General features: G+C 38.9%; 6 protein-coding genes across 11 annotated transcripts; 4 read left to right on the top strand and 2 right to left on the bottom strand.

The window, feature by feature from the left end:
• The first annotated feature begins 42912 nt into the window (after positions 1-42912).
• On the top strand, positions 42913-63809 carry LOC101170613 (gamma-adducin). 3 transcript variants are annotated; one of them, XM_011484397.3, is made up of 15 exons: positions 42913-43357; positions 51269-51504; positions 52244-52388; positions 52981-53132; positions 53513-53593; positions 56031-56180; positions 56485-56628; positions 57642-57740; positions 58049-58222; positions 59626-59886; positions 59995-60111; positions 61396-61485; positions 62547-62670; positions 63227-63322; positions 63485-63809. In XM_011484397.3, the coding sequence occupies exons 2-15, from the start codon at positions 51313-51315 to the stop codon at positions 63733-63735; spliced, it is 2076 nt and encodes a 691-aa protein (XP_011482699.1). In that variant the 5' UTR covers positions 42913-43357; positions 51269-51312; the 3' UTR covers positions 63736-63809. The 3 variants fall into 3 exon arrangements, with proteins under 3 accessions (XP_011482699.1, XP_011482698.1, XP_020565165.1); XM_011484396.3 differs by lacking the exon at positions 42913-43357 and adding an exon at positions 50436-50665; XM_020709506.2 differs by lacking the exon at positions 42913-43357 and adding an exon at positions 50436-50666 and having other exon boundaries at positions 51278-51504.
• Positions 63810-67628: 3819 nt separating this feature from the next.
• On the top strand, positions 67629-72645 carry LOC101170365 (max-interacting protein 1). Of its 4 annotated transcripts, XM_011484395.3 has the most exons (7): positions 67630-68013; positions 68991-69093; positions 69184-69213; positions 69960-70061; positions 70261-70375; positions 71966-72137; positions 72217-72645. In XM_011484395.3, the coding sequence occupies exons 1-7, from the start codon at positions 67785-67787 to the stop codon at positions 72378-72380; spliced, it is 915 nt and encodes a 304-aa protein (XP_011482697.1). In that variant the 5' UTR covers positions 67630-67784; the 3' UTR covers positions 72381-72645. The 4 variants fall into 4 exon arrangements, 3 of the variants coding, with proteins under 3 accessions (XP_020565164.1, XP_011482697.1, XP_004077135.1); XM_020709505.2 differs by lacking the exon at positions 69960-70061 and having other exon boundaries at positions 67629-68013; positions 72220-72645; XM_004077087.4 differs by lacking the exon at positions 69960-70061 and having other exon boundaries at positions 67633-68013.
• A 1456-nt stretch (positions 72646-74101) lies between these two features.
• On the bottom strand, positions 74102-78505 carry smndc1 (survival motor neuron domain containing 1). The gene is made up of 6 exons (XM_004077086.4): positions 78349-78505; positions 77913-78039; positions 77331-77473; positions 76844-77005; positions 75535-75688; positions 74102-75442 (listed from the first exon to the last, which is right to left on the bottom strand). The coding sequence occupies exons 2-6, from the start codon at positions 78030-78032 to the stop codon at positions 75305-75307; spliced, it is 717 nt and encodes a 238-aa protein (XP_004077134.1). The 5' UTR covers positions 78033-78039; positions 78349-78505; the 3' UTR covers positions 74102-75304.
• A 904-nt stretch (positions 78506-79409) lies between these two features.
• LOC101170540 (alpha-2A adrenergic receptor-like) lies at positions 79410-81538 on the top strand. Its single transcript, XM_004077340.3, has one exon. The coding sequence runs from the start codon at positions 79568-79570 to the stop codon at positions 80741-80743; it is 1176 nt and encodes a 391-aa protein (XP_004077388.1). The 5' UTR covers positions 79410-79567; the 3' UTR covers positions 80744-81538.
• A 9387-nt stretch (positions 81539-90925) lies between these two features.
• Positions 90926-93801, top strand: bnip3 (BCL2 interacting protein 3). The gene is made up of 6 exons (XM_004077084.4): positions 90926-91099; positions 91358-91535; positions 91628-91688; positions 92565-92671; positions 92909-93058; positions 93344-93801. The coding sequence occupies exons 1-6, from the start codon at positions 91057-91059 to the stop codon at positions 93384-93386; spliced, it is 582 nt and encodes a 193-aa protein (XP_004077132.1). The 5' UTR covers positions 90926-91056; the 3' UTR covers positions 93387-93801.
• A 62-nt stretch (positions 93802-93863) lies between these two features.
• On the bottom strand, positions 93864-99971 carry ppp2r2d (protein phosphatase 2 regulatory subunit Bdelta). The gene is made up of 10 exons (XM_023962985.1): positions 99788-99971; positions 99526-99600; positions 98046-98143; positions 97786-97951; positions 97601-97713; positions 97343-97520; positions 97060-97224; positions 96787-96956; positions 95598-95689; positions 93864-95507 (listed from the first exon to the last, which is right to left on the bottom strand). Exons 1-10 carry the CDS (start codon positions 99792-99794, stop codon positions 95228-95230), a joined length of 1344 nt encoding a protein of 447 aa, XP_023818753.1. The 5' UTR covers positions 99795-99971; the 3' UTR covers positions 93864-95227.
• Positions 99972-108002: the final 8031 nt, after the last annotated feature.

The raw sequence follows: 108002 nt of genomic DNA, 5'->3' as shown, positions 1-108002 counted from the left end.
CTTCTGTTTTCTGGGGCCTTTAGGTTAATGGAGACTGCAATGACAGAAAATAATGAGGTTCATTCAAAGAAAGAGGTGAGCAAGTAATCATTTGAGCTGCAAACCTCTTCTGATCTCTGCAAGTATGCAAGCACTGTGGCAGTAATTGAGAGCTCATTATTGCCATGGAATGCAGATGGAATATATTGTTATATTTCCACACACTTTGGGTTTGTTCCAGTCAGTTAATGGTAAACCATTAAAAGAACTAAAGCCTGTCCTAACCCTTGTGATTAGATTCTATTTCTGGGCAACATTTAGTCAATAGGACGAGGAGCTGTTGACTAGTGACTGATGCCGGAGAGGCTCCCTGTATTGAGCTGTGTTCTCTTCATAGCTCTGAGCTGCGACGTGATCCCGTTCCACATACGGGTCAAGTGCACAGAGACGTCTTTCATTGCCAGCCATTAGTGATGCAGTGAGCAGGAGCTGTCTCAATCTGTTTCAGTTAGCCCCCATCAGACAAGGGAAAACCAGATTATAATGCAGATTGATGGCTTACTGAGAATTTCAATCATTGAGAACACTGACTAAAAAGCTTGAGTCTTCTCTGTAATGTATTTCTCAAATATATCATGACTACCGCAGTGCATGTCACCTCTGAAAGTACTGACAGTGGGAGGTTGAGGCCATACATGCTGAAAGTTTTTGGTTTAGCTTGTCGCTCATTGAATGCAGTTTGACCAAAATGGATTTAAAGCATTAACAAGTCCTTAAAACTCAATTAAATTTGATTTTTTTATATAGTCCAATATTACAGCAATACTCATCTAAATGGGCTTCTTACCGGTAATTGCATAGTAAACATGAAATCATAAAGAACATGTATTCATAGAACTCAATAGTTAATGACTAAACTAAACTGGGCATCCCTGTCCTTAAAACATCCTTGTGGTCAACGCCCAGCTGAGACCACATGTAGGAGGGATCCTTGCCAGGATTGACAGACAATGTACCAGAACTCTCAGAGAAGAATTAGCTTATCTAACCCTACAACTACATGTTTAAATGGTTAAAATTTTTGTCAGCAGTTGCTTTTAAGTCAGAATTCTAGATGATGATGCTTGGAGATTCTGCCTTATAAAATGTTGAGTAAACACTGTTCTTTGAAGAGGCTCCATCTTCCCATGAAATGATCAACTTGCATGCAATTTCATTAGCCATGGTTACATTTTGAAGAGTTAATGACTTTTAAATGTGACAATGTAGATGTTTCAAGCTGTTTTGGATGATCCATGGACTTGGAAACATATTGGAAAGGCATTAAACATTGTTCAATAAAATTTCAGGTGAAAACAAAACTAGTATCCCTTCGCCAGGAAGAAAAAAACTTTAGTATATTAATGGTCAAACAACTGCAAAACCTAAATGTCATGAAAAGAACAGCAATTGTTTTCTGGTAGTTTTTACGTGCATTTGTTTATTTATTTTATTATTATTTTTACAGTAGGCTAGTTTAGACAATCTTAATTAAGAAGCAGCTGTGGAGCAAATCTACGTTTTTTTTACACAAAGATGTTATTTGTGATGAAGGACAAACACACAAATCCTGCAACCGCAATAGTATGTAAGAAATGTAAACTGCATCCACTGTTTTCTGGTGTAATTTTATACAGAAAAAATGTTATTTATTATAAGACGCTAACAGTCATGTTACACAGGCAGTACGTACATTTTGAACATTTTATGAAGTTTCTGTCTGTCGTGATACATGCGTGATATACGTATTTTATAAGTGTTTCTAGCATTTGCCATTTGTCGATGTGCGCAGATGTCCGTCGAGGGTTCCGGCTGACGGGTCTTTATTTGAATTTGGTTTCGAGCTGTTCAAAATTTTTTATTGGTCAAGTATTATGCAGCTTACATATAATTCACTTAGTTTATACGCAATTATTACTTAAATCTTTTGCAATAGTGCATGATTTTTTTCAAGATGCATATGCAAATTTGTGGCTTTCCACGCCAGTTTTACGTGTGTCCATAATGGACTATTCATGCATGTACCACCAATGGATAACCTTTATATCGCATATATCACATTAAAATTACCTAATTGACACAATTGCATATGAACAGTGAAATAATCACAAACGGGTCAAGTTCTATGTTGATATGTGTCCTCTGCCTGGTTTATTTCTACTTCTTCCAAAGTTTATTTGCAATACATCTGTGAAAACTTTATGTGAAGACCACAACTTTTCTCACTTTGAAATAAACTGTGATTAAAAAAATTTTTTTTTTAGCTTAAGTCTCAGAACAAATTGCTCTTTTTTTTTTAATTGATTTAATATGAGTAATAACTGTTAGTTTTTTGTGATACAGCAAAAATCCTGTTACACAAAATTGAATTATTTGAACAGAAAAGTCTTTCCTTATACAACTTGTCAGTTACTTTATCTGTGTCATACTTTGTATAAAGGGTTTTATGTAGATTTTGACCTTTACGTAACACTTACTGTACATGTTAAAGATTGCAGCCAGATACTGAGCACAAAAACTTAAATATCAAACATAAAAATCACAATTGGTCTCTTATACATTTGCATTTTTCGCCCACTAAAGGGCACCGTGTCGTAACATGAGTCAAAGAATCTCAGTGGGTAAAGGGCAGCAGCGTTCAGATTACCAGTTTTTCTAAGGTTCCTCTACCAAAACGCATCAGTAATCAGTAGCTGACATCAGGAGCACGTTCACAGTTAGGCTATGGTGCTTCAACACTCACCCGTTTGCCCTCAGTGCCCTTTTTGGATTACATTTCATTTTACAAGTTTAGACTTTACTTTAGCTTTTATCAGTGAAAATCGGGTTACTGACAACTGTGAGTTCTAAAATTGTGACAATTCACAACTCCCCTAGTCTCTTTTCTGCTGACTGTCTTGCCACATTATCCAGACTCAAATCCAGTCCCCTGCAGATCAGCTCCTTTTCTTCCCCCGAAGGGCTGTATAATTTACAAAAGGAAATGGATTACTACTGAACCCTTAGAAAATTGTTCAACATATCGGTGATAAAGAGAGAGGATTAGTGTCAGAGGAACAGAAAAAGTCTAAAACACAAGAAATTAAGGAAAGGGTGACACTGATTTTTTGTTTTTACCCCTGAACACTATGGCATGGTCAAGACCCACTTGAGGTAAAACATTAAAAACCGTTTCAGAAATATGGTTTGTAATAACTTAAAAAAGCTTGTGCTTCCAATGACATTAAGCAGAGCGTAAAAAAAAAGATAAGTAACACTCAAATACTCCTTTCTCTAAACAATTTATCTTACAGGAAAGTCTTTTTAATTAGGTTATCCCTAAAGGGCTCTTTTTTTTTAAATACCAGATTAGAAACGAATATAATTGATCCCAAAAATAAGTGAATAGTATTAACTTTAAGTCTTAAAATAGGTTTAAATGAATTCCAGTCAACAAATTGGTTCAGTTGCTAAATGTTTCAAATTTGTTTGCATTTAAGTTTCAAAATAAGTCTTCATAAGTTTCCACAAAAATCTACGTCTATTTAGAGCTTATTAATATATTAGGCTTAAATTTGCTTAATTATTTTTTGATGACAAAATCTCCAATAAAAGTCTTTGGGGTCTTTCTAATGCAGTGAAAACTGTTACCCATACAGGCTAAACCCCTGTTTTAAAAACTAACACATGAGAGCCCCTCCCTTCCTGCGTGGCTTTTTAGGACCCACTCTGATCATCATTTGATCTTTTTTTAAAAGCATTCCCAATGGTCTTTCAGCTATGATTATGCTGTTTTAAGCCAAAATAATAATAAAAAAATAAAAAAGTTCATTAAGAATTCACCTCTGCTATGTGAGCGGGACTGTTGGTGCAGAGCAATCCCACCCCCTTTCCCGTCACCTATGACGGAGCTGTCTGTTCACATGCTCTCCCACTAGCTTACAGCGCCTCATTCCCCCAACCTAACATTAGCGGTGCGACAAAAATGCAGAGCAATTTCACAGCTATCCAGCCGTACGGTTTTGAGCCAGATGCCAGCTCAGATGAGGAAAATGAAGACGTGCATGGATCTGTTTGTCTGCAAGTGGATGCATTGGAATGGAGCAGAACAGGAAGCTTGTGGCCCTCCCAGCGTATTTTCTACATCACAAATAAACTCTTGTTCGAACAGCATTTTTGCATATGCTCCTGATTCACGGTGATTTGAATAAAGAAAACCCAGAAATGCCGTTTTGAGCCTAATTTTCTTTGTGTGTGTATATATGTATATATATAGATATAGTAAAATGCTACAAGAACATGTTAAAAACACCCAAAACAATTTTCATTGAAGTGGGTCTGAAATGTTGCTGAAGTCTCAGAGACAATCATCAAAGTCAGAGTGGTTTAAGTAGGGCAGGAGGGGTGTCCACGTGCTTTCTAGATATTTTTGACCTGCCCATCGCTGATGACCTGGACCAGGTGTGTCCAGCCAATGAGAAGATGCAGGGTTAAAATTAAAGACAAACAGGAATGCAGCCCTTAATTCTTGTCACTTGAGTAGGGAGACCCTTAAGACCTAAGTCTGGTAAGACAAAGCAAAAAAAAAAGTGTTGCTAAAAGAATATGCTTTCTAGAGACTAACTCTATTGTTATCAACTGCATCTTTTGTACAGTAATTCTATTTTAAGGCCGTTTCACACCTTGTTTACATTACACATTTATAAACATAAATAATTATTGTATTAGGTTTAGGGGCTGTCATCTGGACTTGGACTCCTCCCCCATGAGCACATATATACCAGCTCTTTTACCAGCTAATTCAGAATTGACAAAGCCTCTTGGATAAGAGGTGAAACGTCTTTTTACCATAAAAACTTACTTTACTATAAAGTCCAGATGACAGCCCACCTACTACTATGATGGAATCAACCTGGATGAATGACAGTCTTCATAGACGTACACATAAATAACTAAACATGTTTTACAAGGACAAAAAAATGTGAAAACATCAAATATAATGAAGCCGAAGGGAAAACAAAAAATCTGCTAAGACAAGGAAAAAAATGTTAAATCTACAAGAGGATACTTTCCTGCTGTAAAACATAAATGCTAAAAGTTTTTTTTTCTGCCTGCAGATGATATCTTTGTGCAAGATTTAAGAAGAGTCTGAGACAGCTGACAAAGTGAATATATCCAAGAACTGCAGATGCAAGACAAAATGCTTAAAGTTCCAAACCTCCCTAAGAAAACAGGGTTATAAAAAGTGAATCTAAAAACAGAAACAATGCTGAAAATGCTCATGTGTGATGCAGTGTGCTAAAATGTGCTGTAAACATTTATTGGATGCAGAAAAACAGGTAGAGAAGCCCTAACCTTATTAAATGCCAGAAAATGCTGTTTCCATCAAGTTTTGAAATTTACATCCTGGACTCTATTACAGTATGAAAAACAGTATGAAAAACCGCTCAATTAAAATGTAGGAAAGCTGTTTGCTTTGACTAGTTTTACACAATAAATTGAAGGGGTCTTTTTTAGCTATGTAAGTATTCATTTTGAATTTTTGAGTTTTATAAGATTAACTCCAAAACGAGCAATTCAAGTTTTTGTTTTTTAAAGAGCTTTTGACCAAATCAATACAGTTACAACAGAAGTATTATGTTAAAATGATCTCAGACATATTAAACTTAGTATTTGCCATAAAATACTAACACTACATTGAATCTTTTCCTTTCTTTCAAAGTAAATTGTATAATGATTATTTATGTTGTTGTTTTTTTGCACTGTTATGTATTGGAATATTTTCCTGTTTTGTGAAGCACTTTCAATTACTTTGTGTACAAATTGTGCTATACAAAAAAATCTTGCCTTGCTTTGCCATAAAAATGTTGGTTTTAAAAAAAGAACCTGAACTTGAAGTGAAATACCGTTAAAAATAGACAAGACCATATTTTCATGCTTAAAGTGGATCTAAGGTGATCTCATCCTTCAGTTTGAGTTACTTGCCGCCAGATAGAAGACAGAAGCTGCAAAGGATTTGATTAAACAAGTAGGAAAAATGACTAGATCTACTAGAGCCAGAGACAGCTGATCTTTAGAGACACCTGGATCAGATGAAGGTTTCCTACCAAGCATGAAACTGATGGTATGGCAGCCAGACAAGAGGCAGCAAGAGGCAGAGACTACAATGCCCTCACTACAACAAGCATCAGATAAAAAGATGCAGAGGCATGTTTGCAGCTTGGCCAGGATAAAAAAAAAAACAAAGGTTTTGATCATTGCCGTCTTTTGTTTTGATCATATCTGCTGGTAAAAGCAAAACTTCTCAATGAGGTCTCACTTTTCCCGTTTTACATTCATTTTGCTGCATGCTTTTTTCAAGCTATTTAGCTTTTTCTAAGTAAATAAAATGTTGGAGTAAGTTTTTTATTGTTATATTATTTGTGATCAAGAAATCCTTTGAATTTCTCTGTGTATTATTTTGTCTAATAAAAAAAATGCAGCTGTCAGTGGAGGTAAAAGCCTAGCTTCTGTAAACACTCAGCCTTTCTCGTTACTTAATAGCCATGAGATTTAAACAACATGCATGTTGCTTATTACATGTCAGCTCACAGACCTTTTCTGATGGGTTTGTAGCTCAGAGAAACACAGAAATAATTTTAATGGATTAGACTTATTTGCACTTTTTCTTGGTGCTCAAAGCGCTTACAATTTACCATTATTCATTCACTCCCCATTCATACTTGATGATGATAACTTCTAATGTAGCTAGAGCTGCCCTGGGGCAGACAGACAGAGAGAGGCGTGGCTTCCAGTTTGCGCCCATCACCAGGACATTCATACACATTCACACGCTGCGCCGGTGACAGGGAGGGTGAAGTGTCTTGCCCAAAAACACAACAACAGTTGGCTGGGGGAGCGGGGATCGAACCGCCAAACCTTCGGTCATTGGACGACCTGCTCGACCACCTGAGCCTCTGCTGCCCCATGAGCAATGTCAACATTATACTAGGAGATTTTCCTGAAAGAGTTGAAACTTTTGCTAAAGTATGACGGAGATAAGATGCACGGCAGAAAGGAACGCTCAGAAGATAATCCTAGAGAAAGTAGACAAAATAAAGTTATATCAAATTCATGAATATTAATAGAAATAGCAGGATTTGAATTCTTATAACAGCTAGAAATGAAAGGCTGAACGGCAGAATACAGAAATGTATCTGAACTAAACTGTTGCAGCTCTCTTGCGTCCTGATCAAGGCTTCTTGCTGAAATGAGGATGAAGAGGATGCATTATCTCCTCATACAGCCTCCATCAGAACTGATCAAGAAGAAAATCTGTCATTGTGAAGTCCCGAAAAATGCTGATTAGATCAAGAGAAGAGTGAGATGGAAGCAGGATGTCCTGGAAAAACGGGCAGCACGATCACCTTGTTCTTGGAAGAAAGGAGGCCACTGCTAACAGAGCCTTAGACAGATCCTGCTTATCTGTAAAGTTACATAAAAATAATAATAATAATAAAAGCTTCTGAGAGTTTTCCGCAGTCACCCAAATGCCTGCTCAGTCAGAGGTATTACATTCAGGTTTTTTTTGTTGCAGCAATCGTTTATTCACTTATGTAGCTGTTATTAAAATGCATTGTTGACAGTTTGGCTCCATTGAAACAATTTGGCTAGAACTGATTTATAACCGTCCTTAATGGTTTGAATTTTTGCGTAGCTTAGATATTTTTCATGCATTCTTTGTACAGCGGCTAAAGACGACCTTGGCACCGAGTAAAAGCTCTCAAAGCTGCATTGCTGCATTTGTAGCGTATAGTCATAAAACATGAGTTGCTGGTACTGTCTGTCTGAGCTTGCAGGCATTTGGTTGGGAAATTTCAGTGCCAGAGTTTGCATTGCCATTCAGAAACTTCAAAAAAAGTGAATTCTTTCAGTTTTTAAAAAATACCATGTTATTTGGACCACATACAAACATCCTATTGCTGTTAAAAAAACATTCACTCACACAAGTTTTGTGAGGGTCATCCTTTAACCTTATTCTTGATGTACTGGAGTCAAAACAAACCATGAATCTGACATTCTAACTGTGCAAAGGTCTTACACTTCCTCACCATTATTATTGGTTCGGCAATATGTGCTAACCTGAGTATTCACTCAACAATTGAGAAACATTCCAGACTCATTTGGAAGTTTAAAGACGTCCACAATAGCTTGTTAAAATTTAAGCAAAACAAGCTTTAAAAACCTTAAAGGCCCATTCTGATCATCTTTTGATCTATTGTGAAAGTGTTCCCGGTGGTCTTTAAACCCTGATCACGCAGTTTTTAGCCCAAATCAAAAGCTTGTGTCGTTCTTATAGTTTCTTCATAGTGTAGAAATTATAGGAACGACACAGGTAGACTGCAGAGTGAACCCGTAACATTTCCCGTCATCCATCTATCTGCACTCTCCCGCTAGCTTACAGCCCCTCACACCCTCTACCTAACATTAGCAATGCAACAAAAATGGCGATCAATATTGGAGCTATCCAGCCGCACAGCTTTGAGGCAGATGCCAGCTTAGATGAGTAAAACAAAGACGTTCATGGATCTATTTGTCTACAAGTGGATGAATCCGACTGGAGCAGAGCAGGGAGCTTGTGGCCCGCTGATTGTAGCTTCTACGTCACATCTACAAGCACTTTCAAAGAACATTTTTTTTCCATATTCAGCTGATTCACAACAACTTGAATAAAGAAATTAAATTCTAACCCTTGTGCTACCTTAGATGACCCCACCCTTACTTTGACGTGTTATTCCTACCATGACAAAGGTGGATGAAGGTGGAAAGATTTCATGTAATCCATGGACACCAGTGAGGTTCACAAATCATTGAAGAAAAAAGGTTCAGCGCACTGTCTAGTGGGTCTAGATGACCCAACTCCCAATGTTAAAGTGCCTAGGATAGCACAAGGGTTACACTCATGATGGCCTCCATCATGAGAAACATGCCACAAAATGACCTATAAGGATGCACTGTTTGAAGCTGAAAATTGGAATGCAATTCCAGAGGGTCCATTCCATACTACACAACACAGGAAACTCTGTAATGATGACACGTTTTCTTTTTTGCGCATAATCCATGCCGTACTGTCAAAAAACAAGGTATTTAGAGACAAAGTCTGTTGCAGCAAAGACCACCGCCGCAATTTTAATATCAATTACTCTTGTTGTGTCAAAACCGGACCTGACACTGAAACAGAAAACAGGGGAATGAAGACCATTAAAAGGTTTATAACAAAGATTGGATTCTGAACACTTGAATGGAATTTTAAACAGACTCATCAGAACTACTGTCACTGTGAGCTGCTGGCAGACAGAAACAGTTCTTGTCGGTGTGAGCGGGGCCAAGCTCTGGGGAAGAATGAGCTAAACAGTCCATGAGGTTCCATGAGATGATAGTTCACAAGTTTACATACAGGCCAAAGGCATGATCTGCACTTCCCGAGACTCCCATCAAAGAATAATCTGGTTTTGGCTGGCAGGAAGACTAAAGGTCAAGAGTTCCTTTCTTTGATTATAGAATCTTGGCACACTGAATTAAATTGAGAGAAGTTAGGATGTAAACATTTGCGCAGAGACACATATGTGAGTAGAAATGACAACGCATAGCACAACAGTCTCCATAATGACTAAATGTCCTAATTTTTGTAATATTGTAGCAATCTCATGTCTCATCAGTGAAGGTAAAATGAAGCAAGCTGTTGGACAATCAGATACAGTATAAGTCTGCAGTCACTTAAGGAAAAGTTTGAGACGCAAAACGTTGCAGCAACTATCTAATCTTTATTTTGACTCTGGAGTAGTTTTTTTGACAGAATATGACATGACACCTCAAAGGTACCACTGTTTGATGTCCTTAAACCCCAACATCAAACCATGCTCTGATCAGAAATTGAAAATGTTACCGTGTTTTCCGCACTGTCAGGCGCATTTAAAAGCTTTAATTTTTCAAAAAATGACAGTGTGCGATATAATCCAGAGCACCTTATATTTGGATGGATTCTGGTTGTGTTTATTGATGTTGAAGCAATTTTAGAGGTACACAGTGCTCTGTCAAAATGTTGGTTTTAATACAGGTGTCGGACTTACTTATTATTGTGAATATGCACACAAGCTTAACACTATTAACATGGCTAGAGTTACTGTAAATATAGTTAATAAAGTCTGACTGACTGACTTATTAATGCGCCTTATATATGACATTATTTCAAAAACAGACCTTTCTTTTGGCAATGCGCCTTATAATACTGTGCACACTATGCGTCAAATACTGTGATTTCTTTTTCACCAACTGCTTTTAAAAAAGTGTTGCAAGTTAGAAAAACAACAGAAAAGATTATTGTAGATAAAGCATAGAAACATAAACCCCTTTGCTTCTAATACAAAGCAAAGACTTGCAACAATCAAAGCTTTTTTTGTAAATTTGGACTGGGTTCACATCCAACATTCTGAGTATGTGATGCGTTTTTAACACCTTAACTGGCTTAAAAGTTTCCTGCGAAAGCTGACAGATTTGTGTACAGCACAGTTATGTGCACGACATGGAAGCTGAGTGGAGTCATTGTCTTTCGACAGACAAGACTGCTGCTTTGCTGCCTGTCACACTGACTGAATACAAACTGCGTTCCACTCCCTGAGCTGCTACTTCTATGATGAGAGCTTGTGAGCAGACAGTGTAAGGAGCATACAAAGGAACAAGGCGACAGCTATCTGTCTTGATAGATAGCGGTGCTTTTAATTAAGCGCAATTCAGCGAAAGAAGAAAAGAGAGCTACAAAGACCATCGACAAAATTAGTCGTATCCGCTCTGATGTCTGGTTCACGTTTTTAACAATCCAAGAGTCTTTCCCCTTTTGCACTAACTAAAACACTAACATCTGCCATCAAAGCTGTGCAACAATGAGCACTTGTTAATGAGCAGCTACAAAATAAAAAAAAGGATCTTCTTTTATATCTTTAGTAACTACACACTAGCTCACTTCAAATCAGACGAAAAGAAAAAAAACATATTATATCCTGGGGTTTTGAGGTAGCGCTTGCAATAAACTAAGGTTGATAAAACACACCCAAGACGCTCATTTCAACTGATCCTCAGGATACCTCTGGTGTACCAGGCAAGGAAATCCCCCCTTGAAATAATTATTCAAATTAAATTATAGAGATACAGTGAAATGCAACACAAGCAGCAGGCTAAGTGCTCCAACCGGGGAGCAAGTAATAAAAAAAAAAAGCCTTTCTGATGCTCTTACCACTATGCTGGATGATATATGGGTCATCAATTGAATTCAAATGGGGCTGCGCGCAGAGATATGTGATAAACACACATCCATGTAAATAGAAATAACACATCAGCAAAAACAGTCATAGCAGCTTTAGCCTGTTTGTTTGTAACTATTTCTACAGCTAAAGTGGTCATTTAGTCACATTTAGCTTGATTTTAAAACATTAATTCAGCACATAGATAAAAATTGAGTGATTTTCTCATAAAAAGCCTGCTTTGCATTTTTTTTTTTCCTTTTATTTGATTATAACTTTGGGAGTGAAAAATAGAAGATTTCTCCTTCAGGAGCTCTGGTTGTGGATTGACAAGCTAAAGTTGGCTAGATTAACCCGAACTTTTCCTCTGTTCTATTTATAACGATGATTTGAATTTATTTTGGTTGATGAGACCATCACGATGCAGTTTTAAGCTGCCCTCAGATCCAATCAGAAGAAAGCTGACCCATTACCAAATCCCTTCCAGAGCAGCTTCTGGATCTCAGGGAGTTCCTGTAAGGAAAGAAAAAGCAGCTTCATCACTGGGATGTGTGTAGATGAAGAAGAGGCTATGACCTGGTGTTCATCATCCATACACTCCTGAGGATTCTCCAGAGCGACATGGACCCTCGTATCCCAGTTTCTGTAGGCTGTGCAGAGATTAATATTTAAGCACATAAACAGGCAGAAAAGACAGGCAGTGAGATGGACAACCAAACAGATAAATACATATGGTTTGATAATTGAAATGCAAGATGTTCTGAATACATATAATTACTCAGTAGGAAAATGTTAACGTTTCATTCTTCGAAGTTTTCTGAATCGTATTATTTATAAATTGGATTTTTTCATAAGGTATATTTATATTACAAGTGTGTGAATAACAATTAAGTATATTTCACATAAGTTTGATGACATTGAGCTGTAATAAAAGGTTCAATTGCAAAAAATAGCTTTTTCCATTTATAATCTGTACATTTGATTTTCTTTTCAGTGACATAAGGCAAAGTTTGTTCAGATCATAAATGTACTTGAAGTAGCAAAAAATGACTCAAATAACTTAAATTGAGTAAAGTTCAATTGTGTTTTTATTCTTTGGCTGTCAACATAAAAAAGAGAAAAACAAAAGTATATAATATAAAAATACATATGATGTATTCAAACAATGCTTCAGCAAATTTGCAATGGGATTGGCTTTATATAAAGTTTCTTCATTGGTTGATGAAACCGATCTGGACTTATGAAATACAATTTTGATTTTCGAGAAGCGTATAAATCAATCTTCTTTTAAATGCATTCCCTGTTTTATTTTAAGATTTTTTTGGACCAGCTTTTTATTACATTTATCTTAAGAATTTGTTGTTTTAGTAATAAAAAATATACCTTTAACTTTGTTTAGAATATTTGCTACGTAAAAGCTCTTTTTCACAACCAAGCAAAACTGCTTGTAGAATGGAAATTTAACATAAATCAATAATTAAACTATTTGAAGTTGTAAATCCAAATCAGGTTGACAGTGAAACTCAGACCTAATGCGTCTCTTATTAGTGTGGTTCAATGTAACAGCCTTGCATTCAATAAATCATCTTCTGATGTATACATAAATGTATATATATTTTTCAAAATAAAAGGATCTGAAAGTTGTGTTTCATGGACCTGTGCAGTTTTTCAGACTAAGGAAATAAAGTTTTACCACCAATGGCTTTCTTTGCTTGAGTGCGCACCCTTCAACACGATGTAATTTTTATGCGGTGCCCCAGATAAAAGCCTAGAAGAAGTCATTTGAGAGGAGATGCTTCTAGACTTGAGGTAAAGTCATTTTAGGATACTGAATTTTGCACAAGTTTTAGACAATAGCCATGTTCCTGTTAAAAAAATAAAATTAAAAAAAGGATGTCTTGGAAAATTATAGCTGAGTGATTCCTCCTTCAATTGTTTAAACACAATTCATTCCAGAGGGATGACTGCAGGTGGAGGAAGCAGAAACAGCAGAAGAAGAGGAAATAAATGTGAACATGCAGTTGAGGATACACACTAAAGATCTAAGAGAAAAATTTAAATCTTGAGCCCAGCAGGTTAGAAGTTCTCCTGAAATTTCAAGTAATTAAATCTTCAATATTTCCCCCATGCCCACTTTCACTCAGTGTAGTCATGATGTAAATGTTGGTACCCTGCTGAGGATCCCCCCATGAACTGTTTTCCTGTTACCTTACTTCTTTTTTTGACCTGCTCACTCAAGAGATAATTAAGAGCAAACTCTTAAGTGCGTCCTCTGATACTCTATAAATATTAGGAATAAACTGGATAAACATTTACTGGGGTATATTTCAGAGATACGCAGGATAAAACCCATCCTCATTTCTCAACCACATAAATCAAACACTTCTCTTCACAGTGGGAGTTACAGCTCATATCAGCTCTTCATTAGCCTCCAGCTGTAGAATCACAGCTATGAGGTGCAGCCTTGTAATTATTAATTATAGATAGTAGCTATTCAGACTGCTTCCTTAATTTGCAGAAACACGAATGATAAAACCCACTACTCACGGGTATGACTGATTATTAATTACATTGCATTTGCATCGTGTCCAACTACGAAAGCACATTTTCTCGTTTTGTTTGGTTTTTTCCTATCTAGAGCTTATGGCATGTTGTCAAAGACCAAATTCATGTAAACAAATGCAAAAGGATAACCTAAGTAATTGCCATTCTTTAACAACTTATTTTTGATTTGGTGCACTTTTTCTTGGTGGACTTTTGGTTCCCGCTGACCTTTAAGGAACTTCTCCCGCAGTAGGACGGGGATGCCACTGGAGGCAGCACAGATGCTTGTCAGAGCATTTAACCCTTGAGCAGTGCACATATCGATGGTGACACATAAATACCAAACGCTCTTTGACTTACCGTAACTCTTCAACCGGATATGTGCATGAATCCGCACATTCTGACACACAGAAAAGCGGTTTTACATGTTGACTTTCCGCCGTAAAGCAAAACATTACCAGCGCAAAGTTTCAAAAATCAGCGCATGTCTGCTTTTCTGAGCTTCAGAATCGACAGGAATTACATTAATTGCATAAATGGTTGAGGAGTTGAAATTATGTCACCGTGAATGTGAAAGGGCTAACTCAGAAAATTGGTATCACCATGACACTCCACGTGTTATTGCTGAAAAATATAATTTTGCGTGACCAATCTGATTTTAAATAAGAGCTTCTGAACATGCTATAAGTAAACAAAATTCTGAACTAGATTTTTTAGTAGTGCTTCACACTACCATAATAAGTGTTGTTTCTAGAATTAGTTGTAATTAGCTTTTCCCAAGACTAATAAAAGATATTGTTTGTGTCAATGGTACTTTGACTTTAAAACATATTTTATATTACTTTATTCTAAGTAAAAGGCAAAAGCAAAATGTATCCTGGTAATGTGTGACGGCTCATTTTAAAATAACGGGGTTTTGATTTTGCACTCATTTTCCACATGAACATTTGATAATCCTCCTTCTACCACTATAAGCAAGGAAATAAAGCTTTGTGGAAAACTGTTGCATTTTTGTTACTTTTTTCTCTGTAAACTTCAGCTGCAGAGTTTACAAAGATGGAATAATTTCACCTAAAACAGCAAGGCCTTTTTTTGTACTTTTAAGAAAATTTGGTAAAAATATGGGAAATATGAGCAGATTTGTTGTTAACACAACTCTTGATTTATTAATGAGTGTATGCATATTTTATATGATGGGCTCAGCAGCCCTAAAATCTCAACTGTAGAATTAAAAGTGTTGGGGAGAGTTCAAATGAGAATTGCCAGTGGACTTGACTGATTGGGTGGGGTATGACAAAAAATGAATACATGAGCAAACAAAATGCCTGCAAGCTCACAAAGTCAAAAGTGCTGCTGAAGCACTGACTTGTCTGTGTGTTTTTAAATGTCACATAGGCAACCACCTGCAGCTCCTTAATACTTATACTTTAGGGTTTTTATTTCTAATTTAAAGTGCAAGAAACTTTGCATCTCTTTGGTTTTCTGGATAGTCTGTCTGTGTTCACATAGGTGAACCACTTCTGGGCCACTTAAAAAGGAACGAAGACCTTTGTTATTCAGGCCAAACAGAGTTTGCTTGTTGAATTGAATGAGGAGTTCAGATTATCCCACATACCTGCACAAACAGGAAGAATTATCCAAGGAAACACAATGAGTCCCTGCCCCAGGTGGAGGAGTTTAAATACCTAGGGGTCTTGTTCACGAGTGAGATTGACAGACTGGATCAGAGCGGCGTTATGCGGTCGCTGAATCTGTCCGTTGTGGTGAAGAGAGAGCTGAACTAAAAAGCAAAGGTCTCAATTTACCGGCCGATCTTCGTTCCAATACTCACCTATGGTCATGAGCTCTGGGTCATGACTGAAAGAACGAGGTCCCGAATACAAGCGGCTGAAATGAGCTTCCTCCGGAGGGTGGCTTGGCGCTCCCCTAGTATTAGGGTTAGAAGCTCGGTCACCCCCGGAGAGCTCGGAGTAGAACTGCTTCTCCTCCACATCGAAAGGAGCCAGTTGAGGCGGCTCGGGCATCTGGTCCGGATGCCTCCTGGACGCCTCCCTGGAGGGGTGTTCTGGGCATGTCCCACTGGCCGGAGACCCCGGGGAAGACCCAGGACACGCTGGAGAGACTACGTCTCCCGGCTGGCCTGGGAACGCCTCGGGGTCCCCCCAGAGGAGCTGGAGGAAGTGGCTGGGGCGAGGGAAGTCTGGGCATCTCTTCTTAGACTGCTGCCCCCGCGACCCGGTTCTGGATAAGCGGAGGAAGATGGATAGATGGACACAGTGAGTCATTACAAAGTACTGTTTTCCACTAGCATATTTGTTTTTTTAACTGATTATTGTATGGTATCACTTATTTTTTTGTGTCATGTTTCACCCATTACATGCCCAGTGACTTGTAATTTACAACACACTAACTGCCCAAAATGTAATTGTTCAAACAGGCAAAACCTTGAGGCCTTTGTGAATCAAAAAAAGCCACAAATCGTATTTTTTTCCCTCTTGTGATCACTCACTAACTTTTTTTTCACTTCATATAGACTTTATGAACAAAGTTTAATGTCCCGTTAGCCTTCATATACCATATATTTTTTGCTCCTCATGACGCGTTTTTAGTCCAGTGTTTCCAGAGAGGTCTGTCTTTTTTTGTACGTTTTTGTTGTCATTGCAAGCTGCTTTACGTAGGTTGAACTTTTCTGTTTGTTTTAGGTCTTCTGAGACACACAAGCCACAGTTTCTTTGTTTGTTCTGTTTTCTCTTTTGTTTAAAGCGGATAGCCTTTATTTGTATTTGTATTGACTAAACTGACTAATACTCAAAGTCGTCCACCTAAATGTGCTTTTCAGTGTTTTCATTTCACAAAAATTAAGTCACAAGCTCATTAGTACATCTCAACATAATTTAGACATACTTTTCAGTGCAGTTACTGCCTCTGAAGTTATGTTCTACTTCTATTTTTGATATAGTAATATTCTGAGGTAATGGACTACTTTTTCAAACAGCACTAACAAGTAATCTGTAATGTATTTCAGTTTGGATATAACTTGCAAATCACTGTAAGTGAATGCATCTAAAGCTTCTTCAATTAACAGGAAGTTGCTCTCAAATTCATCTATCACAAGTAAACCTGGACAAGTATTTTACTGTATGATGTCTCAATGTGTCCTTTGATAGACCAGCCTTCTGTTCAGGTTTTCCTTATCTTCTCCAGCTTATAGTGACAGCTGGGATAAACTCCAGCCCTCAGTTGACCCTGAGGATGAAGGAGGCGTAAAGAAGGCTGACCATATGTCAGTTAACAAGTCAACAGTTATTTGTTGTGTGGTAGAAACACTTATCTTCACCTGGTCCAGATTCTTTTTTTTCAACTTTTGAAAAGATTAATGACTTAGGATATAGGATTTTAATGAGTTGTTTTTCCTTTATGTTATGTTATTTGTTGTTATGTTATATGTTCCTTTATGTTATTCCTGTCTTTTTGGCTCGTGCACTAACACTAACATGCTGCTGAGTGTAGGATCAGGTTTAGCAGCTGGAAACAACAGTGGTAACAACCATCCAAATGGACTGCTTTCATGTGACATTTCTCTGGGTTTTGCTGAACACTCACAGCCTCACACTACAAGCCACATTCACACACACACACGTAATCCTTTACACACCAGTGAACACATCAGGGCAATGTGAGGCTCGGTGTCTTGCCCAAGGACACTTCTGCAGACATGTGAACCAAAAAAGGGAAGAAAACATCTCACTCTTTTCATGTTTATTTTTCTATTTATTAAAATCAGTATTTTCTTTACTGGTTAAACCATTCTTTTTTTATATTATTTTTTTTACATTTCACTTGTGTCATTTTATCACACTTTCCTCCAGTTAATGAGTCACAGGAAACACATATGTTTACTACATGGACGAAGCAAAGGATGCACATCACTGGTAACTGCTAATGAGGTCATCCCAGCCTTTTATTCCTGCTCTAAAGGCCACAAGCAACTTAACAACACTGAACTTTGCTCAGTAATAAGACAGCCAGCAGGGGTGGGAACACCCACACAGTGCATCAGCAATTCACAGTGAAATGTTTTACATTTTTGCAGAGGACCCCCTCTTATTTTCAACAGTGTCATTTTTGAGTCCTATGAAGTAGCTGGAAAGAGACGTCTTTCTAGACATCAATTATTAACCAAAGCTTCTATCCCAGTCTGCTAGATCAAAACAACATGCTTGTAAGATACTACAGGGCATCTCATATATTTAGTGCTGCCAGAGAAACAGAAACCTTGAGCAGAAAGGTTAGACGTCAAAATCTGACGAGAGATCACGAGTCTTTGTAATATCCCTGAGAGGTACACGATATGGCAGAGGAAGACTGTGGGATATGTAAGCCTGTCTTTGTACTTTCCCTTTCCACACAGAGGATTTTGCACCACCACAGAATAGGGTTCCTGTGAAAATGAATATTTTATGACGTTGCTATCAGGCTATGTCTTGTAACTTAAGAGTAGGTTTGCATTCTAAACTGGCCGTTGTGCAAAAAATAAAATAAAAGAAAAAAATAAGTCATCATAACCTACTGTAGATGTTTTAATGTACCCAATGCTAAAAAAAAAGTGTAGTGGAGTTTACTGTCATTTCCCCTGAGGTTTCACAGCACAAGGCAAATAGAAATGGTTTATCGTATATTAAAAACTCACTACTCCCTAAATGGTTAGTCCTATTTAGCATTAGAGGTGGCCATATTTTTTGCCTATGCCTTTCTTTCTCTTTTGTGCTGCTTCCTCTTTGTAGTTGCTTCCTTGAGACAAACTTAAACCTTAATGGATTTTTTCCAGCTGACAACCCAAATTGTATGTGTTGACCTAAATAAAATAATCTGCCTGTAGTAGCTGTGCTTTTCCAAAACTGGGACCATTTTTTGATGTTTTGCCAAGAAGTAAAAGTAAAGCAACAAGGTTGAGGAAATTTATCAGCAAAATTGTGAAAACTTTTCCCAAGTGGGGAGATTGTATCGCTCTTCAAGCCTCCCTGAGCTCTGTTAGCTCACGTCTGTGTAAAACGTCCACAAGCAAACAGCTTTTCAATAGCTCAGGGCTGCATCGTTGAAACAAGCTGTTCACGCATGTACCTTACAGTTAGCTGGACTGTATTTGTTTATTTTGTGTTTGCCGTTTCAAAGGTGCTATATGGCAGAATTTAGAGAAGGCCTATAAACTTGTAAAAGGCAAAAATTGCTTTGTTGCCTTGACTACTCATCTCAAAAACCTGCTACTCTCCATCTTGTGACACAAACAAACTGAAACAAGCTCAGGTAGTGGAAGCTGATTTGCATTTTGTACTGTATCAAGTTCTTTGGTCCGGTGCCAGAACAAGTAAAAAAAAATCTCTGCCTGCCAGATATGGAGGGTCTTGATTGAGACTGTAGGCACAGTGGATTCTGAGTGTGTACGTGTTCGCTATATAGAGAGCTCATTAGTTGGAGAGACCTGTGCGCATTGTTCCAAGTTTGCAGAGTCAGCGAGGGAGCCACTCATAACTCTGCATAATCCAAACTCCTGCACATCTGGTCTGGCAGCTTCAGGGTGACCTATGTGCTCTCAGAAGCACACACAGAAGCAAATGTAGTCGTTCACCTGGGCACAAAAGAAGACCCCCACTTCTGAATTTGCTTAATCTCCTGACTAATCATGCATGCATTGTGCAGACAGCTCTAAGGATGAGCAGCACTGAAATCCGAAAGTTTGCACAAACATGCATCTTCACACAACTCCTGTCCGGTAATACTTGTGATTTACGGGCCATTTTCCACTCTGCTTAGGTTGCCAATGCCAGCGCTGACCCCTCACTGCAGTTCAGGGATGCTGGTGCAGCACTTTGCAGCAAGTCCAAAAGAATCCCTAAGTAGCCATTGGGCTGTCAATCTTCACTTATGAAATTTTTAAATTTCATAAGGGTTTTATATAAGTGAATCCATTTGAAGTCTCTTGGATGCAAGTGGCTCTCAAAATTTGTATATGAACAGGGAAGAATTAAATGGAGAAGGCATGACTAATCGCATTATATCAAGGCACTTGTTCTTGCTGGCGTTATTTCCTAAACACAGCTCTGAGATGAAGTAGAGGTTGACTGAGAAAACAAAGCAACCAGCCACCTATTGACTACAGTGTCAGAATAAACAAATTATTTCAACTGAACCCACAGCTGCCACTTCCAAACACAGCATTAATCAATGGAGTCTACTGGAGCGCCTGCCAGATAATGGCGGTTGCACAGGGCTGTCATTTAAGATAAAACCCACCATTAAAAATCAATATATCTAACTCATTTTGTTTCTAATAGCACTGGTGGGATGTGATATGGCTGCCTCACAGCTTGCCCCATAAGATACACCCCACCCCCTTTTATGATATTGAGGTGATGTGAAATTAAATTATTGCCCAACTTGTTTTGAGACCTTATGGTATATTTATTATATTAATTTAATGGTAAGGAAATTTGTGTCTGGTAGTTTATTTGTTGTTGTCATAAAGCTTCTTGGAGATAAATCGTATATTGCTGGAAAGTTTTTTTAGTAGCCTAAGGGAACCTACATTTGTGGGATGAGCAGGAGAGCTGGCTTTGTAGGTGGTGCCCAAGAAACTATTTGCCAAAACCTCTCTGCCAACACCAAATATTCATATACTGCGGTTGGTTTTGACTTTTTTATATCGATGATTAACATTTGAAGACACAAAACATTTTGATGCTTGTTTTTTCAGACTGGAGTCTTAAGAGGGTGCAGAAGGGCATGTGTCAATCATCCTGGCAAAATCAGGACACCCAAGCTGATCCCACAAGTGTTCTTTGGAGTAGAGGTCAGGATTGCTGGAAGGGTGTTCAATTATCTCTGCTCCCAAATTCTGGACGCAGTCACCGATACATTTTGTGGGTCTAAAATTGCTACGTTTATAAAAAATTTCATTCCCAGACTTTAGAGGAGTGGGATTGTTGCAGAATGTTTCTTTACACTGACATCACCTTCAAAGATGACAAGTCTTGCTTTCCAGTGAAGGCCCACACCTTCTCACAACCTTTACCAAAAACTGTAATTTTATTAGTTCAGCAGTCGATATGGTGTTCTCTGCTTCTTCTCTCCATTTTTTTCCCACAATCCAACAGTTTTAGTCAGAATCTAGACAAAAAGTTCCTCCACATGTTCAGATTTTAGTGCACGTGTTGTGGACACCAGTCTAAGTGGGACTGATGGTGAAAGACAGTCATATTAGGTCTCCTGGCAGCCCTTTGAGGCCAGAGATTGAGCTGCGTGCAGTCTAACCCACTCGGCTGAAAATATGTAAAAGACATCCTACTACTACTACTAAGTGATGACAGGGTGAAGAAACAGTCTTCTTTGAGCGTCATTTTCCTAAAAATCCCACTTTGCAGTCTGTTAGGTTTCAACTAGTCACATGGGAATACTAGAAGCTCCAAAAAAGGGTCAATAGCCATAACAATGTCAGCTGTTTATGGAAAAAGATTTTTAAAATTTTGCAAGGGTGCAATTCTCATACTCAGATATGGTCCTCATCCCTCAAATGCAAGTCGTTTTGAACGTGGCAGCTTTAAACAATCAAGTTTTCCAACAATATAACATTTTTCTAAGATAAATATTGTTATGGCAGAAGAAAAAAAATCAACTAAAAACAGATTTTCTTACTTTTTAGGGCTAATTTATTCCAGACTTGAATAAATATAAATACCAAGTCATGAATAGGATGATGTGACTATCAAGTCTGACTTTACAAAGTTTCAGGGCTAAATTCCCACTGAGATGATGCGATAATGCACAGTTATGTGCAAACGCAGCAGGACACTGACCATTTCTGACTGTCAGCATAACGTCTCTGCAGCCAAGCTCATATCTTAACCCATGATGCACTTTTTCTTATTATCTATTTAGAGCTGTGTCTTTGAAAACCATCCACACAGTTTAGAGTCTGGCAGCTTGGATGAAGAAAGAGCAAAAAACATTTCAGCAGTTTGTCAAAGTTTAAACACTGGATCATCAAGCTTTGTTTAAAACAAGAAACAATTAACTTTATTGTTCTTCAAACAACTTTTTTTTTTTTACAGAATCACTGAAAGTGTTTTGGAGTCCATCATTTGTCTCATGTTGCATAAATCAAAGTGCAGCAAATCAATTAGTAGAAATGGAACTGTAAACTTTCCCCTGAAAACTGCCTTTTTAAGGAAATTAACATTACGTTTTGACATTTAGAGAAGGATGTTATAATAGTTATAAATTATTTTTATCTGACAATTGACAATTGTTTTATTTATGGGTTTCTATTTTTCACGTGTGTGCACAGAAAGGTGAAAATATGTCTATGATTAAAAGCATTTTTACTGTAAAGAAGATAGCATAATCTTCTGTAATTTTCTGTATTTCAACTTAAGAACTATTCAATTATTATCTTAAATAGATTTCATTTAATAATGCATTTTTTTCGTTAGTGTCGTTTTTCCTGTTTTTATTGATAAAATAACTTAGAAACAACCAATCAATCAACCAATCAATCAATCAATCAACCAACCAACCAACCAATCAATCAATCAACCAATCAATCACCTGGTTAATTGAAATTTCAAGCATGAAATATTTCAAATCAGCAAAAAGCTTACTGTTAGCCCTAAGATTAAGTAAGCACCTTTGCTGCTGGGTCTGGATGTAGGGTCATTTGATCAGGGATTATACTTCCATTGTGCACAGTCATCTACAACATTTGTGGATTTTTATTTCCTATATAATAATAGCTTTTTCCTTTATTTTTCCATAAAATATTAAGCCCTCAAGGCACTTTTGTTTGGCTCCAACAAAGTGAAACAAAATATTTATGTTTGTTCATTTAAACTAGCTTTTGCTTTCTGTGTGCATTTTTTTTTCATTCTCAAGCAGGTCATCAATATTTGTTCATTTGATGCACACCTGCAGAACCTAGTTTGTTCAAAGCCTAAATCTAATTAATGAGTTGAAAAAATATATACACAAAAAAATCCCTATTCAGATTATAACTTTTTTTCTGTCATTTATTCATTTTTATTATGGTCGCTAGATGGTTTTTACCCATTAAACAAAGATGATGTAGGATGAAGAAATACATGGATGCTGTTGTCCCACTGAGATAAAATGCTCTTATACAAGAAAACACAAGTCTCCTCTCTGTGAAACAGCTTTATTCAGTTTTCATCCACTTTTTCTTCTCACTGTCTTCTGTCAGAACGTTAAAAAAAATTAAATCCCAGTACTTCTAGCAAGCATCAGCACCAATCTCACTTTTTTTTTCTCCTTTCCTTTTGATTAAACTATGCAGGGCTTCCAGCAGCTTACAAAAGGCACTTGTGATTGCAATTGGGCTACACTATCTGGAAGCAACACAGCAATTTCCCAGGTGAGGCTTGGACAGATACGCTGCTGGGATTAGACCACCTTTCATCCGAATATGTCAAACCAGTCGCCACAATGCTTGAGCTCCTACGGTTCGCTGTATTATTACCAAGCATAATATTATCTTTGTCAGATGTTCACAGTGACTTCAGATAAGCTTGAGCAACTGTAAATTGTATTCCCCAAGTGTGACAACACCTCTTCAGAAAACCGCTAATTGGGAAGGCTTGGCCTATTCTGGGGAACCAAGGAAGAAGAAGAAAGAAGAAGAAGAAAAGTGTGAGACGCCAGCGTCCCAGGCTCGACTGCTTTTGCACAACATGCTGGGGCTCCTCTGAGATTTGCCTCAGTGAAAAGCACACACAAAGACTTGCAGAATTCTCACTTGACTTGTATTGTTGGAGTCAGGAAAAAGAGAGTTGTCAAGGCCATCAGAAATTCGTTCACAAACCTTGTGTGGGTTCAAATTAACTGAAGGCACTGAAATGTGACGTTAATTGCTCCTCTATTTATAGAAGCATCAGGATTCAGCGTTGGAGTGATGATGCTGATACTTTATTTACCTGTGTGACATCATTACTGTCATGCAGCTCTGTATTGTGAAAGGCTTGAAACTGAAAAAAGGGGGTGCAAGCATCTCACTTGGGAGACTATCAGAGTTCAGTAGCGGCTCAGAGCATTTTTGATGTGACGGCATTGGAAAGATTGCTCGAATCAAAGCCACAGATTTTTTTTTTGGGGGGGGGGGGGGTAAAATCTTCCTAATGATGATATTCAGTGTTACTTCATAGCAGCAAATATAAATATTAATGGGTAGATAAATGTCAGAGAAGCGCAGATGATATATGAGAAAATTATCTCCAAGTAAGTTTCATCATGAAGATGCTTGGTTTGGTTTTTAATTACCCAAAATTTTTCATCGGAAATCCAGTCAGGAATCTTCAGAGAGATGTAAGCTTCAAATTTATGTAAAAGACGGTTCCTCTAAAAATAGCAAAAACCTGACTTCCATATTTCCTCTGCAGTGAGAGAACTTTTTTATATTAATTTATTAAACATGTTGTGTTAATAAACTTCTCTGTAGTCAGTATGCATGCAGGATAAGCTACTGAGGAACTCCCACATTTAACCATATGTTTAATGAATGCAGATGGGAAGCATAGTAACCGCTGCCCAGGTCATGCACTTGAAAAATGTCCCTTTTTTTGAGCACACATGGAGTGTTCCAACTTTCAATGCAAAATGAAATAATTTAAGACAACAGGGCTGAACTCTCGGCTCTGAAGGGAGCTAAAACTTTTATGAGCGCCATCCATTTTTTTGAAGTCTGACACAGGGAGCCTAGCCTTCTCCCTGGTACACTCTCAGACTTCGTAAATGAAACATGACATTCACATGGGTGTGCTTAAGCAACAAAAAGAAAAAAAAAGATTTCTGTGTTGTTCTGCAATGATTTCAAAACGATCTTTTTGAAGGGAAAGGGAGGCACGCAAACAAGGTTGCAGTCTCTTTCACAGCATGTATCTTGTATCATGATCAAAGGCTGTGTCAGTGTATAGAGCTGATGTAAGGAAATCAAAATAAAGTTACCTTTTTCCCGGCTGAGCCTCTGGATGTTGCAAGTCAAAGAAGTATCTGCAATTCTAAACAGTTTGTTTTCCTGCAGGTGGTTGGAATTAAAGCATTTAAGATGAATTTAAACAAAAATACAAGCCCAGATGAGCGCAGCAACACAAGTGAACCTTTTAGCATAAGATGGCAATACCAATAACCCCTTCAAAATTGATTAACAGATGAGTAGCATCTCTGTTGACCTCCTCTAACAGGCGGGCAAATGAGGAACATAGTAGTAACCTCATCATAACAGGTCAACAGGCAGAAAAAAAACAGTCCAAGCAACCCACTTGAAACAGGCAGACAGGTTATGGTTGATGGACCACAGACATGCCATTGCATGGCTTGATGCGAGCTGCAGGGGCAAAAGGGCTGCCGCTAAAAAAAAAAAAATTTCTGCTAGGTTCCATCTTGGCCAGATCCAACACTCTCCAAAATGTTGCTTTGAAAGACCTAAACATAACTCATAAAGTTGTAAAATGCTTTGGTTAATATGAAGAGATTATTTAACTCTTTTCAAATAAAAAGGGGTAAAAAAAAAAGAAAAAGAGATACTATTCACAACTAAACATTAACAGTAGTTTGTAAAATTGTCTATCTCTGAATGCCAAAAAGCATCAGGGTGCTGCACTGAAATTAACAAATCAAATATTATTTTTGCATCAATGCCGTGTCAAACAAATGCAACTAATGTCATGGTGGATAAATCAGATACTAAGAAGAAATATTATTTAAGACATACTGCCGTCATCTTATGCTCTATTCTAAAAGTATTCGGAGTGGTCTCTTAATAATGATTTTGCTGCTTTTAGGCAAAATCAAAAAACCTGTGTTGTTGGACATAGTTTCTACAGAGCAGCAGTAGTTCATCAGAAATTTGTTTCTGAGTTGTGTGTTGGATTGTTGGTTTGGAGTAAGCCCACCCTCATTTCCCATCACCCATCTGTTTACACTCTCTCCCGTTAGCTTCAACCCTTCACGCCCCTAACCTAATTGTGTAACAAAATGGGAGCTGTCAAACTTTAAAGTTGCCATGCCAGCTCAGCCATGGAAAACGAAGACCTACATGGATTTAATTGTCTGAAAATGCATCAGAATGGAGTGGAGCCGGAAGCTTGTGGCTTACAAGCTTTTTGTTATATGCATTTTCTGTCTGCTCCTGATTCACAACAATTTGAATAAAGAAATACCCAAGTGAAATCTACATAGAAGGATTTTAAAAAACAGACTTAATTTCACATCAATCTACAGACTAACATGATCTAGAGTCATTTAGACATAACTACTAAAGTACAATGTTTAAAAGTCTTCATTTGATCATTTTGAATGGTTAATATAACAACAGGATGTCACATTACATAATTGCAAGACGGTAATAGGTAACTTTAACTGAGTTGCCGGTATTCTAAAATGACTATTGTACCATGGCAAAATTTGAAAAATACACCTAGGCTGAGAATAATCAGAATTATTTCTCCATTAACATTTATTTTTTCTAATTGCCAAGTTGTTAGCTTAAGTTTCACTTTTTTTTCTTCTTCATTTTAACAACAGTGAAGTTTTTCCCAATATGAAATCAATAGAACATTTCATGGTAAAGAAAAACACTGTGGTTGAAAATATACATTGAGACGTCTGGACTGACTACAAATATAGATGGGGGGGGGGGGGTCTGTCTCACTGGGGCCACTCAGGTCTGAAAATACCTCATTAATGGGTTTACGTTGGGGATAGAGAGGCTGGTTAGAACACCGGCTCCAAGTAAAATTACTATGGAATGCACAGTAATTCTACAGAGAGTGCATACCCGCCTTTTTGTCCTCATGTAGTCTCCACTCACAGCTGAAAACCCTGCTGCATGGCTGCGTTCACTGTACTCTGAAAATGAGATGTCAAAACTCGTTTGCACTTTCTTTGTGTGCTCTCCTATTCACATTAAACTCTCATCAGCAATTCTAAAGTTCATTTTAGAACCAAATTAGCCAATAATGATTTTTTTTTGTTTGTTTTTTGTTTTTTTTGTTGCTGGAGTGTTTTGAATTTCATTTATTTGGAAAATTTTGGCATTTTCTGAAGATTTTTGAGGTGATCTCAAGGTTAGAAATCTGTTCTTTGAGGGGGGAAAAAACATCACTTCTACAGCAATGTCAGCAGTTTTGTAAACACCTGGCCAAGAGTGGTGGAGAGGAGTGAAGTAGTTGAGTCAAATAAAAAAAGCAAGGCAGAATCCATACTGAGATGGCAGAATATGTACTCTGTTTGAGAAAGTACTTGTTCAGATTCTATTATTGCAAGAATTTCTTTAGGTACAGTGTTTTTTTTTTCTTTTTTTCTCCCATGCATGTTTTGTCCAGTTCTTAGCTCACCTCATGTCAAAATACAGCTGAGATGGATAGCACCACCTCCCACGCCTCTTTTCCATTGTGTCCCATCAGCAATACTGTGCAGAAGGTTATTTTATCACTAACATTTTAATTTCTTTTTTTTTTTTTTTTTTACTGTTGAAAGGTTTTCTTTGGACTGTGACTGTTTTATCATTTTCTTCTGCACTCAACCACTCTCAAAGACGTTTTTCTTTTTGTAAAGCCAGCTACAAAGGAATCAGATGAGCAAAAAAAGAGGTATGCAAAAAGTTTGCTGTAAAAAAAAATGATAGTGAAAGGTGCATGAAAAGGTTCACAAATAACTTTTTTGCTTATTTTAAAAATACTTTTTATTTGTGACAGCAATGTTATTTGCAACATTTAAACTGTAACAATTTTTCCAGGACCTTAAAATGTCCTGGAGAAATGTTTTGTGCTTGATAAGGCAAACGGTCTTGTAGCATAATAGAACAAAATTAATACGGTAAATGTTTGCATTTTAGTTACATATTTGTTCATTCTTTCTTTTAAAAACCCACTCTCATCATCCTTTGATCCACTTTAAAAGCGTTCCCAGTGGTCTTTTAATTATGATGGTCCTTTTTAGCCAAAGTCAGAACATGTGTTGTCTTCTAGGACACAGTTTCTGCAAAGCAGCAGTAGTTGATTAGAAATTCAGATTCATCTATCTGTTTACACACACTCTCCCGCTAACTTACAGCCCTCATACCCCAACCTAACATTTCTGGTGAGCAATATTAGAGCTATCCAGCTGTACAGTTTTGAGCCAGATGCTAGTTCAGATAGGAAAACAACATGAAAATGCTTTATGATGTCAATTTTTTTTCTTTACTGGGGGAGGATCCTTCCTTCATGTGGACACCCCTGAGGTTTCTTCGTTTTTACCGGAATCCGTTTTTTTATGAGTTTTTCTTTACCCCGAAGGAGGGTCTAAGGGCAGGGATGTCAGTATAGCTTAGTCAGTTTGTTAGTTCAATTTAGTATTTTCCTATTGATCTCTTTGTATTCATGATCCTTTTGAGTTCATGTTTCACTTCGAAGCCCATCGAGACGACTGTTGTGTTTTTGGGCTATACAAATAAATTGAATTGAATTGAATTACTTGGAAAAGAGATATTTAGATAATTGTTTGACCTCTTTAGTGTTTCTGTTTCTTTTAATTGAAGGGATGAGCGTGACACTCTCAGGGTCTTCCATTGTGAGAGCTCCAACAAGTGAACTTTGCCTATTCCATCTTTTAATTATCTGTATTCAGGATTTTCAGCTTTGGTTGCACATCTCACAGAAACCACCCCCACCCCACCCCCACCCCGCGCCCTTTGCCTTGAAATCGTCATGACTTGTTTGTCAGGGATGTGAAATAGAAGATAAGACTGCTTAGCGCCATATTATTTGAAGCCATCGTCTTTAACTCACTTCACCTTCTGTTGCTGAAACCTGCATGCAAATTTTGCATCTGGCGCCACTTTCTTCAGCTTCAGACATCTGTCATACGTGTCAACCAATCCTCATTGCAAGGTTGGTTGGCAGAGGATTCAATTTGAATGAATATACCTTTTTTTGCTTTTTTTTTAACCTGGCAAACCTGTCAAAAAATAGCAGTATGTCAATACAGTGTGAAGGTGACTTCATTTTAATAAAACTTGTTTTTCCTGCAGGGTTTTTTCTGCTGCCTGGAAGGCTCTCCAAATAACGATTTATATGGCATCCAGGGTGGTTTTGCAGATACTTTAAGAAGTTTTCCATGTCTTTGGAGAAAGTGCAGATTTGATGTGTCACTTCTTTTGATTGCTCTTGAGAAAGCAGCAGACCAACAATATCAAAAAAATGAAAGCATTCAAGGATAAAAATCAATGGTTGCAACAATAGCATACATTTATTGTGGACCTGGAAGTGACATTGGTGACATCTTCGTTAAAGATGATATGCTGATCTCATTAAAATGACTGAGGTCAGTCTCCACAGAGCTACAGTTCAAACCCCGAGACAGCAAGCTGACATGAATCAGCGTGAAGACTGCAGTCATGACCTTAATTCTTTTATTTAACGCTGTTCCTTTTTAATCATGACAGTGACGGGCAAAAGCACCTGGCATAGCACCCAAACCGAGGACATCATTTGTAACCCCTAATGGCTTACATTTATATTTTCTTATTAACTGCCATGAGGTAAAGACCCCCCCAAGTTTCAATCTTAACTTCTTCAGTTTAGACAGACAGAAAGGTGCGACCAATATAAAGTTTAATCCATTCCTAAAGCCCCTCTCTGAGGTAAGTCAATGAAAAAGAGATAGGCTTCTTGCAGAGATGGACACAATGCCAATAAAAGGCAAGTCCATGAAAGCTGGTTTTCAAATGTCGATTGAGGCAATTTAAACAACTGGTAAATCCAAAATCAATTGGAGGGCTCGCCGACAATGTTGAAGTCTCAGTTCCTTTTGGGTGAACTGACTGTATTATATATTTCCAGTATTGAAGTGTTGCAAAGAGACTCGGAATGTTTATATGTTATTCCAGTCACATGAACTGTAGGCTTGTTTGAGTACAGACGTGTTGTTAGTCTACCTAGATGTGCTCACATTGGGTCTAGACTTTCTAGTCTGAAGGGAAGAAATAACAAAAGAGTCAGCTCTGCCCTGGGTTGTCCTTTAGACTCAGTAGAGCATGTCGGGGAGGGCGGGGCTGTCTTCCAAGATATATAAGAGCCTGAACTACCCTTTTCGCCTTTTGCATTGAGAACCTGCTTCTTCAGACAAAGAAATCTGTTTGAGTACAAGAAGGAACACTAAAGGAGCTATTTTGTCTCTCTGCTCCTCCCTCCATCCTGCAGGTCGCTCTTTTTCATGTGATATTTGCAACATTACTTATCTGTTAATAAATCCAATAATGTAATATCTTTTTTTTCCAAATCAAAAAACTGAGATGATATAATAAACTATTTCAACCTCAAGTTCTTTCACACATCATTTTTTTTTCAGTTGTTAATTTTAGTTTCTGGTTTTTATTCTTTTTCAGCTATAGCTGTCTATTTTAATCTTATTGCCACTGACTCCCCTCAGAATCAATGGTCTTAACTTTTTCTGTCGGTACTGTCTTCTTTGCTGAAACATCATTTATCTTTTTATAAATTACATATGTCTTTTATTCCTAGTGAGACAAAAAAAAGCTAAAAGTGATTCAGTTTTTATCAGAAAAGTCCTATTTGTTTTACTTTTTTGTTGGTTTCTTAAAGTTTCATCCAGTTTATAGTTTGTGGTTCTGCATCATAAGGAGTGGAAAATATAAACTTGCTTTGCTTTTTCTATACGGGATTAGGGAATTTGGAATTTTTTTGCTTCTTTTGCTACTTTTAGCCTCATGGCAGAGCTTAGGAGAGTCCAAAGCAGTCTCTGATCATGATCTTTTTTTTCTGGCCTGTGACCAATTATAAAGCTATGAGGACCAAACCCTCTACAGAAGAAGAAGAACCTTAATTTTGAAATTCTATTGTCCTACTTCTGACAACATTGGAGGTTTGCAAAAAGATCTTTACTACATAAAGTTGTTGGACTGTGACTGAGATATTCTCGTTTTAAAACCAGTATCTCCAGAATTTTGCAAATAAAAATGATTTGTTTGTATCATCTTAAGAGGAAATACTTATATAAGGACATAAATGTCCAAAGGAAAAAAATCAAACTGAAAAAGTCAAGTGATAGACAAAATTGCATGTGAAAGACGTGCTCTGAACTGCTTGACAGAGTTAACAAAGACAAATATAGACAATCATATAGGTCTCACCCCATTCATTATAGACAATACAGAATCACCACTTCGACCAGCTTTTTGACAGTGGAAGAAAAATGAAGCATCAAGAGATGAAGGTAGGGGGAATAAGTGCAAAGCTACCCTGCATACATTCAACACCAGCAAATCATAACTTTATATTTTCACCCAATTACCTTTTCAAGTCATTTTTTTCACAAAGTATTAAAGGTCCATTCTGATGAAAATTGTGTTTTTGGTGTTTTTAAAACATTTTTTTCTCATTTTTCTCATGATAGTGGACATAATTAAAGAAAATTAAGCCCAATTTTGCTTTTCTGATTATTTATTTACTTAAATTGTTGTAAATCAGGACCAGACTGAAAAATGCTGTTTGAAAAAGATAATATTTGTGACTGGATGAGCAAAAAGCTGCCAGCTTCGCTCCATTCTGATGCATCCTCTTGTAGACGATTAGATCCATGTTTGTCTTCCTCATCTAAGCTGGCATCTGGCTCAAAACTGTAAGGCTGGATTATTTTTGTTGCATTGGTCATGTTAAGTTGGAGTTGTGAGGGGCTGTAAGCTAGCGGGAGAGTGCGTAAACAAATGGATGCTGGGAAATAGGAGCAGACTTACTCCGCGTCAATAGTCCTGCCCACAACAATTAAAAGACCACTAAGTATACATTTACAAAAGATCAAAAGATGATCAAAGTGGGTCTTGAAGGCAATGAACAAACAAGTGATGTTCAGTGTTAGTTAGCTTTCCTGTCTTTATGGTTTTTGCTTTTATTATTTTTGGAGTGCAGAATTTATTCACACTGGTCGGCATTGCAGAAGGCTGAATCCAGATATTTCTTTGTGTTGTGGAGAAATTGTTTTCTTGGTGCTGTTGTCTCAACTGCAATATCACAGGCTCACACAAGCATTCTGCTGATGTTCCAGAGGACAGATAGATGTTGCTGAAAGATGGCCAAGCTGCCTTCACTAATGAATCTGACAGATCTATTCTCTCAGAGTTCTGATGCATTTTGGTGTCAGATGAAAAATCACTTACTGTCCCCGTAGCCGGAGCTTTTGTCTTTTTTAAAAACTACACTAGCAGATGCTTTGTGAATAGTTAAAACCTCCAGCTTTCTGATGCTAAATGGTGGCATCACGTTTCAAAAGCTTTTCAGCATAAGAGAAGGAAAGTCTTTAAACCTATTCTCTCATTTAAATTTGAGTGAGCTGCCAGAGAACAGTTGAATTGTATCTAGGAATCTAAACTGTCAGCTGGGGCCAAACTTAAGTGAAGTTCAAACTCTGGGGACCATGTTTGCATCATCCTGTATTCCAGCTTTTAAAAGAGATGAAACTCCCCCTCATTTTTTTTTTCATAGCCTACGGTAAAAAAAAAAAAAGTAGCATCTGTTCACTGGCAAAAGAGGAAATGTGTGCTTGAAATAAAATTGGGTTTAAAACCATAGTTTAAAAGTTCAGTGAATAGGTAAAAATAAAATGTTGGCAAAATACACAAATCCAATGTGGCTTTGTGCATTTAGTCTTTACAGCAACCCAATGCAAGTTTTTATTTCATCATTTTTATTGGTACAAGATTAACTTGCTTTGATTTTAGTTTTTAAACACTGTTGTTTCCTACATGTCCTAAATAACTACTTGTGTTTGTGTGTGTGGTTTTTTCTTTAAATTATTTGTACCTGCTTTTTTATTTTTTATTTTAAGGATCTTAAATGATCTTATAAAGATAAACATACAATAATGAATGTAAAAGCTTTAAATTAAGAGAAATTACGAGAAAGTAACATTAAAACTGATGTTTTGTATTAAGGTCTAAGGTTGAAGAACAGACGAGTTTTTTTCATTAGAAAACCCTTTTCATATCAAAAATATTTCAGACCGTGCACTCTGTGCTTTTCTGTATCACGGGGAATGAACTTCAGCTTTGATCCAGCTTGAAGTAAATTTATTTTCTTCTTGAGATCTTATTTCTTCAAATTTTCTTCCTTTTGACGTTTTATTTTTACCCTGCCCAGTTTCTGTCCATATGATGGAATGTGCGTATTTTATAATCTAACAAGTTTTTTTTATGTCATTCTATAAATGGTGTGGTTTGTCACAAAACCTTTAAGAAACCACTGAGATTTCTATCAATCTAGTCTGAATAAAAAGCAGCAAAACTAATATGTTCTTGTTCTGTATCTGCATTGAAAGTCTTTCACCTTCAGATGCAGAAAGTTCTTGCCAACACCTTCCAAATCAGTCTTTCCTTTAAATGCAATGCAATACCACACAGACAAAGACACACGTGTACAAGAAATTGACAGTTGTTAGTGCCTTTAAAGTCACCACACCTGTTAGTTACAAAGAAGCAGCAGCTTGTACAAAGAGTGTGCTCACTGATGTAGATGCTGGCTTTTGCATAGACATTCATAGTGAATGGACATCTCTAAAAAACAAAATGCCGCTTATAAAGTGTAACATTTCTAGGATCCTATAAAATGAGGTGTGGTGCTCACTAATAAAGCTGAGATGCAGAAATATAAGCCACAAAATGACTGCTGTAAACCACAGGAGGATTTTATTGAAAGTCCTTGGAAGTCAAGGTAGTAGCTTCTCTTTGTCTCTGCCTATTTCTGCTCCAATGATACAATAGATTATAGAATAATAATACTGATTTGCTCATTTATTGATAATCTAAATTATAAATCAGTATAGAAGTACTATACTGTTAAAATGGTCAATCTGTAATAATGATGACAATCTCTGATTTAGAAACTGAATCCAAAGGATGTTTTGTTATGCAAAAACATCATTTTACTTAAAATGTAATTGTGCTTTAATCATGTCGCAAGTTTATTTCTTTGTTTAGACTTGTTTTTTAACTGAGCCATTTTGCTGGACCATAGAACAATATATTGAGGAGCTAGCTTCCTGTGGTCCACCCTGGGAGGCAGGTTTTAGTAGACATTAAGACATTCTGTCTCTTCCTGGCTCCTGCTTCTTGCATAAAAGTCTTCAACTGACTGAAGCAGAATGCCTTTTTCCATAACAATGATGCAGTGAACAAAGTCCTAACCACAGGGCCCCAAAACTGAACCCTCCAATGAGGCAACGACAAGCAGAGGAAAACACTACCTTAAAAGGCAAAAGTCCTAATACAGATGGGGGTAGAATATTGTGGGCACATTTGGCCTAAACCATCTTGCCAGACAACCAGGAGGAGTTCGGTCTCCAACTGCTGTTTTAGACAATGCATGAAAGACTGAGGACAAACTGACAGTGACTCTTAGTAAACAGCAGTCCATGAACTCTGAAGACATGCTGCTAAAGTATCTCTCGAGTTTCTTTGGCTGAGAGGAGCTCAGGCAGGGGAATTTTAGGGAACCAGTCTAAAATGGTAAGGGTGTCAGTGTTTCCAAGGGAGGGGGAGTGGACCACTGACAAAATCCATAAACAAATGGGACCAGGAATAGGTTGCAGTAAATCTGCAGGATAACCTCGTTGGATTGAGGGCTTGGCTAGTGCACAAGTCGGAGAAGTGCAGACATAATATTTGGCATCAGAGACCACTGTCAGCTAATCTCTGAAGGAGAATCTCTCTTTGGCCTGTGTGGCAGTGGAGACAATAAGCACATAACTTTGTAGAAACTCTAGTTCGGGAAACAGCAAGTTCAAGCAACCAACATTATGAACATTCAGGAGGAATGGAGGTATTGAGCAGGCTTTGTTCATCCTAGCAGCTGCTAAACCAGCTGTGGCAGGTTGGATGAGCATTTAACGCCTTAGCAGAAATATTCAAAATTCTTGGCATGTTTGTAGACTAGTAATGGATGCTGAGAACCCTCCAGACAGTGATGTTATTCCTCCAATGGTAACTGTATTGCAAGAAGATCCCAGTTCCCAACATGATTGTTCTGTCGTGCAAAGAATAACTGGCAGACAGACAAGATAGAACGGCTCCAAATCCTCAGTCTGAGATGTCCTTCTCTACAATAAAAAGCTGCTTTTATCTGGTAGGGAGAGGACAGGAGCAGAGGTGATCCTGGTTTAAGTTTTTGTATCATCCTCAGAAGTCCACATAAAGATCCAATAGTACAACAAAATGAGTGTACCCTTTGATAAATCCTCTGCAAGAGGTTAGTGAATCTCAGAAAATGGTATTCAATTCAATTCAATTTTATTTGTATAGCCCAAATTCACAACAACAGTCGTCTCAATGGGCTTCATATCGGTAATTGAAAAAGTTATACTTAGAATCAAAAGGATCATGAATACATAGAATTCAACAGGAAAATACTAAATTGAATTGACAAACTGACCAAACTAAACTGGACATCCCTGCCCTTAGACTCCCCTTCGCAGTATTGCCTATGGTTCTCTGAAGTAGGCAATGGACTACTTCCACTTAAGGGTCCATTTTAATTTGTCGTTTAGATACCCTGGGGCCCAGTAAAAGACGCAAAGGAAAAAGAATATTCACAATTTTCACTTTAAAAACAGTATGATCTGATGTTGTACGTGTTCTGATGTTGAAATGTTCTGCTCAAGAGCATGAGAAAATTAGAAAATCATTAAAATACAAAAAAAAAAGTTGTCATGTGAGCCATGTAAAACAACAGGAGCATTAGTCAGACCAAACCATCAAACTGGATACTCATAATTTCTACAAGAGGTATTGAAGGTTATCTTCTATTCATCCCCTTCACAAATACAAACACAATGGTAAACCTTACATAGGTCCAATATGTTAAATATGCTGGCAAGAGTTCAAAAGCCAAAGCTACAAGAGGTAGAGGGTGACAATTATGGATGGTTCTTTAACTGAGATCCCTGTAATTGATGCAAGGTTTAAACCATCATCTTCCTTTTTAACAAAGAACACAACTACCATTAATGACAGAAATATGCTGGTGATGTGGAAGACTAAATCAGACAAGCAATCAATAGATTTGGCTGAGCAATACATGGTAATATAGTGTGGAACATTGGTGAAATGTGTAAGCACAATCAGTCGAAGCCAGAAGGACATAAAAAGGGTTGAGAATCTGAAATCCCGACTTTTTACCACAAGATGCATTTCTCTTTTGATGCATTCAGACATTTAGCATAAAACTTTTCTATTTAGAACCCGTATTGGAAAGCCAACAATAGAGCCCCAATAAACACAACTTTGTGAATAAACTCCAGTCTGACAAGGGCTGACAAACCACAGCATTAGGTTAAAGTTAGATAAGCTATATATGTACGTTCACTCTTCACGAAATGCAACCCTCAGCTGAACGCTGCTACCTCTGTAATATAATTTCTTCCTGCACAGAGAAAAGCCTGAAATATTCCATGCCAATCACATCAAGGGCCACCTAGGGAACAAGTCAGGCGCAGGTTCAGCATATGCTGACAGACATGTGTGAGTTGAACAATATGTTCTCCCGCTTGTGCATTTTTGAGAAAAAAAATAGTCACTAGACAATTTACCTAAAAATAATTTTTTTCTTTGACGATTGAGTCTGCAGGAACACATGATCATACTGGAAAGTTTTGAGGACTTTTCACTGCAGATAAAGCACAAAAAATTAAAATTCATTATAAAACAACTTATTGCAAACGATTATATTCGCATCATTTGTAATCTTAGTATTGGTTCTTAATAAATCGAATTTAATACCCAAAATTAATAAAAATTGTCAACAAAAAAGCATTCTGCTTCAGTCAGTTGAAGACTTTTATACAAAAAAACAAAAAAGCAATACAAATCAGACTTTTTTACTTAAACCTGCTACATCTATAAAAGCATAATAACGTACTTAAATTACCAGTCAAATTGAAGACTTTATGTTAATTAGGCAGTAACTATTTTATTCTAGTCTTTAGAAATTTAGAACGTGGTTAAAACTCTTACTCATAAGAGAAATTTCTTTAAAAATTCAACTGGCCAAAATTTCTGGTTTGAAGAAAATTTGCTTCTTGTCCAAGTGGCTTCTTCAGTTCTGTCCGACTGCTGCTGAGCTGCAGATATATATCCCCCTCACTGAAGTTTCAGTTATTTCATGGCCAACAAAGTCCCCAAATGACCAAGTCGTTGACCCCCGTGACGCTGAGTTTCATCATTTGTCCTGGGTAATACATCTGGATAACGATATCTATTTGTTCCCTGGAGAGGATCTGGACCTCACTGTCCTCAAAGGACTGTCCTTTGTCTTTTCAGTGGAGGTGGACAGCTGACTCTGGTCCACTGGAATTGGGCTTCCTGCTCATGCTCCTGCTTAGTTTCCCCAATGTACAAGTCATTACATTCCTATCTACACTTAACAGCATACACCAAGTTGCTCAGTTTGTGTCTGGGTGTTTTGTCCTTCGGTGCACGAGTCCTTGCTACAAGGCTTTCCCTGGTTTGAAGTTTACCGGGATGTTGTGGTTATGGAAAATCCTTTTCAGTTTCTCTGATAGCCCAGCCACATATGGGATGCCTGTGTTTTTTCCTCTTGTTTCTGGTTCCATCTTACCACACTGTACGGTCAAATGTCTTTCCAAAATTCATAACGTTTCCACACATTGGACTGGAATGCTGACTTGATAATATTTTCCTGCCATCACGCATGTTGTCCCCTATGATGACACTTGGGTCATTTTTACATTGCCTCAGACAGATCAACCTGGTTAGATCGAAGACTATAAATTGATTCATTGATTATGTTGATAAATCATTACTCTCTTACATTTTGGCAATGAAAAAAATCGCTCTTTTTTTAGCGCTAAGTAATGTTTTTAGTTTCATCACACTTGGTGTGCTACAGACTCGTATTTATCTGATGGAAGCACACACTGTACGAGACAATAACATGTACAAGATCACACTAGCAAAGGGTTATAATTCCCTTAAAACTTTTTGATTATGTTCTTCTTAAATAAAGTTGTGACAAGAATGTAACAAAAACACTACATAAATAAATAGATAATGCAGTCATGTTGTGTGATCGATGTAGAGTGGAATTAAAAAAATATAACTTTTAAAAGTCCAGGTAGATTACACTAATATGTGAGCACCCTGGGGTGACAGTAAGGTAACAAATTACACCGTTTGTGCTGAAGCCTGTTTTGTCCTTTTTAATATTAAGTTCCTTATTGAATTAGACAGTTCTCAGATCACTGTAACGTGTAAGCAGTATGCCATATCAAAGCATAAAAGGACTAAGAAGAGTCATCATCATTAAAAGTCAGGGAAAGTAACTTTTAATGACATGTATTCCTGTCTAATGCTGCTGCTTAATACAATCCACTGACCTAGAAAATATGCAGTTTCTCAGAGCGTGTTAAATATTTATTTCAATTCTGATCTCTTAATACCTGCTTTGGCACAGCTGTTTCTTTGTCTTTTATTGAAATGAATTTGTCCTGGCATGGTTTTTGAAATGTACAAATTGATTTTTCATAACATTAGCTTAACAGGTAGGCCTTTGGCCAAAGAACAATTGATCATTTTTTGGTTGGGTTCCAAGACTTCCACCATCAGACATTTATTGTTTAATCTACAAATTCAATGCAAATTGAAACAAATCCGGAGGGTATTTTTTTTCCAAAGTGAAGGAATCCAATTAACCTATACAAGGCCTGATTTGAAAGATGTCTTAAGCAGACCATTCTGTTTTTCTGAGTCTGAGCTAATGAAAGTCTGGACAAGAACGAGGACCGAAGCAGGGAAAAAATAAAGCAAGAATACAAAGCAGTTTTAGTCTTTAAATCTGTTCATGAGAACAGATTTGTTTCCCTTTTTGTACCTCTGTCTCCTAATTCTGAGGAAGTCTCAGATATCTATCTGTGTCTCTCCTTGCTGGGTAATTAGGCAGAAGTGTCCCCTCAGGAAATATCGTTTCTCCTCAAGCTAGCTGGCTTTGCCAGTCTGGGGCACAGCAAGAGGGTTAATCTATGGATGAGACTGTGTGTGCATGCAATAAAGGTAAGACCCCCATTACATATAAAAGATTGTCTTAATGTGAAAACATTAAATAAAGATTATTTTACAAAGTTCAACTACAGGGGAAACATGAATGCTTTATAGAATTATGGAAAGCTTGAGTCAAATGCTGGGTGACAACACTGTGCTATGGCAATATTTCTATTAACAATCCCTCATATTTTTATTAAATCCTATTCTATTACTATGTACATTTTTTTTAATTAGGAAATGAAAAATGTTGATAATAGGAAATGTTTTCAATCAAGTTGACTTGGAAACCTTTTATTTTAAGTAAATTCTATTCTTTAAACTCATTTAGCAAAAAAAAAATCTATCAGGTTACTTTGTGGTGATCAACCACTTGAGGATATATAAACAAAAAAAAAAACAGTCAAATGGAATCTGCAGGAAATATATTGCACAGCCATGCAAAATTAAAATGCATTCTCTCTGCATGAATGGTAGTGAAATATTTCTTTTTTTTTAAAGCTACTGTCCACAAAAGGAAAACCAGAGAAATGGCACACCAAAGACTTTTTTCTTTAAATTATATTTAAAAAAATCTACCAATGGGGTAAGAAAATGGTCTTACCAACAATTCCTATTTGAAGGGGAAAAAAATAAGTCACGAAGGCTTGTTTTCTTAAATTAAGATTATTTTGCTACTGAAAAACTTTTATTACTAATTACATTACTAATACATAACTAATTATTTTTCATGCAGAACAGAAAAAATGACTTATTTTTCAAAACAAGTATTTCACTTTCTTAAGATTCAGTTTTTGCAGTGCAAGAGTTAAAGGAAACAGATTGGTAACAATTCTTTAAAAAATATGATTCAAAACATGTGAATTATAGGGAACTTTACTTTTATCATGTTTATAATGAGCAAAAAATTTAACAAAAAGATAAATAATGTTGTGATTTATTTGTTTCTTTTTGGACATTAGGCTAGGGTTCAAACAAAGGGGTTTAAATTGTTAGTTCTGTGGCTGGCTCGTTCAATTTTTCTACTTTTCTACTATGTTGGTGGATATTTGGCCAAATGTGAATTTTGGCCAAAAAGCTCAGGTAATGGGAGAAATTTGTGGCACTACATGCTTTTTATTCAGCGCTTTTACCACAATTTTTGCAAATAATGTCCTCTTTGTACAAACCCAAACCGGAGCAAGACATAATATTTTTTATAAATCAAATTGTCCGTCTCATAATTTCCCTATCCCCTAATCAATGGAAGGACACACGACCACATAGGGGCGTTTCCATTTGCACAATTTTTCAACAAAAACCTTTGAAATGCAGGAATTTGTTTTGTTACATATTGGTTCCGGTAAAATCCACTTCCATCCTTAACGAATTAATGCACAAATATGTCTGATTAAAAAAACAATAAACGTGAAATTCTGCGTTTGTTGTATTTAAATAATTCCCTTTCATTTGCAAGAGATTTCTGTTTACAAAGGAGACAAAACGCTCACTTAGTCAAGCAGTGACAACTTTACATTCTTCCTCAAGCCAAAATGACACACAATGACTCCATCAAAATATTAATAAACGAAGGCTCATATGGAGAAAATTTGAGAATGTGCCAAAAGTTACTAAGGGCAAGATGTATCTTTAATTAAGAAAGCAGCACATCCCTCCTGACTCCATCACAGCCACAATATTTAATTGCTTTGTGCCTGAGAAGGCTTCTTCATACTCTTTGAAATTTGGTCTGACAGCACCCTGTCCATCCTCTAGCATGATGGGAACCTCAGTTGGGGCTTTGCCTATCAGATCAGTGGTGTTCCTCTTTGCCTCACTGCGGAGCGAGGAAGAAGCTGCACTTTAGATAGGAGCTGCAGAGATGTGAGGGGTGTAACCAGTCAGGGAAAAGAGTCTGTAGGCATTTGTACCCTATAGAATCTGTACTTTTCCATTCCAAGAGTTGGTAATATGAGTGACCGAAACAAATACGTTGGCCAGAGTTCAGTTGACAAGAGCGTAACAGAAAAATGGCACACTACAAAGACTTATGTTCAGCCCCAAGAGAGAGCTTTGATTTATTTAAGGGTTGGGCTCTGTGATAAGTCCACACAGCCAAGCTGGAGGAGCTCACATTGGTGCCAAAAAAGAAGGACTCACACTTCTTCTAGAGCGACGCGCAGCACCTCATTTGTTTCAGAATTTCTCTGACACTGACAGAAAATCCCTCCTCCAACTTTGATTAAGGTGATGCAACACATGCATCAGCTTTTCAAAGATGTGTGCGGCGGATTTCTCGAAGTGATGTTCAGGTTTGATGACAGGTGAAGCTTCCTTGAGAGAAAACATTGGCTTACAGTTATGCTGAGGCACACATTGATTTTCAATTCAAATTGGATAATTATTGAGGGATTATATATTTACTAGATTCAAATCATTCTTTCAAAAAAGCTCAGATACATATTTTATTTTGTTATCCAGTCTAACCTTTAAACGATCCATAAATGCTTAGGTCATCACAGGTAGACTTGCCTTTCAAGGTTGGTGCTTTCTGAAAAGCAAAATGCCAAATAAAAACTCGTTTTTTATGCCCTTTATATCAGCAATCCTGGCATGTCCCCTGCTACGCTGCGCAATGACTTGTAGCCAATTTCTCCAATCATGTCACCACCTCTGTGAAACATGAAGAAGATCCTTGATATATTGAAGACTTGTTTCTCTGAAATAACCTTCAATCTGCTGTTCTGGCAGATACTGACATGGAGGCAAATAATTTGAAAAAGCTGCAAAGGTGAAATATAGATTCTGTTATAAATGTGGAAATGTTTCTGCAAGGTGTACCTGAATTGCTGTTTTTCTGAAATATTAGCAGAAATGTACAAATTATACACTGGGGGGTTTATTCTGTTTATTCTGACTCATCTTTGTTTATTTTGTTTGTGTCTCAGAACAAGAGTAACATGTGACACTCCTCTCTCAAACAACCTGCAGGGAGCTACCTGCACCCTGAAGATTGCAGCACCTTATTTTCTTGATATTTCCAGTTCAGTAGTTGAGCCTTCGCCAAACATCACAGATGACTGCAACCCTGAAGAATAGACATCCTTTTCTCTCTTGCAGTTCGTAAAGTCCTCACTAGGTGGCAGTGTGGTGTAGGAATAGCACTGAACAAGTTCGAGCAAGTGAAGCAACAATACATAAACTTTGTGAGGCCCCTTTTTCTGGATTTCTATGTGTGATCTTGCAGCTGTGCGAAAAGAAAAAAAAAAAGTTCCCCAGGAAGTTTCTGGGCCCTGACGTGTGGGTGTTTATTATAAGAACAGGCCTTCATCTCAGGGTGACTTTTGACCTGGCTGGGGTTGTTCTTTGACTGTGGCCGTCCTGTGGGTGTGGTAGCAGTGATTGTGGAAACCTCAGGAAATGAATGTTTTATCAGACTGCGCAAAAACCACAACAACAGCCGCGTAGTGGATGGGTGGGAAAAAAAGGAGAAAGGTCTAAATTTAACTCTAAAGCTCGGGCCAAGTCAAATAAAGCCGTCAGTGGACAGCTTCCCGTCGGTCTCACTTCCATAACCTATGATCTTTTATGGGGCAGATTAAATCTATGTCTGTTTCACAACATAAATATTATAAATGCACCATCACAGCTGTTGCTTGACACAGAATGAGACAGAGGCTGCACTTAAACTAAGAATATTTCACACTGTTGTCATTTCTTGGTAGACTTTTATAATTTTGAGATCCTTAAATCATAGGTCTGCATGCAGACCGTGGCGCACTTGCTTCCAGACCACAGTCTGAAGCATATAATTACTTTGTATTTGTACCTTTGGTGCAGCAATAGCATACACTCTTTAGAGGCCACAGTATTCAGGTGGTGCAGTGGAAAGGGGGGAGCAGCTCATCCTACTCATCTGCTGTAAAGAAAGCATGTGGGAGGAGGTGAAAGGAGGCGAGGTATTCACTGTGTGCAAAGCCTTCTTTGAGAGCAAAATTTAGATCAGGAGGAGTACTCGATATGCAGAGAAAGAAATATGACAGAAAGGAGACGGCTGCAGTATTTTCTCTGTATAGAAATGTACCACGCAGTTACTGCTGGTTTTGAATTTTGAGTGAAACCAATCACAGAAAACTCATATATGTAATTTGAAGGAGAAGGCTTGTCCCTCCGGTTTTTTGTTTTGGTTTGTTTCTGTCCAGCCCAGTGCAAGCGCTCTGTCTGCAGGACCTCCTCTGTCAGTTTTTTTCTGACTTTCCTATGAGAACGGGCTCCGGTCGTCACAAAGGAGCAGAGGGAGTTCAGAGGCAAAACAGCACTTGTCTCTTTTCTGAGGAACCAGATGACCCTCCTCAGACTGATAATCTAAACAGCTATCTAGCAATGACTGGATCTGTGGGAGTTTGAAATAAATCGGGAAGATTTCTGGAGGAAAAGTGCAAACACAGCCGGCTTTGTAAGTTCATTTTACCTTTTTTTTATCTTGAAGGCACAGAGCAGAGATCAAAGCAAAGAAGTTATACAGGATGGTGAAAAGCGGTGATAAGTGTGCTTTGATGGTTTTGGAAAGCAACATACAGATTACAATGAGCTGATAACCGGGGAAAGAAAAAGCCACTTTGGAGACTTTAATTGTTCCCTTTTGAGAAGTTGTGAAATTTCCTTTTTGGGGAATAATGTGCTGTTTTTTTGTTTTTTTTAAGTTTTCTCTAGAATTTCCAGTTTAAACTTTGCGGTAGATCTTTGTCTGACTGCCCTGCAGGCATATGCACTGTCAACTCCAGCTGCAGAAACTTTAAACAGCTGTTCTCAATTAATGTCACTCGCTCATAACATTACACTCAACAAGCATTTGTTGACTTTAGATGTGGAGCTTGGGGAGAGCAGGGTTTCACAATGCGTTTGTCTAGTGGTGGGAGATGTAGATTGCTGTAAAACTAAATGGGCAGGTCATACCCCAAACTCCTTCACCCATGTAAGATATGATTCCGGAGACAACCTACATCCTTTACATGTTTACATTGTATTTATAATTTAAACTTTAGTTCACATTCTCAAAACCCTACCAAGAAATTCATTTTTTACAGAGTAATTCAACACTCCATATCTGGATATTTTCCAGCAAACGTTACATTTTTGATTTATTATGACTGCAAAAAATTGAAAAGAAAAGAAATAAGCTAAAAAGCATGCAAATGTTTGAATGGCCTTGACTTAAATGTGACAACAGTCATGGGACACGTGTGCCAGACCACCATCACAGCCTAAATTAAGGTAAACCAGACCGCTACCACTGGATCTTCAACGTGGAGGCCATCCAAACAAAACCACCATGGGGAGTCCAGGCAGCTTCTCCACCTCAGTAAACAAGTCAGCCGCTTTCCACACAGCTGCAATGCGTGTGGCTGCAAGCATGTGAAAGCAGATGCAGTTCAGTGCTGAGGTGCAGCAAAGACATCCCTACTGTAGCTAAAGCCGGTTGCACTTGTTTCATGATGTTCTCTGTTTTTGCCTCCCACCTTCCTGAAATAGTTATCTCTAAATCTAGAAAAAAGCTGATTTTTTTTTTTCAAAAATAAAAGTATATATTGCAATTTCAGTGTATCCAGAGATTGGTTTTGTGTTTAGGTGTCCATTTATTGAATACAAACTGATCCCAAAAAGTAGCATTGAAATCTTCACATAAATGTTTCTCTCAAGGACAAATAAACTGCATCCACTGCCAACCAGGCCTTACTCTCCACTGCTGCTCTTTATCTCTTACAAATTACTCAGTTGTTCTTCACTTTCTAAACAAACTTTCTGAGCATCCTAATAAGTCCAAGAAGTTTTAGTCCACTCCATATAGCACACACACTTATGAGATGACACCAAAACAACCATCCATTATGCAACCTGCTATTTCTCAAGTGAATGCTTAAATATGTGATGAGTTGCTGCCCCCTGTTTGGCTCAATTGACTATTAGAGCCTGAGTTTGGATACAACCATTTTTTTTATGTGCACTGGTGAAACATTGTTGCAAATCCACAATTAAAAACATAGCATAGCACATTTTAATAGTTATTTTTTCACATCAAAGTAAAACTAATAGTTTAAATCACTGTCGCTGTTTAAAATTTATCTCCAAAAGTAGAAATATTTTATAGAGGGTAAAAAATGAATTCACGCTCATTAATTAATTCTTAGGGTTAGGGCTCATAAAAATGTGCCATTTAGTAATTAATGTCTAGAATGGGACTTGCTGGCTAAAAGAGGGTCACAGTGTAATGGGAGATGTTTCAAATAGTCATGACTTTGAAGGGAAACAGTTGTGATTTTAACCGCCAGAATATCAAGATGAAATGCCTTGTTTAATGAGGAAATACCCCACCCTTTTACCTTGTGCTCTCAGTACAAAGGAGACCAATCAGTCAAGCAGACACAACAATTAGTGGTGGAGTTAAATTTACTTTTGAGATCAAAGAGATCTCAGTGTATATCCTTGACCTGAGAGAGCGCTTAGAGAGGCTGTCCTCTTCCTCTTTAATGTACAAGGAACTTCATCTTGTCTGTAGATAGGCATGTGATCTGGCAGCCTATTCCTTTACAAATTTTTCTTCAGGCAGAATGAACATTGGTTGCTATGGTGACTGTGCTTGCACAGACCACAGACAAAGTTGTCATTTTCTTACTCCTCGCTCTATATTAGTCATCACAAAAATGCTCAGCTGTAACCATTAGCAGTGTCTGCCGGGTAAAAATCAACCAGTCTTATGGCTTTGATGAGACGTTTGCAACCAACAAAAGGTTCTGAGACCACTGTTGGTTTAAGAAGTTCACTCACATTAGCAATATTTAGCGGCCCACACCCACTTTATGAGTGGAATTACAAGAGGAAATCCGAAAGTCACTATTCTTCCCTGAAGCAGAAACTCAATGAACCAGGAGCAACACCTTAAACTTCATTTTGAACTATCTCAAGACCTGAGAAAGATGCAGTCAATAAACAATAGCTGGGATTACACAGACAAAAGTAATCGGAATAAAAGTCTGATCAGAATAAAAATGTGTCTTGTAAACACCCCCTTCTGAATACGACTTCCCGATCAGACTCATTCAGATCAAACTTTCCTTTCGATCGAGATAGGTGGTTTATACCGATTGTTGATCCAATCGTGGTGCATGTGAACAATTTATTCCGATGGTGGTTCATTACTGGGCTGGCTTTTACATCATGCACAACCGGTGTAGCGCTCCAGAGGAGGCTTTGGAGCACAAACAGGACGGCCCGGTTGCACCGTGGGAGCGAACCAAGCAAAGCAGAGCAGCCGGACTTGTAGCTTCGTGCTTGCTTGCAAGGGAAGGGTGTTTGTTACTGTGTGTGCTCCGGAGGAGGCTTCGGACCGCAGTCCGTCCGGCTGCTCTGCGTGAGCGAGCTGCTGGACTCCGGAGAACCGTGTTTTTCGTGAGAACTATGTCTACAAGCAGAAGAGCGGCCATGGGTCGGACGTAGCATTTTTAGAAGATCGTCTTGCTCTATGCCGCAGCTTTCTTTGTTTACAACGGAACTCACTATTTCTTCTTCTATGGCCGTATTTTAGAGTTCTGCGCATGTCAAAAAAATTTATTCTGATCAAAAGAGTGGCGTGAAGTGAACTTTAACCTTCTTTCTTTATGAGGTATAGGTCACCTTTTTTGTGCCTCAAACTAAACTTCAAAATGACTAATTCTATCATCAGACCAAAGGGAGTTCTTCTCTCCCACAGAACACACTGAACTTGAACTGCTTGAATACTGGCAGGCCAGGCTTTTATTTTTGTAGTTGGTTACATCAATGCTGAAGACTTTTTGATCACGTCAAAGATAAATTATTCTGTACTTGAAAAATCCTGCATGCTCAGAATATTTAAATGCTGGGAGCCCTAACCAACCAATGCATTCACAAAGTCAACATTACTATTTTTATCTCTTTCTAATTAATCTACAAATTTCACTAACGCATTTAAAGGATTCAGATCAATACAATATGACATGTTAATATGACATTTTTTGGTACCTATCGTACCAAAAGAAACTTTGACTGTTTGGATTTTATAACTTAGAGAAAAAACTTAATTGCCTTGTTATCTTCTTGCAATCCCCTTATTTCATTTGCCATTTGATTTTAAAAATATTTCAAAGACATCTGCACATCTTTGTAGAATAAGAAAACTAGGTGCAAAGATGAAAAAAGAAAAAAAGAAAACGAGGAGGAACCTCATCTTCAGAGGAACCAGTTTCAGCACCAGCCTCCATCCATCAGTTGGTATGAGATAAGACCAAACGAAAGTGACAGCAGCAATCCAGAGGTCAAAAGGTGAACCCACGCATCCCACTGTTTCATTGCAATGCGTTTCTGTCTGCCAGAAACCTCAGCTAAAGTTCAGCCACCACATGGCACTGATTATCAATCTTTAGGTTGACATCTTTGAAATTCGCTCTTGATTGCTAACAGTGTTGGCGCAATCATCCTCCTTGCACACAGATCATATTTCTTTTTCATACATTTAATTTAATGAATCATTTCAAGGTTCCCAAATTATATTGGGATTATTTTAGAGTAGTTTAGGAATTGAATGAGCTATATTCTAGAAAAAGTGAAAAATTTTGTGACATCTTTTAAGGCTCTTTCTAAATCTTCCTGAAATGTCATTCTAAAAAAAAAAATCATGTAATTCAGAAAGCATTTCCATGTTTGCATCAAAGGGTGGAGAAGCTGGTAACATGACTAAAGAGGAGTTTGATTTGTGGCCGTTACTGTCTTCAGTGGCCATCTGTGAACAAGGTGTCAAACCACATTTCTTAACATTAATGGCTGCTTTCCATATGGACTCCCTTTCTCTGAAAAATTTCAAATTGTCAAAGAAGAATGTGGGGGGCTGGAAGGTGGGAGGATGTTGTGCTCAGTCATCTGAGTTTGCATGTTGTTTCAGTGGGAACTCTGCCAGAAAATGGGAAGCAAATAGAGGGGGGGGGGGGTCCACAGGGTTCCAGAATGAGAGTTCTGTTTTTCATTAAACTGCTCTGTTCACTTACATGCCCCGCCTCCCAAACTCAACTGTCTTTCTTAGAGTTATGATGTGACTCAGTGATCCAATCATTGAATTTTTTTACTCCTAACGTCAGGATTTAAGCGTGATCGTGTCTGATTGGATGTGATTCATGGCGCTGCTGGATTTCAGGGGCAGGATAGAGGCTAAAAAGGTTGCATTCATAGAGAGGGAGAGAATTAAAAAATGTGTCAAAAATGACCAACAGAACAGACCTTATCTGCACAGCTTTCCAGCTGTGCAAGCAGTACAAGACTAGATTACAGAAAGAGAAGCAACATGCTTGGTTGCACTTCCTGGTGTAAGAAGTCAATCTTTTCTTGGTTTTATGTGTGCTGAAATATTTTATGAGCTCTACTGGCGGAGAGAGTTTTAATGACTGAAACTTTGCTGGTAAAAAAGTTTGTTTTTGTCCAACAGAAAATCTGTTTTTTCCCTCTGAGTTGTGTACATCCTATGTACCATTTATGGCAGGTTTCCTTTAGTAACTGTTTACTAAGTTAAAAGTTTAGCTCATGTTCAAAACAAACTGTAAAGAAGAGATAGAGTGCAATGACAGCGTTGTCCATTGTTGACACTGGTTTTTAAGTGCAAACTCTTCTTTTGTCTTTTATGCTCATAGAAGAAAACTTGATCATAGCTTATTACGCTTTTATACCATTGTTTTCAGCCACATATGGGTTTCAAAGTTGAGGAAACAACAAATGGATAAACTTACTAAAATGTTATTATGGGCAAATTATTTATAGAAGATAGAAAAGTCTTCAGCAGATTTTGCTTGTTCTCATGCATTGGTTTTCTCCGGGCACTCCGGCTTCCTCCCACAGTCCGAAAACATTCTTCATAGGTTGATTGGTTACTCTAAGTGGGAATGTGTATGGGAGTGATTATGTGCACTGCGACAGACTGGTGGCCTGACCCGGGTATACCCCGCCTTTGCCCATCAGTAGCTGGGACAGGCTCTGGAAACCCTGTGATCCCAAAAAGGATATAGCTGGTTAAGAAGATGGGTGGATGGATTTTTAAAATGATATTGCTAACCCATAAATTTCAGGTAAGGAATTATCTGTTATCTGACTTGCAACGTTACAACTGGGTTAAATTTTATTTTGAAAATTGTTTTTAAAAACTATTTTTAAATCAGAATAAATAAAATGCATTTTCTGTTTTACTTTTAATTCACTTTCTATTTTTATGTCATTTAAAAAACTTTCTTTTTTTTTAGAAAAGAGCTCTATTTCCTTCAAAATAGCAGAACAAAAATCTCAAATAACTATGTGATTGAGACCCCTGAGTCAAAACCTTTTCTGAAATGTTTTTTTTTATTTACTCTGACGTCTTTTTACTTCTCAGTTGTCAGTAAGAAATATAAGAAATGTTATTAACCAGCAATAAGAAAGTCCATACGCTTACAGTTTGTTAATTAGGCCTTCTTTCAGTCAAACCTTATGTGTGCACTATACACCCTTACAATCACAGGATCATTCAACTTTACCACTGATGGTGACAATAATTTGAAAAACCAGCAAATTTGCCCTTCATTACTTCCCATATGCAATCATTCTGTTTTTGAAATAGTTACTTTAAAGTCCCACTCAGATCATCTTTTGATCTGTTGCAAAAGTGTTCTCAGCGGTCTTTTAAATATGATTATGCCATTTTTAGGAAAACTCAAAAAAACCCTGTAGTTTTCAAAGACATAGTTTCTGCAGAGCGGCAGCAGTTCAATAGGAATTCACCTCTAAATTGTGGGTGGGATCGTTAAAGTGGAGTTAGCCCATTTCCCACCATCCCTTTGTTTACACTCTCTCCCGCTAGCTTACAGCCCCTCCCAACGAAACTGAACATTCCTGGCGAAACAAAAATGGCGAGCAATATTGTAGCCATACAGTTTTGATCCAGATGCCAGCTCAAACGAGGGAAACGAAGGTGTAAATTGGTATTTTTTGTCCACACGTGGATGCTTTACAATGGGGCGGAGCAGGGAGCTTGTGGCTTGCCGATGTAGGTCCTACATCACACTTACAAGCTTTTTCAATGGTATATTTCATCTGCTCCTGACCTGATTCACAATTATATGAAAAAAGAAATACTCAGATAAATATATGCCATCCATCATTTTAAAAAATGCTACAAGAACATGTTAAAAACAGCAACAACAAAAAACACAATTTATATCAGAGTGGATCTTTAAGGTTTGAAAGAATGAGCTAAAAAAAACTGCATATAAACAAACTTTTTAATGCAAACAGAACAGCTAAAAGTTGGATTAATAGTGTAAAAATTGGTGTTTCTCGTAGATTCGTAAGACCTAAAAACGTCCATTATGAAACTGAAGCGGAGTTTTGAGACACTCCAGGTCCTGTGCAACTCTCTTTTGTCCCGCCGAAAACACAACAAGGTCCAGTGGGTGGATAAGTGAAGTCACATGGTCACTTTTCCTTTTTTCCCACACAAGCACACCCACATCCTCCTCCATGCAGCCTCTCTTCACTCCTCCACTCACTTCTTACTCGCAGCGGGCAGTCTGCTCCGCCTGGATACTGTAGCTCCTCAACTTGTGCCTTGCTAAGATTTTTTTGGTGCTCACACAATGAGTCTGTATTGCAGATAGATAAGATAGCGACCACGTTTACCGTCGGAAAGAAACTCGGTCCAACTCTTTTGGAGGCAATTCGTAATACTTTGTTTCAGGTAAAGATTTCTCTTTACTCACAACATTTTGTTTTTTACTCGTATTGGCATTTTTTATCAGCTTATTGTTGTTTGTATCTTCCACCACACGTCCGTGTTTGTCTATCTCTGCGTCATTTCCATCGTTTATCGACGTAAAGTGGTGATTTCGATGCTTTGCCGTCGAGTTGTTGGGTGTTGTTGAACCAGCAGCGAATGTGTTTCTTTGATACAGTGTGGTTAAAAACAGACAAACAAACAAACTTTTATTCCAGTGTGCCGCTGCGCACCCCCACAGCCAGGTCACACCGCAGCCCCAGAGGTGCTAACGGCTCATTTGCATATCTTTATAGTTTACCGGCGACCGGAAGTGGAGGGACTACTTTTTGAGGAAGTTTCCCTCCAAAAAAAAAAAAACATTATTATTGTAACTCATAACTAGAAATTAAAAACGTGTGGTTAGACTGAATATAGGAGCATATTACCATTTTAGAAAAAAAAGCAACAATTTAAGCATCTTCTTAAAAACCAGTCATATCCATCACATGGCAGTATTTTCCCTGCTCTGTTACAACACGGGTCACCACAGCGACAACAGCCTGACTGAGCTCCACTGTCTTTCAGAGGAGGACAAGGAGGAGGAGGAGGCCCCCTGGTCTGAAGAGGTCATGAGTTTGGTGGACGTGAGGCAGACAGCGGGGTCTCTGACCCTGCCTCTGTCCAGCAGCGACCCCAAGGAGCGCTACATGAGCTGCATGGACGACGGCGAGTACCTGCGGGACAAAATATCGCCGGACCTGAGGCAGGATTTCAACATGATGGAGCAGAAGAAAAGGGTCACCCAGATTCTGCACAGTCCGGTACGTAGCCTGCGGCTCTGTGTAACTGCCCTCCTACACAATGCGTGACTATTGAGCACCAAAGAGGCATTCAGATGCAGTGGTTTCTCCTGATTTACCACTTTATTTTCAGATAGCTGCACTAACATGATCATTTTTTCAATAAAAAATGTTGAACTGTTACTTCTTTATTAATACGTTCTACTATAATATGCTGATTTAAAAAAAAAACTCCCTTTAAAGTCTTTCAGAATCGAGTCAGAGATGTACGTTTTTTGCATATTTCTTTGTCTAATAATAGTCTATTACCAGTTATTATCTGACATTAACCGACAGCAGTGCAGGCCGCTTAGATGAAGCTAAAAGGTTGTGTGATACATTCATGGATATTAGGGAGCCCACACTCATCTGTGATTGCATAACAAGCCCAACAAGTGGGTCTTGTCGCCATGGGAACGCTGGATGGATGAAGCAGAATGCCAGAGCTTTAACTGCAGCTCTCATGGAAATAGTGGCACTCCGAGATTCACGGGCTGTTCTTTGTACAAGAATGGACGGTCAGGTTTATAACCCCCCACACACCCTCTGCTCTTAATAAGTTCTCCTTTTACAAACACAAAGAGGCTTTTAGTGATTTGTGTAGCATTTTATTAGGAACTTCTGAAAGCAGGCTGTTTTTCCTAATGGGGTGTGAGCAGAGGCCATGGTTATGTATATATGGGTTGCTAGGATAATGGAGATGCATCTGATTTAATTACAGGTGTTTAAAGATGAGCTGGAAGGCCTGATTCAGGACCAGCTAACCAAAGGCCACAGCCCTTCTGGTCTCCTAGCTCTGCGGCAAATCGCTGACCTGATCATGGCCAGTACTGTTGGAGGGGCGGGTCCACTGACCTCACCTATCAGTGAGTAACGTATAAGTGCTTGTGTGAATGTACACATTCTGTCTAGTTGTGTGGGACTTTTATTTTGTGCTGTTGTGCACCGAATGATCATCCTTATGGCCAAAGGCTGAATTCTTAGACTCTTGTGACACTCACCAGCCCCAAAACTGCAACAACAACAAAAAAGTTGTTGACAGCATTCTTTATTTTCTTCCTAACAAGCATCCCTCATGACCAGTTTCAGCAGTAAATTGTAGAAGTTTGCTGCGGTTATTATATAAGCATGACCTAATTGTCTTTTGTTTTTAGAGAGATCCAAGGAAAGCTTTTGAAAAGTTGCTGTGGGGTTATTGAATAAAACAACTCCTAAAGTGGTCGTAAAGGATCATCCCTGCATCTTTAGATGCCCTTATATGGCATTTTAGTCCAAAAATATCCTCCAGTTTCATGTCTGAGAGTTCTGAGAAAAGCCTTTTTTTAACCCATTTGGAGAGAATCAAGTTCCCTGAATGTTTAACTTTATAAACAATGGAGTTACAAAAACACACAAACATCCTTGCAAATGTCTTTTGAGTACAAACCAGTACACTGACGATGTTTTGTGTCATGGCAGGCTATGGGATTGTGAGTCCTGTCAACGACTTGTTCGGCACCGAGTCCCCCTCTTTTGCCAAAGGGGAGAAGCAGAGTCGCTGCAAGCTTGCAAGCCTCTACAGACTTGTTGACCTCTTCAACTGGGCTCGTTTTACAAGCGCCTACATTACTGTGAGTGCAACTTTGCTGTCACGGTCCAATACACACCTGCCTGTTTACGCAGCGCAATGTTTTGTTTCTTTATGTGAGTTTATTTGCCCTGTGGTGACAGAAAGAGGAAAGCTGTCTCAGGTTCACAGATCATAAACGTGGTATTTTCTTAATATTTCTTTAGTGTGGAAATGTAAAATGCATGAGGAGAAACTTCTGTGGAACTCAAAATTTATCCCACAGAAAAAACTTTGTAGAGCCGTTCTTGAACTGAAGTTGGTTTGTGAGTAGCAGCTAGCTTCAAATGTAAATATCTCTAATAGTAAAGTTATTATCCTAAAAGTTTGTTTTTTAATCTTCCAAAAACATTTGGATTATTGCGTTTTTTTTGTTTGTTTTAGGTTCGAGTCAGCAAAGAGCAGGATCACATTCTAATCAGTCCTCGAGGTCTGTCCTTCGCCGAGGTGACGGCAGCGAATTTGGTAAGAACAATGACCATCTGTGTTGCCTTTTGCACTGTCATGCATTTGTTCCGTCATGTCATGGAGCTGCAATTTATGCCTATAAATCCACTGAACGCACAAACTGAGTAACAGTGGAGGCCGGTTGCTGTTAGACTATTATTCCTGCTTCTTTGTCAGGGATTGTTGGAGGAAAACGTAAAAACTCTTTTTGTTGACTTCTGTCCTTTTGTTGCCTAAATGGTGAGAACTGGTTTGGACACTGTTGATGGCTGTGCACACAGGGACCAGGAAGTTTTCTACTGATTTGATTTTTTTTTTTTGTCTAATGCCAGTCTGCTTGAGTGTAAATCTGCTTGGGCCTCTTCACATGAAAGTGTGAAGGTTGATGGAGATGGTAATTGTCAGATTGCTCATAGGTGGCGATAGAGAAAAACATCTACCTTGTAAATTCTCATGAAAGAAGTCTTTGTCAGTTTGCCTGTGACTAATGTTGAGTGCGGATAGTTTAAAGTCGGACATTTACATCCTTTCCATAAAAGAGGTCGTTGTTTTGGAGCTATAAAAGCTGTAAAATGTCACATTTGGTGACATCTGGTAGATTCTTACCTCCAAAGCCTTTTTCACACATCCTATAATCTTATGGCAGCTGAACGCCATGTGTGACAGAGGAGCTTTGTGCCCGTCTGTACCGGTTTGAGGTGATGTGTGAGGAAGTTAGCCATTTAAATGATCTCGGCAAATCAGTTTTTTTGTCATTTTAAGTCTAATATGTTGCCATCATTTTATTAAATTATACATTTGTAGCTTTTGAGTTGTTTTAGTCTTCATTAGTAAGGTAACAGGTGTTTTTTTTCCTTTTGTTGGCAAAGCAAAGATGTTTTTTTGAGGTGTAAACACATCATAATGCTTCCAACAGTAATTCATTAAACCTTTCTAGAATCAAATGTGTTTGTGAAACTCCTTTAAAGAGAAAACAAACTAACCTACACGCCTACTGCATTCTTTTTAAAAATGTATTTTTTGGAAAGGGGATTAATTTAAACTAATTTAAATAAATTTTTTCTTTTTCTTGTTTTAATGAAAATAAAAACTATTTTCATTAAAACCACTGGTTGCTTCTTGCATCCTGTTCTCCACTAATGTGGATTTAAATCATATAGAAAGCAATGCTATGAGACTGCCATGCAAATAAATGCTAACCATCCATGTGCAGATTTTAACATAAAAACATTTGTTTGGCCTTTACAGAAAATGTTATGTGTGTCTTTTCATGCTTCCCTTACACTATTAAAATTGCTGGCAGCACTGTTTTCAGCCAGAATAAACCAGTGAAGATGACTGAGATACGATCATTTTCAATATGAAGTATGTTGGTAATGTTGAAACCACTAACTGTATATGAGAACTGGACTGAGTGAGTGTGACGTCACTTGTAGAGAATGGTTTACTTTGGGGTCCAACAACATCAAGTCCCATCAGTTGTCATTTCTTAGCAATATGGACGCCGCCATGTTGGAACCAGACAACAGCTCTAAGCAGTGATTGGTGCGAATTGGTTTAAGTCATTGTTTCAGTCACCAATTAGGAGTGAGTTTGTTGGAAGTCCACGCCCCTGCCACTTGAAAGCGGGCTCGGGAGAATCTGTCAATCAAACCCTCTGAATGGTTAATTTGAGACCACATCTGATTGGTCAGTTTATAACCTGCAATAAAGAAAGAATATCATGAAAAAGTATTTGAATTATCAAGAACAAGCTAATAAGGACTCAGTAATAGCTGTTTATTTTTCTCGCGTGTGTGGGATTTTGGCTTCTTGGAACCAGGGGGTACCTTCTATTTGGAACGGCAGGAGGGAGGGGCCACTCAGTCCAGTTCTTATTTACAGTCAATGGTTCAAACACATCAGAACTACTTAACTTCTGGATTGCATGACCATCTGCATAAAGTGGAGTCTGGATATAGCAAGAACGGGTTTTTTAGTTTGAACCAAAACCATTTTTAGAGGAAAAAATCTATAAAGACGCATATTAATCTCAATTAGTAGTCGGATGTTTGGCTTACATATATGATGGCCATTGTTGGTCATTTTTTGTTATTGTGGTTTTTGTAAAAGTACACACACAGGCTCATGGAAAAATTCATATTTGCCACAAAAAAACAAACAAACCTTTTTTGCGCTGTTGTGGAACCGCCGTACAAAGCCACACCCCTTCTCCCCCACAGAGAAGACATTTATTGTGAAAGATCCAAGCTCCCATTCACTCTTTAGCAATACGATTTGGCCGTTCCAACTTTTAATTTAGCCACAAAACACCATATAATAAACATGAACTTCCTTCATAAAGCAGGCCTGTTCTTTGGTTGACCCACTGCATGGGGGAGATCCTAGACATCACCTAAAATTCAAACTCTACGGTGAGTTTAACAACTTTCGTGTCTTTGTTTTTCTTCTGTAGGTGAAAGTGAACATTGTCGGCGAAGTTGTGGACCAGGGCTCTACTGAACTGGGCATTGACCATTTTGGGTTTGCTCCACACGCTGCCATTTACTCGATGCGCCCGGATGTAAGATGCATCATTCATATCCACACCCCCGCTACAACTGCTGTAAGTAAAGCCCACGTTACCGTGAAAAAGAGTTTATTTCAAGCCTGGCATAAAAGCTGAAGTTAACCCCCCTCCTTTTTTGCACTATTTAGAACCCCATTCAGCATGTCCTGTTCATTTTAAATGCACACAGCCTGTAATGTATTTTTACTGTCTCTTTTGAAGTTGGCCTGTAAAATGCACAGCCCACTATGAACTTCACTGCATAACTGGTTTTTATTTGTGCCCTTTAGCAAAAAAAAAAACTGCCTCTGTGGAGACGCTGGTATGTGAGCTGGTTATTTTTTTTATCCCACATTAACAGGTGTCCTCGATGAAATGTGGAATCCTGCCCATTTCCCAGGAGGCTTTGCTTCTGGGAGATGTGAGCTGTTATGGTTACCATGGCAGCTTGGATAATAAAGAGGAGATGGTGGAGTTTCAAAAAGCTTTGGGCCCGACTTCCAAGGTACAATCAAACCGAGACCCTCCATTAGAGGCTGTCACATGATATCCCTGCTCATATGTCCGTGAAGCGCTTGTAGAAGCCTGTTTATTCCTAAGAAAATTCCAGAATGTCCTTTTTTCAAAGAAATTATTAACTATCATTTTTTAATAACGATGTAGTAGCTTTTTTTCCCCTTTAAAGGTGACTTTAGTATTTAAATGGCTTTAACTAAAGTGTTGGGAGTTTTTTTATAATGTGTGAAACTGTACATTGGGTGACATTTTTAGTTGCTTACGGTAGGATTTAGACTTTATGGGGTTCTGTCATCACCAGCAGATATTGACACTTCAGTTTGAGTTTGAATCAAAGACATTATGCTGAATGTGTGACTAAAAAAAGCCTCATAAAGCTGAAGATCGGCAGGTTGAGAGGCTGTTTTCACATTCAGCATGTTTCAGTCTTGTGCCAATATTATTAATACTCTGCTGTGTGTCATAAATGCAGAAAGAAAAGAAAGCAAAGCAAGAACCTAAAAAAGAAAATACGACAAACAGGCAAAGAATAAAATGCTTCTTTAAATAACTTTTATATTTTTTGTCTGAATTTTCAATTACGATCTTTAATGTGAAAAGTGTGCACAAATAACACTTTGGAACTCACACATTTACCATTTAACTGTCTCTAATTGTTATTAATTCATTCAAAAGGAATAAATGTAGAATGCTTGTGTTTTTGGAAGCAGGTTTCTCTTCAGAATCAGGTGTCATCAGCTCAGCCTTTACTCTTTTTTTTTCTCGAAAAAACAACAGATTGTTTGAGTTTTTATTTTTTGTTATGATTGCTATTTTTTTTACTACTGATTTTACTATGTAAAGCACTTGGAGGTTCTCTTCAGCAGGAAACGTGCTTTATAAATAAAGTTGTATTTGAATGAGTGTGCGGGCATGATGATCAAGGCCAGGTGCATGTTGAAAAGAAAAAGGTGGATTTTTCTTGGTGTAACAGAAACAGGAAATGTTTTGTTTGTCTTTCAGGTGATGATGTTGAGTAACCACGGACTGCTGGCTTTAGGGGAGACAGTAGAAGAAGCGTTTCACTATGTGTACCACTCACAGCTAGCCTGTGAAATCCAGGTAGGGCACATTCATTATTCATGTGAGGGATGCTCGTTTTATCTTATTATTATGTTTCTCTTTGGTAACTTTCTGACTGTTTCCAAATATAATTGTGTTCAATGCACAAAGTATGCCTCCTAGTGTTCAGATACGGAATTGCAACTTGAGTTATGACATCACATAACCAGTTTGATGGTAAAAACACCAAAGATTCTGGGTACTGAACCAGATTAAAGCTTTTTGACAGTAAGATGCCCTGTAGCTAATTGTTTGTTTTAAATATGGACTACAGGTGAAAAGAAATCTAATGTGACGTCTTTGTTCAGGTGCATTCCCTGAGGTGTTCAGGCAACGCTGACAACCTTACGCTCCTGGACAGACAGAAGTTCAAGCCTCTGACTCAGGGAGTGGCCGCAGCAGGGGTGGTAATCGACAACGAAGTGAAGTGGAAAGTGGGCGAGGCCGAGTTTGAGTCGCTGCTGAGGATGCTGGATAACCTGGTGGGAAGCTTATCCTGGCTCTTTTACTCATAAGTCCAATGATTTTGCTTTCTCAGGTACTGTCAGAGGAAAGTGACTCATTAGATTAAAAAACAATAGAACCACTGTATTCATCTAATCTGAAAACAGTTGTTTCATTGGATTGCTGTCTATGTAGTGCCACTCATTCCAAGAGAAACAGAGTTATAATCGGGTTGTTTTCAGTGCTTTAACTGATCTTTGAGACACACAGACTGTTGGATTTTGCTGCCGTCAAGATCTTTTGTTGCTGTTTGAATGGCACAGATAATGAGTGGGATTTTGAACATCAAATAAGGCTGTAAAAAGGGCTAACACTTTGAGAAAAAAAAAAACAAATTCTAAGATAGTGTGTTATTTTTTGTTTAAAATCATTGTGTACAATTTGTGTCGAGAAGCTGTTGTTCAGGAACTAGGATGGAAGTCGGGGTATCTGCATCCGAAAATTCTGGAATGCTAGTTATGAGACTGCTGTATCTGCAGCAGATTGCAGCTGTGTTAAGTCACTGCTCACAGTCCACCCACCACCCTGAAATCATGGCTTCCAGATGGTGGAGCTTGCTGTGGGCAGTTCCAGCCACACAGACCACACAGTCACATTGTGGGAAGAAGAAAAAATATCGAGTGTTCTTGCTTTTGGATTTGGCGTTTTCTCTAAGAGTTTGAGCGCAAACAGGGGGTCGGAACTTCCCTGCCTGAAGGCGCAGTTTGTTTCATGTGATCATTTAAAAAAAAAAATGTTCAAAAGGAAAAACAAAACTGACTTTTGGCTGCTTTACAAGTCACTCATCAATGCAGATGAAAAGAGAGGATTTAAAGCACGACTGGAGGTCAGCCGAGACCCAAATCTCTCCCACTGTAAACACAATTAGCAGTTGAACAATAATATTTGCACGAAACATGTTGAATTTCTTCTCACAAATGTAGAAAAGGTCTGTGTTGTTTATATATCTAAGTATTGAACCTGTTGGGTGGCTTGAAGCTCTACAGTCGTGCAGCCGCGCTGTGCTGATCAAAGGCCAGGACGTAGCTTTGTTCCAGGGCAAATGTGTCACACTGATTGTGTCACTCTGTTATTTTCTGATTGTTGTCGTGCGCTGGTGGCCTCTGACAACGCTCTGCACACCGCACACTTCCATCTGTAGTTTGCTTTCGAGTTGTTGGTGTATTGCTAACAAAACATGAACATTGTTGGTTTTTACCTCAAAAAGTATCTGTTGAAAACATGTTTGTGTTGTTTAGGTATCATAAACTATGGTGTAAATAGATAATGGGTGGCCTGGGAATTGTTTGCTTTGTGTGTATTTAACCCCTTAAGTACCACTTGTGCTGAAACACATCACTTTAACAGATTTATTTGAACAAATTCTTTCATTTCCTGACAGGGGTATAGAACCGGCTACGCTTACCGCAACCCCGTCGTCCGGGAAAAGCCCCGCTCTAAGAACGACGTTGAAATCCCAGCGACGGTGTCAGCCGTGCCGTCGGACGACAGCGAGCTGGGACTGCGCAGCCCCTTCAAGTTCATGGCCCAGAAACAGCAGAGGGAGCGCACCCGCTGGCTCAATTCGCCCAACAGCTACTTAAAGGTTAATGTTCCCGAGCAGTCGCCCAGCGGGGACGTCAGCCCCAGGACTAAAACCATGGTAGGTCTATTTCCACGTCAGTGTTACTTGTCAGTTGTTACTTTGTGTTAGTTTGCCCTCTTGTGGCAAATGTAATAAAAACAAGGTGGAAATATTTGTGTCTTTTAGTGGATGAAGTCTTCACAGCCGGGAAACAATGCTGGAACACCCATAAAAATTGAGGATCCCAACCAGTTTGTCCCACTCAACACCAACCCTAATGAGGTTCTGGACAAGAGGAACCGGGTCGGTCACAACGCCTGCTTTAGTGACTCTGATGCATCGTAACTCTTAAGTATTATTGTCTTAATACTCAGAGTGCACTCGTGAAACATTAACAGCACTAAATCCCTTTATATTAAAAAGGACTGTTATGGGGGAGAAAGCCCACATGCTTTTCTAAGAAATCTGTATTAGTTTACAAAAATGTAAAATAATTGCTTGCCAAACAGGAAAATAATTCTTTTAACAGATCATCTTCCTGTTTCGGGAAACCGCTTGGTTATGAAATGGTAGTAAAGAATATCACCACCAGAAAAACCCTACATAAATGGCATTTCTTTTAAAACCGAGTCTCAAACAGAATTTTTAACTCAGGAAAAAATGGAAGTCAGCTGTCTGAAAGATTAAGAGCCATTAAAATCCAGAAAGAACAATTAGCTCTGCGGGGAAGGAAGTCCAGGAAACAAAAACCACAATGAATCCAAAGAGGAAACAGTGCAATCCAACCTAGGTTTATTTATAAAGTAGATTAAACAGACAAGAGTCACCAAAGTGATGCACAGAAACAAAGACTGAAAAGAAACGAATGTGACATTGAGTTAAAAACTGAACGGTAAAACTAAAAACGAATAAGAGGTCATAGGAGGGGGACACAACTAAACAAGATAGTTAAATCAAAAAGAAATGTAAGAATTCTACTAAAAACAACAGTGAGCTTTAGGATCTTCTTAAATATCCAGACACTTTCATCAGGATGATCAGCCTGCAGACAGAGGGTTCCCACCCCACTGTTGTGCGTTTTGGGAGAAAGCATGAGGGATGTACTCAGTCTGTCTCATTCACTTCCTCCTCATCCAGTTCACATTCTTCCAGTAATTACCCGTCTCCAGGACTTTTGAGCAAACGGCTGTGTTTTTGTGAATTGAACATAGCTGCAGGTTTGTTCTGCTCAGCACAACATGCACTTCAGGCTGGCACAGAACAGGATGTCTCGGATTACAACTCCCCCCATCATTACACCTCCATACCTTCGCCTAACAAGACATTGTTTGCTGCTGTCGTGACTTTTCTACACCGTGGTTTCCCAAAGAACGTTCTCTGCTCCATCTCAGAATCTCGCTGCTTTCACACAAAAGCCAACAAAGTCATCAGTGTCTGAACACGTCTCCTGGAGGTCTTAGAAAGGGTGGCTTTAACAGCAGATGAATACCTATATTAAGCTGCTTTCCTGTTTCTTTCTTCAGGTTTTGTAGCACGTCTTATTTTTCCAGGTGTTCTTTTCTTCTAAGAATTTTTTTTTTTCCCCAGATAAAAGAACAACACAGAGGTGATCAGATGACTGCAGGACCAAAATCTCAGTTACTAGCAGGCATTGTGGTGGACACCATACCAGGCCCTGTGAGTATTTTTATGGGTTATAATAGGTTTAAATGTTGCAGTTATAACTCGTGGAGCAGATGCTTTGCAGGCATTATAGTGTACTTTATAAAACATTTCAAACTACACTCCAGTAAAAGCTCATAAAGCATCCTAGATGCACACAAAAAATAAAAACTAGAGCATAAATGGCACTGAAGATCCTTTAAAAAAACCACTACGATGAAAATGATGTTTTTGGTGTTTTTAATGTGTTATTTTGGCTTTTTTTTGTTGATAGAGGACATGTGTTAAGAAAATGAAGCTCAAAAATGCGGTTCTTAGTATTCCTTTATTTAAAATGTTGTAAATCGGGAGCAGACAATAAATACGCTGTTTGAAAAAGATTGTGTGGTTACATAGAAAATGTTCTAGGTGAGCTTCAAGCTCCTTGCTCCCCTGCTCCATTCGGATGCATCCACTTTCAGACATCCATGTACGTCTTCGTCTTCATCGTCTTAGCTGGTTTTTGCCTCAAAACTGGATAGCTACGATATTGCTCACCATTTTTTGCAGAGGTAAAGTTGGGTTGGGGTCTTGAGAGGCTGTAAACTAGCGGGACAGCTTATGAACAGAGAGCTCTCGGCTATGATGATGGGAAGGGGGGAAAGAACGTCCACATAGGCACATTTCTAATGAACTCCTGTCGTTCTGCTGAAACTATGCCCTAGAATACAACTCAACAACTTGATTTTGGCAACAGCAACAAAAATAGCACAATCAGAATTAAAAGACCACCGGGAAAACACTTTTACAATAGATCAAAAGAGGATTTAAGCAGCCAGAATCTGATGGTTGGAGGTTTATTTTTTCCAGAATTATAGGATTAAGAAAACAATGTGTTATCTTTTAATGAAGGTCAAACTTAAACTTGCTTTATATGATTTAGGAATATATTATTTTGAAAACAGGCTGTAATGTAAATGCACAGGTTTTGAAGATATAACAAAACTTTGTTTTATTTGTAAAATATTTGCACATTTTATGCGTTCTTGCTTTCTTTATATTTCCTCCAACGGAGTTTTCCCTCTTGCTCATTTCAGGCCTTCATCGTCGAAGATGAAGAACAGACCCGTTCACTTCCCCCAAACCCCTTCAATGAACTCTCAGAGAAAGTCCTGCAAGAGTACAAGAGCCTGGTGGAGAGAAAGCAGCTCGGCCAAGATGGTAATCACCCCTGTCCTTCAGTCTGATCGCAGGTCTGCTTTTATTTTAGCGACATGATGACCGCTTCATGGTCCAGCTGGACCAGCAAATTAACAGGAACAAACAAAACCAAAAAGTTTCAAATCTTTCCCTGTACTGTAGACACAGAATATAAAAAAAACTGTGTTGCAACATCTTATGGTGGAACAAAGCTGTCAGTCCTGCTTGTGAAGTCAGCTCATGAAATTTGGGGAACTGAGCAGCAAAGACATCAGTCGTGTCAAACTCCTCAAGTCTCTGCGCTCTGATGGAGGGACAACACGAGGATCACGTGTTTGTGCGTGACAGGAGCATCTCAGTATTTGTCGTGAAAATGGGTCAGCTGACTGCATCTTGGTAAATCCTACTCGCAGGGTTTGCGTTTGTCCCGCCGACTGCAGGGAGAGCCAATGTGGAGGGTGGAATGTCAGCAGGCATTAGAAAGAGGGGCCCTGAAAATGAATGCAGACGTTCACGAGGGTGAGAGGATGACAGCTTTGATGGATGACTGACCTTTACGGCTTCAATCCTTTTACAGAGGAGGATGATGCCACTGATGCTGATGAGATGACCACGTTTGATGGCTCCACCATCTCCCTCTCCCTCTCCCCCCTAATGACACCAGCCAAACAAGGTAATTAGTGAGTCCCCTGCTTTTTCAATTTGTGTGAAGGGACAAAATACGTCTCAAATTAAACGGATAGTTGAGCTCATTATTGCAGCCTTGTCAGCGTAATTGCAGTTCTGGTCTTCTCCACCGGCCTCCTCACTCCCTCTGGGTTTGGTTTGTTGACAGATGCCATCCCGAACGGGAAGGACCACTCAGCGGAGACGGACGAGGATCTGAGCATCGAGGTATCCCAGCTGAGCGTGAGTACTTCAGATACGGGGGAAATCTCCATAACAACCAAGGAGAAGAGCGGGGAGGCTCAGACTCCCGAGAGCCAGACCAAGTCCCCGAAGAAAAAGAAGAACAAGTTTCGCACACCTTCATTCCTGAAGAAGAGCAAGAAGAAGAAGGAGGAGAAGGAGAAGGAAGAAGCTTGAGTTCCGCTGTCATTTAAGCAACGGTTTTGATGTTCGAAGATCAAATTGCCTTTATTAAATGTGTGTTGAAGGGACTTGAAATCTGAAATTATTTGATGGAAAGTTGAATGTTTTCATACATTTCTAAAACTTCTCTTTAAAGGCGTGAGAAAACTGACATATATTTACCCGATTAACCCTAAATTACCACTGAGAGCAATACTAAAAACCTCCTAAAGTGAGAATAAACCACATTTCTATCCATAATTGTATTGGGATTTAAAGTTTGACCTAACAGGTAATACATTTAAAGGATCATCTTGTTAAATATTTGTTATACCTTTTGCACATTTTATCGTCTTTACTGATAAAAATTCAGATAGAAACCATTATTCCCAGTAACAGTCACGAGTCAACAAACGTGGCTAAAAATAATCCAGATTATCTATCTTTTAGCCTTGGGAGACGTTTGATTTGTATCTGAACATAGTTACACCTTCTTGTACGTTGGTATATTACAGGTCTAACAATATAGTGTTTGTTATAAAACGAATCGATAGTCTATACATATTTACTTGCTCAGTTTTAGGCTAAATATGCTGTGATGATGCAAACGGTAGTAATTCATGTGGGGTTTTATTTTTTATCTTGTGTGTGTCTGTCATGGTTCCCATGGTTGCTGCTTTGTTGTTTTCATGACAGGAATCAACTGTGACTAACTGAAGGCTCAGAAAGTGATAATGGATTTGTTTAGGAGTGACAAAGCCGGACTGTTGTTTTTTTTTTTTTTTGATGGCCACTTCTGGGAATTTGCTGAGGAGGAAAGCGAGGCTGAACGTGAGGTTTAGAGCAGCGATGTCCAAACTGTCAGTGAAGGAAAAGCTCTTCTTTAAACTGTTTGGGCTTTTGCATACTGTGGGCTTGGAGAGCGCATATATATATATATTTATATATATATATATATATATATATATATATATATATATATATATATATATATATATATATATATATATATATATATATATATATATATATATATATATATATATATATATATATATATATATATATATATATATATATATATATATATTTACATCCCCATCAACAATGTGAATGATTTGCTTTTGAAACCAAAAATAAGTGAAGTTTTGTAAATAGATTTTTTTTTATGCAAAGCCAAATTTGAGTTAAACATAGATGTGACAGTACAATCTAAAACTATTTTAACACTCTTGTATTATAGTGTTTTATAATCCTTCTAATGAGCGCCATATTTACTGAACTTGTGTTTACAAATCTTATTACCTGTGTAGTGCTTGTATGCTGTGTATGCTGTGATATTTTGCTTCTGTGTCTGTTTAAAAAAAGCTCCAAAGCTTTTCTTAAAAAAAATGTTTCTGTCTTATTAATTATTTTGAAGGTAAAAGTGTTCATTTTTATGGCTGACAAACCCTTTGTTACAAGTTTGACATTTCATATGTAACAATTGCTAACAATGAGATGTTAGCAAACTCTAGCTAGATCACTCCTGTAAAAACAGACTTTCCTTGTTTATGAAATAAAGCTTTTCTGAAAACTTATTAAGTGTTTGCTTTTCTTGACAAGTATCCCCCCCCCAATATAAAAAACAAAAACGATGCCCTCACTCTGGTGATAACTGACCATGTGAAGCTGAATAATCAGTGTTCGGCCATGACCTGAATGGAGGTTGTCATGGGAATGCACTCAGAGGGAGCCGGGGAGACAAAGAAGGGATTTGGTGTCTCCAACAGGTGTTCAAGTCCCCGGACCAATGGGATCTGTCCGCACCACCCCCAAAATACACATGAATGCTAAAACCTTTTCTCCCTTTACATCCCAGGTTGAAAATCATGTTTGCAATCACTCCCATCATCTTTTGATGTGGTCTTTTAACTATTTTTTTTTTTTAAGAGTAAAAAACCTTTGTTGTTTTCTAGAACATAGAACAGTAGTTAATTATAAATTAGCCATTGAGTTGTGTCAGGGACTGTTGGTGTAAAGTGACCCCCTCCCCCCTTCCCATCACCCATAACTGAGAGCTCTGTTTACACACACTCCCACTTGCCTACAGCCCCTCACGCTCCTAAACATAACATTTCCAGTGCAACAAAAATAGCGCACAATATTGCAGCGATCCCGCTTCACGGCTTTGGGGCAGATGCCAGATCAGACGAGGAAAACAAAGATGGACATGGATCTATTTGTCTGAAAGGGGATGCATCAGAGCAGGGAGCTTGCTGTTTGCTGTAGTAGCTTCTACATCACACCTACATCCTTTTTTTCAACAGCATTTTTTCATCTGCTCCTGATTCACAACAATTCAAATGAATAAATGTGCAGAAATGCAATTTTAAGCTTAATATACTTTATATAAGTCATCCATCATGAGAAAATGCAACAAACACATGTTAAAAAAAACACGATTTTTATCAGAGTGGGCCTTTAAGGGAATAAAGAGCAGGTGGCTGTGTCTGCTGTTGGGCTGTGACCTCAGGTCAAAGTTCAGCCATTGTCTTAAAACAGAAGATAGCTGCTGCCCATCCTCTGAGGCCACTTTCAGCTTGTGCAGCTGGTAGCATCAGGAACACCCACAGATAGCACTTTGGTGTTGCAGCTGCATTCATTTTCCATCTAAACATCATCAGAAATGTAAATTACGCTGTGAAACCCGAGACCTCAGCAGAACATTTGTGCCATTCTTCTACAAACACACTCCAGCCGAGTGACAGCCGAGCCAGTGGCGTAATCCTGAGGCTTTTCAGATTACTCCAGTTGGGGTCACATTCTACACCAACCTGCAGCAGGTCGGCTTTCTGGACTGTTGCTATCAGTGTGCAGGACAGGCAGTCGACCCAGCCGGCAGAAAAGCTTCCCAACAGACCATATTTCCTGAGGAGGTGTTTGCAGTTTTCCTCTCTTAAAAAGACGCACGGCTGACACCACCTGTCACTCTTAGGCATTGCATTAGGGTTAAGCTCTCAGTAATAAAGCTACATAGAAAAGCCTTAAGGTGGCAATCATTCAACACAGGTATTGCTTAATGGCATCCCTTCCTTTGGTGTCCAGAAAGAAGCAGGCGTCTACTCCAGACTCCATTGGAGGGAGAGCTCTCCCTCTCACAGGCGTCCGTTACACAGGCTTGGCCACATCTGCAGCAGGCCGGCCATCTGCACCCATTGTCTCAGAGGCACACCACGGCCCTGCACGCATGGCTGGCCTCACAAAGGCAGTCTCTTTCCTTTCTGCTCCCCAACATCCCATTCAGTGTGTCTGTGTGTGTGGAGGGTGGGGGGTACAGACTGACTTCTTAATCTCTTAAAAAGGGACAGCCAACCTGGATTGGGAAATTGAAAGTTCAAGGTTAGTTATGGTCAAAAGTTAAGGGTTTTGTGAAAAAACGAAAACGTTTCCTTCATTTATGACTGTCCTATGAACACAAAAAAAAAAATTACACCCTAATGATCAAAAAGGAAGAAAAAAATATATAAAACAGCAAATTTTCTGGAGTAAATAAGGGTGCATTTTCACTAAGCTTTTAAATCTCTTCCACACTTTTGCAGATAAAATAAAACATGCGGTTCAAAGGATGGGAATAATGGTGTTATTTGTGGCCTCTTGCAACACAAAAGATTCACATTATTACACATGTATTACTTAGGGCAAAGCAGGTGCCACCAAGGCCACCCTGGGGTGTATGTAATGCTTTCAGGACATTTGACATGTTTATTCCAGACGGTTATTCCAGCAGGAAGCTCATATTGGCAGGTTTTTGTGTTATGCTCCTGCTCCATCGATAAGGATGTATTATAGAACAGTTGACAATGAATGCAATGTGCATGCGTTAGTGGGAGGGATTATCCACCAAGTAGGGCAAGTGGCTGAGGCTAAGGACTGCAACTGCATCCAGCCTAGTTCATTTCAGTCATCCGCTCGGTGCGCGCACAGGACGAGGGGAGCAATTCCAGCGCTGCGTATTTGTTAAAGCCCTCTCTGCCGCTTCTCCCCTTTCCACAACAAAAAAAAAGCATCCAAAAACGTATATAATGGTAAAGTTCATGCGGCAGCACAGCGAGCTGAAACCCGAAGAGGTCCTGTCGGAGTCTGACGCGTTCATGGACCAGCAGGATTTCGCAGAGATGCCCGACTATTCTTTCAGCGAGGTTTTATACTCCAACTGTTCCGCAATGGACCAGATCGGCACTTTCATGAAGAACGTGCAAGTTCTGCTCGATGCAGCCGATTATATTGAAAATGTTGAGAAGAACAATGGAAGTAAGTAAACACGGGCTGCAGGGAATAATGAAGCGAGCAGACAACAATAGAGGCGAGGGCGACAAGACGCGCAGCGGACACATGAACTGGCCCGAGACAGCGGTTATTAATGTTTCAAATGCTTCTGCAGAACCGTCGTTTAATCAGCTCAACGCTTAAATGCGTCTCTGGATGGGATTTTTTTATTTAATAAAAACACATTGCATTGGGAAGTCATAAAGCGGCTGTATTTCCAGAAAAAACGCATAATGCAGCAAAAAATAACCTCCAACGTTCGCTGCCATTTAATGTAGTCCTTCGTATACGCTATTATGTTGCATTAAAGCGAATTCGGGTCTCAAATTTGCTATGGCTTTGAGGTAGGCCCACATTTATATCCTCGTTTATATTAACTTCTGATCGAACTTTACGTTTCAGTTTATCGGCGCTTTTCAAAAGATAAAGCTATTAAATGTGTTTGACAGGCGTCTTGTTGATAAAGAAAAAACTAATTAAAATTTTAGTTCCTCTTAAATTTCCTATTTCGAAGTCCTGCCATGGTTTCCTCGGGCAGCAGCAGCTTCCTTGTATGTGTTGTTCACATGGTTTCCACATGGAACAAATCCCGAAGCTCTCATTGGCTGGCAGACGTGTTCCCAGCACCTGGGTCACCATGAATAACCAATCTCTTTCTAGAATTTGAGTGACGTCAGATGTTACTTGGACGAAGGGTTCACGGGAACTGTAGGTTTTTATAGTAACAATGAGCTCACAGCCGAAACAGGCTAGGTTGAAAAAAACACTGACATACAACAACCTGCAATGACTTTAACGCTAGTACTTGTCGTGTAGTCTTGATGTGAACTATTAATAAGTATTACCCAGAATCCATCTGTACGTTTAAACGAATACACGTTTTGTCACATTTTTTTTGCTAGTAACACTAGTAGTTAACATAAACAGAATATTTAATCCTCTTAACCTTCTCTTTTCACCAGAATGTGAACACGGTTATGCTTCAACATACCCTGCATCGCAGTTTGCACATCAACAAAAACAGCGTAAATTCAAGAACAGGAAGTTGGATAACATTCACAATAGGTAATGATTGCTAATTTTCTTCCCATGTGACATGCAGAGTATTTTGTTTTGCATAATTATTATCTTTTTTTTCCCGTTTTTTTTAAACAGGTCAGCACACAATGAACTGGAAAAGAACAGGTGAGCTAAATGGAAATAATGGCTGAAAAGAATATGTTTGTAGCCATTTCTATTTTTAGTTTAATTAAATGTATTGTTTTTCTTTTTCAAACTGACCTATTTTACACGCACAAGCAAAAATCATTTGAAAGAGGAAGATTTTTCTAAAATTGCCCCAGACCTGCTGCTAGCAACAAAGAGGAGCTCTGATGATCAGACAACCTGTCTCCACTCTGCCAATGTTTGCATATCTTATTTATTCTCTATATAAGGTGGATCGTTAGGAATAAATTCATCTTATCAATATATCATTTGCAAATGGATTCCCCCCCGTCACAAGTCTGGAGATCTGTGTGTCCTAACAGTGCAGCCGCTTGCATTTTGCAAGGCAAATAAAATTCAGCTTCAGTAGCAGTATTGTTCCTGGAGGACGTGCAGACATTTCCCCAGTCAGCAAACCAGAACTGTCTGTTTCCAGACAACAGGGTTCCTTCCTGAGAGTTTCACAGTTGGGAACCGAACAGCAGATCTTTCTGCTGCACCAAGATAAACACTTATCAAGGGATTTATTCCTCCCATTTAAAAATTCCTCCGTGATCTTGCAAGAAAGCTATTCCAGAAAACGGTTAAAAAAAAACAACAAATTCTGGAGGTGGAAACACTAAAATAAAGGGCAATTCAGATGACATCATGATTTGACCTACATTGTAGTCACTTGAAGTTGAAGTGGGAGTCCTTGTTAGTGCCTGCATTTGTTCAAACCACAGACCCCATGGTGACTCAGGAACAGGATATCCAGCTGACCTCAGCAACTTCAAAATGTGCAGATGGGATTTAGATGCAGAACATTTCACACCAGAAAACCAGTGGTTAGTTACAATATTAAAATTTATATGTTTACTCAAAGGAAATTTACTTTACAGAATCTGTGTTGTGCTAAGATTTTGGTATTTGTACTGTAAACATGTCAAAACCCTCTTTTTTGGTTGGTTTATAAATGGTTGACATTGTGTGCCCGTGTGCGTGTTCTCTCTGAAGAGACATAAGCGTGACTGTATGTTCCCACAGGCGAGCACACCTCCGCTTGTGTTTGGAGAGGTTGAAGTCACTCATCCCTCTGGGACCAGACTGCAGTCGGCACACAACACTGGGACTGCTCAACAAGGCCCAAGCACACATCAAGGTGTGGTAGTTTATGGTGCAAACACAGATTTGGACGCCGCTGCAGGCCTGTCGTTCCTCAACAGCAGCACTACTTCCTATTTATTCTTGGCCCTGAATTCAGGTTTTTATTATTATTCATAAACATTGGTGTGATAACAAAGTAATAAAAAGGCAATTGCACAATCATATTTTATACCCCGAGATTTAAAAATAATAAATGACTTCACTTATTTTTAAGGATGTCTCCTATCAGTCTTTCAGGCACCATAAAAGTGTTGATGCTTTTAGAATTAGTCGACTGCTTGTTGCTGGGTAAAACATGCTTTGTTGATAGGCACTTTTAGAGTGTAATTACAACAAATGCAAGATGGCAGGAACCTGAATGCTCTGCATGCTGGGTTCATGCTACAGCACCAGTCGTATTTTTGCATTAGCCATAATTTAACGAAGTGTATGTGAATATGTGAACAGCAGATGGTTAGGTTAGTGTGGTGTTTAAAAATAGCACTGGAATCAGTGGATGATAGTACCTCAAGGCTTTTTGAGCATTTTGTTTGGACATCATGACTATGTCTGGATTCCCTCTCTACTTCCTAACTACTAAAAAAAAAAAAATGATTTAGCGTGGGAATATCTAGTGTCCTGGATTTCAGAAGCAATTTGGACACCATCTTTACTACTTCTTTTTTTTTTTAATTGTAAATATGACGATACAAAATATTCGAAGTAAATACCTAATACATATGAAAATTTTACGAAAACTATTTATGAATCCACTGTGTTCTGAAGATAAGACCTTGGATGGTTTACAAAAAATAAACCCAAATGCTTTTTTTTCACATAAAAAAAATTATTCAAAAGCAATGCATTGTGGTCTATATTCGCTAATCTAGTGAGCATCAATGCACTCTGGTTTTCTGCAGAAAGCACTTGATTTTGGAATTATAGATTTGAACAGCTCTACTAAATGGTGAAGGCAATCTATAGTGCACTATGTAGTGAATAGTGAAGGAACCCGTTTTTTCTAGTGGTTTTTAATTTTTCCATTTCATCTGGGCGTGGATGTCAGGTCTTAGTGTTTAAAGGCCTCCCTGATTGATTGTCTGACTCACTGTCTGATCTACATGATGCAACTAAAGACTGTAGTGTAAGAGCCTCCACCCCCAAACTACCAACTATCAAAGCCTGCAACCAGAGAGATATAAACTAATCCTAACAGCTGGGGTGCTAATGAATGCTGTAATATTAAAGCAATGCTGGCAACTGTCAGTGTAACTTTAACACAGCGGGGAGTGGAATAACTGGGATGTCAGCTGCTGACTTTGGGCTGGTCTATTTGAAGTGTAGGAAATGACTCTTGTGAAGGTTAAAGCATTGTTTTGGAACCAGAGGTTTGATAGTAAAAGGGTGGAGCAGGTGCAGGTGCCAGAAGGCTTAAAGCTACAGGATGTACAAAAACAAAACAACACAAAAACGCTCTTTTGGGATGCGATGATTAAAGCGACTCCAATGTGTGGGAAACTGATTGTAAAATGGGGATTTGCTTCCTTTGGATGATCAGAGAAGTTATTCTTGGAAATTGTAAAAGTCTTCTTTGGCTCTGTTTCAGAAACTTGAAGAGACTGACCGTAGAAGTCAGCACCAACTGGAGACACTGGAGAGGGAACAGAGGCACCTGCAGAGACAACTTGCTCTGCTGCAGACTCATGGGGAGCGGGAGAGGGTTCGCACCGACAGCCTGGGCTCCCGCATGGACTCTGATCGCTCCGAGTCGGACAGAGGTTAGCCTCCCAACACACAGACTTGCTCACATAGACTTTTGAAAGTTGAACTCATTTCCACTGTTTATTTTTTTGGCAGAAGATATAGAAGTTGATGTGGAAAGCACCGAGTTCTCCCATGGAGAAATGGACAGCATTAGCACCAGTGGTGCAAGCGACCTGGATGACCACAGCAGCCTGCAGAGCTCAGCCAGCGATGAAGGCTACTCCACATGTAGTCTAAAGCTGGCCTTCTCTGCTTAAAGCACCAGCTGATTACCCCCCTACTCCAATCTCTGGCGGCTTTCACTTTCAAAGTTCCAGCGTAAAGCCCCTCCCCAAATTTCAGTCAGCTCTTTTGGACACATGGAAACCTTCCCCCAAGAAGCCGCCTTAAGATCAGTCTGAAAGTCCAACTAGTGTCCCCTCCTAAAGCCGACAGGCTTTACTACATTTCCCATGACCACCGTAAAATCTATGGCAATACTCAAGATTCCTATTTTTAAAAGTTAACCCAATCACCAAAAAACGTCCCTTTACCCGACACAAACCAACACCTGGCTTTAACGTTTCAGTGGAGGGCCCATCACTGCACCAGTGTCAAACACTGAAGGGTCAACTCTGCGTTTAATCATCTTTGGAAACCAGCAAAACAAACAAACTAATACCAGCTAGAAGCTCCACATCGGGAACTTTTGCTCCATTTTGCCTTTTTAAAAACAAAGCCCTTTTTTCACTGGATGAGAAATCCAGACAGCACTTCTTGTTGATGCACATGCCAGCAAGGGCTATGATGTCTGCATTCCAAAACCTGCTCTTTCTGCTTACAGACCCCAAGCATCACCTCGCCTCTTCTTCAATGAACATATTCTATTATGACGGGTAGTGTAGTCCATGTAGGTCTAATTTATTTAGCCTATTTATTTTTTTTGAAGAATTATACTCTTGGCTGTGCTTAAACAGCCATTCCCCCCCCCAATTTTACTTGAAAGTGTGTACCAAACTTTCCCTGATTTGATCCCCGTTGAAGCATGACGCAGTGCTGGGACTTTCATCCATTCCTCTGTGTGACGTTTAGTTGAATGCTTTCTCTGTGGGCAAATTAGACAGTAAGAAGCCATCTTGTTTTTCTCACCCAAGCACAAAGCTCAAGCAATAACGTTTCCAGTTTGATCTTCTTTGTGGCGTTGGCTGGGTTGTAGTCGATTATTCTGTCCATCCAACTCCAACAGCTGCTGTGGTAGAGTAGTACGCAGCTACTAATAATCATTAAAAAAGACTTGTCATTGAGTACAATTGCTATGGTGCATGTTTATGAATGTATCCTTTCCAATCATGTTTTAATGAGCTTTGGATTGACAACTCTTAATGTAGATAGCATGAACGACAAACTATGGAAAACTGCTTTTGGGTATACATCAGTGTTTAATAGTGGATGTTTTTTTTTTTGTATTGTAGCAGACAGAAATATGGATTCTTACATTTCTTACAGAAGATTCTGTCTCTTTTCCACACAGTTGCACTGCTGACCTAATCAAATCCATAAAACCAAATTTAGATGTTCAAGTCTGATCGCTCCTTCTGATCCAGGTCATATGGAGATCGCCACCAAATTGTGTCTTAACACGGGGATCGATTCTTGCACAAAGTTTTCTCTTTTTGGAGAGGTCCTTCACACCCGACTACATTCAGATGAACAGTACCCGCGCCGCGGAAAACTTTGCTATGGAAGTAAATGCAGAGACAAAATGGTTTCTTGTTCCGAAAATGCTCCATTCAAAGTGATTTCTGTGTTAAAAAATATGCTGCTGATCCTTACTAATACTTTGTTACGATTCCTTATACTTATTCCTGAAATCTTAATAAACCTCTACACACAAATAACGTTTCTTCTTGCATGGAGGTAATGGTTTCTTAAAGAATTACTTGTCTTTCACAGATTTTCTTGTTTACGCTCAGAGAAAACAACCATCACAACAAACATGTTGACATGATTATTAATTTAAGATATTCTGCAGTTCTGTATTAAATTTTTCACATTTTTCAATGAACTCAGTACAACTGAGTATTAGAGCCACCAGGAAAGAGAAATCAACGAATATAAGAATAAAGTTGTAAAATTGAGAAAATGTCAAACTTTTACTTGATTTAGTTGTGAAATTGAGAAAAGTCTTAATTTTACAAGAACATTTGCAAATTATGAGAAAAAGTGAAAATTTTTACCAGAATTAAAAAAATACTTATTTTTTTTACAAGATGAAGTCATAATATTGTGAGTAAAGTCAAAATTTTACAAGAATGCAGTCTTACAACCGTGAACAAAAATTCATAATTTATAAGTTGTTTATCTATACATCAAAAAGTTGTCATTTTGAAATCAAAGTCATGCAATTTCAAAAATAAAACATTACATTCAGCTTTTAAAATAAATCAATAAAGAAAGCATTACCTGTTTTACTGATGTTGTCGAGAACATTGATGACATCACACTACTGAAAAATCTTTAAATCTGCTTTACTTTGGAACTTTATTTAAAAGAAAAAAACATACCTTTACCCTTGTAAAATTACAACTTTTTGATCCTAAATTTATAATTTTATTTATGTTGAATTTTTTATCATAATTAAACTTTTATGGTTAATCTAACACTCTGTCGTATTTGAGTCTTTACTGCCACCTACAGGACAAACACAACAACATCAGAGCAGAAAATGGGAGATGGCGAATTTTTAAAAACCAAAAACAAATCCTTTATTTCACTGTTATGTATATACATATGTTTAAATGCATCTGGAGCACTTTCAAATCAACACCATAATCTAAATTCAGATTTCTAAACTTTTGGACTAGACAAACGTACACCTCAAATCTAGACATGTATGGCTTTACGGGTCTCAGGGGCGGAGCCTTTTGCTGTAGTCGAACAACAAAAATCTACAGCCTCTTAATGACAGCCTGTTTTTACCACAGCGGACTGCAATCCAGTGCCGGAAAACCTCCCTCCTACTGATTGTTGTTGGACTTACACAATACAATAAGGAAAGAAAAATTCCACAATTATTCAAACACTGGTGTGCAAGCAACTCCTTTGAAAGCTTTCTTTACTTGAGAGTTTAATATCACGTATAAACACAATGGAAAGCACGGATTCAGCTCATATTATAGCAAATTATGTACAGAATGTGAAATCACTGGGGCATTAAATGCCTGACGTTGTACTTTGACGTGTCATTGTACTGGGTCATCGGTTTGTCTGCTATACCACAAGTTCCCACTCCCACCTTTCCGTTTACGCTTTCCGGGGAAGCAAATATGCTTCTTTTGACCTGTAAGACACGAAAAGGCACGATGAGTGATTAAAATTGAAAGCATTTCATGGCTTCAGGCCTGTTTAAATGCACCAATGCATCAATTCTACCTGTCCTTTTTTGTTCTTCGAGTATGCTTTGTTGTTGAACTGTTGCCATTTGGATTTTTGCTCTTCCCTCTCCTGCTCCAACTCCTTCATCCTTTGGACCTTTTTCTGGGCTTTTTTCTTTTTATATTCCCGTTGCTCTGCTATCATCTCTTTCCTAGAAATACGCACAAACGAAGAAACAGCTGGTCAAAACTGTGCAAACACAATACAACATTTTTCAGCAGATCACACAGACAAAAAGAAATAGAGATATTCACTGATTGGGACTTCCAGAAGCAATAATGCTTTCATAAACGTCTATAACTGACAGCAAGTGTCTTGTGTTTTATCTGAACTCAAACAAAAACCTACAAAAGCATTTCAACAGAAAAAATATCTAGTTTTTGTTTCTATTAATGAGAATGGCTCACTCTGTAAGAGACTGCCTACAAAGTACAAACTCTTGAAGACACGGTGGTTATAAAAATATATAAATTCACTCACATCGAACTCAAAAATGGTAACATTGATATAAGCTATTCATTCATAATCATATTTATGCTAAAACAAAGATTGGAGCAGAAAGACATTTTTATTAAAGATTTTTTATAGAGATGTGAATCACAAATGATCAAAAATGTTTAATAGCTTTGACGATAATGAAGATAGTCACTAAATGTTCTCACTGGATTAATTATTACCTATTTTACTAGTCAATAGTTAAGTGCTTTTTGTAGTTGATAGTTGCACTTTTTTTGCTCGCTTGTTCATGGAAGTGCACTGTTTAAATGTTACACAGAGCACTTGGAATCAGCCGATACTCAAAATCAAATGCCAAAAAAAAAACACCTGATCATTACATCCCTAGATCTAACTGTAAACTGATTAAAACATGCTGAGAAAACAAAGGACTAGAGAGAGGCATATTTCAAAAAGAAAAAATGTAATCTTTCCCCATTTCTGCCTATAGGTGATTCGTTTTTATATGAAATCATAACATAAAAACCTGAAAACATTCAAATGTTTTGGATTCTTGCCATTATGGTATTGACGCTAAAGATGCAGGCATCTATAATGGCTGTCTGACGTGGGGTGGTGGGCTCTAATGTGGTTTGCATACACAGTGGATTCATGTCTGTTATTATATAAAGAAAATACAAATTTTCTATGAACATCCGTAATGATTTTGTTGTATTTATCAACCACGTCTTAAAGTTTAGTCTATGAAAATATTATCCCCCATCAATAGCCCTCTGTGGTTGCATACTAGCGACACATGCAAAAGCTTGTGATTGGCAACTGGCGAGTGTTAATTTGGGTCTCCTCTTACTTGGACTTTGCCTTTGCACCTCCATCGTCAATAGAGAGCATTCCCTCCTCCAAGGCCTTGATGTTCTGCAGAGGAACCACTTCAGCGTTTCCATATCCGATGAAGTTTATGGCTGCAGTTCCGTTCTCTCGGTCTATCTCCTCAATTTCCGCTTCATACACCCTGCAAAAAAATCCCGTCTGTAAGCAGGTGAGTAGGAACCAAAAACTCAGGATTACTATTCTCAAAACTATTAAATCCAAACAGTTTTACAAGAGGATAAGTGATACTTTAGTTCAAAACAGGTCTATCATGTGGAAGTCCATCACCTAATATTCCTAATACTTAATACCCTTAAGTGTCAACCATCATCACTGTATATAAAAAAAACAATCAACTCTTTGAACTACGTTTCCACTGAAAAGCAAAAAAAAGATAAGGAATATCCTAGATATTTCTTAAAGGCATGCATTGCTATAAAAATAATTAAGGAGGAGGTGACACTCACTGTCCATCATTACCCCACAAAGCCATACATCGATCTCCCACTTTCCAGGTATGCTTTTTGGGAGGTTTTTCTGTACTGGTGGTAGTTGAGGTTCCATCAGTGGGCTGTGAGCTCAGCAGATCTTTTGTAAGTTCAATAACCTCCTGAAAAAGAAAAAGAGAGATTTTCATAGATGAGTACTTTATGAAAAGACACTTGTAACATTTTCAGACTTTTTTTAAAGGGTTGCAGACTATGCATATTTATAGGGTAAAAGATGTAAACCTAAAACTAATAATAATACAAAACAAACAAATGAATCAATAATTGAAAATGGTCCATTTGCAACAAGTACATCATTTGATACTATTCATATTTTTAACTTCCTTTCAAAGCCTGTTTAAATGTCTAACTTTCAGTCAATGAAATTAAACGTATTAATCAATATTACGTAAAAGATTACTTTGATCAAGTATAATAAATTTATATTTAAAGGAATAAATGAACACAATACATCTTCCTTGGCTTTCAAAATTAGCCTCGCATTTTGTTTTACTATGGATAACAAGATAAATTTAAGGAGAAAAAACAGCAATCACAAACCCGTAAGTCCTTCTGAAGCTTTTGAAGGTCTTCATTTTCAGTGTCGGTAGACAAAGCAAATTCGACTTGCTGGAGCTGAGCTTTGTAGCTGTTCAACTGTTTCACCAGGTCCTCAGACATCTGAGCGCTAACAAAACAAACAGCATCGTGCAGCATAAACTAGCCACTTAGCATTTGTTCGACGTTTCGGCTAAATTTACAATACGAAACACAAATTAAGAGAAAACAGGAGGGTGTATATAATATTCCACTAGCGCAGTGTTTCTATGGTCCCCCCAAAAACAGAAATACAATGTGTATCATGTGTCAACAACGTCAACCATAGCACGTCGCTAAGTGGGTTATCAAGGTCTCTTGGCCTAGTCGTGAGGCTACAATTACCATTACAAGCAAAATGCTAGCGTAATGACAAAAATGCAACTGGAAACAAACTTACTTTGGTAAGGGAGTTATCTGTAGACAAACGCGCTGATAATTAAGCTATTTATTGTTTGCTAACTACCTTAAATAATTATTATGATAAAGATAAGTTCTTCTTTCAGCGGCACAAAACTGACCGGAAACAAGCGGAAAATTTCTTCGCGAGATTTCCTTGCTTCAGACCGAGCCTTAAGAGACTCAATACTGCCCCCTGTCGGCCAGGAAGGGCACTTTCACTCTGCGCCCTAAATGGGTTTTTGCATTGTAAATATTTTAAAACAAGCAACTTTCTTGCGCAGACTGAAGTAGTAGGATATTACTACGTTTTTCACATTACTTAATAAAAGTCACGTGATTTGTTTGAAAGCCTTAAAATTATTATTTCAAAATAAAAATAGTGAATCTGTTTAAATGGTAACAGTTTGTTTTTTAGTTGTTTTTTTTCACCATCCATAACCATTATATTTTTTAATCATAAAAGTTTACAAAGGCGAGGATTTCTAAAACCAACCTCTGAAATTCAGCATAAAAATAAACGACAATCTCACAAGTGTTGTATGATGATCCTCATTTCCCCTTCCATGAATTCATAAAACAATCTTTTCACAAATCTTGCTTTCAAGGGATAAGAAGAAATAATATTGCAAAGGCAGAGTGCGGATGTACCGCTATAATCTTAAAACAATGAGATATTAAGTTTATAAATCATAAAAAAGAATAAATGTCATAATCCGCCAATGGCTGTAGCGTCAGAGCAATACAAAGCGTCCTTTAAATCTACACCAGATAAACTCCGCCCATCCTATTTCTCACTGAAGTAGAGGGAGCATCAAAGATTTCCAGCTTCAGAGGAGGATAATATGAGAGACATTCCTTCTCTTTTGCAGAAGAAAAGAAGACCAACCAGAGCCAACCTGCAACTGATGGAGTTTTTTTTGCGATGAAATATATTTAAAGATTTAAAATAAATTATTATTTGAGGTAGGTGAATCGGGATTTATTTGTCCAAATGAGTGTTTCAACTTTCCGAATGCATTTTTTTTTCAGTTGATTTTTTTTTCACTCTTAGGTAGAAGAATGAGAGATTTGTGCAGGAAGCTCTTCCATAGGAAAAAACTCAATTCTCCAACATTGCCATCTTGAATGGATTTAACAAAGAGTCAGCTGCAAAGCGCCCTCTTTGATCCCTTTGACAAGGAAATCTTCAGATATTCTCGACGCCCCAGCGTGTCTTGATGGGTTGTCTCAACCTCACTGGTGGAAATGAGACTTTTCTTGGGAAGCACCCTTTCAGCGTGCAGATCTCAGTGTCGCTCACATTTTTGGTTTGTATGCTCATCCTGCTAACAGTGTTTGGCAATGTGATGGTGGTCATTGCGGTTATCACATGCCGAGCTCTGAAGGCGCCACAGAACTTGTTTTTAGTGTCTCTGGCATGCGCAGACATTCTGGTTGCCACCTTAGTTATGCCATTCTCCTTAGCCAATGAATTGATGGGCTATTGGTACTTTGGTAAAGTGTGGTGTGAAATCCACTCTGCTCTTGATGTGCTCTTCTGTACGTCATCAATCATCCACCTGTGTGCAATAAGCCTGGACAGGTACTGGTCTGTCACTAAGGCCATTAAGTATAATTTAAAAAGGACTCAACGAATGATTAAATGCACTATTGGTTTGGTTTGGGTCATTGCAGCCATTATTTCATTCCCTCCACTTATAACTATGAAGAAGAACAGGGGAGAAGCAAACAGCCCTGTTTGCAAAATAAATGAGGAGAAATGGTACATTTTGTTCTCCAGCATTGCATCTTTCTTTGCACCCTGTGTCATTATGATTATGGTGTATGTAAAGATTTACCAGATTGTCATTAGGAGAACCAGAGCTCCACCAGGAGAGAAGCAAGTAAAGAATGGCAACTCCCCACAAACAAAAGACAGAAATGTGGATGATTTAAACGACGTGAAAAGTCAGGGGATTAATGGACTTGACATGGATGAGGAACCATCCTCATCAGATGGGAACGAAACCTGCCTACGCTCTCTGAGCAGAAAAATCGATGTGAGGAAGACCGACGTGACTGAAGCGAAGCCAGGAGAAGCCTCTCCAAAAGCAGAGGCACTGTCTCCCTTGAGAGTGAGCAGGTGGAAAGGGAGGCAGTACAGAGAAAGACGCTTCACCTTTGTTCTGGCTGTGGTCATGGGAGTGTTTGTTCTCTGCTGGTTCCCCTTTTTCTTCACATACACACTTACAGCTGTGTGTGACATCTGCTGCGTCCCAGAGACACTGTTCAAAATGTTCTTTTGGTTTGGTTACTGCAATAGCTCATTAAATCCTGTCATTTACACAATATTTAATGATGATTTCAGGAAGTCTTTTAAAAGAATTCTTTGTAAAAAAGACTTAAGTTTTTAGATAATATTCTTTATACCATTTAATGCTATATTTGGCTAATGTTCCTTTAAAACTATAGTTTGTTTTTACTTTTTCATGGCTAAAATGATGGTATTGTGAAAGCTTGCAATGTTAGATTTTAATATTTTAATGTCACGTTATGTTCATTTTTTCTATTTGTATTATCTGCAAGGTGAAGATTTTATTTTGCAGTTCAACAGTCTTTATGACAAAGGAGTCTTACATCAATAAAATCGATGTGAACATTTTGATAATGAAAGACAAAAGAGCCTCATATTGCAAAGAAATGCCATGCTAGTTCCCCTATGCTGGCTCTAACACACATTTTATACCGTTTTGAAAGGAGAATAATTCTTGTGTTGATTGTGCAATATGCTAAATTAACAGATAACCGCCCCTTATGTCACTTATTTGTAAATTAGCACGGATGTCAGTGTGATAATGTGCCCAATAATCTGCTTTCACTCCAAGCCTAGGACAGAAAATTCAATTTTGCAAAATAACAATTTCCTAATTGCTGTTGGATATTATAAAAAAAGACTGGATACAATTAGAAATGTCTTTTGCTTTTGCTCAAAGCAACATCAATAAAGGTACTTATCTTGAGTCACTTAACCTATTCATAACAAAACATTACTACCAAATCAAGTCATTTTACAAGTTTTTTTGGTTTTAAATGTAGAAATGTAATCTGGTTTGTTCAGCATTTGTGTCATTTGAAAACCAATAATTTTATTTTTTAATTTTTCTTGAGCTGTACTTCAAGTATTGCTGGTTTGATACTTAATGATACTTATTAAATTATTAAATTATTCATCCATCCATCCATCCATCCATCCATCCATCCATCCATCCATCCATCCATCCAACCATCCATCCATCCTAATTAAAAATACATAAAACATCAAATAAAAACACAACTCTGAAAAAAGTGGTCATCTCAAATGCAAACTTCTAATTTTTAATGAAGTGTCTAGAGGGAGTACTGGATGAAAAATAGACTTTTGGCTATCTCTAGTACAGCGATGCTTTTTAATATGCAATGTCCCTGTCAAATAAACGAATAAATAAAAAGGATTTACCATTATCACATAGTTAACAAGATCCACAGGCAGCAATATTTACCACACAAAAAAGATGATACCATCTTATAACAAAGACAAGAACAAAACAATTACATGAAAAGAAAATGATGCCTGGGAGGCAGGTTTGCACACTAACATTGAACAATGTTTATCATGAATTATTGCCACTCATTGCAGAAGGTCATTAAATCTTCCCCTAGAGTCAAACAGATGTCGGACCATGATGGAAATATGAGTGGCTTGCTGCAAATTGCAGTGTGAGGTTGATGTCCACAACCTTATCAGTCCTACGATCCTCAACCGGTGTGCAGGTTGCTTCATATTTATCAGTCTTCTCCATTCCAGCACACATTTCACACCACTAACACCTTATTTCCTTCCCTTTTTGATTCATTTTATATGCTTTAATTTTCTAAACCATGCAATAAATGTGTGATTATGAGTTCATACATGTACCCAACAATGATTCCCATAACTCTGGATTGGAATTTTGAAATTTCTGTGGTTTAAGTGTTTCTCAGGGTCTTAAAATTAGGCATTACTGACCACAAATGGAAAAACAGTCAGTCAGAGTATTCCCACAGAATTATTCATGAGCCATGAATCTGTTTCTCCTGCTTGGACTTGGGCATATTTGTGACATGAAAGTTATGATTTCAGCTCTGATTTTTTTTTTATTGTGCTAATGGGGTGCAGTCAGAAATGTAAATTAGACAATATCATGGGAAATTCCATCCATCCATCTTTAAAGGCAAATATCTTTACCTGACTTCACGCATAGGTGTGTTTAGGAAAATTTCACTTGAGTGATTGCTTTCCAAACACACCCTTTGATTAAAAAGGGCAGTGTAGCTGCTGTTTGAGCAGCTTTACAAATGAACGACACTTTCAAATGCATCTGCACCCAACAATTAGATTCAACAGCAATATTAAAACATTTAAGCAAAACAAAAAATGATGAAAACATAACATATAGATTTAATAATAATATAAACAAGCATTGCAGATTTCTAGTTATATACATTTTGCACAAAATGTGAGGAAGTTTTTTTTGAGTAATGATTCTTGCAATAAATGTAACACTGATAAGTATATCTAAGTCTCTGTTTGAGTGGAGGTTATGGTCAGTCATTAACCATAAATGCTAAATTTCACCAGTTGATCTTGTCATATTCCTCTTTTCTGTCTGAGATGCTCCCTTAGAGGTCACTACAAAAAATTATGCACTTTCATCTAACCTTCATTTATCGTTTTCACACCCTCATATCATCATTTGGAACAGCCATAAGTTTCTTTTTTATAACCTTTCTAATACATGTCCTTAACAACTTCAATGTACTGTACTTCTCTGCCATCCAGACTTCCTCTGCTCCTTTCTCTGTATGATGTCATAGACTTTAGTTCTACAAAGATACAATGCAGCTCCTTCTCATCATATTCATCCTTCAGCATCTCTCTCTCTCTCTTCATTCATCTTTCCATTCAGACCATAATAAAACAGATTGAAACTTCCCCCAAACTGTAAGCCTTTCTCTCCTTTCATCTGTTCTGCTGAACACACAGGGAATCCACCTTCCTCCTTTCCATCATATTGGACCACCCTCTAGTTTGCTTGTCAGAATCCCTACACTCAAAATTCATCCACTCTTGCGTTTTGTCTTGGCCTACAAAAACATTTTCATCCTATCCATCTACCAACAGAAGTCCAATTTTCACCTGCACCTTATAGGTCAACATCACTGGTGAAAGTTTATGTTAACCTGGACTAATCCAATATAGACGTTAGTGATTTAAATGTTGGATTCGGCTTAAATTTGTGACCCTTCCTAACACAAACCCTTGCATATATCCAGACTTGATACCGGCACTCACAAGCCTGGCGGCGGTTTCATTAATAGCTAATCTAGACCCACATTCCTGATGTTTGCAAATACAGTGCCAGGTTTCTCCTGAAAATACATAAATTATGCTCTTGATGCTCTTCTTAAAAGCTGCTCCTGGTGGGATTTCTTTTTTTTTTTACAGCTTTCACTGTCATGGTCCCGTGGGGATTCGAAAGGACCCAGGCGCTGGAACCCGGAAGAAACTCGGAAACGAGGTGTAAGTATAAGAAAGATTTAATTTCTCTGAAGGAGAGTCTGTGACCAAGTCTTTGTTGCTGCGTGGCGGCTGACTGGAGGGTGGAGGCAGACGGAGCTCGAGACTGAGGCTTGCTGGATCCGAAGGGAAGACGTAGAGGGGAACTGGAGAACTGTAGCCCGAGGAGCACACTCGTGAGGATGATTCCGTGGTAAGAACAACGGACTGGCGTTGACGTCAGGTCCTGGATCTCCTGAAGTAGGCGGTTTAATGAGGTGATGATTGGAACCAGCTGGTCGCGTCCAGAGCCGAGCAGGAGAGGGAGGGGGGAAGGTGACTGACAGAGGCGCCATGACAGTACCCCCCCCTCAACGACCGCCTCCAGGCGGTCCAGGACGACGGTCCGGATGGGCGCGGAAAAAGTCGTCGATGAGGGAACGGTCCAGGATGAGGGAGCGGGAGATCCAGGAGCGCTCCTCTGGACCGTAACCCTCCCAGTCCACGAGAAACTGAAAACCCCGACCCCGGCGCCGGACGTCCAACACCCGGCTGGCGGTGAAGGCCGGCGCGCCGTCAATGATACGGGCGGGCGGAGGGGAAGCGGACGGCGGGCACAACGGGCTTTCGTGGACAGGCTTGATTTGAGAAATATGGAATGCGGGATGTACCTTCAAAGCAGCAGGTAGGCGCAGCCGGACGCAGGAGGGGTTGATGATGTGGTCGATCTCGTAAGGGCCGATGTATCTGGGTGCCAGCTTACGAGAGGACGCCTGAACAGGAATATTGCGGGATGACAGCCATACCCTCTGCCCCGGTAGATAGACGGGTCCCACCACCCTGCGACGATTAGCGATCTGGCAGTTGCTCTCCTTGGTGCGGAGGAGAGCCGCCCTGGCCTGCCGCCAAATGTCCTGACACCGTTGAAGATGGAGCTGGACCGAGGGCACTGCCAGATCGAGTTCCTGAGAGGGAAACAGAGGGGGTGAGAACCCTAAGGAGGCTTCAAAGGGGGACATGCCAGTAGCGGTAGAGGAGTGAGTGTTGTGAGCATACTCCACCCAGATGAGGTATTTGGACCAGTCTGCTTCATTTTGCGCCACCAAGCATCGAAGAGCTGCTTCCAACTCTTGGTTTGCCCTCTCAGCTTGCCCGTTGGACTGCGGATGGTAACCAGAACTAAGACTGACCGTGGCCCCGAGGGCGGAGCAGAACGACCTCCAAACTTGAGACGTGAATTGGGGTCCGCGGTCGGACACGATATCACTAGGAATTCCATGGTAACGAAACACATGATGGACCAGGATATCTGCAGTTTCGGAGGCAGAGGGGAGTTGTGCTAGTGGAATGAAATGGACAGCCTTGGAAAAGCGATCAATGACCGTTAGAATTACAGTGTGCCCTTGGGACGGAGGCAGACCGGTAACAAAATCTAGTGCAATGTGTGACCAAGGGCGACTAGGTGTGGGCAGAGGCAACAGATGTCCGGAGGGGGGTGAATTAGAGTTCTTAGAGCGAGCACAAACTGAGCAAGCTGCCACGTACTCACGGACGTCTTTCTCCAAGGAAGGCCAGAAAAACCGTCGACGTAGCAGGTTGGTGGTTCTACGAACCCCCCCATGACAGGCAATCTTAGAGGCGTGCCCCCACGTCAACACCTCAGATCTCAGAGAGTCGGGTACATACAAAGTTCCAGGAGGACAGGTAGCATGATCAGGTATCTCACCTTGGGCTTGTTGGACTTTGTTCTCGATCTCCCAGGTGAGATTACCTATAAAACAGGAGGTGGGGATGATAGTGGATTCAGAGGTAGGTTCCGTAACTGAGTATTTTCTGGATAAGGCGTCTGGCTTGATGTTACGACTGCCGGGTCGATAAGTGATGTTGAAATTGAATCGATCGAAGAACAGACACCAGCGGGCTTGACGGGAGTTTAGGCGTTTTGCACTGCGTAAGTATGCGAGGTTCTTATGATCAGTCCAAACAATAAAGGGTTGTTCTGCCCCCTCCAGCCAGTGACGCCACTCTTCCAGAGCCAGTTTAATTGCCAGAAGCTCTCGGTTGCCCACGTCATAATTCCGCTCGGCTGGGCTCAGTTTACGAGAAAAATAAGCGCATGGTTTTAATTTGTTGGAGGTTCCTTCGCGCTGAGATAGCACGGCTCCCACACCGGAATCGGAGGCGTCTACTTCAACAATGAATTGTTTCTTGCCATCAGGTTGTATCAGAATGGGTGCCGTGACAAAAAGTCCTTTGAGTCTTTTAAAAGCCATGTCGGCAGCAGGGGTCCAAACAAAGGGCTTATTAACAGAAGTGAGCTGAGTGAGTGGAGCCGCGATGCTGCTGTAATTTCGGATGAACCTTCTGTAGAAATTTGCGAAGCCCAGAAATTGCTGTAACTTTTTGCGGGTTTGTGGGACCTCCCATTGAGTGACGGCGTCTATCTTTGCCGGATCGGGCCGAATGTTACCGACTTCAATAATATACCCCAAAAAGGGGATAGAAGAAGTATGGAATTCGCATTTTTCCGCTTTTACAAATAGTTGGTTCTCCAGTAGTCTTTCCAGAACCAAGCGAACGTGATGCTCATGCTGGGTTTGACTGGACGAATAAATTAAGATATCGTCCAGATAAACGAAAACAAACCTATTTAGGAAATCACGAAGTACGTCATTCACGAGCCGTTGGAAAACAGCAGGGGCGTTCGTGAGGCCGAATGGCATGACCTGGTATTCATAGTGACCCCAAGGGGTGTTGAAAGCGGTTTTCCATTCATCACCCTCACGGACGCGGACCAGATGGTAGGCATTACGGAGATCAAGTTTGGAAAATATTTTAGCCTCCTGGACAGAATCAAAAACAGAATTAATGAGTGGAAGTGAATACTTGTCCTTAACAGTAATCTGATTTAACTCACGGTAGTCGATGCAGGGTCTCAGGGTTTTGTCCTTTTTCTGCACGAAGAAAAATCCTGCACCGACTGGAGATGTAGAGGGACGGATGTGGTGGAGGGAAAGGGCTTCCTGAATGTAGTTTTCCATGGCCTCCTTTTCAGGACCGGAAAGATTGAACAGTCTTCCCTTAGGGAGTGGGGCGCCGTTGAGCAGTTCTATGGCACAGTCATATGGTCTATGGGGTGGTAGTGTACTGGCTTTGGATTTACAAAAAACAGTTCTGAGGTCGTGATAGCAGGAAGGAACGTTGGACAGGTCGATATTCATTTCGGACTCCGAGGTGATGGAAACAGAGGAGGGAATGGCGGAATGAAGACAGTTTGCCATGCAATAAGTACTCCAGTTGGTGATGCGAGGAACGGCCCAATCGATGCGTGGATTATGAGTTTGGAGCCAGGAGAAACCCAGGATGATGGGGGTCTGAGGGCATTGTGTGATAAAAAACTGGTGGTATTCTCGATGGTTGCCGGAGGTGAGAATGAGGACCGGTTTGGTACGAGACGTGATGCGAAAAAGTTGTTTACCACCTAATCCGGCAGCGTTAATAGGGGACTCGAGAGGTTCGAAAGGCAACGAGAGGTGGTTAACGAGCTGTGAGTCGATAAGACTATGTTCAGCGCCAGAATCGATGAGAGCACTAAATTCACTGACTTGACCCTGATGAGTAATTTTGACAGGTACATACAAAAACCTGATTTCTTTGACGTGAACGTTTTCGACCCCCCGCGGCCTGTCATCTAACGAGGGGGCCAGTCCGTTCTGTCATGGTCCCGTGGGGATTCGAAAGGACCCAGGCGCTGGAACCCGGAAGAAACTCGGAAACGAGGTGTAAGTATAAGAAAGATTTAATTTCTCTGAAGGAGAGTCTGTGACCAAGTCTTTGTTGCTGCGTGGCGGCTGACTGGAGGGTGGAGGCAGACGGAGCTCGAGACTGAGGCTTGCTGGATCCGAAGGGAAGACGTAGAGGGGAACTGGAGAACTGTAGCCCGAGGAGCACACTCGTGAGGATGATTCCGTGGTAAGAACAACGGACTGGCGTTGACGTCAGGTCCTGGATCTCCTGAAGTAGGCGGTTTAATGAGGTGATGATTGGAACCAGCTGGTCGCGTCCAGAGCCGAGCAGGAGAGGGAGGGGGGAAGGTGACTGACAGAGGCGCCATGACATTCACACAATATTTCTGTAGTTTAATGCTCACCTTCCACAAATCAATGTTTGTTCTATATGGCCATAAATCATTATGAGTGGGCAGGTGAACATGGGGTGTATAAACCACAGACCATAGACAAACGCCCAGAGCAGAGCAGCAGATAGTCAAGAAAATTATACACAAATTCTTGTTGTTTAAACATGGATGATTTTTTTTTAAAGCCAAGCGCACGATGCATACTTTTTAAAATACTTTTTCCATCCTGAATATTTTAAAGGTGCAAGACAATTAATTCTGAAGGATTTGAGGAGCCTGAGGATCAGATTAAATTCACCCCATGATACCTATTATCTTACCTGCTGTCTGGGCAAAACATAGAATATTAAATATGTCAAAAGTGTTTGAATAGTTTTGTTACAAAACTAAACTGTGACATCTGTGATACCAATAAATAACACAGAAGGCGCAGATATCTTTCTAATAGTAAAATATGTCACACAATGTATTCTCAGATCATAAAGGATGTGTTTCCTTTCAGGCCAATTGTCAGATCAGTATTTTAAAAACTTACTTGTTTTTGGTCTCAAAGTCTCTACTGGGATCTTCTTAAGTCATGTTTTCCCTCTAATTTAAAAAGATTAAATTGCATAAATGTAAACTAAAAGGTTATCTAATGGAAACTGTGAATTAAATCAGAGTCTGGGACTTTTGGGAATTCATTGAATTGTTGTGATGAAATCACAACTTCTGTCTTTAAAAAAATCCCCAAAAAGAAAAAAATGGAGGTTGCCATTGGCACCATTGTAGTTTTCTGATCTAAATCTTAGAAACCAATCAGCCTAGCTTTTGTCCACTTCTTTCATCTTTTATCTTTCACACAACCTGAGAAAAAGTTGAAAGAAAGACAAGGCCATAGTGCTTAGATTTTATTTAAAATATTCATTGATGCATTGCTATTTTAACACTTTATTTAACTTTTTAACTTATTAACAATTGACAGTGCTAAGGATCTGGCCTTCACCCAACAATATAGCTGGGTTGACTCCAACAGCCTCGTGAACCCAAAAGGGAGTTCTAAGAATGGACGGCTGGATGGACGCTGCTAAACCATGACTTCTGTCTTTTAGCTTTTTTTTTTCCGGACGACTTTACAGCAGTCTGTTGAAATGGTTTTGCAATTTGATGCATTGTTAAACATTTGTAATTTAACATATTTTTTACTTTAAAAAGATTGTCTATTTAGGTTTTGTTTTTTAAAATTGAAAACTTAGCAATTGTAAGTAAAATAAATGTTTTTATTGTGTGCATTGCAGTCAGCCACCTTTACTCTCTTACTCCATCCATTCATCCATTTTCTTAACCCACTTCACTCCTTCCATGGTCCTGGGGCTGCCAGAGCCTAACCTGGCTGCCATTGGGCCAAGTCAGGGTACACCCTGGAGAAATCCTCAGCCTATCGCAGAGCAACACAATCACACACCTAAACACACTCACAGTTACACCTTAGGAGAATTTGGAGTAACCATTCGACAGATGAAGCCCGTCTTTGGATTGTGAAAAGAGGCTGGAAAGACTCTGGAGAACACCCACCATTTGAACTGGGACCCTTTCACTGTGAGGCAAGAGCGCTAACCACTGTGCCACTATGCAGCCCTCCTACTCCAAAAGAAGAAAAAAATCCAGTCAAACTTAACTTCCTTCGGATTAGCCTTACTCTCAATTAGTAAATAGAGTCCACCCATCTGTTTTTTAATCTCTTTATAAACACAGCTGCTCTGCAAAGGCTCTAGTGGATTGTAAGAGAACTTTGGTAAACAAACAGCATCATGAAGCCTGTGGAGGACACTAGATCAGGAATAAAAGAGGTGAACAAGTTTAAAGCAGGATCAGTATAGGAGAGGCCTCAGAGATCTGGAGTTCAAGTGGGAAAACCTGTCAAACAAAGTAGCCGTTAATTGTTAACTAAGCAAATATTTGTATCTTTGAGTGGCTGAAAATCAATTTCTTAAAAGAGAGCTACAATATAGCCTTATTTTCAGTTTTGTATTCTTAACTAAAACTCTAATGATAGTTTTTTTGGGGAAAAAATCAGATTAGAAGAAAATTATTTTTATTGTGTGGATTGAAATACTACCGGCATGTTAGGCAGAACACTAACACTGAACATCCCCCTGAACTCACACTCTAAAACATGGTGGTGGAAGAATCATATTTAGAAAGGTTGCTCTTTAGCAGGGGCAGGGGGGCGAACCTAAATATGCAGAGAATCCATTCAGAGCTACAATGAAGCAGATGAGATCTAAGATTCTTTCTGTTAGAAGCTCATGTGTTCATGGGAAAAGACGTTGACATGGTTGAATCCCCAAAAAGTGATTAAACTGTATTTCTGGGATTATTTTAGGCCTCTGATCAAAGCTAATTTTCATGAAATAATAATAATAAATAAATAGCCAGTAATCGCAAGCTTTTTCTTTTCTTTTTTTTTTTTTTTGCTCATGTAATCATTTGTCTTTCTACTTTCACCTAAATAAAAATAATATGAAAAAAAAATCACATAATTGTATCACATCCTGTGTGATAAAAGTGCTGATTCATGTCATTTTAGTAATGTAAACTTTTGATTTTTTTTATTGAATCAATCTATCACGGCATGTCTGTCAATGACATCAATGTCAAATAGGTAAAAATAAAGGTAGACAAAAACACGTATGAAAACAAATATAACTTTTGAAAAAATTAATAAAAAATAAGGGGAAAAATAAATAAAAATAAGGGATGTTAGTAATATAAACAGTATCGCGTTTAAAGCTCACGAGAATAAACGGTAACATCCATGTTTAAGCGTACAAGCGAGCATGCGCGCTGATGTCAGAAGTGCGTTCTCAGCATGCAAGGCGCATGCGCGCCCTTCATGTGGAGCCAATCGTCTTTAAGATAAACACAGCGTTGCGTCATTGTTGTTTCAGCACTCTAAACTCCAGCTGTTTACAGACATTTCACCTTCATTCGAGCCTCCACAGCCGTGAAAGAACCAAGACTACAACGCAAAAATGTCGATCCAGAAGGATGCTTCCTCTGACGAGAGTTTGCAAGGTAACGTGTTCATAAATCTGTCATGTAAACATCCATTAATGTTAACGAGTGAGACGAGGTTAATCCAAATTTTAGTACCTCTAATGAATCGAAGTGATTAGTTAGCATCTTCCACCACTGTTGAAGCCAAACTAAAGGCTTGTGTTTTGTTCCACTAGACGCTTGAGCTCGATTAGCCCCCGTATGGTATGCTAACAATAACAATGACAACATAGCAGCATGGATCCTGACTGCAGCCTGCCTATGTTTTCATCTGAGGTTCCTGGGTTGAGCTGCATTTCAGCGGGAATGGGTCTCAGGGGACATGTCACCGAGGAGGCCAGGAGGAGCAGATCTCCACGTCCAGCCAAGAGGGCGACGCGGTGGAGCGAATGTTGCTGGAAGCACAACACGAGTCCGGCAGAAGCAGCTCAAGAGGAAGCTCCCACTGCAACAGGTTGAAAAGAGGAAGAATGTGTTTCCACCATTTGTTGCGAAATGTTATTTGTGTGGACAAAGTTTAAAACTTGTATTATTTTTTTTAAACAGCCCTCTCAGATCACAGACCCCTCTTCTGGTGTGGAGAGGCTCGGAGGGGAACAGCTCACAGGTGAACACAACAAACATTTTGACTCATTAAATGCCTAGAAAGGCCACTATTTTAAACTACGAAAAGGTAATTTTTTTGACAAACAGGATAACATATTACAAATTGATCATCGTTTATTTAAATGAAAACCATCCCTATTTCTTTACATGCTAATAGTTTTTAATAGATGATGCGTTTCTGGTTTTATGTTAATTTGATTTAGGTTATTCTGTTTTATTATTTGCATTTAGGTCTTGATATGTCAGATAACTGGGCAAAATATTGTTTATAAGTCTAACCATCTACAAGTTGTTGACTTTCCGATACATTCCTTCAGGGGTCGCCACAGTGATTCAGCATTCTCTGATAGTGGTTAATTATTTAGAATAAGCATAAAACAAATATTCTTACCTCCTGCTGAACATTGTCTAGCTGCCGTTTAGAGAGAAAATTTTGAGTTGTGTTTATTTGTACAGATTTTTTTTTTGGGTGCCTTTTTTGCATTTTAAATGCTAAGAAGTTCTTATTTAACACTGGGTGTATTTTATTTTGAAAGGAATTTGTATTTGTTCCTGTCAAAAGTAAAATAAATTGAATTTATAATATGTAGAAAAATGCAAGACTTTTATTATCAAATTATTATGAATATTTTAATGGTCTGAAAAACATTAATTTTTATAAGCGGCAAAGTGGAACTTTGTGGCCTTTGGATTAATAAGAAACTAGTTCAATTGGCTCTTTTAGTGTTAAAGGTTGAAGAACCCGGCTTTAAACTATATATGTTCAGTTTGAAAAAATTTGTTGTAAAAAGGGATTTGCTGCCGAATGGTTTCAGGAAATGCGATGGTCACTTGTTGTGTTTTGGCAACACTTGCTTATCTGTTCTTGTGTTTTTAGTCAGATGAAGACTTCCAGGAGAGGAAGCGGGAGGTGGAGAACCTGATGAAGAAAAATGCTGACTGGATCTGGGACTGGTCCAGCCGACCGGAAAACAGCCCTCCCAAGTAAAGCCGATCATTTAATTATTATTTTAATACGCTGCCGTCATTTATTTTGAAGCCCAAGTATTCAAAAAGTAGTTTATTTGTAACAATATTCCTGGTAAGTGCATTTGCTTAACTGCATCATTTTGATTTTCAGGTTTTGGATCTTTGTGGGCTTAGAGTGGCAGGCTGACATTAAAAGTCTGATCTATTTTTAATGAATTGAAAACGCTGAAATATTCATGGGTTCCTCTACAGGGAGTTCCTGCTGAAGCGCCCCAAGCGTGCGTCTTCTCTCAGCATAAGGAACAGCAGCGTCATGAAGAAGGGAGGAATCCTGTCCGCTGACTTTCTCAAGCTTTTCCTTCCTTCGTTAATCATTTCTCACATACTTGCTGTTGGCTTAGGGTAAGCAGCTTTGTTTAATATCTAACTTTTTTTAATATATGACCACATAAAGTTGAAACATGTACCTGTACTTTCACACTAAAAGCTTTTATTTTTCAGATTACTTTGCATATTAATCTGCATATTTTTTAATTGCTATTATTGCAGTTAGACTCAGTAATTTTAGGATTCTTTAGGGAGATTAACAACTTTTTGTACTTTCTTTGAGTATCAAGTGGTGTATTTTATTATTAACTTTATAAACTGTAGGTTTTGATTTTGATTCATTTTTCCTACTTCTTCCAGGATTTACATTGGGAAGCGCCTTACTTCCCACCACACCTACTAAAAATGGGGGATGAATGGTTGCACACCTTACTTCAAACAGCTCGGCATGCCTTAAAAATGAGACACCCTGCAGCGGAAGAGGAAAAGTGGCCTCAGGTTGTGGAGAGCTGTGACATTTTCTCAGCCGTTTTGCAGCCTAAACCTCTGAGCGCAGCAGCGACCGATCCGCTGCACCATCTGTCCTATAGAGGACAGTTCTGCTGCTTTTTGCTCCTGTAATCTGCATGCAAAGGAACTGACTGGTACTCAACTCATGTATTTTATTTTTTTCAAATTAATCTTTGAGATCACGTGCTGTGAAATTTAATTTTTTTGATCAACAAATATATAAGGGAACTGTGTGAATTTTTTTTCTTTTATGCATCGAAGGAATCAACAGCAGCACTTGTAGATGAATAAACGGTTAGATAGTGAAATGTGGTTCGTTTTGTTTGTCCCATCAAGAGTTTAACTGAGGAAAACCAACCATGCAGATCAACACAATTAAAATTTTTATTGAACTTTGGTCAAAATAATAAGTGAATACATTGCCACCATGTTAGGAATCAATGGACAAAGACAATGCATCGTGTGTTTTAATGTCATATGTTCTGCGTAGTCCACCTTCATTTCTGCATTTCAAACTGGAGAGCCACATTTTGCAGTTATGCGGATCAATTTGGATGGCATCCCTATTAATGAATAAGGGCACATGTATGAGGCCTGTCTTGTGTTTCCTACTTATTACAGGGTTCTGAGGCACTCCATCACAGAAACTGTGCAATCTTCCTCCTTTGTGTTTCCATAGACAGCCACATGTAGCAGCAGCGTATGAGGACATAACTCTAGAAAATAGGATTTATAAATAATGCACATGAGGTTTGTAAAAACGTTTGGGGATGTTAAAAGTCGTAGCTGTCACTGATAGAAGTAGGTATTAAGGCTGCAGATTCCCCTTTGTCCTGGACCCATTAACGTTCCATTCCTTAGAACTGAAGCTTAACCTCTCCACAGAAACACATAATGAGCCGTTTCCAAAACCCATGGCCCCCCAAATACTATTTCCATTGACGTTTTCTTGGAGATCTGCTCAATAGACAGTGGTGTGACTGGACATTTTCCACCTCTCTACAACATAAAAAACATGCAAAGCAATAAACATGTTTTAATACATACTTCTAAATTTAAAAACACATCTGTAGTTTTAGTTTCTTTTTATTATGTGGATGACAAGGTGTATTTAAGTAGATACAGTCAGTGAAGTTATATCACCTGTATTAACTGGGGTAAAAAAAGACGGGAGGGATGAGGAGAAACAAGTCCACTTTCCAAATTCACGACCCCATTCCGCTCGTAGTTTGGCCTAAAACTATAGGGCCAACGCGGGAGTGTTGACGGCTGGCGTTAGCGGCCGTTATTCCGTGCTTGAGGACCCCGAGATCTTTGAAAGATGGATTCAACCTTGACAAGACGCCGTTATAAAGAGTTCAGATGTTAAATGGTGAAATGAAGGCTTAAAATGTCAACCAAAAAGAATCAGCAACGCTCAAGAGTTGGACCTCTGCCGAGTGCCTTTCCGTCGATTAGACCGGAATTGGGCTTTCTGGGATGGGGGGGGAGGGAGGGGAGGCATGTTGATGGCCCTGGTTGCCCACAGGCGAAAATCAACCTAAGCTCGAAATAAAACAGCCTATGAAAACCTCCTGTGGCCAAAAAGAAAAAAAAAAAAAAAGTAGACACGTGCTTTCGAAATCTTCACCAGGAGGACAACAAGGCCGTTTTCTTCTTATACAGATAGACAAGTAGTAGGCTTAACTACACAGGTACGGTAAAAGCCCTATCCTCTGGAGCCCCACCAATCTTCTAGTTGATTTTGTCCTGGAAAATGTACAAGTTGTTGGTGGCTGCCACAGCTATCACATTATCTTTGGGGTGCCAGGCAGTGTGGAGGATCTTCTTATTGAAGTCCAGGCTGTCCACGCTGATCTCGTCCTTCTTCCTCTTGCCACCGGTGGACACTTTCCGTGGTTTGAGGGTGGCCCTGGGTTTGCTGCTCTCCCGGGACGCCTCCAGTGTTATGTCCCGCCGGGTGTTGCGGTCGAACATTCGGAAGAAGTTGTTGTAGGAGCCGGTCATGATGGCACTGACGGAAAGAGTTTGGTTTTTTAAAAAAAAAAAAAGGCGAGGGCGGGTTTTCCCCGGACTGTTTCTCTGCGACAGTGAGGAGGCTTACCTGTCGCTGCCATTCCAGCAGCATTCAAACTTATCAAAGATGCAGTCATTTTCATACAAGGAGCAGAGTTTACTGCGAAGGTATTCATGAACCTGGAATAAAACACAACTAAATATAAACACTGAAAAGAGAGAAAAAAAAGGCTCATTCAGCTCATACAATAGGCCTGCACAATATACCGCAAATTTATCGTTATCGCAATATCCAGCTCTGCAATATGCATATCGCAAAAGACGGCGAATATCGCAATAAATCGCAAACCCAAAATGTGTTAAAACAATCTTCTAGCAGCTTGAAGCATTTAACACATCAAATAAATCCCTTTATGCTTCTACCAATCAGATGGACGCCTTCCCATTGTTGACCAATCAGATGGAGGCCTATTATGTTAACCCTGGTCCTGAAGAGCCTCAACCCTGCCTGTTTTCCAGCTCTCCTTAACCAGCTTGCTGTTGATTGGCTGACTCAAGTGATTTCACATCCTGATTGACTGAACACACCTGACTTTGGTTATCATTATCGAGCAGTCTAGGGAGAACTGGAAAACAGACAGGGTTGAGGCTCTTGAGGACCAGGGTTAGCCACCCTGACGTTTGTCCCCCATGTCGATGAGGGTCATTTGGAGTATAATTTTTAAACTGTTGCAATGAAATGGGAATTATGTTTTTGTTTATTTTTCTATTTGTTTATTTACCGCAAATTTATCGTTATCGCAATATTGATCACTACTATCGCATATCGCAAGTTTTCCTCATATCGTGCAGCCCTATCATACAAGATCATCTTTCTGCCCGTTTGGGGTTTTTAACCTCAGTAAAAGGTTCATAGGCAGCAGAGCTAAACACCTTTAAGGCAAACTATTTTTTTTTTTTTTAGTAGTCACAAGGAGTTTGCAGCACAAAGCCCTTTATATCTGAATTTTCCCCAATGACTTCTACATATAAGAAAATTCTTACAAAAAGGTCTAAACACATAGAAATATTAAGAAAAAGCAATGAAATACGATTACAAATTTGACGTTTTATTTAGCACTACTGTCACATCATATTGGCAAGTTTGGTGAGTCCAGCAGAAATGACAAATCATTGGGATCAAAAAGAGAATTCCCTGTCAAATCTTCCATTTTTGACCATTAGGATCTAATTCCAGACGAGATTATCCAAGCATAGGAAGTCATGGCGGTGTGTACCTGATACGTCTCCACTGGCCTGTTCTCCATGTTCAGGTCCCAAACCTTGACGGAGAGGTAGTCACGTGTCATCATGTAGCGTCCGCTGTGACTGAACTTCACGTCTGAGATGGAGGAGATGATCTCAGAGAAAAAGGATCGGCTGCTTGGATCCTCAGGTTCCTCAAAGACTGAAATGCAAAAAAAAAACCCAGAAACAACCGTTAAAAAACAAAAAAACAAAGGTTTTGATTTTTTTTTTAAATTTACAGATAAAATCCAACAGATATTTACACTTGGAGTGTCTATCGCAGAGTGCTGCCTCTCGCATGTCACACAGGCGGATGGTGCCTTTGCTACTACTGTACACAAATACATTGCATTGGTGTGGATGGCACTCGGCAGCTGTGATTACTTCTGTCAGCTCTTCCATGTTGGCAGGCTTGATGTCTACAATATCTGAGAACAAGCCGTTAAGGAACTGATGGTCTCAGGATTGTGGAACAGAATCACACACAAAAAAAACAAAAAACCATCAAATGAAAACTTTCTAGAGATATTTAAAAGAAAAGGATACTAAAACTTCTGTCTGTGATTTCCAAGTGCCATAGATTTATTCTTAGGTCATCTGCGGAGAGGTAAGTTTCGTGATCGCTATTTACAGAAATGGAATTAATGTGATAGGTGTGCGCGTTTGCAAAGATCCTCCGTGGGCTTGCTTCTACCATGAGATCCATTGGCATCAGCACAGGTACCTGAGACACAAAACCTGACAAGTTAACAACAAAGTACTTCCAAAATGAATGAAACGATGAAATGGTGGGATTTTACGTACCCGTAAAGAGGTGATTCTAAAAGGATCTCGGACTCGCCCATCTTCATCTTTCAGGTTGTAACCCTCCGCCCGTTTATCTCTTTCACTAATTTTCCACAATTTGATAGTTTTATCTGAGAGAGAAAAAAAACAGGTCAGAAAGCCTCAAAATACACAGAAATTATGGAGAAAAAAAACCCTCCTACCATTTGTTGAAAGTAGAAAGTGAGCAGCATTTTGTTGGGGTAGCCATCTTATTTTATTAATTTTTTCCTCAATTTCTAAACTTTTCAAATAGTCAAATTCTGGCTCGTGACTCTGAAAAGTGCTATAGACGTTGTACTCCCCACGCAAGTGTGGACGATTCTTAGACTGAAAGAGGAAGAAAGAGTGGGGAAAATGAAATGACGACGTAGACTTGTGCGAACAATGATCGTAAGCGTGGTGTTTTGTGAAGAAACCCTACCTCCTGTTCATGCTGAAAAATCACTACTCTCCCGCCTTTGTCTCCAGTTGCAAGTAATTCTCCAGAATAGTTGAACTCAACGGTTGAGATGATGTCCGCTGAAAAACAGACACGAGTTACAGCAAATCTGACTAAAATATCTGTTTTTTTAGCTGTTATCTTTTAGTTTTTAGTAGAAAATAATGTAGAAAATATGAGTCAAACTGGACTAACTACAACTGGTAAAATGCATTAATACCAATCTATTTACAATAAAGTTTTAGCACCAAATAATACGTAATTCCTACATTTGTGAGTATACTCATGCAAATACAAATCATGTGATGTAAGCATTTTTTGCTAAAACGTTTAATGCAGAAAACATAAGTAATTAGAAATAGCTTAGATCTGTTATGGTTTAGTTTCATCTCACAAAACAACTGTAGATATTAGCTTAAATCATTTAGGTTTGAGCTCAGTTTGAAAAGCGTCCAACTGCTGCTTTGCTTTGACAAAAATAAAAGCCTTTAAGAACAAAATGTAACTCTGCATTTGTGAGACTGGAAATACAACTTGACGCTTCACATCAGTGGAATGAAAATTATGTAACATCTTCAACAGAAGAACGTTGATATTTGCTTGTATTTATGCACAACAAAACACAAAAACAGATGGAAATTCATTATGAATTGCTTGGACGCACTTTAACCCTAACTGTGACCCTAAAATATGTGCGAATTGACAGTTTCCCCACCTGAAAGCAAAAAGACTTTCTTTGCTTTTAAAAAACGCTTAAAAGTAACATTTAAAACGTGCAAAAATAATTTAATTAGCATTAATCGTAGGCATAAAAAAAAGGTACATGGGCGTGTGACTGAAATGCTATATTTCTGTAAATATACATCTAATTTTTAGTGAAGAGGAGCATAATTTTGACCCTAACACCTGGATAGTTTTTTATTTATTTAGTGAACATGAAAGAACATAGCTTAACATTTTGTAAATTTAAATAAATACATAAAATACTTTAGTAATTTCAGCCGGAAGGGACAGATGAATAACAATAAATAAAAGGTAAAATAAAATATCTTGTATATTTTTAGTTTTGAACAACATTTTCCAAACTTTATATATTTAAATAAAACGTCGACAACACAACCTCGATACGCACACGTTCGACAAACAAACCATGTTGCCTCCACAATTTATAGACGCAGTACATTGACGTCATGGGCACGGTCGCTCCCCTTTAATAGTTTAGCAAGCACCTAGCATTCAGCTTGTTAGCAACACACGGCGATTAAAAGGGCGTTTTCCCAGGTGGCTCGCAAACAGACATTTATCGACACCAGCTGCCCCGCTCGTACAACATGTGCGTCCATCCCTCAAAAAGTCACACACGGCGCATCACACGTGAAGACCCACACAGCCCCATCATCCTGCTAGCTTGACCACCGTTATGGGGGTTAGCATAACCGCCTAGCTAGCGTAAGCTACTTACCTTCCGCAACATCTTCATCTATCGCTCCTTTTACTTGAGAGAAACACCACTGGAAATCATTTCCTCCTGCAACTCCTGCGAAAGAACACAGCGGTAGTTAGCAGCTGTAAAACGCCGCGTTTGGCGGTGAAGATGGCCCGACAGTGACACAGTTTGACAACTTAGCGCTGCCGCTGCGCTGGTGGTGAGCTAACTCTCAGATTCAGGCCATCACACCAACCAAGAGAGCCGGATTCTTCTGCTCCCTTCAAAAGTAGCTTACCCGCCATTGCTTCATTTAGCAGCTCTTGTTGTACGAAACTTCCAAGACCTGATCGACCAATGCGGCTTGCTCAGAGAAAACAGATAACATCCACAATCAGTGTGCAGACTCGGCTCCAGATCTGTCAAGACCACGGAAATTATCCGTGATTTTTTTTTCTTCCAAAATGGCGCACGGTACATGGAGAAATGACGTCATGCACACATGCCACATCCTGGCTGCATCCATCCTCTCCCGTGCATCACCTCACAACATCTGCATTTAGCCTTTTTTTTCCCTTTCAGTGCTGCGCTTTATTACACGGATACACACACTAATGTGCGCAAATAATATCTTTAAGTTCAGATCCACGTTTTTTTTTCCAGGTTTATGAATAAAATTTAGATCATTTATATCACTTTCAATCAGTTTTTACTTATTGTAACAGTTTAAGTTTTAATAAATGGAAAACAAATCTGCATTTACAGAAAGTCTTTCTCAATTGGTCATAGGCAAGATTAACCTGACTATATATAAATAAGTTTGGTAACATAAAAGTTTAAGGAAAAATAAAATAAAATATTGACAAAAATACATTAAAAAACTTTTGATCTTTCAAAGAAACTATCGTGTCATTTTTTTACAAGATGTTTTATTTTGCATGACAACTTTGAGGACTACCGCGTTGATTGGACGATCCATCAGTGACATCTAGTGGCAAAAAAGGTGAAAAGCCAATTGACATTACCTGTAAGGACCACAAATGCTGCATTTTGTGGAACTGAACCAATGCAAGTGCCCTGTCTGTCTCAGTTTGATATGGATTTCTTTCTCTCATAATTCAAAGTGATGTGAAGTTTCCATAGTTTAAGCATAAACAAGCCATTTGCTTAAAAGGGCTACTGGAGGCTTTAACAGCTTGCCACTCAGATGTCTTCTTAAAATTAAATGCATAGCCTTTCTTATTGCATGTTTTGCACTTTGTATGAAATACTGAATTATAATAGACGTATATAGTTATGAGTAAATGGAACAAAATAAAAAAAACAACTGAACATATGAATTAAAGATATGTATTTGTTAAAATTGAAATTTTATAGAAAGGGAAAGAACAAAAAAAGGTAAATGGCGTAAATTTATGTAGTGCTCTCTTTATTACCTTCTTAGAAGGCCCAAAGTGTTTGACAGTCACAGTCCCTTTCACCCATTCACACACACTCACACACTGATGGCGGCTTCGCTGCTGAAATCTGGTGCCATCCTAATACCTCCTCGAACAATGTGAGGTTCTGTGCCTTGCTCAAGAGCACTTTGATACAATGGGAACCCGATTTCTTTTAATAAGAGGTTGACCACTCTATCTCTGCACCACGGCCGCCTCGACTTTTCAAAATGTGAACAAATCTGTTTGCCCTTATAATTAATAAGTGAATATAATAAAGTTGAACACACTCATACAATAGTTCACTATTTGATTAGAAATGTATTCAATAAAACTATAGGAATTTCTTTTTAGTAAAGCTAACCTTTAATTTTATAGAACACTTCTTGAAAGGCTTTACCTTTCTATTTGATGAAAACACTTATAGAGTACATTTGGAGCGCTGTGTAAAAAGAAAACATAAAAAGGGGAAGTTGGTCTGAAAATCCAACACTTGACCTTATGGTCATCATTTCTCGTTTCCATCTCCTGTTGAAAATTTCTAACACAATAACAGCTCAACAGAAACTGCAGAATGTGATTAATCCTTGTGCTATCTTAGATGACCCCACCCTTACTTTGACGTGTTCTCCCTACCACGATAAAGGTGGATAAAGGGGGAAAGATTTAACGTAATCCATGGACACCAGTGAAGATCACAAATCATTGAAAAAGGTTCAACGCACTGTCTAGTGGGTCTAGATGACCCAACTCCCAATGTTAAAGTGCTCAGTATAGCATATGGTTAATAAAGCAGTCTTATGTACTCAGCTTAAAACAAGCTCCCCATGGTTTTAGTCAGGACATGAGACAAAACAAGAAAGATTTAGCCAATGGCAAAAAACTAAAGTAGATTACTTATCTTCTCTTGTGTTCCTGTTGTGGTTTACTAGTTTCTCAGTTCCGTGGAGTAAGCCTGTCCTCATTTCCCATCATCCCTTTGTTTGTACTCTCTCCCGCTACCATACAGCCCCTCACCACCCCAACCTAACATTACCGGTACAACAAAAATGGCAAGCAATATTGGAGATATTGAACCATAAAGTTCCGAGCCAGATGATCAAATCGAAAATGTATATGGATCTATTTGTCTGTAAGTGGATGGATCAGAATGGAGTGGAGCAGGGAGCTCGAGGGCCGCCAAGCGGCTATGCCACCGCTATTGCTTTCTCAAATGGCATTTTTTCCTCTGCTAATGATTCACAACAACTTGAACGAAGAAATACTCAGAACTGCAATTTAAGCTTCGTTTTTTATATATATGTCCTCCATCCTCAGAAAAATGCAACAAAAACATGCAAAATACAAAGCACAATTTTCATTGGAGTGCTAAAATGTCCATAATACTACTGGTTTATTCAACATGTCTTATTGTTTTCTTTTGTTTTTTCCGTTTAATATGACTTAAGGGCTTCACGGTGGTGCAGTGGTTAGCGCTCTCACCAGTCTCTGGTTCAAAGACCAGCTGGGATTTTTCTGTGTAGAGTTTGCATGTTCTTCTCGGCATGCATGGGTTTTCTCTGAGCAGTCCAGCTTCTTCCCACAGTTCCAAATCATGCTTCCTAGGTTAATTGTCCTTAGATTTGAATGGGAGTGTGTGCGGTTGTGTGACCTTGCAACAGACCGGCAACCTGTTCAGGGTGTACTTTGCCTTTGCCCAACAGTAGCTGGGTTGGTTCCCAAAAAGGGATTCAATGGGTCCTGAAGTTGGATGGATGGAGGATTTCTTTATGAACTATATAACTTTAATATTTTTGTTGCTGCAAGTAAAAAAAAAAAAAACACTAATAAGGATGTGCACTTTAAACTTTAAAAGCTAAATAAAATCTTTTCTTTCCCCATCCATCCAGTAAACCTCTTTAGTCCCTGTTGGAGTTACTGGAGCCTAACTTTGCCACTGTTGGGTGAAGTACACCCTGATGGTTTGCCAGTCCATTGAAGGGCAACATGGAAACAAACAACGTCACACTCCCACATTCACACCTAAAGAGAAAATTTAGAATTGCAATTAACCTATGAGATGAGGAGAACATGCAAACTCCACACAGAGGAGTTCCAGCTGGGGTTTGAATCAGGGCCTTCTTGCTGTGAGGCAACAGCGCTAACCACTACACAACTGTGCAGCCCCTTCCTTTCTTCAACCAGATGTGAATAAAAGTAAGATAATTCACACAAAATGTGTCCATACTTCAATTACTTCAACTACAATACAAAATTACATTGTGTGTTTTCTATTAATTTAGTCCGTTCAACAATTTTACAGAAAGATTGATGTTTTAAACATTTTTCTCCCTATAATGCTCTTTTTCTTTAAAAAAGTTCTGTTTAAAATCAACCCTAATGTATTCTAGATTTATTTTTTTCGGTGCATTCCTCTCACAGAAACAGATGTTCGAGTCGGGGTAGTCATTTCTGGTTTCATAGCTGTTTCTCCGAGTAAAGTACTCCCAGTGGGGTGGGTTTTTGTGATGAATTGGGAATCAAATGATTGCCTACTGGGATTGATTGCACAATAAAAAAAAAGTTTCATTCCAAAAATATGGGAGGGAAAGTCTTCTTGAGCGTGAGAATGAGGATCAAATTGAAAAAGCACATTTGTTCCTGTGAGTGCACCAGTTTAGGAAAACACAACATTTAAGTGTGTAGTAATACTCTCATTCTACCAGTTTTCACTTTGTTTGTTTTTTTATATTTCACATCGGTGTAAAGCAGAAGGATCAATAATGCATGATTGATTTCAAAGTTTTAAATGTAAAAATTGTTTTTAGGCTGCTGTATTTTGCCTGTAAGTAATTATATGCGCGTGCCTCACGCATATGGAACCTTAATCCTTTTTTGTTTTTATTTTTGGTCTGCAAATTGTCCAGAAGGTGTCAAGACAATAAATAGCAGTGCAGGCTGAAAGATCTGGACCAAACCTGACCAAAACCTTCTTTCTCTGCGGTATTTCCTGAGCTATGCATCTTTCTCAGCAATCACACACCGGGTCCCACGGGAGGCAGCAGAACAGAGGCCTGGAGGTTGGGCAAACATGCACTCACATATAGATAGATACATAGAAAAATAAAGAAAGACAAAAAAAATGCGATCGGGAATTTTGTATGACTAAAAATTGCACTTTTCTTCAGTTGAAAAAAAAAGATGCATTTATTTAAGTGTCTAAATGTGGCAGCTTTTAGTTTCAAAGATACAAAAAAAATCACAAAAGTTTTTGCTTTCAAGTAAATGCTAAATTAATGCAGCCGAAGTTGTTTCAAGCATATTCGCATCCAGTGATTTAAATTTTTTTTTTTAAATAAGACTAATACCTACAATTGCTATTATCAACAGTATTTTGAAAAAAACACAAGCTTAAGTTAAAAATTGTAAAGCATCCAAAAAAACTTCCCAATATATTTGCATTTATGTAATAATCAAGGAGAAGTAGAAAAAGAATCAACAGTGACTTTCAAACTTTCAGAATAAAGAATATTTTTTTGCTATGACCTTTCAAAAAAAAAGCCCTGATTCAAATGTCTGCGCTCTAATGATTGCTAAATGGAGCTGTGTACAGCTGTTTACAGTACAAACCCCTTTTGGTTTGACAACAGAACAATTTATAAAACCATTACTTTACTGTTTTTAAATGAAAGTTTTGACTCGTTTTTTATTTTTAGTTTTTTCATGCATTCAAAACTGCTGCTACAGATCACATATATAAAAAGAAACAATCCATGAATGAAAGCTTGTTTGTATTTAATGAACGGCACAGCCAAACTGTTTTATAGATTACCTTTTTCCACATTTTTTTAAAAGTTGAGTGTTTTGGCTCTGACTGTGTGCTGCCGTACCGTAGCTTCATCAGGTATAAGGAGAGGTGTTGACTTTATTCCGAGCCTCCAGTAACACCACTGACTCTGATAGTTCCCCATCCCTGTGGGAATTCATTATAAGACAGCTAGAGGCTGCTTGTGGATGGTTACTGTGCTGCCCGTATGTTAACTTGTCGCTATCGCGCAAGGCAAACATGTGGTGCAGCTGCTTTCTCTGGCTGTGGGCAACCTGGAGAGATTGATTGGTGAGCCTTCTGTTTTATCCAGGATCAGGGCCACATTCAGCAGACATGGTGCCTCCGGAGAAGCAGCCATTTTCCCCAGAAAATATGGCTCATTACCAGCACAGACAAAATGAAGGTATATTGACTTTTTAACATCTTCCAATGCACCTATTCCTGATCCGTTCGGCAATTGTTGTTCTGGAAATCTTCACGTTGTTGTGAATCCAGATGCAGATTTGCACACGAGCTGATCAGCAGCAGCCAGCCACTATCCTGATGGTTCCAACGTATACACACAGATCCTTGAAAGTAAACACTTTCCTTTACACTTTGCACACACAAATGCACACACACTCGACCCTCCTCCCCTACATTCGACCCATCAGACAGTTTTTTTTTTTACCACAAACCACTGGCCAGTTGGATTTTTCTACTCAGCTCAGGGGCATTAGCTCTGTCCAGACCCTCAGTCTTAACTCTTTCACACATACACACACAAACACACAAAGCTAAGACAAACACAATCAATTATTCAAGACTCTTGTTTTAGCTCACATGTTTTTCACTTATTATTTTGGTTTCGTTGCTTCTATAGCATCAACTTAACAGCCAAGAGGCCCTGAAGAGTGAAATATGAGGCCTGATGATTTGAGTTCTGCATTTCTTGGCACGTCAAAGGCTAATTTGCATTTGCAGCCTTCAACACCACTGTCTGGAGGATCAGGTCCTCTTAGGTAAGACCCGACTTTCTTTAGGCTGTTTTTCTTTTTAAATTTAAGGGAGGTTTTCTGCATAAATCTTCAAACTAAAGAACCTCTTCATTACTTCACTTTCTCATGTCACATGGACTCCTTTTGGCTTCTTGTGGAAAGTGAATGGTTAAGGTCATTTCACACTCAGGGAGTGTCATTCTTCAGTGTGCAAATGTGTGCACTAGATGGCACTATGGCACTTATTATTCAGCGTCAGCAGATCATTTCCATTTTAGAGGGAAGGAGTGTGGCGGAGACCCTCATGATCACAAACAGCTTGTTTGCCTTGATTTATTGTTGGCGGCACTAAAAAAAAAAAAAATAGCTGCAGTTTTGAACTTTAAACCTAAAGTTTCACATAAATTTAGACTAATACCGTCTGTTCATCACCACAAATGAGTTTTCAGTCACTCTGAGTGTACAACAGAACATACTCAAACACAGAATCAATGAAAACAGAGGTGAGTTAGATTTAAGGGGGCTTGGTTTGGGTGTGAAACCTGCTGTCCTTGTAACAGATCATATTGTAAATAAGATGGGTTAAATTGCACTTGTAGCTTCCCCTTTAGTCAGTCAGGCCTTTCTCTCAGGGGGGCAAGAGAGGGCTGCAGACTCTTCCTCTAATAACGCTAGACAATGAGATCCCAGCTCATAACATAGGCCTCCACTATATAGAACAAGTAGTGGGGGCTTAGCAGCTAATAAAGTGGCAAGTCTTCAAATCCATGTCAGACGAGCAGAGTGCCACAGGGACCTTTCATAACACTTGTATGTGCAGGTTTCAGTGCAGTGTAAAGGTTACACATCCACATTGTACTGATCTAACCTGATGAATTGCCTTAAGCCCTGCAAATTTCAAGGCTATGTTTCTTATTTAAAGAAGCTGAGCTGAATAATTCTCCCACTATCTGAAAGATGAACATGATTGTGGAGTGAATGTTTGAGGTAAAATAAGGAAATCCGCAGGTATCACTGGCAGAAACGTGGAAGTCGCAACTGAATTTAATTTAATTTTGTCGCTGCGTTGCGTTTGCTAATCTTGTTTTGATACAATTTCACTTTGTTATAGTTGAGAATGGGGTTATTTGATTTTCTTTCTTTTTTAAATTACAATGCATGTCAATTTTGTCAGTGGAATCAGGCTGCCCTGCGAGTTCACAAAAAACACAGTCTCAATAATTAGCCCTGATTGCCTGGTCTATGTTTTTATAAATTGTCGCTCCCGCTTTCTCTCTGGTGAACCCGTCCTTCACTTGAACACAGACACTCCTCCAGCATTTCCACCCACTTTGTTTGTGAGTCTTTGATCCGCAGTATTCAAGTTAAAGTTACACCCATGTGCTGCAAGTTGAAACTTTCAGCTTTGTTGCTCAGGGGAACCTTATACCCGTGGCGCCTTCTGCTTTTGTCCTTCCCTTTAGCAACAGAACTCTCCTATGGTCCCGGACAAAAGACTACTCACGACACCATTTGATGATCTCTGTGATGATACCGGTTCTATCTCCTGCTTGCATGTTACCTCAGTCTGCTTATTTTAATCCACAATGTTATGTCAATAGACATCATTAGGGTGTCTCCCTTGAGACTGTTGTTGATTGGGAGGAAGAGATGAGGAAGTAAGGAAAGAGGCGTCCTTTATTCTGAGATCAATCAACTCAAACCAATGCTTTTGTATGCACAATCCTCAAGAGCATAAAATGGAAAAATAGAAGTTTTGATTTTTATGGCACGAGACTTAATTTATGTTTTCCAATTATATTTATTCGCTGTAATTCTGTAGGACTGTGCCACAACATTAATTGACCTCCTGCAGATTCTTTATGTGCACAAAACATGCATATAAATTTGGTGGTGTGCTGACTTCCACATGCATGCATATAGGCCCTGATTGACACAATGTTGTGAGGAAAACACTTAAAGACGAGACCAACAACAGTGGTGTAAAGTGCTGCGCCGTCTTTCAAGTTTATCTAATCACTGTGTGAGTGAAACATTCATGGTACACTAGATCGGTTCAATATTTAATTTCTCAACAAAGACTACATGATAGAACAGATGCTCAAACTTTGTATGTTTCTCAGGAGAGCAAACTCACTTTATCGAGTACGGAGATTTTGAATGTGTACAAGCTTCTTGTTGACTCCTTTAGACTTGTCACCTATGTGCGCTGAATAAAAGACGTTCAAACACACCAAGTGTGAGCATGCAGTGAGTCATTTTTCAAACCATGTGCTGAATACATCAGTT

This window comes from Oryzias latipes, chromosome 15 (assembly GCF_002234675.1).
Source record: "Oryzias latipes chromosome 15, ASM223467v1".
Taxonomy (NCBI): Eukaryota; Metazoa; Chordata; class Actinopteri; order Beloniformes; family Adrianichthyidae; genus Oryzias; species Oryzias latipes.
The sequence above is the reverse complement of the archived record's forward strand: the minus strand, read 5'-3'. Positions and strand labels throughout refer to the sequence as shown.

Bases quoted from the DNA above. Each gene is read 5' to 3' on its own strand.
- smndc1 (XM_004077086.4), bottom strand. From the start codon at position 78,032: ATGTCTGAGGACCTGGTGAAACAGTTGAACAGCTACAAAGCTCAGCTC. The intron at 77,474-77,912 runs GTTTGTGATTGC...TTTCTTTTTCAG, and splicing joins AGCTTCAGAAGGACTTACGG to GAGGTTATTGAACTTACAAA. The intron at 75,689-76,843 runs GTAAGAGGAGAC...GCGTATTTCTAG, and splicing joins GGTGCAAAGGCAAAGTCCAA to GAAAGAGATGATAGCAGAGC.
- LOC101170365 (XM_011484395.3), top strand. From the start codon at position 67,785: ATGGTAAAGTTCATGCGGCAGCACAGCGAGCTGAAACCCGAAGAGGTC. The intron at 68,014-68,990 runs GTAAGTAAACAC...TCTTTTCACCAG, and splicing joins TGTTGAGAAGAACAATGGAA to AATGTGAACACGGTTATGCT. The intron at 72,138-72,216 runs GTTAGCCTCCCA...TTTTTTTGGCAG, and splicing joins TCGCTCCGAGTCGGACAGAG to AAGATATAGAAGTTGATGTG.
- LOC101170613 (XM_011484397.3), top strand. From the start codon at position 51,313: ATGAGTTTGGTGGACGTGAGGCAGACAGCGGGGTCTCTGACCCTGCCT. The intron at 52,389-52,980 runs GTGAGTAACGTA...GTGTCATGGCAG, and splicing joins TCCACTGACCTCACCTATCA to GCTATGGGATTGTGAGTCCT. The intron at 53,133-53,512 runs GTGAGTGCAACT...TGTTTGTTTTAG, and splicing joins TTACAAGCGCCTACATTACT to GTTCGAGTCAGCAAAGAGCA.
- ppp2r2d (XM_023962985.1), bottom strand. The intron at 98,144-99,525 runs GTAAGTAGCTTA...TCTGTTTTTCAG, and splicing joins AGATGAAGATGTTGCGGAAG to CGGACATCATCTCAACCGTT. The intron at 97,952-98,045 runs GTAGGGTTTCTT...TTCCTCTTTCAG, and splicing joins TTTTTCAGCATGAACAGGAG to TCTAAGAATCGTCCACACTT.
- bnip3 (XM_004077084.4), top strand. From the start codon at position 91,057: ATGTCGATCCAGAAGGATGCTTCCTCTGACGAGAGTTTGCAAG. The intron at 91,689-92,564 runs GTGAACACAACA...TTGTGTTTTTAG, and splicing joins CGGAGGGGAACAGCTCACAG to TCAGATGAAGACTTCCAGGA. The intron at 93,059-93,343 runs GTAAGCAGCTTT...TACTTCTTCCAG, and splicing joins ATACTTGCTGTTGGCTTAGG to GATTTACATTGGGAAGCGCC.
- LOC101170540 (XM_004077340.3), top strand. From the start codon at position 79,568: ATGGGTTGTCTCAACCTCACTGGTGGAAATGAGACTTTTCTTGGGAAG.